The sequence below is a fragment of the Crotalus tigris genome, unplaced genomic scaffold (assembly GCF_016545835.1).
Source record: "Crotalus tigris isolate CLP2741 ecotype Arizona unplaced genomic scaffold, ASM1654583v1 scf7180000018436.2726382, whole genome shotgun sequence".
In the NCBI taxonomy this organism is placed as follows: Eukaryota; Metazoa; Chordata; class Lepidosauria; order Squamata; family Viperidae; genus Crotalus; species Crotalus tigris.
Window position 1 is genome coordinate 682,816 of NW_024097002.1, and position 144,179 is coordinate 826,994.

Consider the following 144,179-nt stretch of genomic DNA (forward strand, 5'->3'; position numbering starts at 1 on the left):
GTGGGGAATAGAGAGGGCAGCAGTGAAGGGAAGGGATTTAACCTAGCTGGAAGCCATGGAGCCACTACCATGCAACTGGGCATGGAGCCATTGCCAAGCATTCAGATGTGAATCCTGTCTGTGATTTATTGTTTAATATCAGTTATTTTGGGGAGGCAGTTAGAAAGGCCAAAAAGAAATGTATTATAATCATAGCTTAACCTAAAATACAGAAAACTATAGCCCCAGGATTTTCTTTCAGTTGAAAACAAAACTGTTTCTAGGATTGACATGTGTTGTACCTAGTTTTAACAAATAAAAAAAAATAACATAGTTTTCTATTATTTTAAGTACAGTCTAAAACAGGCACATCATAATTAACAATTATGTTTAATTTCCTGCTTTTGGGTGGCCTTCAGTCTCCTACAGCAGTGTTTCCCAAACTTGACAATTTTAAGGCATGAGGACTTCAACTCCCAGAATTCCATAGCCAGCAACGCTGGCTGTGGAATTCTGGGAGTTGAAGTCCACATGCCTTAAAATTGTCAAGTTTGGGAAACACTGTCCTACAGAATCTTAAGTGGAGCTCTTGGTCACTGAAAGCTGCCTCCTAAGATCTGAGAGGAACATCTTGCCAAGTGTAATCCCACTACAGCTTGGCATGTCACACAAACCAGCTCATTTTTATTAAACAATACAGATGATTAATATGCATTTGGTCTTCGGTGTCCTTGAAATACTGGTATAAGAGGAATCCAGATTGACAACCATATTTATAAACATCTTCAGTGCTTAAGAACTTCAGAGTGGCTTGCTTGCAGCTCCACCCCTAAATCTCTTTGCCGGATTAATCAGCCCAGGCTTTGTCAAAATTATGTCATCCACCAAATTGGAAGAACAGACATATACCAGTTTTAGGATCATCTTTTTCAACATGGGACTCACAAAGGCAGGTAGAAACAAGAATATTTATCTGAAAATCATGAAAACTGTGGTCTAAGAGATTCAAATCAAGGAAAACTATCTTTGCAATATAAAGTGAGGCCTAAGAAATGTTTCAGTCTGGTAAAGGAGATTGTCGGGTAAAATGTTCAAAATGACTGCCATAACTAAAAGCAAAAATATATAGTCTTACTTTGAGAACTCAGTAATAGAAATCTCCCTTATATCAGGTTACTCAAACGATCACTATAGTGAACCCTTGATCACTGTAATTGATCAAGTGATTATAGTGATTGATTAAGTGATTATAGTGTTCAAGATCACTATAATCACTATATTCTGAGCTTCCTGCGTCAACTCAGAAAGTACAAACTGCCCCAGGAACTGTTGAGAAAGTTCTATAGAAGAATTATTGAGTCTGTCATTTGTACTTCTGTAACTGTCTAGCTTGGTACAGCAACCAAACAGGACAGGTACAGACTTCAAAGGATAGTTAGAACTGCATAAAAAACTATTGCAACCATCTGCCTTCCATTGAGGACCTATATACTGCATGGGGCAGAAAGAGGGCTGAGAAAATATCTCTGGACGTAAACTGTTTCAATTCCTCCCCTTAAGATGCTGCTATAGGGTATGCCAAAACACCTAAATATAGAGACCATTTTCCGCATGCCATCCCTCTGCTAAACACCTAATTCCGAGAGCACTGTCTTATGCCTAAGGATATTACTCTTGTATTAGGACTGCATTACTATTGTCCTTCTCATCTTTCCTATTACCTTCTTCTATTGGTATCTTTTGATTTATCATTTTGTTATGTGTATGTACACTGAGAGCTCATGCAGCAGAGACAAATTCCTTGTGTGTCCAATCACACTTGGCCAATAAAGAATATTCCAATTGGCAATGGTCTCCAGAAACTCAGGAAGATACCTTTTCCATCTCTTCTCTGATGGTTTATCACTAAATGTTCAGATTAAAATCTGCGACATTTTATACATAAAAAGTTGTCTCCTCAAGCTTGACCATAGGTAAACAAAAAGAACCATGACAGAGGATAATCTGCCAACATGCTTAATGTTTCATTTTCCCACTGCTTATGAGGAAGAGGATACTCCATTCTCCCCTGCCCCTTCCCATACCCACTTCCTACTGCCACTTTCCCTCAAACAACTCCCTTAGAGACATCCTTCTGGGTGCCTTTGGTAACATCCATTGGGACAATGAAACAGCTCTTCCAGGTGAGCTAGGAATCAGCAGACGTGCCTTTGATCACAGCCTCTTGCAGTCCGCCATCTATAATAGCTGCTTTTTTATTTGATTTAGAATTGAAGGAACTTTGGCCCAAATTTCCCCATAGGATTCTTCTCCCTAAATGTCAGCAATTTAATACTTGATGCATTTATCAGCAAACTTAAGAATTATGTTTTGTTTTGTATTGGATAGCAAATACAGATTTTTCTGGAACTGATGCAATATTTTAAAATGTTTTTAACATTTTATAATGAAAGGTTAAAGTATTTTATATTTGTTGACTAGCAGCTTATTAGATTGCATTCTTGCTCTCTGAAAAAATCAAATCTGATGGTAACATTTGAAATTTGGGCATATGTTCATTCAAGGGCCATGAAAATTATAGGCTCTCCCATACAAGCAAAAAAATAAATTAAATTGTAAGAGGGCAGGAAATAATTTAACATCAACAAGGATATCTCACATGTATTGACTGTGTTCATACTGCATAGAACATCATAGTTGTTTAACCATGATTTATTAAATAAATCACAATTGGCTGTGTTCACACAATACATTAAGTTACAAGGTATATTATTTGCAACCACAGTGGCTGAATTCACAAAACACACTAAGTTACAAAAAAGCAGACTATGTTATAGTTTGCTGTGTTTCAAATCTAGCCATTGGGATGCACAAATGAATGAAATATTTGCTGAAAGAACTGGGCAGAAAGTGACCTTCCCTTTTTTTTTCTTAACATTTCACCAACTGGGCTTCTCTGTTCACCTTATCCCTCTATTCCACAGCCCATCCAATTTAGTGGAGCCTTTGATGCCCAGAAGAAACTTTTTTGGGACATCTTAAAAGTTGCTTCCTCCAGTAAATGGAATCATAAGGAGTATAATGTAGGAGATGACCAGGCTGAGCCTGAGGGAGTGGTCAAACACAAAATAAGTCACAAGTCCCTGCATGCCCACAAGAGATCTAAGTCCAGCCCACCTTGAATGCCTCTCTTATTTCCCACTCATTTCATTTGATCTCTAGTTGGTCAGATTCTTCAAGCTTGCAATAAATCTTTATATTCATTTGAACTGCCTGAATCAAATGATTTTCCTGGTTCTTGACATATAAAGTGGGTTGATTTGATCAAGATTAAAATAGATATTTAATATTTATTAGTAGACTTTTGCTGACAAGGATGGAATGACCAGGATTTAGAACAGAACAGAATAGAATTCTTTATTGGCCAAGTGTGATTGGACACACAAGGAATTTGTCTCCAGTGCATAAGCTCTATAAACATATAATAACTTCTCAAAAACTTATCTATAAATAGATATAAAATAAAAGATAAACATATAATTAAAATAATTATAATTTATAATTTTAAATGATAATAATTTTATAAATGTAAATATAAAATATAAGAACTTATATAAACAGATTAAGAATCTGTTTATAGTTAAGAGAGAAGATATGAGATGAAAAGATTTTTTGTTGTATTTTAAGAGAAGTTGATAGGTTGTTAAAATTGTTTATACTTGTAATGAAGGGAAGTTTCATTTCTTTATATATTTCTTATTCTTTGTGATACTCTTATTTTTCTTTCATTTTTCAAATTTCTATATTATTTTTTCATTTTTCTGTGCTATTTCTTATCATTGTTATTCTTTTATATTTTGTAGTTTGTATTAGCTTTTATCTCTTTAACTGTAATGTTTAATAAAATAATTATATCAAAGGAATACTGAATGGAATCATAGCTCCACAATCAGAATATCCATATTTTTGTGAAAAGGCCCCCGATCTATCTTTTGTTGCCTAGTAATCCATAAGTCTTCATATCAAGAGATTTCTACCGGTAGTAAAGTTGTTATTTTCTTATATCCAAAGACTCTTGCCTACTGATCACTGGGTGTGCCTTTGGCAGTCTTGGGAAGAGCATTTGTGGTAGTCTGGCCATGGCAGCAAATTGTCAGAGGACAAACAACAGGGTCCTGTTGTTCCAATTGGTCTATAATTCCACCTCTTGCTTTGAAAAGACAAGACTTCAACTACTACACAGTCAAGTGGACTTTGGGATTCAAATAACATGGTTGTTGAAGAGGTGCTGATCCATAATTGTCCTGGGATAGTTTTTGGGGTAAAACTGCCTCCCTCTCCTCTGCTAGTACTGACATAATTTGTAAGTTCAATACAACACCGTATCTTCAATGTATTATGTAAATCAGCCCACAATCTAAATTTCTTTTATAGAATGACTTGAGAATCTCATTGTAGGGCACAATGGAGCCATCACCTGGACAAACCATGTGATTGCATTTATGTATTATTTTCCAGGTAGATTGTCATGTTAATCTTTCACGGCAAATTCAGTGGAATAGGGCTACCAGAGCTGAATATTGGACAGCTAGAAGACTAATTATGGGGTAGTAAAGAGTTAAACTTTTATGAATCTCTTGATTCTGTGGTAGTTATCTAGATCTCACAGCCCAAGTCTGGTAGCTCCAACAACCTTTTTTCAAATGAACCTGAAGGTGGCACAGTCATGTATCAGCAATCTTTTGTTTTGTGCTATTGCCCGTAATGTTGCTTCTCCAACCCCACAAATGGCAGCCTTAACAATGTGTTTTAGGACATAATACAGTGACTTTAAAAAAAGCCCCAGGTCTGACTCATATTCTATTTTCTTCAGCTATTTAAAAACATATGCTCTCTTCTGCATTTGGGCTGCTTTGCTTTTCTACTTGTTTTTCTTGTATTGGTTTCAAGTCATTCACAAAACTTGATCTGACACACCTTTAGAAATAGGTCACAGGGAAACATGAACTAGATTGCCACCATAATTTGGTATTTGTTTTCTAATCCTTGTTGCAGAGTTGCTTGTACAAACCTCGCAAGTAGAGAAGGTGTGTCCCCCAGAGAACCGTTGAAAGTGATTGATTTTTAATGTGGCAGAAGAAGCAACAAGACAATTTAAGTAATTGAATGTAAACTAAATCATGTTTAATTTTTGGTTAGTTTCACCAACTTTTTGGAAAGTGGACCCTGGTATGTCTCTCAAAATCCAAATGTGCATTTTTCTCATAAAAGATTATACACCAGAATTAAAAGTTTAGAAGGCAGTGCAGAACTATGAAAAATATCACTATCTTTATTATTACTCTCTTGGGGTCCATGGTGACATGAGGACTGTTAGTTAGAGATGCCATGGTCTCATACAGTAGCTACTTTTGTTGATCTGTTTGCTACAAGAGGTTATTCTGATCACTGCCATTCAGCCATTCATGTAGAAAAGACATGTCATGTAGGACAAAAAGGTGGCATTGCTAAAGGTGGTATATAGTCTACATTTGCTACTGAGACTTTTGGGACAATCTTCTTTTATGCCAGTGCTTGAACACAGGCATTGTTGTTTAATGCCACATTCCAGATTTTTATAATCTAGAGTTTTCCATATGCACTGAATTACAACAGCCATCTTCGTTGTTGTAACTGTTGTAATTCAATGCATATGGAAACTCTACATTGTAAAAATCTGGAATGTGGCATTAAACAACAATGCCTGTTAGAGCGTTGACATAAAAGAAGATTCTCCCAAATGTCTCAGTAGCAAACATAGCACCTTTAAAAATGCCCCCCCCCCTTTTTCCTGCCTGACATGTCTTTTCTGCATGAATGGCTGAATGGCAAGGATCGGAATAACCTTTCTATTGTAGAAAATAGATCAACAAAAGTAGCTATGGGAGTATGGTCATATAATGTCATATAATGACAGTGTGTTCATGCATATCTGACATTGCAGAGAATCTTTAGATCATTTTAACAGATGGGGTGGCCGCTTCTTGAGACAAGCGGTTTTCCTACACAGTGAAGAGGATTATGCTAGATGGTCTTTGTGATCCCTTCTGATTCCATCATTCTATGATTCCATGGGATTGCATACTTTTCCATTGAAGGTTGAAGAGACTATGCCCCAGAAAAACTTTGCATGATGAAAACATCACTGAAGCAGGTTTCTTCCCTGTTGTACTAGAGCAGGGGTTCCCAACCAGTATGAGATGATATTCCAGGGGGTGCAAAAACTTGGGTTTAGACATTTCAAAATTATAATGTATATGCTATTATTTCGAGAATATATCAAAAGCGTTCTAGGAGTGTGGGATATATATTATCAATTGAAGACATTATATGCATTTTTGGAATTTCACCATCCATGACATAAAAGGCCCCAAGCTCTGGGGTTTTCATCTTAATGAAATGAAACTGAATAGCTGCAGTGCCATTGTGACAAGGCTACAAATTAAATCAAGGCACTATAGAGGATACTTTGAACATAATAATTCAATAAAAATAAATGTTAACAATTAAAATAACTAAAAGCTGTTATGACCATCACAACTGCATCAAGAAATCTTGCACAAAGTATTCTTATGGGAGATTAAGATCTTAAGAGTGAGATCCTAAATTTTAGAAGATTTGGTGAATTTTAATAACATTTTAATAAAAAATATACAGGGCAGGAATGTACATTACTTTAAAAGACTCCTGGTCCCTGGATTAATGCAACGAATCTGGCAATGGAACATATTTAGAAACAAAAGCTTTCAGCCAGGCTTACAAACTTGATGGACACAATCTGAACATTTGATTTGCACATTTCAGCACTTATAATACAATAAAATAATAAAAAGCAATGTTGTAAACTTGTTAAATGAAATCAAGTTTATTGTGCCAAGTGTATGTGACCTATGTAAATACACACATAAACATAAACTTGGAGATGTTATGCTGTAGAACCATCAGAAGGCTCATTCATAATCTTACTGTAGATTTAATAGTAGCAAAATGATGATAAATACCTACTATTGTTGACTTGGGTTGGTAAGGAAAACAATTCCGTTAAAAAAATGGAAAATTTGATAACTACATCAGCATGCAGAAGTAAGAAGATTCAACTATAGGAGCCCAATCTCCTTTATTTATCACTTTGTGACACTGCTCACTGCTTCTATGTATGGTGAAAATAGGACATGCTCTATTATGTAATTTCACATGACTGGAGGAAGGTAGTATCCAGTGTTCAGAAACTGCTCCCATAATCATCTCCAAAAATTGCAGCAACCTGATGCCCTCTAGATGTACCTCCCTCAACCTGATGACCTCTAGATGTACTATACCAGTGGTTCTCAACCTTTTCTTCACCACAGATCCCTTTAAATACTTTTTGTGGCCACAGACCACCAAGACTTAACTCAAGATGTAAATCATAACATTTCTTCAAGCCTTCACAGAACTCGTGATGACATCACAGCCCTTCAGGGGTCCGTGGACCACAGGTTGAGAACCACTGTACTATACTATTACAGGTTGTTGTTGTTACTACTACTACTACTACTTATTATTATTATTATATTATTATTATTATTATTAGTGTATGGCATTGTTACAGTAACCAGGAGACCACAATACTATAGAGTAGTAGTTTGGCTTGCCAAGGTACCAGCCCTATTATAGGATACACTTGTGTGCTTCTCAAAGTGCATCATAGGAGGGCAAGCTCGCTTTGCACGAGAGAGAAAGATGAGTGGCTCTTCCTTCAGTGTCATCCAAGGCCCCCCGTCTCTTCCCAGAGCTGCCTCACGAATGGGCAACTGGAAAGGTTAGAACCATCAGAAATCTGACTTCTGCACAGAGCACCAGCATATTTCCCCATAGAAGTGGTACCTATTTATCTACTTGCATAGAATTTGCTTTTGAACTGATAGGTGGACAGAACTGAGGCGAGTGACAGGAGCTCACTCTGCCATGCAGTGCTTGGGCTCGAACGCCTGGAGCTGAAACCGTCTCCAGCATCATTAAGGCACCGAACCATCATACTTCCTACTTATTTACAGGTGTTGTAGTGCAATATATCTGGAGCACGTTTTCTCCATCTTATTAATTTTAAGCAGTGTGGACCAACTCTCAGAATTCCCCAGCAACATAGTTTAAAGATGCCAAGACTGCAAAACACTGCTGTGAAGGTACCTGGCTCAATTACATTCTTGGGTTCTGTTCAAATTCTGTGATAAACCAAAACTTGGGAAAAGTTAACTTCTTGTTTTAAATACCCATGCTAGCTTTTTTAAAACCTGGTGTCTTCTAGACCTGTGAGTAATTCCCCATTATTCTAGGCGACATAGGCAAAACCTTTCATGTGTAGACCCTGAGAAGGCATGCTTCCTGGATATTTGGGAGGACTGTCCCAACAGATTTGGGGAGGAAATTGAATTTAGCTTTGCAAAGCCCACTATAACACAGCATTAGTTTTATTTCAGCAGGATATCTCTCAGTCAGTATCTTCTTTCCAAATTATAATTGCTAAATTCAGCTTATAAAGTAATTTCTACACCTTCAGTTTCATATAAGTGAATATACAAAAGGGAGAAGCTATTTACAAACCTGCAATTCTCTCAATAGTATTTATAAACTATGAAAAATTACTTCAGTTTTTATGATAAAAGGGAATCACATTCCCAATATTAACGCTAAAATATTTCCATTAAATGTTATACATAGGCAACAACAAAAAGATATCCCTCACCCCAAACATATTTACTATCACCATCACAAAAAACGTAAATGGATTGCATTAATAATATTACTTTGGGAAGAAGTATTCTTGAAAAGAAGTGTTGCAGTGCGTGTAGTGAGAAAGAGGATAGGGTAAACACGTAGACTAATTCATGTGTTCATATGGACAGTAATTGCATACATTTGCCACTAGGTGGCTGTCAACTACATAGGTGGTATCAGGATATTTTCTAATTTTCTTTTAAGACAAATCTCACTTTTGTCTAATCCTTGGAGTAGCAAGTCTTGTGTAAAAACAGGAATGTGATATGTATCTGATAGTATCACAAAAATTGTTTGCTTCAACCTGATGTAAAGTATAGCACAATCAAATTGAAGGATGTTAACTCAAACATAGATCTTTGCAAAATCAGGCCTGGGTGGATCATATTTCCTGAATTGACACATTATCTAAAGATGAAATTGGTGCCATAAAGCTTTCAAATATTTTCTGTGTTAAATTCAAAAGATGACTGTGTTAGTTTCAACTTTTTCCAGCTCCGTCTTAGGTGACACCTCCTTCAATTTATGTCGAAGAATTTTATCCATTGGGTATTGACTCCATGGCCCAAAGCAGCAGAAAATTATTTTAGGATAAGAATTTTGTGTAAGGCACATGCTGAGGGTGCTTTTAAGTCTGGTTATATCATATATTTGAGTATTAATTACTCCCTATCAAGTATCTCCAGACAAAATTTAGCTGCACCCTATTACTATGGCTTCTTTCAATAGCTGATGCCACTGAATAGCATGTTTTTACTTTTTCTGTCGTGCTGCACCACCTGCAGAGGAAAGCAAAAGTCCATTTTTAGTGCCACTTTGAGAATACATCGTTCATTCAGCCATTTTGCATTATCTATAGATTCCATGCAAACTGCAATGTGCTTAGCTTTAACACTATGTCTCTACTATGTGTCTCTAGACCATTCTCTGGGCTCATCAGCTCAGAATTATAATGGTCCCAAAATGTCCAAACTGAAAATAATAATGGAAAAGTGAAGAGATTTAATTTTGAGCTTTGATTCCAAATGAATGTGCAACTGACATAGGTAGGAATGAAGAGTTTAAGGGGTTTCAATCTAGCCCTTCTGAGCATCTCCTATAGCCTTGGAACAAACTCCTGCATGTTTGGCAACACAGGTTCACTCTATCTTACTATTTAGCATTTTATAAACATTTCCAGACAATTTTTCTTTAGGTTTCTTGATCCTTGTTCACCTAGATAAAATTTGATCAATTAAAGAAGTTAATTGCAGTTGGTTGATCAATTAAAGGCCTGACTGTGGTTCAGAAGAGGTACCTATTGATGCTCAGACACCAGAGTCACGACATTGAGGGAGGGCATGGACACACTCGAAGTTGCTTACTCTATAGCAGTGGTTCTCAACCTTTCTAATGCCGCGACCCCATAATACAGTTCCCCATGTTGTGGTGACCCCCAACCACTTATACATCACCGGGTACCAAGGGCGTGGCCAAAGAAAAGGGGAAAAAATGGCGGACAGCCTTGTTTGGCGACCCCCGTGAAATGGTCATTCGACCCCAAATGAGGTCCCGACCCACAGGTTGAGAACCACTGCTCTATAGTCAACCCTTTGAGTTGGCTGTGTGCATGCAGAAAACTGATCATAGTAAATACAGTTGCTAGATCATCCAGGACCTCCACATGTATTTGGTCCCTCCAGTCGGAGATCCTCTATAAAGTTAAAGAGGTGAAGATGTCTCCTGCACTACTGAATAATGTATAGTTTTAAATACTTTTATTAGAAGATACTTTTGTGGAGAGACAAGTATTGGAATGAAAACATCTGAACAGATTGTTGCTGAGTGGGGGAAAGAGGAGGCCTGGTCCCTGGGTTAACATAATGGACAGTTGTTGGAATCATCACTGAAAAGTGCTCCACATAATTTCATATCTGATAATACACTGTAAGAACAAAAATAGATGAATTGGTAAAACAAGCATGTTGATTACATAGTAAGGAATTTGAACGTCACATGTCATTTGATTGGTTTATGTTATGGCTGCTTGCAATCAGAAGACAAAGGAGAAAGTAATGCAATTGCAGGAATGGCCAATTCTTGTCTGAAAACAAATGGAAACTGAATCTGAGGAATAATTAAGAATTTTTAGGATACTAAGAACATGATCCAGATCCTACAAAAGATATTCCTGTGTTGCTAGGCTGTAACTTGCAAGGCTGACCCCTGCCTTCCATCCATGCGGAGGGAGATCTGCAAAATCCTATAGCCATTTTCTAAGGACCACTGGATTAATATTTTACAGTAGTGCAGAATCATCAGTAAATATTCTACAACCTCAAAGCCATCTTCAACAATGTTCAGCAAAGACAATGGGACTGAAGGTTTGTATTAGGACTGGGATCTTTTTTCAAAGCCCTTGACCAGCCTTATTCTGATTATGTAGTGAAGATGACCATACCTGAAATTGCATTTTTATAGAATTTCAGAAAATGGAAAATGAGGATCAGACAAAAAGAAGGTTTGCTATTACCCCACATGTCTAACAACATTAAACAAATTAACAAGAGACAATGCTTTCCTCCAAGTAAATGATGTTTGGCTGACACAAAAGACCCAAAGCCTGAAGTGTTGCTAGCGATTCCAGTAGTACAGAGATTGAGCTCAGATAGCAAATCACCCAAAATAAAAAGCATTGTATTAAAAAAAAAGAAATAACATAGTACATATAATTAGCTACAAGAAGCATAGCTTTATGTAGTGATGATCAACAATTTCATTCGGTGTATAAGATCCCAACGCAATGGTTAGTCACATACAGCAGCATCCCTGGCGGTTTACATACCTCACTGTATCTCACAAACTCTTTTTGTTTTTTTATCTCCAGTATCAACCATCGCTTTTAAATCAGTGTCAACCACTGCTTTCAAATAAAAGAGAAGACACTAAATGTAGCCACAAGATATTAGCAAAATCCACTGTAATAACACAGTCATGGGATAACAGTCAGTGGGCAAGGAAAAAAGGGGCTCTCTAGATCAGGGGTTCCCAACCCTGGTCCATGGACCAGCACCGGACCGCAACATGCCAGAAATTGGGCCATGCAAACAAGCGAAGCCCCATTCACGGGATGCAGGCAGCACACGAAACCACACATCCTCTGGTCCACGGAGAAACTTCTCTCCACGGAACTGGTCCCTGGTGCCCAAAAGGTTGGAGGGTTGCTCCTCTAGATTAATGGCATGTGAATAAAACAATAGCTTTGAAACGAAAATCATTATTTATCAAATGTATGTATGTGCACCAGGTGCTATAACAGAAAAGGCATTCCAGTTGGGGTGCAAAATAGCAGGGAACATTTTTATAAAAATGATCCATGTCATCTACATTTTTGTAAATACTTGCATTAATATAATGCACTCCACCCCAAATAATCAGTTGATTGTTTAATAAATTAAACAGTCTATATCTGAAATTGACCTTTCCAAATCTGGATCCTTCCATGTAATTTGGATTGTGTCTGCTATCAGTCCTACCTATTGGGCATGCTAGCTGAATTTGATGGGAGTTGTAGGTGAAAATATCTGGAAGGATACAGGTTAAAGAGGTCATCTTGATTTAGCCCTAATGTTCAAAGGCCGCAACGAAAATGCCTTACTTGAATGGCCCTTGCTGTGCCTCTTTTTCTTCTTGCGCTTTGATGAACTTCTTTGGCCATCTTTTCCAGCTTGAGCTTGTTCTGAAGGTACTGTTGCTGAATATGAAGAATCAGTTACGGGTTCTTCTGAGAAGGATTTATCCTGAGACGTGTCTAATAAGGAGTCTGAGGAAAGGTCTTCATTGGCTTTACATGCTTCTGGCAGTGCCAAAGTTTCAAGGGCTATTTCTCGAGAGGTTGTGAGCTGCTTGGTGTTTCCAGGTATTTTTTCTTCTGCGTCATCATTTCTACAAATACTGTTTACCTGATCATTTGAATTTAAATGGTTCCATGAACCATCAGGTTCAGTTCTACTAGCTGGGTCCCCTGAGTCAACCTCATCAGCTTTAATCTTCAGGCTGGTTGAATGTCCTGAGTTACCACTTGTAACCTTTACAAAAGAAGTGGACTGAGACAACACTAAATCATGGTCACTGTCATCCTGAAAGGAACAGGAGTCATTTCCCTCTTGCAAATTTGTTCCATTTGGGGCTTCTCTATTTTTCTCCAAAACAAAGGAATGTAAGGAAGCCTTTTTGGGATCTGGCTGGGCTGGAGGGGAGATACCCTTTCCAATGGCATCGGGAGGTTTCTGTAAATCCAACGAGTCAGTAGCCATCTCAGATTTCTCATTTGTGGTAGCCCCTTCTGAAGGCTTTGCATTTTCTGCTTGGTCCTGGAAATTATTTTGCGTACTTGAATCATCTTGTTTTGGGTCTTTCACATCCTGAATGCTTTGGTCTGAAAATTAACAATACAAATAAGAATGAAATCAAATGCAAATAGTTGTAGCTTAGATTGAGAAAAGGTTGCCACCGAATCTTCCCATCTTGCCCATCAAAAACAAACAAACAAAAAAGAACAGGGAGAAACTAGTGATAATGTGGGAATTACTATAATCTCAGGGCTAGAGATTACTTTTATTCTTCTTTTCTGAGCTGAGTTTTTCTTGTCTTCTCATGCTAACGTCTCTGCCTCTGCAATGCACAATGTTAAAAAGAGGCCCCCACTCATAAAAAAGACAGGGTCACATTTAGCTTCACATATAAGCCCTGCATATGTAATCAATTGTGCTTACTTAGAGCCTTAAAACAAAAGGTGGTGTTTGGGGCCTGTATTATATTAAAATACTGTAATGGTTAAAGCACCAGTCTACAACCTAGGAGACAGTGAGTTCTAGTTTTCCCTTAAGCATGAAAGCTGACTGAGTGACTTTGGGCCAAGCACCAGGAGACTGAAAGTTCTAGTTCTCTTAAGCATGAAAGTTAGCTAGGTGACTTTGGGCCTGTCACTGTTTCTCAGCTCAACTCACCAAATAGGGTTGTTGTCTTGGGGGAAAATAAGAGGAGGAAAAAAGAGCATTAAGCACTACCTTGAGTTATTTGTAAAAATAATTAAGATGGGATATAAATAAATGCATGCATGCACAGTGCAGAAACAATTAGATAAATAAAAAATAAAAATGTAAAATATAAAAATCCATATTAATAAATATTATAAATGTAAAAAGTACATAGAATGGTAAAATGTCCCCCTGAGCAATTCTACAGTTGCCAGGGAGACCCAGGCTTCATGACATAGGAATATTTTCGGCATATGGAAATGGGTAGAGCTACTCTAATTTCAGGTAGGAGAATGTTCCATAAAGTAAGTATGACAGCAGAGAATGCCTGTCTTCTGGGACCCACCAAATAAAGATTCCTAGTTGATGGTACCTGCAACTTGCCTTCGCTGCCACATCATCTAATGGGGCAGGACAATGTAATGGGGGAGAGGTGGTCCCTCAGACAGCTCATACCATGAAGAGTCTTAAAGGTTAAAACCAGCCCCTTGAGCTGGACTGGGAAGCAAACTGGCCATCAATGGAAACAGATGGAAAGAAGCTGGACTTTTATAGGGAAAAAAGAAACTCATGATATTTTCTGACTGCCTGTTCTTACCAATCACTTTTCCTCTCTGAGGTGTGGTTTTCATGGGAGTATCTGTGCCGTTTTTGTTCCTGGTTGTTTTTCGTAGCTGGAACCCCTTCCTTATGTCAGCCAGCAAAGCATCGATAACACACACCTCCTCTTGCTTCACAGCTCCTTTCTTAACTTGATTTGTAATTTGGAGAAAAAAGGGAGTTGGTCAATCAGACTGAGAGTGTGGATGGACTGGAGTCCCTACATTTCACTGTATTTTATTTAGGATTCCATTGAGCTGTAGTTGCACATGCAAATCAACTTAACAAGAAAATTATGTTTTGGAACCTGGGGAAAAAAGAACACTCCAAATGCTTTTCCTTTGATGAGCGCTTATCCTTGCAGTTTCTAGCACTGCACCACCAAGTAATCACATTTATGCAAACAATCTCATCCAACCAAGGTCTTTCTTTTTAATTAGTGTTTTATTTTCTGGCTGTGTGGAAGAATTTACAAAAATATCCCAGATGTTAGCACTATCTCTGTCCATAAAGTGAAAGTCCTGATAACTGGGAGAGAGGGAGAAAACTGCGCACTTAGATTGCTTCTAGTAGTTCTCACTGAAACTTGAGTACAACAGAACAAGCAACTATAGTTCAGGTTATTTTGAGAATAATTACCTGGAATGCCTAACTTTATTTCCTTACTCATGTATTATGCTTCACTGTAGCAAATTATCATATAAAGAGATTATTTTTCCCTTGCATTAAGACTAATCACATTACTGTATTGTATTATAGGTTTAGATAGTATTTGCACAAGAATAGTATTAAACAATAAACTGTTTTCAGTTTCTTTGTATGTGTGTGTGTGTGTGTGTATCTTGTGTATATATAGTTCTATCTGTGTCTATCTATCAATTTATCATCCATCCATCCATCCATCCATTTTACACAGATACATTTGTACACATACATATTCTGATCGTTGTTCTGGCGTTATAATTTGCCTAGTATTCAAGATGATATGCATAGCATTCCTTCCTCCTTTTTTTCCTTCCTCCAAAAAATCTATTATGAAATCAGCTGACTAAGAGATTGAACCTCACTCAAAGCCTAAGGATGGCTTTGAATTTAGGTCTTCCTAAAGCATTTCAGTATTGTAAATGCCACTACATACTGACTGACAGAAGTACCTTCTAGTAAATTCACTGGGGCTTACTCTAGGCCAGGGGTGTCAAACCGCTAACCCGTGGGCCGGATGCATCATAGCAAAACAGCACCCACTCCATTGCTGGCAATGGCAAAAAAGTTGCGATATGCCGCAACACGTGACTTTGCGAGTTTGACACCCCTGCTCTAGGCTAATAGATATCTGGCCAAAACCACACTGATAGCAGTACTTGAGATTAAATACTTTCTCCCACTGATTCTGTGAAATAACAGAATAACAGAGTTGGAAGGACTTTGGAGATCTTCTAGTCAACCCCCCCTGCTCAGGCAGGAAACCCTATAATAATTCAGACAAATGGTTGTTCAATCTCTTCATAACAAACTCCAGTGTTGGAGAACCCACAACTTTGGAGGCAAGTTGTTTCACTGGTTAATCGTTTGTAACTGTCAGGAAATTCCTCTTTAGTTCTCTTTAGATTGCTTCTCTCCTTGATTAGTTTCCATCCATTGCTTCATGTCCTGCTTTCAGCTGCTTTGCTTGACCCACTCTTCTTTTTGACATCCCCTTAGATATTGGAAGATTGCTATCTTGCTACCCCTAGTCCTTCTTTTCATTAAATTTGACATACCCAATTCTTGCAACTATTATTCATGTTTTAGCCATGCAGGTTCATAAAGAAGTAAATTTAGTTTAATTCAATGGACTTGCTGGCAAATACAGGCTTGTGGAACTAAGTAAAGAAAAATCTTTTTGTGACTCACTAGTTTTTCCATCTTCCCCTTTTGGCCTCTTAGCTTCTTCTTCTTCCAACTGTTTCTTCCTTTTTTCAGCTTTGGCTGCTTGTTCCTTTCGGTCCTTGTTTTCCTGTGTATGGGGAACACAGATATGTAAAAGGTGCATCAAATTTTTAGAATGCTTCACATTGGCCCTACTTAATTTCCATTGCAAGGAAATTGCTTATAAAGGTAGTTCTTGACTTATCATTTGGCAAGTAAGTGATGCTGTTATAAAGCAAGATGTCAAATGACTATGTCCCTTAGTGATGGCAATTCTAGCAGTCCCAGTTGCCGTCATCAACCAAGAATCATGAGTCGTTAAGTGAGTATCCAGCCGTGCTCTGAGCCTCAGTAAGATAAAATACTGTCTCCAGTTCCCCCCACATGCCTATTCTCCCCCCATCTCTTGGCCACCCTGCACCCTGCCTTATGGAGAAGGAAAAAGCCCCCAAACTGCACAGGCTCTGAGCCTGCTTTCACATCTCAGGAGGCTCCAGCCATCTCATCTGAGTCCAGTCCTGGTCGCAGTTGTCCTCCCCATCCTGCACTCAAAGTCCCCTGCCACCCTGTGCTGAGCCATCTCAACTGATCCTTGTTGTCTCCTTGCTCCTGCTGCTGCTGAGGTGTGCCTAACCTGGCTGCTGGCCCAATCAGGGCTTGCCTTTGGCTGAAGGGGAAAAAAAAGTCAAGAGCAGCCCTCGAGCTGTGGTGTGCCAGGAAGTCTTTTTTGCACTGCACTCCAGAAACTTTTGCAAAGGGGCCTTTTGGTGTGCCATGAGTCAGGGGCTGCTTTTGGCTTTTTTTTTTTGACCACAGCTGAAAACAAGCCCAACCTGGCCCAGGTGCCAGGCCAGGTACATCACATTACCAATGGACGGAGGAAGATGGTGAAGATCCCCTGGGGTAGCAGAGCACAGGGTGGCAGGGGAGCCAAATGAATGTAGATGGATGGAACATAGGTTGGTGGGGGGAGTTGAAGCCCTTGGCCATCAGTGTGGGCAGCCTGCCAAGCACTGGAAATTTGATCACCCATCCAAGGTGGTGCTGCAGTGACAATAACTTTGGGCACAAGTTGTAAGCCCTTCGTTCAGCACCATTGTATCTGCAAATGGTTGATGAATGAATGGTTAATAAAACAAGAACTACCTGTAGTCTAAAGAAGTTATGGTCTTCTTTTAGCTTTGCTACAAGAAATTCCCTTTATTGAGTCACTGGCCCAGGTCAGATTGCTATTTGTAAGTCCAGGAATGAACTATGTATTAAGTGCTTCGTTCTTGGATGTAAAGGTGTAAAGAGTTTCTAATGCCCATACAAGGAAACTGTGGCTAAAGTCTGCCATACGACTTTGATTTACAAATCACAATTAGATCAACATTATGACAAATTATATCCTATCTGTCTTTTGGAATCCAAGATTCAGGGTGTCGAATTAAGGAATCATAACCAAGGGAAATCAGTGCATAAAACTAGATATAAATAAGGAGAAAGAAATAGTGCAACATAAAATATTTTATGTATTTTTTAATAGAGGTGAGATACTAGAAACTCATCAACAGGGCACAAAAAGGGGACAATGAAATGAAATCCAAATTGTAGCTGAACTACCAATTTTCAAAATCTTGCAGGAAAATGCGTGGAAAAAATACAGACTCAGTAAGAAGGAATGTGTATATTTTGGTTAGGCAATTAATTCTCCAAGAATCATTCTGAAACTAAAGTCCTGGTATTATTTTAATGTCAACTTTCCGATGAGGCAAGGGATGGAAGTTTAGCTCAGTAAAAATAGAACAGCTTTAGACTCTAGGAATTCCTTCCTTCTATTTGTGTTGTGTTCATGTTCACATCTGCAATGTGTATATGCAGGAAGAAAAGTAGAACATGAGAATAAATGGAATGAGGGGGAGGGGGACATACATTTCCTTTTATACTATGCACAGTAGTGCCAACTCCAATTAATCTGCTATGGATTTTACGACTTTTTTCCTCAAACAAGGAAAATTAAGAATGCTGACAAGTGTTACATCTGCAACGGCCTGTGCTGTAAATAGCAACAGAAATAGCACTTAGACTTATATACCACTTCATAGTGCATTACAGCCCTCTCTAAGCAGTTTACAAGTCAATATATTGCCCCCAATAATCTGGGTCCCCATTTTATTGACCTTGGAAGGATGGAAGGCTGAGTCAACCTTGAGCCGTTCAGAATCGAATTCCTGAGTGAGCAGTGAGTTAACCTGAAGTACTGCATTCTAACCACCGTGCCATCATGGTTCAAGAATAGTTTTGGAATTAAATCCAAAATGCTGTGTACTTGCAGCCCTCTATTTTCTTTGTGTGTCTGTGTGTGATCTAATACAGAGGTGACCAACCTTTGTCGGAGGAAAAGGGAGGGGGAAGCAATTTATATGTGTGTGTGCGTGCATGCGTGCATGGTGCTGCGAGCACGCATGCACCACAAACAGGGCGGGGCTAGTGCCTGAGTGATACTAGCCCCATCCTGTTCTTGTGTGGTGCAGTGTCTTGTTTCTGTGGCCCGCGGTACAGTGGTGGCCCATTTTTACATCTTGAGGCAAAGCGGCGGCAGCCCATTTTCACACCCCGAGGTGCATCGTCGTCATCCCGTTTTCGCACCCTGAGGTGCGGTGGCAGGGGCCTGTTTTCATGCCCTGAGGCATGGAGTCTCATTTTCACATCCTGAGATGCAGTGACGGCAACCTATTTCTGTGCCCCAAGGCGCATTGTCATCCCGTTTTTGTGTCCCGAGATGCGGTGGCGGCCTGTTTTTGCACCTGGCTGCTAAGCTAGCACAAGTGAGGGGGGTGCGTACATATGTGCACACTGGCCAGCCTGTCCTGCGACCCAGTGGCCAGCAGGCCACGGCCCATTACCGGGCCACGGCCCTCAGGTTAGAGACCCCTGGTCTAATAGTCTAAAATGATACTATCCATCTAAGGATTCCCCAAGACTTTTGCTATGCATTTTTGTTTCACAACAATTCTTATTTTTTAATGTCTCAAATGCAAACCTTTAGTGCTTTGATGTAGAGATCACGGAAGATTTTCATAGTATTAAATATCTCCTCCAAAGACAATTTGTTTGGATCTTCACACAGATAGTTGGCAAGCTCCGTTCTCTTAGTTTCAATGAGTTCAAACTCATCCTCCAGCTTTCTGTTAGCAGTTAAGCTATCCTGGAAAACATTAAAATTGAAATTCAAAAAGGATCAACTAACTTCATAGGGGTTGCAGTGGCTCATGTGGCTAGGACAATGAGTTTGAAGACCGCTGAGAGGTTGATAGCTTGGCAGCTCAAAACCTTAGAGCGTGAGCCACGTGACAGAATGAGCTCCTGTCAATTTGTCCCAGCAACTGCCAACCTAGGAGTTCAAAAGCATGCAAATGCTAGTAGATAAATAGGTACCAACTTGGTGGAAAAAATAGTAAGGACCTGAAAGGAGTACCCTTGTGCATCCCCTGGACAATGGTGATGTCTCTGACTAATCCTTTCAACCCAGAAGTGCCTTGAAAGGTGCTTCTGACACAATTGTAGTAGTAGCTAACTTCATGGAAACAGTGGATGTATCCTCCAAGGAAGCATGAAGAGTTGTGTTACACCAACCTGAATGGCTGTTCCATATTGGGCTTTCACTTCTTCAGTTGAGGATGACAGCTTCCGTTCAAGTTCCAGCAATTTCTTTATGTTGGAGCTGGATTCAGAATGAATCACGTCTAGATTGATTCTGAAAAGAAACAAGCCATAACATGCTGTTTCTGCATCTACTGATTCATAGGAACAAAGTGGGAATTCTGTAGATGAGATGGGATTGTACAACCCTAATTGTGCAGAAAACAACTTCAAAGGTTTTAGGCTATTATCATGGAGCCTCAAACTAGTCTCTTGCCATGAACATGTTTTTGATGATGAACATTAAAAACCATACTTTTAAAATATGAGTCATCAAATTACTTACCTATTAAAGATGGCCTGATTTATTTACTGAGTTATTTTTTTTTTCAACAATAATGCAAGAAAGAAGTATGTCTATAAAAATTGCCAATAATAAAAAAAATATAGTGATCCCTACCCAGCTGCTTTTGAAATACATTCAAGATCTTTGGGAAGCTTAAGCAAATCGGTGTGATTTTTTTCCACTTCCTAAACCAAAAAAAAAGAAAAAAGAGAAAATGTAAAAATTCCAATTATACACATGTACGATTTACGATGGCTGCAGTAATACTGGCTGCCTGCCAAAGTCTTAGTTAAACAGAGATCTACCAAAGGGGTGATCTCTCTACCTAAGTATCCCTGAACATCCATGGGTGATCCTGGAAGCATGTTAGTTTCTGCAGTTGGATGAAACTAAATGGGGTAGATCTGCCTTGAATTCTCTGCATTCAGCTTAACTATTAAACACAGATGAATCTGGATCAATGAATGGGAATTAAAAACTAATTTCTAAAGCGTTGTTGCAAAAATTTCCAAACATCTTGTGTGAACAATAAAATGGTGATCAGACCAAAATATACTGCAACTCAACCAATTGGGATTCCCTTCATCCAGGCCAAAAGGGTTGGGCCAGTTATACATCAAGGGCAGATTGTTCCAGAAAGGAGATGCTGCCGCTACTTTTGATGAACTGGACTGTGTTATGCCAAAATACATTTGTTAAACTTTGTGAAAATCGAAGAGTCAGTTCAAAAAGCAACCATAAATATCTACTAGCAAGATAAAAGGGAAAAGAATAATCTCTTCCATCTCTAGGCTGGATGCATTCTAAAACAGAGAACTGCCATAATTTTGCAAGGATGTCTTACATTCCCTTGGACTAAATTGAGCAGTATAATTAATACCAGAAAAGCAGATTAAAAAGTGTAAATAAAAATTTGACAAAATGTTTGGCATTAATAAAAAAGCAAAACAAATCAATAAAGCTAGATGAGCAAGAAAAACACTAAATAGAGTCATAAAAATATTGTGTGTAAGCAAAATATTGTGCATATGTATTTGGCCAAGACCTATTAAATACCATCTCCCTCAAATATTTTTGCAATAAAATTATTAGGGAAACAAATAAACAGAAGCAAAATAAAAGAAGACATCATCTTAAATAGATGGTTTCTGACTAGTATATTGATATAGCTGCATCAGTTTCTTTCTATTAGTATTTTACTATTATTGTTATATTTATCAATGAAAAACAACAGAAACTACCTCTAATATATGGTGGAGCAGTGTAATGCGAGTCTGGTTTGCTTTAGTTTCTGTTAACTTGAGCAAAGTACCAATTTTAAAGCCATCAGCGTCTCCTGTGTGACTTCCCTTTCAGAGAAAAAGAACAACAAAAATAATGAACAGTACTATATTTGCTAGTTTCACAATGCTGGCTTGAACAATATTTGCAAAACAGGCAAGAAGAACACCACCATTTTACTCATTGCTTTTTAAAAATGTGCATTTTTTCAAGATCACTTACATAGTTTAGGAAGTTTCCAACATTGAGAATCAGTTGACAGAAAACGGGCAACCGTTGGCTTGAAATGAGATCTAAGAGGAAAGAAAACCTGTTAAATAGGTGAACACAGATGACCTGGTGAAAATATCAATTTAATGAGTGTTTTCAATTTTTAATTAACCAATAATAAATGTTGGAACAATGTTGAAGAATAATAAGGTTGCAGGTATAGATGGTGTAACTGGAGAAATTTTAAATATAAAAGCTTTTTTCTTATGGACGTGTGATTTGTTTAGTGTGTATACATGAAGACTACACCCATGCCTAATGAGTAAAAGAATGCGGCTACTGTTCCTCTCTGCAAATGTAAACGGAGCAAGAGTAAATGCAAAAACTACAGGTGTTGGGCTGGCCACAACTTAAATCTCTAAATAGAAATGATCCTTGGCTCCATTTGTTGAGAAAGGTATAGTTTATTAGTGATCAAGTGTATTGCAATATTGCAAAGCCAGAACTGAGAATCGCGCACCCAAATCCTTAAGTTCTACTTTTCCCTCCCTTAACTATCTCTCACTGCCCAACCCAGGGTAACCAATCAGGTTCAGGCAAGATGTTTTCATAACAGTCAATCCAAGTGCAGTTTGGTATGTGGCCCCCTCCTTCTTCCAGCTGGGTAACCTTGAGGCAGTGTCTGGAGGAGATACTTACTTTCATTTCCCAAAGTTTTCCCCCTTCATTCCCCCCTCCACATGGCAATCTGTCACCATATAGCAGCAAAGCACAAGCAAGCATAAGGTGGTAGCTGGCAACAGGGGGTTTGTTAATTAAGTGTGTCTAAGAATTCTACTCAAAGAGTGCAGAAGGGATGATGAACACCATCTGGGAATTGCAATGCATTTTTATGTTGGACAAGACCAGGGGTAGGCAACCTTGGCTCTTTTATGACTCGTGGACTTCAGCTCCCAGAATTCCTGAGCCAGCATGGCTGGCTCAGGAATTCTGGAAGTTGAAGTCCACGAGTCATAAAAGAGCCAAGGTTGCCTACCTCTGGACAAGACCATGCAAATTGAATTTTTGTTTTTGGGAGATCAGTAAAAATTGTATGAATGTGAGAAAGAATTTTTAATCTGTATTTGTTGATTTGCATGGCAAAATAAATAGCCTCAATGTGGTATGTTTTGCATTAATGTGGAATTGAAATTTGTTTGTTAAGGGTCATATTAGAGGTAAGTGACTGAAATAAACATTGTGTGAGAACATATGTAATAGCAGATTGTGCACCAAGCCAAGGCTTGGACTAGATGTCATCTGAGATCCCTTTCAACTTGATGATTCTACAGCTGCACCTAAGTGGGGAAAAAAAAGAGCAGATAGCAGAATATTTACTGAAGGTGGGAAAATGAATGGAGATATTTTATAATGTACAAATGCTAAGATAAAGCTTGTCCATACACTGTGGTCTATTTTCAGAAGAGAATGCTTATCAAAATAACTTTTAAAAAATTGTATATTAAAAAGACCTCTTTGTTGTGTATTATGGAAGTAAAGGTTCAATGTCAGGAGAAACAAAAATAATCTGAATGTAATGAGAATGAATTGTGGTGTGATGAAACAAGAAGAGATGCAGTCAAGAATAAATGGATGCTGAATAAACATTGACTCACGCGGTATAGAAGTGATTGATCAATATGAAAGAATATATTGAGGTGGTTTGGTCATTAAGATAGAGAGACTAAAGATCAAATCACAACAAGAGCAACAATTTATTAAACATATATGTTGCCTGACACTCAGTGACTTTGGACAGATCACAATAATCAAGCAAAGAAATTACAATAACTTCAACCAAAGATGGGAAATTCGACCAGATGGAATGAAGTGAAGGGTCTCACTATCCCTAGCCAAAAGCCTGGGTGAAAAGCCAGGCCTTCAGTGCTTTTCTGAATAACAGTAGAGCGAGATCCATCTGAATCTTGCAGGAAGAGCATGTAAAGCAAGAGTGAACATGATGAGAGGGTGGAGCATGATTTAATGAAATTGATAAAAATGTATGTATGCTGCAAATCGTGACAGAATAAAGGATAAAAGGCTATGTAGTGATTGTTGTTCATGGAAATTAGGTTTAGCTGTTTCCTTTTCTGTTTCTTGTTTCTTAGGGTTAGGGTTACTCCTTCGCTTTCCTTTGCCTGCAGTTATTTACCCCAAAGGGGAATGGTATGATGGACACATATATACAGTAAGTATGGAATATGATAAAAGCATGGACATACTGAGTGAGGTTTTGCTTTCCACCTTGCATGTTTTCATTGCTTCAAAGCTGAGTGCCTGAGTAGGATTTCTGTTGCTAAGCAAATGGGATTAGTACACTGCATACCAAACTGATAAATGCTTCATACATTCTGAAAAGATTGGCTAACTAAATCTTGAGAAGATTGGCTAACTAAATCTTGAGAACACAAATATTTTCTACATATTGCAGAGGCGGACATGGATCTTCTGAGCAAACACAGATCTATGCATTTACATAAGCAATGACCAAACCATTTAAGTCCTGCCCCTCTGCAAAGGTGCTAGATTTTGATTTCTCAGCAAATTGTGATTTTTAGATTGAAAAGGAACTGGCCGTTCTTCAGACAACTCACAACACCCAAACCATACTTAAGCCTTAAACAATCACTAACCTTCACAAGCCCTCCTTATTGTTTCTGCTTTGGGCTGCAACATCTCCAACAGAACAGCAGTCTCTTCACATAGTAGCATACATTCAATCCTCAATTGGTAGCTAGAATGGAGAAATCATACAAATACCACATTGAATTCTGTGCACCCAACAGAGCTAGAATGAACATTTTTTCAAACCAATCACTATTATGTAGCAAAACAGTTGAATGTATCTTGCAAATTTAAATGCTTGGCTTTCCTATAGGCAATATAGGAAAACTGGGAATATTAAACCCATTATTAATACATTAGCATTATTTAAACATTAACAGCACAGTGGGGGTGGTTCATTGAGTAACAACAGATCCCACCTTCCCCCATTCCACTCCTGCCATCCCCACATGTCCTTAGATTTTAATCTTTGGTTTTAATTTATTTATGTTTTAATGTAGATATATTTTTATGACTGTAAGCCACCTAGAGTTACCTTGTGGTAAAATGGGAGGCCAATAAATTTTATAAATAAATAAATAAACAGTTATTAATCATGATATCAAAATAGAATCATCAAGATCTATCTGCATCATTATCTTCGATAGCTTGGATATGTGAAGACCATCTACCCAGCCCTCTATCATTTATTTTGACCTGTTTTCAGGACAGAATAAATTCAGTGATGTTCAAGAAACTCAGGGTTCTTGAACTGCTACTAATGGGTAGCATATTTGCTGTGGTGGACTGAGTGAAGGACAGGCTTACAAGTTGTGGGTTAGTTCCTTAAATCATATTTGTCAGTGAAGGGGCAGATTTTTTTCCCCTAAATTTTGTTTTACAAATTTGGTTAGTCCATCAACTGGATTTGTTAACCTCGATAGCTAGATTACTTTTATATTCACCACAAGGCTAATGATCTGAAGATCTTTAAGAAGTCCCCCCACCCCAAATGCAGGAACTAAGCTTTAAATCAGTGGTTCTCAACCTGTGGGTCGGGACCCCATTTGGGGTCGAACTACCATTTCATGGGGGTCGCCAAACCATGCTGTCCACATTTTGTTCCCTTTTCCCTAGCTGTCCTACTCCCTCTTATTGGTGGCCACACCCACTTGGGGGTCACCACAACATGGGGAACTGTATTATGGGGTCACGGCATTAGAAAGGTTGAGAACCACTGCTTTAAATGGACCTGGGTATTATAATGTATTATGGTAAGCTTCATCACCGTCTCTGGCTCCTGTTTTATTTTGGGGTCAATATTAATATACTATAAGCGCTCCATATCTTGGGATGAGAACATTTGAAGAATTGACTATCTCTGTGTGAGAATGTGCCCATATCTGCCCATGCTGTGAGAACCTTAACAGGCTTTTTTCTCTGAGTTATTTCCCATTTGTTGACCAGGAAGAAAGCTTCTCAATCCTAGAGTCAGGAACGAATGGCTGTAGGTAAAGGACTACCTGTATGAAGATGGCATAATTTATTTGTGTAAAAAATATTTTGTATTAATATTATTCTAAACTGCCAACTGAACACATTAAACCACTATTTTTATTTTATCAAGTTACCTTTTAACCCATTCATTTAGATATTAAAGAAAACCTCTTTATACTAGTACTTCTGAAAGTGCAGAAAACTGCCATCTGAAAAAGATTTCCTCTTCCTGCCATCTATAACTCTTCTGGGACTACTATGATAGCACTGGAATCATTTAAAACAAATGATATTTCCTGCTTTAGAAATGTTTGAAATATGTATACTTAAATTAACTAATTAAATGTATGTTCCTTTAAGGAAATATTCTCATTAACATTTCTCTTACCTAGGAACTCCAAGGAGTAGAAGATAGAACTGATCTGCATTTGCTAATTTTTCCTTTTCTTCTTTGAAAGCTTTCAAATTTTCTATCTAGCAAGAAAAGAGAAAAGTCATGTTCCAGTAACATTGCTGTTTCCACATTAGAACAATTAATCAGTGGAACAACCTGCCTCCAGAAGCGGTGAATGCTCCAACACTGGAAGTTTTTAAGAAGAGACTGGACAGCCATTTGTCTGAAATGGTATAAGGTTTCCTGCCTGAGCAGGGGGTTGGACTAGATGACCTCCAAGGTCCCTTCCAACTTTATTATTATTATATACAAAGGCTTATGGTTCTGAGCATCATGATGGACTAAGAAGCTGTTGTATTTTAATAAATCATTAATTTATTGACTACATTTTTGTTTGGATCTAATATTAAATTCTGATTAATTTAATTCTGAGGAGACAGCTTCTGACACTATGAAGAGGCTAGAAAATACCTCTCTCTCTATATATATACGTATACATATACAGTATATTTATATTATCTATATATATGCATAGAGATATATAGAATTTAATATCACATCCAAAAACAATCTATTCTAGCCTACATATACACATATTTATTATTGAATTATGATGTATAAATGCAGCAAATGCAATACAAAGAAAAATTGAAACAATAGACTTTTTGTTGTTTGTCTTACTTCATGTTTTTCTGGTAGGAGTTTAAGAAGCTGCTTGAGCACTTCAACATCAAACTTTGTTCTGTCACCTTCCTGAATCATTTTAACCACCTCCTCATTTGTGCTGTGGATAAAAGAGATTGTGGATTAGATGCAGTCACTATTATGTAATTATGGGGAAAGCAAAGGCAGGGTTCTCTTCTTTTCTTTTCATAAGGAGTCCTGATGGTGCAGTGGTTAGAATGCAGTATTGCATGCTATCCGTAACCCCACAGTCTGGAGTTTGATTCTGATGGGATCAAGGTTAACTCAGCCTTCCACCCTTCTGAAGTTGGTAAAATGAGCACCCATATTGTTGGGGGCAATATGCGGACATTGTAAACTGTGCAGAAAATGCTGCAAAGCACTATGGGATGGTATATAAGTCTAAGTGTTATTGCTATTGCTATAAAATATTGTGTCCACTCAGTGAAATTGATTAACAAGCATGTTCCAGTCAGAGGAGAAAAGGTCTCTTCATTCTATGCCTACAGTTGACAATTGGAATTCATTACAACAAAATTCAGTATTGGTTTCTAGCTAAATTAGATTCACAAAGGAATGGTATACTTAAGAAAGATAAATCAATTAGCAATAATTAGTCATGGCAGGTATATTCTGAGTTTGGCTATCAATGAATGCGGATGCTAGGTAGGGTAAATGATGAATGAGGACATAGTTCTTTAGGCTTAAGTAAAAAGCTACTCAGGTCTAATTTTAGGCCATGTCTATTATGTTATGATGATAGGTAGAATCTGTCCAAAATGGAATCAATCCCAAGTATGTGGGGCAAACATATATCATACTTTAGACAAAGATACCTCCTGATAAAGGTCCCAGAGTATAGACAGAATATTCCTCTTTTCCTCAATGCAAAAATAAGTTTCAGTAAAGCAAGATGGCTACTTGGAGAGGCTTCATGTGTATATGTGTGTACATGTCTGATTCTAAATGTATGATAAGCTTTATATAACAGTACAAGTTCTAATCTGTTGTAATTACTGTATGTTTCAATGCAGTTTAAGAAAATAGATATGTAAACCTATAAAAAGTACATAAAATAACCACAAGATGGCAGTGTTAATTATTACTAATATTATTTCTCATGTTAGCATTATTTTAACAATATAAAAATACCACTTACCACTTAAATTGCTTCAAAAATATGTTCAAATTAAGACTCTTTTTGGAATCTAAAAATGTAATCTGTTTTGGAAAATTGAAACATTTTTAGTCAGTTTTATAAATTCATTACAAAGTGTAAATTAAGACCACTTGCCAGTTATTTTTAGCCTTATTTTTATAGAAATTTGTAAAATAAGAAGACTTAGGGCACTGTAAATGGACTTTGCCAAATCTACAGAATGCTATCATCAGTTGGCAAGTGTGAATAATGCCAATGTTTTATTTTCATTCTTTTATTGTGGCATTAGTTTAACATTAAGATTAAAGTTCACTGGAGTTGGGTAGCCAACAAATTTAAATACGTAAATAATAATAAGAACTTGATAGGTGGATAAAAGTGCCAAATCCAGTCTAAACATCTGGCTGACTGTGTGATGAATTATAATAATAATTTTCGGAACTTCAGAGAATCATAGGGCTGGAAGGGGCTATGGAGATCTTCTAGTCCAACTGCCTGCCTAAGGCAGGAGCCCTGGACAACAAATGGTTGTCCAATCTTTTCTTGAAAACTTCTGGCACCCACAACTACAGGAGGCAAGCTGTTCCATTGATTAATCATTCTCACTGTCAGGAAATTCCTCCTCATTTCCAGGTTGAATCTACGTGGATGAGCTTGCACCAATTGTTCTTGTCCTGCACTCAGGTGCTATGGAAAATAAATCGACACCCTCTTCCCTGTGACAGTCCTTCAAATACTGGAAGACTATTGTCATGTCTCTCCTGTGCCTTCTCTTCATTAGGTTAAACCTAGTTCCCATACCTGTTCATCATATGATTTAGCCTTCAGACCCCTTATAATCTTTGTTGCTCTTCTTTGCACTCTCTCTAAAGGCTCAGCACCATTTCTGAATCATGGTAAACTAGAAACAATGTTCCCAGTGTGACATCATTAGTGCAGTGTAGAGTAGTACTATCACTTCCCATGATTTGATGCTATTTCACTGTTGATGCAGCCTAGAACTTTTTGGGAGCTGCAGCACACTGCTGATTCATACATAAGTAGTGATCCACCAGCACACCTAGATCCCTCTTATAGTTACTAGTGTTGAGCCAGATACCTCCTATTTTATACATATGCATTTGGTTTTTCCTGCCTAAATGCAGGATCTTACTTTTCTCACCACTGAACTGCATGTTGGATACCATTGCCAAGTCTGTCAAGATTATTCTGAATCTTTCTTCCAAAGTGTTGGCAATTCCCCTCAGCTTGGTGTTTTCTGCAAATTTGATGAGTTCCCCTTCTATCCCCTCATCTACATCATTTATGAAGATACTGAAGACCCCTGGTCCAAGACAGAACTTTGAGATATCCCACTGAGTGCTTCCCCCTCATGTAGATGTAGCTCCATAGAGGACTACATGCTGAGTGCAGTTTACCCTTTTTGAATATTGGAACCACATCAAATCTTTTCCCCCAGCACTGAAAATTTTCATTCAGTGGTTCTGAGATCACATCCGCCAGCTACTTTAGTACTCCGAAATACAAACCATCTGGTCCTGGAGATTTGAACTCATCCAAAGCAGATAGGAGTTCTCTTATCAATTACTTGCCTATTTTGACCCACATTCCTGTTCTGTCTCCCAGTGTTGCTTTTGATAGATTGGGCTATTTTTTCCTTTTGTGTAAAGAAGGAATTAAGCAGTTCTGATTTCTCCCTGCTGCCCATCACCTCCACTCTGAATTCTGTTAAGAACCCTGTTTTGAGAATATTAGTAATGGATTATATGCATTTGCCCTAAATAATGAACTAATTAAAATTGCTGTATTGGGAATAATTCTTGAAAAAAAAGAATTATTATTATGTTTAGAGTGGCCACATCATTTTACATGCTTGCATGTACACAGTATAAGCTTTAATCAAGAGTAGCGACCTGTTTTCCCAAACTCACGTAACAGCTGAAGCATTCCTGGCAAATCATTTTTAAAGCGTGTGCAACCCTAAAACTAACATGAAAAAAACATATTTCTTCTAACCTCAAAAACTTACTTACTTGGGTAACAAACACCTGATATATGGGAACTCTTGAATGGTTCAAACAAACATCCAAATGAATAGAGTTAGTTCAAGCAGATTATCAGTATACCTCTTTTGGTTCTGCCTTCACTGGCGCAACTTCCTTTGATTTGGGCTTGTTTTGTGGAAAGCAAAACAACTGTTCTATTCTAGAGTAATCCGGCTCAATAGATTCCTCACTCGTTCTTGTTACTGATGCCCACATGGAGTGACTCTCTGAAAGACACAAGGGCAGAATGGTGGGTTACATCTCATAGCTTCACAGTCCATATCTATGCCTTTGAAAGGATAGGACCAATTCAGCATTTGTAATGTGGGACAAATAAATTGTCTTCAGTTTCTGAACGAATGGCAGGATATACATATGCAAGTAGTCCTTGACTTATGACCATAATTGAGCCCAACATTTCTGTTGTTAAGCAAGGCAGTTGTTAAGTAAATTTTGCCGCATTTTACAACCTTTCTTGCCACAGTTGTTAAGTGAATCACTGCTGTAGTTAAGTTAGTAATACGGTTATTAAGTGAATCTGGCTTCCCCATTGACTTTGCTTGTCAGAAGGTCACAAAAGGTGTTCACTTGATCCTAGGATGCTGCAACCGTCAGAAATACGAGTCAGTTGCCAAGTGTCTGAATTTTGATCACATGACCAAGGGGATGCTGCAACATTCATAAGTGTGAAAAATGGTCATAAGTCACTTTTTCCAGTGCTGCTGTAACTTCAGTCACCAAACAACTGTTGTAAGTCAAAGACTACCTGTACACTCACACACACACACACACACACACACACAAGAAAAATGCAAAGCAAAATATTTACAGAAACATATCCAATAATTAAAATTGCTAATTATTTAGTTGACATAGACTTTCAATAGAAAACTGGAAAATACTTGTAGTAACCTTACTCCTGACCTTTCCCCATCTGCTGCCTTCAACTCCAATATTCTTAGTTTATAGGATGATTACTAGGGCTACAGTAATAAAAAATTCAGTGCAATGATTGGCTCAGCCCTCCATGGTTTCTAGCTGATCCCTATGTCCATTTTCCCCCCACTTTGGGAATGGCAAGAATTGAAATGTAACTTCCCTGAATGCCCTGAGCAACTCTGAAATTATGTGATTCGTGAGAAAGTCCATTCATTGCTAACACACTCTGTACTCTTGATAATATACTGAATGATAATGCTTTTCCAAAAACGGGAAATTTCTTCTCTGCTTTTTTACTTGCAGATGACATGCAAAGGGGTAAAATTTAAAAATGGCAGTGCTGCAGCTTAAAGAGAACTATTCATCAAAACCTTGTAAGTTTATATCATGGACTGTACTGATACATTTTCTTTCTTTCAAAAATAATCTTAAAATATGTCAGTTACAATCTACATTAAAATATTCAAATTCTGCTTTCATCTCATTCAAAAAAGAATGCATGAGAGGGTTTACATGAATGTAAAGGCTTAGCTTACATTTATTTATTTATGAGACTTATATACCGCTTTAAGTGCAAGCACTCTCTAAGCGGTGTACACCAGTAAACAATGTATATATATATTTACATTGCCCCCAACAATCTGGGTCCTTTTCCTGCTTCCATTACTTCAGTCGCAGCACAGAGAGAACAGGATGGCCAAAGGGAATCCTAGCACAGGGGCAGACTCAGCTGTGAAGGAAAAGAATCTACTGGAAAAAAACCAAGAAGTTTTCTTTAAAGCCTCACTGGAATGGTCTGACTTGAAGACTTCAGAAGTGCTTACCTCTCACGACATTGGAGGGCAGCTTCTGCCAATTCAGCTTCTTCATCCTTAGTGTTGGCATCTTCATTCTTTTAGGGGGTGGTGCGGCATAGCTCAGAGTGTTGGCCCAGGCAGGGACAATTACCTCTACATTGCCTCCTAGAGGTGGTGGAGGTGGGATGCCTGGCAGTGGAGGAGGGGGTGGTAGCCCTTCCATCCCAGGCAGTGGGGGAGGAGGAGGTGGCATGCCTGGGAGTGGTGGGGGTGGCGGTGGCACTCCTGCAGTACCAGGAAGAGGGGGAGGGGGAGGGATCCCTACCAGGCCTGGCAGTGGAGGAGGGGGAGGAATCCCTATGAAGCCTGGCAGTGGAGGAGGGGGAGGGATCCCTACCACGCCTGGCAGTGGGGGAGGTGGTGGTGGCATGGCTGAGTTTAGGGGCAGGGAATGGGTCCCTGTCATACTGGGCAGTGGGGGAGGAGGAGGGATCCCTGTTATACTGGGCAGTGGGGGAGGAGGAGGGATGCCTATCATATTGGGCAGCGGGGGAGGTGGTGGTGGCCCAGCTGAATTTTGAGGTAGGGAATGGGCTCCTATCATAATGGGCAGAGGGGGAGGGGGAGGGATCCCTGTCATACTGGGCAGCAGGGAAGGGGGAGGAATGCCTGTCATCCCAGGCAGAGGAGGAAAGGGTGAGATTGTTGCTTCATCATGCAATGTGGGAACTGATGGTGGCATTTGTATCACAGGTTGAGGAGATGGCTGTTGTGGCAACATGTCTGATGTTCCTGGGAGGGGAAGAGGAGCAGCAGCTGAAGATAGATTCCATTCTGGTGAAGCTGAGCTGACGGAAAAGCAGGAGGATGCAACCTTAGACACATCGTGTGGCTCTATATTAGCTGGAATGTTGGAAGAGCAAGTTCTTGGAGGAGAGCTCTGGGTGGTGTTTGGGCATTGTCCCAGATCTTCATGGGTCTGAGTGCTTTCGTTCACCTTGTTAGCTGTTTTTCTGGAACCTAAATCTCTTTTCTTGGGTTGCTTCTTGACAGACAACAATCTCTCCATGACTTCTTCCACACTATTATCTTCTACTGTAAAATATTAGATAGAATAGAGTAAAACAAACTAAAATCTTATTCTCTTTTCAAATAAATGTCACAATGAACATTTTTAAGATGGTATCTTTTGAAAATGAACAATGTTTTCAAACAGATTCATACAGATGAAAATCAGGGAAAAATGGTTTAAAACATAGAAATAAGCAATTTGTTTGGTTCAAGCTACATAGTGTACACCCAAGCCTCAGTGTGTGGACTGGCACTGGTTCACGGCATGCACAAACAAGCAAAGCCCCATCCTTGGGATGCAGGCAGCATGCAAAACCACATCCCCTCCGATTCACAGCAAAAACCTTTTCCACTGAACTAGTCCCTTATGCCCAAAAGGTTTGGGGCTGCTATGCTAGACATGGGGTGTCTTATAGCCTTCCTTCCCAAACCAGGCAACTGTGGAGCCAAACGGATCTACTTTAAGAGAGAATGTCAGTTGGAGAGCTATGCATAAAAAAAAAATCAGCACTCTGTCTCCACCATTTTCTTTAAGTGCTCCTGCTTGAAGTGTATTGATGTCTGAACTTTTTATCTTCTGTTTGAAGTTCATATCCCTTTCTGCTATTTCTCTACTTCATACTAGAATGCAACACTGATTGGTAACCCTGTAACTATGACTGCCATAACTGAAGACAAGTATATTACATATGTATTTCATATTATTATATTTTTATTAAAAGTAAAATTGCTATATTTAAATTTAAATGTTTATTTTGATTTCTTGAAAAAGCTTTTTATTAGGAGAGTTGAGAATAGGAAAGGCTTTCACAGACTTTTCCTTTACGTTATTTGTAAAATACTGAAAGATGTAGTATTTTCTCTGTTGCTCGTGCTGATCTAACAGTTGGAAAGCTACTCTGTTCTTATTTTTGTATATTCTTATTTTTGTTTCTCATGCTCACTATGCAATTTTACAAGATCACCTAAGAAACTACTTAAGTGAATATATGTAAACATGTTCCTTGCTTGTGTTTTGCCATTTGACCATATCAGTGTAGAGGCATTTACTGTTGTCTGAAGAGAGTGTTACATTAATGACTGAGTAGAGGGAAGGGTGATTTTGAGCCCATACGGGGATTTATGAACCAGAGAAACCATACACAAACTCTGAACCTTAAGAATCAAAACTTTATAGTGACAATTGAGACTAATAAATGAAATAGGCTCAACTGAGATTCCCTCTGTATTCAAGCATTTATTGCAATGATCAGGTAGTTGTATACTCTGGGTGCAGTAATAACCTGAAGGCATAAGAGATCTAAACATCTGTCTTTTTCGGCAGAAAATTACCTTTTGCATAAGGATTATTGATAATGGGATCATAGTATGAGTTGAAGAAAGCCTATTAATAAAGGTCTCATGCCTAGCATGAGTGCATTCTCCATGAACTAGAAATCTTTCAGACCTAACTAAAGCAAGGTCATTGTGGTAAGATCATCTTCTATAAAAGGGGTGTCAAACTGCCGGCCCGCGGGCCAGATGCGTCATGATAAAACCGTGCCCACCCCATTGCTGGCAACAGAAAAAAAGTCACGATATGTCATGACACATCATGTGACGTTGTGAGTTTGACATCCTTTTTCTATAATATAACAACCAGAAGATATATCAGCCAAATCAGTGCAGTACCATCTGTGAACACAACTGTGACCTGACCTGGAAATATCCTAAGCTGCAAACCAAATCCACTTCCTAAAACAGCTGATGGAACTTCTATCTTGCGTGGACTGAACCTCAGTTTATTGGCTCATACATAATCCAGCATTGTTTCCAGTGATAACTCCCTTTGTTCTGGATAAAGAATTCTCTGGCAGCAAACTTTCTTTAGAAGGAAACAGGAAACAGGAAATTAGATAGAAAATGTTTACTTATATTGTTTTTGAGCAACACAATCTTTCATCCACAATTTTCTATTGCCACCTGTCCTCTAGTGCCAAAGTACTTTTTCCTTTATTCTGTTGGTCTAGGAAGATGATATAAATGGGGCAGAAGTCTGTTATAAACCTGGTGGGTCACAATTCCAGAGCCAGATTTCTTAAACTAAACATGAAACTTGTATTTTGGCTTGTTTTGTTTTTTGGGGAACATGAGATGCATCACAGTGCCTTAAAACTTACTGTCATTTGCAAGCAAGATGGCTCTGCTTACTAACATTTCTAAGGATTCCCAGAGCAACAGGCTGGAGCGATGAGATGGTTCGAGATGCAAGAGGCTCTGGAGAATGGACAGCAATTGAATGGAGACTGGGGAGCTGCTCACCTAAAACAGAAAGTGAAACTTTGAACTATTATCTCTGTATATATTACAGTACTGATGCCACTGTAGTGATGCTACTCTAGTATTACAATCAGTGCTACCAAAAAACCAGAGCCATAAGATGAGTCTTTATTAAAATTAGATTCAATGATTGTTACAACAGCAAAGAGTTACTATTCTATATATAATTATCTAATGATATATAACCATATTGATATATCTAGATATATATGCATATATGGGATGGCATAATGGCTCAGTGGTTAAGACGCTGGCCTTGCAGGCTGGAAAGCTAGTAGCCCAGATTTGAGATCTGAACACCATGCAACAGGGGGAGCCCCTGTCCTTGTTCCAGCTCCTGCCAACCTAGCAGTTTGAAAGCAGGCAAATGAGAGTAGATAAATAGGTACCACTAGTGGTGGGAAGATAACAGTGCTCCATGACATCATGCTGGCCATATGGCCATAGAAATGTCTTCAGATAGCATTGTCTCAATGGCCTTGAAATGGAGATGAGCACCGCCCCCTGAAGTTGGCAACAACTATTGGAGTAAAATCTTTAAGGACTTCTTTAACATTACATTCTCTCTCTCTCTTCCTTCCCCCCCTCTCTCTATATTTGTGTGTGTGTGTGTGTGTATTTCCCATTTGTGGAAAGAATCTCAAGATGTAAATTCAATGGGTATGTATGCAAATGCAGCGCATATCCTTGTACTAGAACAGATAACAATTACAAATAGTATATAAAGCTCATATGGGGGAAAATGCCACTTTGCTTCTACAAACTAGTGAAATGGTGTTCTGCAACTATGAAAGTATTATGCTTCATATTTAAGCAGCAGGTTTACGCAGAGAATTCAATGGATTATATTAAAGCAAGACCAATTTTCACAGACTTGCCCCAGATTTTAGATGATTATTTTTCAAAAGGAAAACATCAAAGCTGGGTGACAAAGGGGTAGGATGAGAGCTGTTTAAAAAGTCAGGATGACTCTAGGATCATTCCCTTTCCTCCTGAGCTCAAGACACTCTCCATCATACTAATTGGCCTGAAATATTCAGTCAATTTCTGAAGATGATTTGGAACTGAGTGTCCCCAGAGCGAGTATAAGAAGCCAACTGTACACTGTGTCTTTAATTGATTGTGTGGCTTATTAAAGTTTTATTCTCTTAACTTTTGATATATAATATTTGTACAGTTTTAAATCAGTATTTAGGAATGCTGATTCTATGGGATGATGAAGGGAAGCAGAAAGAAAGAGGAATTATATGTTGCATTAAAAAGAAAATATTACTTTGTTGAACAGAGATGAGAAAACATCTTGATGATTATTCATATCAATGCCATCACATATTCTCAGTAACTCTTCATCATCTTCAGTCTTAGCCTCCTCAAATGTCTCACACTGGATAAGCAGGTCCTCATCTTCTATGTCTCTATATAAAACCCACAACAATAAATATTAGCAATTCATTAATCAAGATAACTTTTTAAATTTTAAAATCATAACAGTTAATAATTCTGTAGTAGATGCGAATATCCCATCTCTGTATCTGACTGATGAAAACTCTTAAGTTGATGAAATTTCAAGCTAAAGAAATGTGGGAATAAAAGTTTATCCTAAAACCAAACTTATACGGAAGAAAGAAAGAATGATAGTTTGCTTGTTATCATAATGACAAGATTGATTATTTACTTACTTACTTACTTACTTACTTACTTACTTACATACATACTTACTATATTTCTGAACTGTCCTTCTCCCTCAAAGAAGAACTTTTTACAGGTAACACATAATTTTACAAGTAACACACACAGACAGACCAACCAGATGTGACAACCATCACACTGTAATCTAGATTAGCTAGCCTAGGCCGCTTTAGCTTCAGTGGGAATAGAGATGACCACTGCAAAATAGTTTCAAGTAGTTTCTGGGGAGATTGCTAAGACAGTCAAATTTTAAGCAAGTTTTACAGATCTCAAGTTGATAGAAAATAATTTGAAAAAGTATATCTAGATTTTTTTTATTTAATGAAGGATAAAGGAAGATGATGGTGAAGATAAACGAAACAGCAATTATTACTCAATCTGATGGATAGAAATCTTGCTGAACCAAAAGAGACAATCAATGAAACCTTGCTATTTTAAAGGAAATACTATTGTGGTCAACTGTATTTCAGCTCATATCTGTTTCCTTCTACACTCTGCAAGAAGGAACTAGACACTAGAGATACAACAGTAGACTCAAAGAATTATTCTGATAAGGAAATGCCTCTCCCTTAATCATGTGCTGTATTACAGTACAAAATTGTGAAACAATTATCCTATTTCAAATATAATATAGTTACATATTACATATTACATAATAAATCACTCACCGCAGTTTGCTTAAAATATCCAATAACTGAAGACCTGGAAATAGAGAAGAGGAAAAAAACACTCCGTCAATATATGGTCTAATAAAAACAAACTACTTTAGCATCAATAACACTAACAAATATGCCACACAGAAAATGGCTAAATGAGTACCAATTTAGACAGGGAGATCTTTTTGTGAAACAGATGTAAATTTAAAAATTGCTAAATGATACACAAAATGGAATTGCTAATTAAAAAGATTAAATATAGTTTAGCAAGAAGGATCTGTTTTTCTGGAAACCAACTTTTTGTTTTGTTTTATTTTCTTGATTTAGATACATTCAGAGTAGATAAGTCTGTCAGGTCATAATGCTTAGATGGTTCCACCAAAGCAGGGGTTCCAACTGGGAATGCTCGCACCACCCATGGGTGCAAGACGATATTCCAGGGGGTACGAAAACATGGTCTTTCAAAATTACAGTGTATATGCATAATTTGTTGCCATCATTTCAAACTTTTGTAAGGGTGCGAGAATATATCAGAGGTGTTCTAGGCATGTGGGGTATAGAAGAGGTTGGGAGCCGCTGCACTAGAGCCTTGCTGATAGGCCAGGGAATCTTCTGACAAAGGTAATTTCATATGGAACATCTGAACTGAAAACCATTCTTACCAATGAATTCATTCCGGAGCTGCATCCTCCCTTTCAGTTCCTCTGTTCCCAATATAACTGCATTGATGGCACTCAAGAGTGTTATCATGTAGGGCACATTGTCTGTGACCGAGAGCTCATTCATAATGATGCTGAACCGGTACTGTTGGTTTTTCACAGTCTGTGGCAAAGGAGGCAAATCAAAGATGTACTGGACTGAGTACTATATTTCAAAACCAGGTTTGTTCAGCCTACTATTTTCACCTCAGTTTAGCAATGATCTTTAGAGTTTTAAGTAGAAAATTCAGAAATCTTGTTATGCTAGAAATCCAACTTGCAAAGTTTCACAAGCTGAACTATGGTTGTTCTCTGAAATAAGTTCCTCAATTCATGGGAAGTGGCAAGATGAAAAAAAAAAATGCTTCCATCACAACACTTTTATTTGTCTTAAGTATAATTAACTTTCCCTTTTTCAGATGTGAAGAACCTGTAGTTTTTTAGATGTGATTCAACTTTAATTCCCAGCATTCATCAGAGATCACATAGGCTGGATGGCTAAGCTTGTAGTTAAGCAATATTAAGGAACCATAGCTTCTACATCTCTGTGGTAACAATGATTTTAGTTATGAGAAAGAGGGCCATTGAAATGGACTGGCATTTAATAATAGATTAAAAACAGAAGATTTTTTTGACACAATTTATTACCCACCATTGGAATTCCTTACTATATAATGTGTTAATAGGAGCCATTGGTATAGTCAATAGAGGCAACAGAAAGGACAGACATGGGAAAATATAGTTGAATTCCTTATCGGAGGGTAAGAGTTTGTGTGTATGTGTGTTCTAAAAATGAGGCCAGCAATCTTTTTGAACCACTTGACATATTTAGCATTTTAAGGAATGTCCCTCCCATCTCATTGTGTGCGTGTTTTAAGGTAGATGGGTACAAAACTCTAGTCTGTAGATAGGCACAATTTTTCTTTTTTAAGAATGTCTATGAGGTCCAGAGGAAGTTTGCTGTCATTTTAGGGGCAGAGTTGAATGATGTTGGAGAATGACATTTTGCTTTGCAGCTTATCAGTTTTTAATTAATTTAAATTTTAATAATCTCAAAGGAAATAAAAAGTGTGCAGCTAATCTGAAGCATGCCAAGGAAGATTTGTATTGTCTTAAATACCAGATTACCTAATCCTGCTCTGCAGGTTCAGAAGAGACTTAATGACTTCACCCCATTTGTGACTTTCTGAATGAGGACCAATGAGATGGACTAATTGGTTTGATTCTGAAGAGCTATACTGATTGATGCAGATTATGGTATTCATTATATATCAGATTTTTTACTTGCCTTGTAATGGTCTAGAGCATCCAAAGCCAGTGCATGTCCATCAAATGAATAAATGCAGAGAGCAGCCAGGAGTTCAAACACTTGCTTTTTGACCATGATATTTGAAGTATCCAATGCTTAAAAGACAAAAAAGGACAATTATATATTAGAATTATACTGTGTATTTTATGGATGATGTAGTTTGAAAATGATTTTTTCTATTTAATTCTAAATTTAGGGGACCCAATCTAGATTGAGACTCTAATATGGGAATGAATGGGGTCTTAATTTTTTGTCTCTTGTCCCAATACAAATGCAATTCATTCTATTTGACATCCGTCCCCTAGATAGGATTGCAGCTCTCCAGTTTATAAGCTAATTCAATACCCTATACTATACCAAACTTCTGTACTCCAATTTTCTACATATCTTTTTTCTTCTTCCTCAGCTATGTAATATAATGTACAAGGCATTTTTTGTGAGACATCTCTTTATATTCAACCCTTTGTAGTGTACCTAACAATCGAGTTCTATTGATCTGAAGAAGGCCAGGGGAGAGTTAATTTCTTTTTATGAATTATTTCCTGCTTTTCTGAAATAGGTACACATGTTATTTTCCCTTGGTGTGTAATTGAAGAGTGGCAGGAGAGAAAGGCTGCAGAACACTGGAGAGATGATTGCACAATACATGACAGGACAGGACATTCTTATTTACCCTTCAGCCATTTCATACTCAAAGCCTTTCCCCACTGCTGAGCTGAAGAGCTATTATCCATCAATTCTTGAGTCAGCAGAAAACTATACTGTCATGACATTTCCTGTCCTGCTTTCATTTCTACTGCCTCTATTTCAAGTCACAGCACTCATGATGATTTCCCTGCAAGGGATGACAAAGCCTACATCTTTTTCAGTGTCATGATTGCTAGTTTATTCAGTTGTCCCCACTAACTTCTGTGCTTCCTAGGGATTCCTGAACAGCTCTAAAATCCTGTAATAATGATCCCCAACCATGAAATCATAAAAAATCAAATAATAAATAATCCAAAGGGGGGAGGGAGAGAGGGAAGGAGGGAGGGAGGGAGGGAGGGAGAGAGAGAGAGAGAGAGAGAGAGAGAGAGAGAGAGAGAGAGAAAGAGAGAATGTGTCCTCACCTTGAGAGAGTTTCCTGACATAACCTTCATTGCTCACGATATATTCAATGCCCTTCTGAGAGTTCATTACTGCCCGCACACAGTTGATGCATGTCAGCTGCAGGAGGGCATCTGAGATCCTAGAAACTCCTCTCCCCGACAGTCTGTCTAGGGCTTCTAACAGAAGATCCAGTCCACAGAGTTCCAAAAACTGGACCATCCAACCATCATCACTACTTTCCAGCCGTTTCTTGAGCCCCGAGTAATTCACCACCGAAGGGATCTGCAAGAGACGAATGCAGAGCTCTGGCTCCGCATTTTCCAGATTGGCTTCTGTTTGATCTGAATCCTGGGAACCCAGCCTTTCTTTCAAGACACTCCATTTCTTGTGTGCATTTTCTTTCTTGCTAGACATTTTGGCAGGTTGCTCCTAAAATAGGAAGAGGAAAAACAGACATCAAAATTTCATTAATGTTGTTATGTTTGTCTGTAAATGACTTCCCCACAAATTACTGTCCAAATCACCAGACAGATAAAGCTTTTACTGCCTTACCGGGAAGCTTCAATCTTCCAGAAGGATAATTAAGCCTATGTCTGCTCAGTTCTTTTCTCCTCTATTCCACAAATTGTTCTATCAACTCAGGATTGTAAGAACATAAGCAATCGCCTGATGCACCAGACCCTTGATCTCCCTAGTCCAACAGTATTTTCTCTTAATGGCCAACAAGCTGCACAAGGAAACTCATTAATGTCTTTTTAGAGACTGTCACACTGCCATCAAGAGCCACTGAATCCTATGACTTCCATGAATTCATCTAATCCTTTTTTGAAGCTAGCAAGCAGTAGCTAGCATCACATCTCATAGTAATATGTTCTCGAGTTTAGTTACATATTGGATTAAAAAATTTTTTTGCCTCTCCTGATTCTTCCATGATTCAATCAAACAACATCCTTTTTTCCCCCTACAACTGGCCCCTTTATCTCCAGCCTCGTCCTCATGAGAAACCCATTTGTGCATTCTGAAGCCTCATTAGATGTTTGTTAACCATTCTCAAATTTTACTAATGAATGGACTGTAATAAGTATACCCTAAAATTCTCAATGTATCAATTGGCAACTGCTTGTTTCTTTATCTCATGAATATCCAACTTTAAAGAGCCTTTACAATGAACTCCTGAATGAGCAGGAATTGGCTTAAAAGAGACTTAAAGTCTCTTCCAGCCCTTACGTTATATGATGCTATGATTTTATGATGCTATAGAGATAGGATGATGCTTTGGTTAAAGCCTAGGGCTAATTCTCTTAAAATGGATAGAGGAAGTCTTTCTTGGATCAAGGTCACTTCCTGAAAGCTACATAGTTTATATTTCCTACAATTTTCTTGGCAACAATAGATGAGTAGATTGCCACAGTCTTTTTCTGAGAATCTTCTTTAGTTCTTCTCAGTCAAGTCTCATCCCTGGGATTTTTCTTGGTGGCCAATCATCATAACACTAATCATTTCATCAATTAACTGGGCAGGCATATCTAGCCTGAGAAAACTCAAGAAATTAAAAGCCTGCACATGTGCATCCGCCCCCACACATAGAACAATTGCTATCCTTTGCTACTTGTCTAGATTTCATCTCATCCCTTTTAAACAGTAAACATTTACAATTCTGTATATATACATATCTAATACAAATATTCCCCTTTATGGATTACTGCCTTGTCGTGGCGAAGGGGCTTGCGTAACTCAATGAAGCTATAAGCTATGCCGTGCAGGGCCACCCAAGACGGACAGGTTATAGCAGAGAGTTCTGACAAAATGTGATCCACTGGAGAAGGAAATGGCAAACCACTCCAGTATCTTTGCCATGAAAACCCCATGGACAGTACTAAAAGGCAAAAAGATATGACGCTGGAAGATGAGCCCCTCAGGTCGGAAGGTGTCCAATATGCTACTGGGGAAGAGCAGAGGGCTAGTACTAGTAGCGCCAGAAAGAATGAAGCGACTGGGCCAAAGCCGAAAGGATGCTCAGCTGTGGATATTTCTGGTGGTGAAAGGAAAGTCCGATGCTGTAAAGATTTTTTCTCCATAGGAACCTGGAATGTAAGATCCATGAATCAACGCAAGCTAGACGTAGTCAAAAAAGAGATGACAAGACTGAACATCGACATCTTAGGAATCAGCGAACTAAAATGGACAGGAATGGGTGAATTTAACTCAGATGACCATCAAGTATACTACTGTGGGCAAGAATCCCTCAGAAGAAATGGAGTAGCCTTCATAGTCAATAAAAGAATAGGAAAAGCAATACTGGGATACAATCCCCAAAATGACAGAATGATCTCAATTTGAATCCAAGGCAAACCATTCAATATCACAGTAGTCCAAATCTATGCCCCAACCACTGGTGCTGAAGAGGATGAAATTGAAGGTTAGAGGATGAAATATAAGGTTCTATGAAGCCCTACAGCACCTTATAGAATTAACACCAAAAAATGATGTCCTTATCATCATGGGGGATTGGAATGCTAAGGTAGGAAGCCAAAAGATAACTGGAATAACAGACAAGTTTGGCCTTGGAGTACAAAATGAAGCAGGGCACAGGCTGATAGAATTTTGTCAAGAGAATACGATGGTCATAACAAACACTCTTTTCCAACAACCCAAGAGACGGCTCTACACATGGACATCACCAGACGGTCAACATAGAAATCAGATTGACTATGTGCTCTGCAGCCAAAGATGGAGAAGCTCTATACAGTCAGTAAAAACAAGACCAGGAGCTGACTGTGGCTCAGATCATGAGCTTCTCGTTGCAAAATTTAGGCTTAAATTGAAAAAAGTAGGGAAAAGCACTAGGCCACTCAGGTATGAACTAAATCATATTCCTGATGAATATACAGTAGAGGTGACAAATAGATTTAAGGAACTGGATCTGATAGACAGAGTGCCTGAAGAACTATGGATGGAAGTTCGCAACATTGTACAAGAGGTAGCAACTAAAACCATCCCAAAGAAAAAGAAATGCAAGAAAGCAAAATGGCTGTCTGAGGAAGCTTTGCAAATAGCTGAGGAAAGAAGGGAAGCGAAAGGCAAAGGAGAAAGAGAAAGATACACCCAATTGAATGCAGAATTCCAGAGAGTAGCTAGAAGAGATAAGAATGCCTTCTTAAATGAACAGTGCAAAGAAATAGAAGAAAACAACAGAATAGGGAGGACCAGAGATCTCTTCAAGAAAATTGGAGATATGAAGGGAACGTTTCATGCAAAGATGGGCATGATAAAGGACCAAAATGGCAGAGACCTAACAGAGGCAGAAGAGATTAAGAAGAGATGGCAAAACTACACAGAAGAACTATACAAGAATGAGCTTAACATCCCAGATAACCACAATGAGATGGTCATTGACCTCGAACCAGACATCCTAGAATGTGAAGTGAAATGGGCCTTAGAAAATCTGAGCAACAACAAAGCTAGTGGAGGTGACAGTATTCCAGCTGAGCTATTCAAAATCTTAAAAGACGATGCAGTAAAAGTGCTACACTCAATTTGCCAGCAAATTTGGAAAACTCAACAGTGGCCACAGGATTGGAAAAGGTCAGTTTACATTCCAATTCCAAAGAAAGGCAATGCCAAAGAATGTTCAAACTATCGCACCATTGCACTCATTTCACATGCTAGTAAAGTTATGCTTAAAATCCTACAAGCTAGACTCCAGCAGTATGTGGATCGAGAACTACCAGAAGTACAGGCAGGATTTCGAAGAGGCAGAGGAACTAGAGATCAAATTGCCAACATACGCTGGATCATGGAGAAAGCTAGGGAGTTCCAGAAAAACATCTACTTCTGCTTCATTGACTATGCAAAAGCCTTTGATTGTGTGGATCACAACAAATTGTGGCAAGTTCTTAAAGAGATGGGAGTACCAGACCATCTCATTTGTCTCTTGAGAAACCTATATGCGGGTCAAGAAGCAACAGTGAGAACCGAACACGGAACCACTGATTGGTTCAAAATTGGAAAAGGAGTCCGGCAAGGCTGTATACTGTCGCCCTGCCTATTTAACTTATATGCAGAGCACATCATGAGAAAGGCAGGGCTAGATGAATCAAAAGTTGGAATTAAGATTGCCGGGAGAAATATCAACAACCTAAGATATGCAGATGATACCACTCTAATGGCAGAAAGTGAAGAGGAACTAAAGAGCCTCTTGATGCGGGTGAAGAAGGAGAGTGCAAAAGTTGGCTTGAAACTCAACATTAAGAAAACCAAAATCATGGCATCCGGCCCTCTCAATTTCTGGCAAATAGATGGGGAAGAAATGGAGGTAGTGACAGATTTTATTTTTCTAGGCTCAAAGATCACCTCAGATGGGGACTGCAGCCAAGAAATTAAAAGACGCTTGCTCCTGGGGAGGAAAGCTATGGCAAATCTAGACAGCATACTAAAAAGCAGAGACATCACCCTGCCAACAAAAGTGCGTATAGTCCAGGCCATGGTTTTCCCAGTTGCAATGTATGGCTGTGAAAGTTGGACCATAAGAAAGGCTGAGCGCAAAAGAATTGAGGCCTTTGAACTATGGTGCTGGAGAAGACTCCTGCGAGTCCCTTGGACTGCAAGGCGTTCAAACCGGTCAGTCCTAGAAGAGATCAACCCCGACTGCTCTTTAGAAGGCCAGATCCTGAAGTTGAAACTCAAGTACTTTGGCCACCTAATGAGAAGGAAGGATTCACTGGAGAAGAGCCTAATGCTGGGAAAGATTGAGGGCAATAGAAGAAGGGGACGACAGAGAATGAGATGGCTGGATGGAGTCACTGAAGCAGTAGGTGTGAATTTAAATGGACTCCAGAAGATGGTAGAGGACAGGAAGACCTGGAGGAACGTTGTCCATGGGGTCGCGATGGGTCGGACACGACTTCGCAATTAACAAAAACAACAACAAATACAAATATTACAAATATGTATTATAATACCCTTATATAATATCATATTTTAATCTACTGTGTTTGTATAAATTAGTCCCATATTTCATTATACTTGTCTATACAAAGTCTACGTCTATAGGCAATCCGCTCATAAGTGGCAAGTGCAGTTATTTCTTCAATCCATTACATGAAAAGAGCCACCCATTTAACTTTCCAATGCTGAAGAATCAGCCTTCTGGCCATAATAAGAGCATGGAAAATTCCAATTGCCAAATCCCATGCATATTTAAAAGAATATTTTTCTGGGAAAAGTTTAGCTTTTGGCGTGCAATCATATTTATATAAACCACTATTTTCTCCCAAAACATAGTAAGTATAAGGGCCTTGTAAAAGCACGTGTTTTAAAGAAGCATTATCCTTATTATACCTTCATGAATTGTTACTGCTTACTGTTAAAATGATTTATCATAGTGTTTCTTTCTCCTTGCTCTTTCTTTTAATTTGACAAAATAGTCAAATAGTCAAGATATAGTCGCATCCCTAATTTATATTTTTGTTCTAGTAATAAGCCACAAAGATTTTCATAACAAAATTAACAATTAACGTTTCCTTAAATTTGTTTGCTGCCCATCTCGTGCGAGGTGACAATAAAACTAGGACACTTCTCTTCCTCCAAAGTTATATCAAGGTATGTTGTGTAAAATACTGAGAAGATGTACAGGTAGTCCTTGACTTACGACAGCTTACTTTAGTAAACATTAGAATGGATCTCCCCAGAGCTGTTTATGACCCAGTTTTGAAATTCTAACAGTGCCGCCATCCGCAGTCACACAATCACATTTTGGACTTCACAATTTTGCCAGAAACATTTGGTAAACTTCTGATTTCTGGCAAAAAATGCCCATTGGGTACAGTTAATTTGCTTAACGATCACCATATTCGCTTAACAACCATTGAAAAAAAGCTGGTACCATCAGGCACAGTCACATGGTGACCCACTAAACAACTGCCAGGTTCAATCATAGTCCTAAGTCAAGGACTAACTGTAATGTAATTCTGAAGCATCCATGGGGCTATCATCTAAACCAGGGGTGTCAAATTGCTGGTCCGCGGGCCGGTTGCGTCATGCGGAGGCTGTGCCTACCCAGCTCCGACAATGCGAAAAAAGTCACGATATGTTGCGACATGTCACGTGATGCGACGAGTTTGACACCAGTGATATAAGCACTTTACTCTCAAATGTGATAGGAGAAATCTGCCTGTTATCTTGAAACAAAAATTCACTTTTGACTTTAGAGAACCCTTGTTAGCTTTTTCTCCAGCCCTTCCTACTGCCTTTCAGCTGAGTTCGATTTGTTCCCTGCCAGGGGGGATAATTCACCTCTCCTTTAAAATTTCTCAGAAAAAGAAAACCTGAGTTTTCCATCCTACAGATATTGTACAACCATAACTTTTGCTCATGCTTTCCCCAACAACATTTGCAGGATCTGACCTAATTTTTCAAATGTAACATTTCAGCTGCCTTTCCTGAAACTTAGGACAAAGCTCTGTTTATGCTGTAAAGGCCTTTCCTACCAGAGAAATATATCACCAGAAAGGAATGTATGGTAGGTTGCATGAACTGTAGCAAAATAACTCCTGACCTATGCTTTGCCAAAGAACTCGCAGACATCTTAAATTAAAAAGTATCTGGGGGTGGAGAAATAATATTCCAAATGTGGTATCCTTATTCTTAATGTTGATACAGGGAGTGTTTTTCTTTAAATAGCTGCAGGGATATTTATTCCCAAGAAAATTAAAAGAGGCTCCTCTCCAAATGACATGGTACACTATACATTAAAAAAAAGTAAAGACTTCTGAAGCCAGCCTTGCCTTCTGGCTACAATATGGATATGGCTTGCCATTACTTTCTTCCCTGTTATTTCTTAAACTTTCTACAAATTAAATTTTCCTGGTTGTCTCCCCATCCAAATGCTAACTAGGTTTGAGCTTGCTTAATCCTTTGAGATCAACGAATGTTGGCTAGGTACTGTCATCTATTGGAGCACATATGAGAATAGCAGTTTGATCATGGAACATTCTTCTCATGGAGGTGTAAGTGGCAACACCATTCAATTAAGCAGCACTTTCAAAATATTTTTTTTCCAGTATTTTAAATTATATTATGCTGACTGACATGGTATTTGCGGAACTTCAGCTCTCAGCTGAAGAAGCTTCTTGGGTGAGAAGCAAAACATCTTCAATGAAAAACAAGAAAGTCCTGTTGTCTCGTGAAAAAAAGCACCTTTGGGACACCCAGGTATTATGCTTTCTCTGTGGCAATGCATCCCTGCAGAGATGGCCCTGACCCTGTTTGTTTTTCCATAACATATTAAAGACCTGGTTGCTCCCTCAGGCATTTGGACTGGAAGGTGAAGCAGGTTCTGCAGGTTACCGGTAATATTGTTTTCTTATGCACTGGAATTGTTGTTATGCTCGCAGACATTAAGGCTAGGATTGTTTCCTTTGTTGAAATTGTTTTTAACTCTGTATACCATCTAGAGTCATTGCTACAAGATACGTGGCCATATAGCGTGTTTAAACAAATAAATAACATTTTCTGTCATTCTTTCATTGCGATTCACCTCAGGAGTTTTTGTGGGGGAGGAGGAAATACTACTGACATCATGTTGAGCTCCCGAAGGAAAAGCAAGATACAAATTTAACAACTGAATAAATAAAATGTCCTTATTTGCTATTGGATGTTGTTCTATTTCTTTTTATTATAGATTTGCACTACCAAATTTTTCCATCATTATTTATTATATTACAGGATAGGAAGAGTACAGACACTGTACAGAAGAGCAACAAAGATGATTAGGGGACTGGAGACTAAAACATATAAGGAACGGTTGCTGGAATTGGGTATGTCTAGTTTAATGAAGATAAGGATGAGGGGGGACATGATAGCAGTGTTCCAATATTTCAGGGACTGCCACAAAGAAGAGGGAGTCAAGCTATTTTCTAAAGCGCCTGAAGGCAGGACAAGAAGCAATGGATGGAAACTAACCAAAGAGAGAAGCAACCTAGAACTAAGGAGAAACTTCTTGACAGTTAGAACAATTAACCAGTGGAACAATCTGCCTCCAGAAGCGGTGAATGCTCCAACACTGGAAATTTTTAAGAAGAAACTGGACATCCATTTGTCTGAAATGGTATAGGGTTACCTGCCTGAGCAGTGGGTTGGATCTGATGACCTCCAAGGTCCCTTCCAACTTTATTATTATTATTATTATTATTATTATTATTATTATTATTATTATTATTATTATTGAACTTTGGTGTTGGAGAAACTCCTAAGAATACTGTGGATAGTCCAGAAAACAAACACATGGATCATCAAACAAAACAACCCAGAGTTCTCACTCAAACTCAAATAACCAGACTCAAATTATCCTATGTTGGATACAGTATGCAAAGCTCTCTGGAAAAGGCTTTGATACTGGGAAAAGTGGAACAAAAAAAAAAAAAGAAGAAGAAGTGGAAAACCAGCAACAAAATGGATGGATTCAGTTACAGTGGCGATGGGACACCATTGGAAGTCATGACAAACCATATTAGGGACAGATTTTCATGGAGAAAATCTAACCACATGGTCACTAACAGTCAACACTGACGTGATGTCACATAATCTATTGATCTATATTATATTATATTATATTATTATATTATATTATTATATTATATTATTAAGAACAGACTAGCTACCACATCTGATTTTCAAAATCCAGATAGCAATAAAGAGATGTCACAACTTTTTGTTGCAAACTAGTGGTAGTGTAGATTTTTAGAACCTGGATCTGACAAAGTAAGTAATCTCAAATTATGGGAGAGGATCAACCAGGAGGCATAAGCATTTTAGAGGTTGTCACTATTATTATTATTTTTAATCTGATCAAAGTTGCAAGGTTTTGTAGGAATTCTGTCAAAAATCACTCTAGATTTTGCTCCTTGCTTTGTCTGGGCAAGAAGACTATGGGTGTTCCCAGGCAAAGCAGGAGTGAATTTTGACAGAGCTCCCATTTTGCCTGAGCAAATCCTGGTAGGTGGCCACAAAACTGTGAAAAAATACGCACACAGACCAACATTTAATAATTAAGCAGTACATTTAGTTATTGCCCAATCCTGACCCCAGTGAAATAATATTTTATACATGGGGAAGCAACACACAAACTCATATATTATTTATGGAGTCACAGTATTGCAAAACTGGACAAATCTTCCCTGAAGGATTGTGTAAAACTATTCTTAATAAATAATAACATAGGCAGACAAGAATCAGTGGGTAGAATTAATACCCTTAATCCTTCTCTGCCCATTGGTTTTGTACTGCCAATGTAAGTAATTTCTCACAATTAAGCTGAAAGTGCAAAAGTAAAATGAATTAGGAAAGATGGGGTTAAACAATCTTAGTGTCATTGGCAAAAGAACTGAATCAGCTGAGAAAGGATGAAAACACCCCTTACAGCTGATTTTCTTGTGGCCTGATTGGTCCAAACACATATACCTTGATATCAAACCCCAGTCTGAGAGCTAACCTCCTTGAAGTAAAGCTAAAGAGCAATCAGTAATATTCAAGTAAATTCATTTAAATTGCAACATATGCCCCCCAATTACTCATTTGTAAAGCAGAGTAAGATACTGTAGTTCTTCTGTTGTGGAAATATTACATCTTTCCAGCCATCAAAATTGGAAAACAGTATTATTATTTTGGTCAGCAATTTATTATTTTGCCACCAATTCTCTGACAATTTCCTTCTAAAATATTGCTTTGTTTTCTTAGTACTGCAGTGACTGTCACAACTCTTGTAAGAAGCAGGTTGCCCAGTTTTGTGTAAGTAACACAGTTAAGGAAGAAAATACCTGAGCAAAGTAGGGTAGGGGGAAAGAGAGAAATTTGAAGATTACCAATGTTTTTCCAATGTGGCTCTGCGCTTCCAGCTTGCAACCCAGTTGTTTCTAGAACAAAGGGTCACAGGGCATGTTTAGAGATTTCTGATCACAGGAACTGTAAGTATCATCTGAGAACTACTTCCCTTAAAGTAAGCCCCACTGAGATAAATGAGATTTACTTCTGAGTAGACAAGCCACACATTCTATAGTGAATCAAATGTCTGGTTACAGCAACTGAAATTTCTCAGGAAGTTTTGTACTTCCCTAATTAATATTTCACACATCATGCTAAACCACTGAATTGTTTCTTTTGGGGTTTCACAGAATGTGAATCCAACTATTGTGGCATGTAAACTATGATTTATAAGAGACCATAATTGGCCTTTAATGGTGCATTATGGATTGTAATCCCAAAAGGAAGCAGGACAGATGGGGAGAACTAATTCTAGTTTTAGGTAATTGTGCTTTTACTCATGACTTGTTAAACAAGCTGTGGCTTAGGATAGTTTTTAATTCAGAGTGTGCATTTGTATTTGTAAAATTATAATCATTAGTTATATATCCTGAGCCCTAGAGTATTGCAGAACAGACATGCTAACTGAGGATTAGTCCTGAAAATAGGTCAGCAAAGTTACTTCTCCTTTCTAGCCTTCAATCTCAACTTTCTACTTTTGGAAACTTCAGTGAACTATTTAAAAACACAGCAGCTTTCTAAAAATACTGCTGCACTACGGGGAGTTGGAACAAACATAACTTTATTTTCCTTTATCTTTTTTTTAATGTTACAATACATACATTCTTTCTCAGTACCAATCTATTTCTTGGGAACTGGCTGTTGTGCTAAGTCTTTGATGATTTAATAATAAAAATAATGATAAAGTTGGAAGGGACATTGGAGGTCATCTAGTCCAACCCCTGCTCAGGCAGGAAACTCTATACCATTTCAGACAAATGGCTGTCTAGTCTTTTCTTAAAAACTTCCAGTGTTGGAGCATTCACAGCTTCTGGAGGCAGGTTGTTCCACTGATTAATTGTTCCGTCAGAAAATTTTTCCTTAGTTCTAGATTGCTTCTCTCTTTGATTAGTTTCCATCCATTGCTTCTTTTCCTGCCTTCAGGTGCTTTGGAGAATAGCTTGACTCCCTCAAGCTTATGGCTTATGGCTGCCCTAATTCATACTTAACGCAATTTGCTCAGGCAGATGTCAAAATAAAATGAAGAGAAGATTTGACATCTGAAGGATATACATCTCAATAGTTTTCTTATGTACACAACAGCAAGACTTACACAGTATATACATAATCGTGGAAAGATTTGGCATTGCTCACAATGGAAGAGCTGATGGTACAAATGATGGAGCTTGTGGAAATGGCAAAATTGACTAATTTGATTAGAGAAAACACACTGATTTATTGTAATGCTGACCCTTTCTGGACTTTTTTTGTGAAACAAAAAAATGAAATTATGATATAGGCTTGATTAGAAAAAAACAGTAGATGATGGGGGAAATGGAAGTTACATTGTAACCATAAAGTAAGATGTCAGTTTAAATTTATACTTATAACTATTTTAAAGGAAAATGGTAAGTCATTTTTTTTCTTTTTTAAAAAAATTTACTTTCTGCATTCTTGGCCTTATTCTCTTTTGCTTTCTTTACCTTTTTTCCTTCTCTCTTCTTAATTATTGGTTCTTGTTAGTTTTTATTTTTCTTGTTTAAAAGAATTAATAAAATTATCTTTAAAAAACATAAAGCAGAGCATACTTGGAGTAGTATGAACTGCACACATGTTAATTAATTAATTTTATTTGTTAACCAATAGTGTAACTGTAGGTGGTACACATAGAAGTAAGAACAAACACACACACACACACACATCGCTATAAGCTATAGAAGAGATGAAACCAATAGTAAAAAGTGGAGCTGAATACCTGATGAATATGAGAAGGGAAAGTGCTGTTTAGGTGTCCAGGGGAAGCATGATCCATAATGCAGGGAGCTGCTATAAAGAAAGCTTCTGGCCCAATACCCAGAAATCTCAAAGAGCAACAATTCTTAGCAGACCTTCTTGAGATGATTGAATGGGTGAAGTTGACTTTGACTCATCATGGAATAGCACTAAAATTACTGACTAGGAAGGGAGGAAGTCTCATGAGTATCCCTGTTTTCCACCCTGCTACTACTGCTCATCCTAATTTCTTTTTTCAACTTTATTCTCAAAAACATACATTTTAAATGTATTTTCTCATAGGTTAGGATATCATATGCAATTGTTTTTATGCACAAAGAAATCCTGGTATTCTGGAGGAAATCTGGGAATTCTGAATCAATCTGGAAGTCTTTAAACTAAAATGTTATGTACATTTACCTAGTAAAGTTTCAAATTCATATTGAACTATGGAATTCACTTGGTATAGGTAAATTTTGATTGTTGCACACTCTGATATAAACCAACCTTCAACAACTTGGGAATCCTTTACAAATTCACTCTCTAGCTTTCAAGATTCTCAGCCAGCATGGGAATTATTGCAAATTCTGGAACTAGTACACAGATCAGGATGGCAGTCAAACTAGAGAAAGCTAGCCTAGCCTACTCACATGATTTTTTTTGTAAGAGAAAATGATGCAAAGAAAAGTTATATATTCTGTATTGAATTCTTTGCTGAAAAGACTGAATAAAACTGAAATATACCTAGCATCTCTTTTTTGTTATGGAACATTGAACGACTTTGGTAACAACCCAGTTGTTAAGCTATTCTATTGGCTGAAAGAAGGGAAAATAGATAGCAGTGTTCCAAAATGGGAACAGTGAATAAGCTTTTTGTGAAAGCTTTTTACTGTCAAAGAAAAAGAAACACTAAACTGTTTAGGGCCAACAGACTTTGAAATGAAAGACTATTTCAAGTAGAATGGCTCTGTCTTTCAAACTTCTGATGGGGTCAAAATTCTCAAGAAATTTTGAGGACTGCCTTTTTTTCCTTATTTCTCAAGATCCTTTCTAGACCCTTAAGAAATTGCACTTGGCAGAAAGAAGGAATTTGGGAGAGGGAGAGAGGGAGAGAGAGAGAGGGAGAGGGAGAGAGAGAGAGGGAGGGAGAGAGAGAGAGAGAGAGAGAGAGAGAGAGAGAGAGAGAGAGAGAGAGAGAGAGAGAGAGAGAGAGAGAGAGAGAGAGAGAGAGAGAGGAACACCTTCTTTCCCCTAAGGCTGCGAAAGACTTTATTGAGCAAATACATTTACACATTTTTTTCCTTTTGACACACCCAGTGCAATAAATTGATCTTTTCATACATTCCAATTTCCTGAGTGATATAGGGTTTGAACGTAACTTTACAGGTCCAATTTCCTTAGACAAAGACACCTGGCCATAAACAGCTTATTGCACATGTGTCCATGCAGGCACGTACATTCTTTATTCTCTGACAGCTTTGATTCCAGACATATTTAAACAATAAAATTGACTTAAGATTAAATAAGAAGCATACTGGATTTCACTATGCTTCTCCATAACACTACACCGGGATAAACAATGAGACTTCTTGATTTCTGCAGAAAATCATAAGGTAGTGCCAGACAGTAATCTTTGCTATTAAAGATTGCTTATAATCCTGTTTGGAGATGTCTACAATTCTAATAGATAGTAAATAAGTCAGGATTTGTTATGTGTGCAAATTAATCTCAGACTGATCTAAGATTAAGTGTTAAGATCCTTTCAAAAGCATTCTAATAAATAATAATTTAATAAAGCAAAAAAAAAAAAAAATAACTAACCCTGTGGTGATTTTACATAGAGAAGTAGTGATGGCTCCAGATGGAGTCAGGTTTGAGCTTTCCTCACTGAAATAAATGTGACCTAACTTAAAACAAATCTTTCCAGTCACTGCCTTCTTCTTCTGCAGTAGTATTTCCTCCAGGTGTTCCAATATCCCTTACCTTCCTGACTTTTGCCATCTCTAAAGACTTAGTTGTTCCCTCTAGTCTTGGAGGCAGGGTTTTGAGATTATTCCTCTGGATCAGGGGTTCTCAACCTTGGCAACTTTAAGACTTGTGGACTTCAACTCCCAGAATTCCTCAGCCAGCTGAGGAATTCTGGGAGTTGAAGTCCACAAGTCTTAAAGTTGCCAAGGTTGAGAACCCCTGCTCTGGATGATGACAGGATTCTTTTCATTTTGAATGTTTATATTCCTGCTTTATGTATTGTTCTGTATGTTTTATAATACACAGGGTTCTCAACATTTCAGACATAAAAAAAAATCTTAGAAATAATGGAAATTTTAAGGTGCAAGATGTGGTTCCATCTGGTCTGCACCATTGTTTTTTGATTCTTCAAAAAAGGTTTAATCCTCATCCACCCAAAATTTTCCATCCCTAGAATGCAGAAATTAAGTACAAAAATCTTGAAAAAAGTCTAATATTTTTGATTGATAAGATTCTTTGGTATTTAAATCACCAGCATGCTATTCCTATATATAGGGAAACTTGACTCGTTCAGCTACCTAACTTTGTAGCAATCTTCTTTGAAAGCTTATAAGGCAGGGGTGTCAAACTGCCGGCCCATGGGCCGGATGCATCATGGCGAAACCACGCCCACCCCTTTGCCGGCAATGGAAAAAAAGTAGCGATACGTTGCGACATGTCACGTGACGCTGCGAGTTTGACACCTCTGTTATAAGCTATCTTAATTATAAAAACACAAACAATATGAAGCTAACAGGAAAAACCTAGGATCTATTCTTGATTTTAATATGGCAACATTGTTCCTGGTCAAAGTGTGAACATGTTACAACATTTCCCAGAATTTTCTTTCAACAGAGATTCCCCAGAAGGCCATTCATGTCAAAAATATCCTCTGAAGACAGAAAAAGATAAGGAAACTTAAGGTATTAGCAAACTTGCTTGTTCAGCAGGTGTGATCGCTCATACGTAAACTAGAGTCAAAGGAACATTCTTTGGGGTGGGGGATGTGTGATCCGAGGAGACATCAAAGCAGGGTTACACAGCTGAAATAATGCCAAGATTATTTTTTTTAATAACATGGCAGGATTATGTCTGCTATTTGGGTTGTGTACCACTTAATATGTGTAATATGGGGTGGGTGAAATGGCTTGTGTTTCAGAAGAAGCAAGACTATGTTGAAAATATGCAGAGGCAATTGTTAACTATTACAGGACAATTAAACTGTGGACTCCACTTTCTTCTGATTCTGATTCATCAAGAATAAAATGTTTCCAAGATAAAATTTCGATGGAATTTTAGGAATTTCAGAACTTTGGCTAGCCCAGTGTTTTTCAATCTCCACAACTTTAAGATGTGGGGACTTCATACTGTATATGCTGGCTGGGAAATTCTGGGACTTGAAGTCCACACATCTTAAAATTGCAGAGATGGACAAATGCTGGGCTACACTAAGAAGTAAATCTCACCGGCTCAAGGTTGACTCAGCCTTCCATCCTTCCGGGGTAGGTAAAATGAGGACCCAGATTGTTGGGGGCAATGTAAATATATATATATACATTGCTTACTGGTGTACACCGCTTGGAGAGTGCTTGCACTTAAAGCGGTATATAAGTCTCATAAATAAAATAAATAAATAAACTTGGAAGCTGGAAAGAGCAAACCACTTCCACTATGTTGCCAATTAAACAGCAGGGAACCAGTCACCAGGAGTTCTTAATTTCTACACCGTATCACCACTGCCACCACCAATGCTTGCTTACTACTTTTCCTAGTGCTGCAACATGGTCACAAAAGACCTCTGAAGGATACACCAGTAGTATCTAATACACAAATAGCCTATTTATTTTCAAAATAGTGTGTACAGATAGCAAATAGCTATATACAAATAGCAGAGGGAAAATTTCAGTCAGATTTTTTGAGCCCAACTTTCAGTTACAACCAACAAACTGCCAAGAATCATTAAAATATCAAATCACATCAAATCATTATTATAGAGCAGAATAAATTATTAAAATCATAAATGGTATTGTAAGGCACAATATTGTTAAAATTAACTCTCCCTCCTCACAATAGGCCTATTGTTATGTAAATCCATCTAGCCTCATCTTTTAAAAAGAGGTTTCTACAAATTTGTGCGATAGGTGGCCACAAAAACAAGATTAAGAGGAAAATGGTTAAATAAATGGGTTGTGCATAATAGTCCATTAGTAGATAATAAACACCTTGTACACAATTGAAATAAAAATAGCAGTATATTGATTAACTGTTCTTTGATTTGCAGAAATGTCAGTACTATGATTAAATTGCTGAATATTCTTGGAAGAAAAAAAATAAGTTGGATGCCTTTTTTTCTTGTTTATATTTTAACAGCTAGACTAAAGAGTATTTTTTAAACATGTCATATTTTTTTTTGTCCTTTCTTCTTTGATATTAGGACTGCTCCAACATTTTGGAACAATTTTTGGGGAAGTGAGAGACTGAAAGCTAGTAATGGTGTATGACTGGGAAACACTAGAACAGAAGTCCCCAACCCCTGGGCCATGGACCGGTGCCAGGCTGTGGCCCATTGGGAACTCGGCTGTCCAAGCAATGTTCGAGCATGTGCACGTGAAGATGCATTTGCACAAGTGGTGCATGCGAAACCATTCCATCTCCTCCTCCCAGTGCCGCTGGTCCACGGAGCAGAAAAGGTTGGGGTTTGCTACACAAAATAATAATTGAACTCTAGTGACAAAATCACAAAATTAAAATAAATTTAAATTTTAAAAATGGCACAAATACTACCAAACTGTTAGATTTCAAAAATGTCAATATTTTTACATGGGCTCTTGTGAAAGATAACATCAGACCTCTCATGACCAGCACTAAAGACTATATTTTCTAGGACAAAAAGGCTCAGATTAGTAAGAGATACGTAAGGCTCAGATGAGAGAGAGAAGTTCCCCAAGATGGGCTCCAGTCCAAAAGTTTGGAAGAATGAAATTCTGGTCCCGTTGACCGACTCAGATTGGATCCTGCAACATCATTCTGGGACATGTATATATGCCTTCATTCTCAGATGAGTAAATTTTTTTTATAACAAAACTATGAAATCATTATGAAAGAATTCCAGAGACTGATGTGTATCAAATGCAAGCTCTATTTATAACAATAAGTGTTCACATTTTGGTGCCTCTTTCTTCCACCTGTTCTATATAAAACGGCAAAGTGAATCTCTTTTGGAAAGGAGACGGAATTTCTATTTGTTCTTTATTTTGGTAACAACTTTTATCTAGTTTCAAATTGTTTACATCTGACAGTGTGAGAACTAACTTTCAGAAATGACACCACCAAACTCTTAATGATACTCGGTAATATTGCTAAATTTGTTCACATTTATTTTATTTCACTTTGCTATTATGACATATGAAATCATGACATCTTCTGCTGAATTCTGCCATATTATCTATTTTTGCAAAATGGAAACACAGGTAATCCTCTACTTACAACAGTTCATTTAGTGAACATTCTAAGTTACCACAGCACTGGAAAAAGTGCCTTATGTCTGTTTTTCACACTTATGACCGTTGCAGCATTCCCATGGTCATGTGATCAAAAGTCAGACACTTGGCAACAGAGTTATATTTATGACGGTTGCAGTGTCCCAGGGTCATAGGATCACTTTTTGCAACCTTGTGGTAAGCAAAGTCAATCGGAAAGCCAAATTCACTTAACAACCATGTTTCTAACTTAACAAGAAAGGTCGTAAATGGGGCAAATCTCATTTAACAAATATCTCACTTAGCAACAGAGATTTTGGGTTCAGTTGTGGTTGTAAGTCGAGGATTACCTGCATTACTTTTAGGAAAATCGCTTGACTATAAAACGCTCCCAGTTAGGTTTGCACAGGTGCCTGGCCCTATGAGCATAAGGACTGCCAGTAATGAAACATATTAGCCCAGCATTAAGCATTAAGATAAAAAGGAATTAGACATTTGCATGTTAAGCACCCATACTGTATGAATAGCTTGATTTGCAGGTGAAAAATAACCAATTATTAACTTATTATTAATTTATATCTTGCTCTGCTTTGTGTCTCAGGTAGGAACAGAACTCCCAGTCTCCTGGTTTTTAGCATTAAGCCTTAACTTTTACATACCAAACTGGCTCCCTACATTGCTTTAATACTTTGTAAAAACACTTAAAGAAGCAATAAAAAGAAAAGTAATACCACTACAAGAAAAAAACTTCATTAATGGAACAGTAACTAATTAAATATAGCATCAAGAAACAGAATAAGATAAATGACCCAAGTCTGAAATGAGACAGGAATAACACTCTCTCCCAGTCGTGGGATCAGCTCCTTTTAGTTTGTCTGTGAGCAGTAGAGTGATCAAGTCTAAAGGCAGTGAAATATTTAGAATGATTAAAACAAAAAGGGCCAGCAATGTGCTGCCATAGGACCTCTCATAGCTGGGTAAGACATATGAAATGGCCATTTTAATGTCATCATTTATGCTAATGGTTTTTGGCCTGGTGATGCCTGATTAGGAAAAGATGAAATAGACACTTTCAGTGTAAATAAGGCTCCTGCGTGATTTGATGGGTCAAGTGCCATCAAGTCATTTTCAACTTACAGGGACCATATTTTCTCCATTACAACCTGTTCCTAACCTCACCTTTCAGATCTTCTAGTGATGCCTACATGATTGGGAAACTCAGTGCATAATCATCATTGAGGTCAGGAACAGGGAACATAAGGGTGTTAACATGTGTTGAGCAGTGACTGTAATAGTAATTAAATGCTCACTATATGTTCACTGTGCTGGAGAGGATGTAGGCATAATACTAAGACTCATATAACACTATACATAGTATAGTTATAATGACAAAGGGGTACCAGGGTATTCTCAATTTTAAGGCATTCTACACTGTCAGCTTGCATGGGAACCACAAATGAATCACACAGGCTTGTAATATTAATATATGGAACGGCATAGTACTGATTGGCATGTAGCTTAACTGCATGTCCATCACCTAAGCTTTTTCTTCTGACTTCCTGGGACTCTTCTATATTGTATGATCGCAACATGTTCTCCTCTCTTTCAGTTATGACTCACAGATGGTATGTTTATTCTTCATAGGAGTGGCAGACGGATGGATGCTATGGTAATGGGTTTTTTTTTCTTTCTCTGCAAATGATATAAAGCTGCATTTTCCTTAGTTTGCTTCATATCTAAGAGCCAAGTTAGAAAATATTGTCCTCCAAAAGGAGAAAAGAAATCTCCTACTGATAAACTCATTACAATAGATGGCAAGGAACATTCTGATTAATTAATACCGTACTTTATAACTATTGGTCCAAGGCATCATTTTGTGAATGGACAAATATCTCCCCAGCAGCCATTTTGTGAATACACCCATTTCCCAAAATTTCTCATGTTTTCAAATGTATCCATTAGACCTTGTGAAAATGGCAAACCTGATCTACTGGGTCATGGGAAAAACAATAAAGACTTTTTTAATAAGATGGAAGCATGCATATGGACTTTTTGCTGAGAGAAGAAAAGACTGAACTGAAAGATGGGTTAGGGTTAAGGTAAAAGATGGAGGGGAAAGAGTCAGTGCAAGTACTGATAAAAAGGATGGAAGTAAAAATTCTACATTTTCTATACTTTCTTTCACTTGTTTTTCCCTTTTTTGTATCTTTTTTCTTTTTCTTTTCATTTTTATTCATTTTTTAAATTGTAAAATTCTAGTAAAAATAGCAACAGTGATAGTTGCAAGTTGAAATAGGAAGATATAATTGAGGGCCAAAGGAAATGGAGGCAGATCTAATAACTAGGATCCTATAAACTTCATAATAGAATTAAAGAATTGGGAAATCAACTCTTCCAGAAATTCAGGATAGTTTGGCTGTCTATATGTCCATGGGAAAGGGAATACATAGTATAGGTGAATAACGTTTCTTTTTCTATTTTTAAATTAATTTAACCCAAATTTGGGGAGGAAAAAAAGGCTTACATTTACTTTTCAGCTGAAATCTGTTCAATAATTCCCATCATCCTTATTTTGTTTCTTAGGTAGGAGGATATGTACGGTCTGTACTCAGCACTCCTGTCCTTTTTAATAACAGTGTTCATCCGGATCCAGGAAACATTGCCGAGGCCTTCTGTTTTACTGCAAGGCTTAAAGGACACATGAACAGCTCTGCTGAATCCAATCAACTGTCCACTGAATCAAACATTCTGTTACTGCAGTTGCCAGCAAAATGTTTCTTTAAACATTTGCATAAATGTTCTACATCCTGTAATTGCTCTACAAACATGGATGCATATTTAGTTTTAACGTTTAAACCTGCCTTTTAATAGAATGATTCCAACAGTTTATAAAGGTAATACATACTTTAATCCCTTGTGCACAAGGGAGCATTAATCTTCTAGCTGTTGAGTGGCATAAAAATATCCCTTTTAAAAATTCTACAGTCACAGAACAATGATCAGATAGAAGGGATTCCATCTGGAACTTGATTAAACCACTTTTTTCAGGTTTTTTGAAAGTCACCAAGCCATAGGTGATTGGGAATATTCACACAGTTTGTATACTGATCTACAAACCAGCTAACCAATCTTAGCCTAGCATGTTGTGCAAACCTTCTGGTTCAAAAACTCAGAAAATTGGATTAATGATTACGGTAAAGCTATCCATAGATAAGAGTTTTGTACAAATACAGCTAATGGGATGGCTTCCTAGTCGGGAACCACTACAAAGTGATGAATTTGGAGACACTGCCTCTCTAAAAGATATCTGCGAAACAGCAGGCAACAGGGTATCTGAGGGACTAAAGATCAGATCAGGGGAAGATTCACAAATTCATTCACTATCTCTCTTGAAAAGAGGACAATTCTTCATGTCATCACCAAACCTCAGAAGTATAGAAGAATTACCCTTGTGTTGAACCTCAAAGTTACTTGTAACTCCTTCAACAAACTTCTCTTTCTTCCCTTACATTGCTCATCACTAGTTCTTGAGTTCAGACTCCATTCTCATGTAATTAATTTTATCTGGCTATCAAAATAAATCACAATGTCTTGATATCTTGATAAGACAACTTCTTCATACATTCAGTTATGGCAGTGGTAGACAACTTTTTGTGGTTATACTAAATATTTTGAGGTTCAGTAAAACTGGGTGCAATAACGCAAGTGGGACAGGGATTTTCTGTTTCCTTCTTTGGTTCAAAAAATCATGTTTCTATTTCAGATCTTTTACAACAATTTCTGGATCACCCACATCAAAATGGTGCAATATATTATCATTGGGATCAGAAGTTCAAGAATTTAAAAACAAAACAAAACCGGATTTAGAGACCCCAGGTAATTATCTCCGGGTTGGGGGAGGACCTAAAAATGTTAATGAACTTTAAAAAACCCCCAGAAAATGTGTTTATTGCAAGTTGTACAAACCATAATGCAATTCTATACTTGTTTATCCAAAAATATGCCTCATTAATTTTAACACAGCTTTTTCTCAATTGTGATTTGAAGATGTAGTTTCTTCAGCTCTTTAAATTTTGTGGTTTTTTTTTAAATGCTTGGAAAAAAATCCTTGGGATTTAAAATAGTAACATAACTTTCATTTCACCCTTTTCATTACTCCAAGAAGAGCCATTTATTTGCCAAATGGAGGAAAAAAAAACCTGTTAATTTATTATCCTGTCTGCCAACTGTGCTGTAGCAGAGAGTTCAACAGGATGTTGGTGCTAACTTTATATGTTCAGATCAGTCATGCTGTTTCTGTTGAAAGCAAGCAAGTGCTTGATATACAGAAAAGGACTGACTAGGAGATTTCTGGTGCACCTCTTGCACTTAAGGAAATATAGTGACACTTCAGTAATAATATCTCCTGTATTTCTTTCTCCATATCAAAATGATGTGGGGAAAAATACTGGAGTTGTATTCAGTTTGATTGTATTTTTCGATATGGATTATTGAATATTGTTTCTGCTTCCTTCAGCTTTAACTGCTTTTAACGGTGAATAAACAGTCTCAATACACTTAGGATTTTCCCTGAAATATGCTTACCCTGGATCAAATATCTATTCTGCTATTCAGAGCTAGTCCAAGATATTTTGTTGATGGGGCAGAATAATAAATGGCATATCAAAGAGTGTAGTTACAAACTATTTTGGCACCTTAGGCAGAAAAACTATTAGTTCATTCCTTCCTCCCTGGCATTAAAAATATGATAATGATGATGGTGATAATAACAATTACAGACAGCTGCCCCGTTTTGTTTAAATTATTTATAAAACTAATAAAGGCAGTATGTAAATAAATAAAATATGAAGGGATTAAAATGTCATGCTAAAAATCCTGTGTCCAAGATACATTTGCAGAAAGTAGGGAAAAACAAAAATCAAGATGGCACTCATGACTGTGTGATTGAAGCCCCGCCCCTTTTTAGAAATGCCAAGATTCATATAAAAAAGGGTAAGGTTTCAATTGTTTGGTTGCATCCACCATCTTGATTATTTTAAACTGCCCAGTAGATACTCCTGCCCATCTCCAGTGCTGAATGGCTACATGAGCAATGAAGAATTCTGAGACAAACAAAATTCACCTTTATGAGAAAGACTTCTTTATGCATACATCTCACTGGCTATCAAACACATGGCTTTTAAAATACATTTGTGGGCATCTATATACTTGTCTAAAGTATATTTATGCCAACTCTGAGAAGTACAAGGTACAGAAAAGTCACAACACAGCTTTTCAGATATGCAGGACTACAGTTGCCATCATTTTCCATTTTTACTGTTGGCTGTATGATTTGAGATGATGCAAACAATGGTCTAGCAGAAATTCTAGAAAGCTAAATAGTAAGATGTTAAAATGTTACATTTTTACCAGCAAATTACTTGAGCAAAGGGTTTGAATAATAAATTAATTGGTTTCCACTAGGTCTCTTTTTCTGCCCAAACTTTTGATGGGCAACTGAAGCTTCATTCTGGCTGACTTCTATGTTCTTTGATCTGGGAAATGAGTTGGCAAAAAAACTATTTCTCCTTATCTCTCTGGGGAGGAAAGGAAGACCAGAGAGCTATTTTTGTAGCCCAGCTTACACAATAGTCTACTATATGGATTTCACATCAGTAACAGCACTTTATGTTCAGGTGATTTGGAAGGTACAATTCATAAATCCTCCAATAAAATGAGCCACTGAGTTTAGTTTGGAATGAAAAAAATCATTGCATAATATGTTGTCTATGAACAATAACAAAGGATATACTAGAAAGAATGTTGATACTGCAAATTCCAAAACACAGCAAGCCAATTGGAACCTAGCGATTTTCCTGATAATTTGTGGAATTGGTGAAGCACATATCATTTGTTCTTGATACAAATCAGTTGGACTTTTGCATTCAATGGGATTAGAGTGCATTCCTTACATTTAGACAGTAATAACAATAATTCATTACTAATTATTAGGTGCATAGAAAGCTGCCTTCTATCAAATCATCTTATCAACTGAAGTGTGATTCAGTGTTATCTATATTAACTTTCCACATCGCTCCAGAGTATGTGTATATATAATATTACAGTACATGGCTATAAGCTGGGAATTCTGGGATTTGTGCTCCAACATACTCGACAGGTACCAGATTGGTATCAGGGTTTAGGACAGGTGTCTTTGGTAATCTGAAAATGCAGGGGACTTGTGCCAAGGCATTCTGAATGTTATGTTCTTTTGCTGGATGACAGCCTTCCTGGTTCTATAGTAACTACACACAATGCAGGAGAGTTTTTCAGCTTTCTACCTCTCTGTGATACAACAAATCTCTTGTAAGGAGAAGGTCCTGGGATCAATACCTGGCATTGATGGCTGTTAAATGTTTTAAAGGATCAGGTAACAGGCAATTAGTAGAACTTTTCTCTGCCTGAGATCTTGGACACCTTCACTGCCAGTCAGAGGAACTGATGTTGGGTGGAATCAATGGATGATGTTCTCCCCTGGGATAAGGGGCTGTAAATAGTCTTCAAGGAGACAATTTGAAATCTGAAGCCTAACAAGGTTCTTTAGGGCAATGGAACTTATCCATAGGTAAGGGAAACATTTAACAATATTAGGCCCTGGGGGTGAACATTTTTTTTCCAAACTAGTATGGGAATAGGACCCACCAAGGTTATAGTACCCACCAAGGTTATAAGTGAATAACTAGGTGAATGATTCACATTCTTCTCTCTTATTTTATTTTTGCCAGAATAAACTGCAGAACAAAGCAATTAGGAAGTACTCTGCATTGATACTTAGAAATGCCACAAATTTTCAGCAGGTTTCTAATCCAAAAACAGATGCCTAGCATTCCCTAGGGAAAAAAGTTTAAAAGTACAGACAGGAAACAAGGAAGGGCCATGAATTAGGCATAGAACCAGCCCCGGCAGTGTGGTAAGCAACAAATGAACTGCACTTGGAGTCATTGATGATGGAAGAAACATTAGTATTAGGAGGCATTGTTGTGGGAAGTCAGGGTAAAGCCAGTTGAAAGCAAATTAAGCCAAAACATTAGTTACTTACACAATCTAGCTCAGAATTTTTCACACTTGACTGTGAAAAAAAGATTCCTATGCTGGGAATTCTGGAAGCTCTGGACGTTGAAATCCACATATCTTAAAGTGGCTAAGTTTGAAAAAGATTGATTAGACTGATCTCAGCTCTAAACAGGGTGAGCTGTAATTAAGAGTTAGATTGGGACCACTTGGGAATTGAAGGGCTGTTTCTAGACCTGAAAAACTGATTTATTAGATTGGAAGTTAGACTGGAAAAATTAGAACTTGGAGACTACTTGAGAATAGAAGGGCTGTTAGGCTGGAAATACAGAAAGAAGGCATTGCTAAATCATTTCTGTAATGTTAACAACCAGTGCACAACCTGTCACAAAGAGTCAAACTTGACTTCAAGAAGTCCTTGTGTTCAATTCTTGGGATGAGATCAGGAACAAGGCCCATTTATGCTGATATAACATATATAGCCTCTCATGCAGAATGCAAATAAATCCTTCCATTGGGTTGCCTTGCCTAACAGACGAAGCAAAACCAAAGTAAGACAGGAAAGGCAGAGGGGAAAGAAGGCAAACATATCCTTTCCTGGGCTGCATCCCAGTGAGATAAGCATGTAAAAAGAGCTAAGAATATGACTCCCAACCAACATTTAGCACAGGAAAAAGAGATGCAATATTTATTAAAAAATCGAACTGAAAGCAAGCAGGGTATTTCCCATTATCAAGACAAACCAGAAACAGCTGGGCTAACTTTAAAATGGTTGTTATCTCAGCAGGCCCAGAAGGAAGAGGATGCATATTAAAATAAAAGGTGGTTGTTTTCAGAAGCATGTCTTTTATTTTTACTGTAAGAGAGCTTCATCACTTAATAAATTACTAGGTGGTGAATTTTCTCTATCCTGTTTACATTTTACATTAATTTTCAAAAGTGGCCCCTTGTGATACTTGTAATGATAAGATGAAACACCAAGTAGCTACTTGAATACTAGCATGAAAAAAACACTTTTTTTCCAGACAGTAAGCAATAGGATTGTGCAACGCTTAGGCTTCAAAGGGAAAAATCTGGTTTGGAGTACAGTATGAATACAGCACTTGTCAGAAATATCTAAAAGGAATTCTGTATTTTCCTGGGCTTGTGTGTTTTTTTCTGCAGCTGCTGTGCAATTCCAGGAAAAGATGTGTCCAGGTGAGCATGAAATTCACTACTTATATGCCAAGATAGAATGCCCTTCATATTGTAGTAAATTAGAAAATTACTAGTCGAAGCCAATGCCTGATCAACAGGATAGGTTTAGGGATTATGCAGGTTCTGACAAGATGAGCACTTGCAAGATATAATTTTGAGATAATTGATTGAAAACATTTTCCCCCAAAACTAAAGGTTGCTGATTAATTGCTGCAAATTAAATAAAATCCAGCCCACTGGTTTCATCAAGAATAAGGCAAAAAACATGGAACATTTTGCATATCTGGCTAGATTTTAGCCTGGTCAGCCTGCCTTTCCTCACATTTAGGGTTCACATCTATGGAGATTCTCAGTCATCCAGGTCATGGTTGTCTCAAAGGTGCCTTTTCAAGAGGCAACTGGACTTTCTTGTTTTTCTTTGAAGATGTTTTGTTTCTCATCCAAGAAGCTTCTTCAGCTCTGACTGGATGGTGGGGAATGAAAGGATTTATACTCCTTGCAGACAGCTGGTCAGTTGCATTCTTTTAGAGAGTTATTGGAGCCACTTGAAGGTTTATCTGTGTCCTCAAGGTCACCTGAGTGGTGCAAATGGGTGTGGAGCCTTCTTGAAAGGACTGTGTTGTAGATTGGAGATAGATGATGTCATTTCCTCCCCCTCTATTGAGAGAAGGCTGTTCAGTGTTGACATAGATGGCCTCTTTGACCCCTCTTTCAAACCAGCAGTCCTCTATGTCCAAAATGTGGATTTTGCTGTCTTCAAAAGAGTGGCATTTGTTTTTAAAATGTAGATGGACTGCTGAATTTAGGGTTCACCTACACCCCTTCCTCTCTTTGCTATGAGATGGACTACTTGGCATTTATGGAGGACAGGCTCTGACAAATGGAGCCTTCATCTTGAGAGTAGCCTGCCATACATGGAGCAATGATAAGAGCCCTTGATCGTATTTTGCATTCTAAACCCAAGAACAGAGGGGTTTCTAAGGTACCTGCATTTTTACAGTTTGATGAATTCACATTCATACTAGCTATGGTAATGATTTTTTCTCTTTAATTTAGTACAGGTAGCCCTTGAATTACAACTGTAATGGAGTCTGACCATTATGTTTGTAAGTTCATAAATCAGTCATTGACCAATCTGATTTTCCATTTTTTTTTTTTGGTGGATCTCTATGGTATAATTTTGCTGAAAACTGTTAAGTGTTGGTTTTTGGCAAAACCGCTGTAAAATGCAGTTATGTAAGTGCAGGATGCTGCAAACAGCTATAAATGCAGCTGTGTTGCCAAGTGTCCAAAGTGTGGTCATGTGACCACAGGGGGAGGAGCAACTGTTGGATTTGCAGTTCTAGATCTTTTTCAGGTAGTTTGTAACTTCGAATGATAGTTAAGCAACTGGTTGTTAAGTTGAGGATTACCTGTAACTTAATTAGAGCAGAATGCATGCATTTCTGGATACTAACGCTTTTTGAACTTAGTGCTCCAGCTGTTTGTGATTTTGGTATTTAAGAATTTTTTCTATTACACTGTAGAAATAAATTGCTAGGATGTATTATTGTTCTCTGCATCAACCCATAATGTTGCTTACGTTTTATTTACCCAGGGAAGAAAAAGGACAAAGCTGACAATTTGTGCTCTTTAACCATATCTGTGATTCCATTCAGCAGCAATCACTCCAACAGTTGCAATGACTGAATAGTGGGCGAACAAAGGCACACACATACTCTGTTTCATTCCAGTTTCTATAGCAGGCTCTGTAAATCAGACCCCCATCCACCCTCATTGGCATTTGGAAACAATTACTGAAAAAGTCTGTTATACAAGAATAGTCTCTTTCTTTCTTTCTTTCTTTCTTTCTTTCTTTCTTTCTTTCTTTCTTTCTTTCTTTCTTTCTTTCTTTTTCTTTCTTTCTTTCGTAACATCTAGGCCAGGGGTCTTCAAACTTGGCCCTTTTATGACTTGTGGACTTCAACTCCTACAATTCCTCAGCCAGTGTGCCTGACTGAGGAATTCTGGGAATTGAAGTCCACAAGTCATAAAAGGGCCAAGTTTGAAGACCCCTGATCTAGGCCAAACTAGAGCAACAAGAAATGGATTAACAGTGGTTCTGCTAGGGAACAGGTCAAATTTATTAATTAAAAGAAACTGAGAATGATTAATGTCAAAGAAGATTATCTTCTGATACAGTATTTAATCCTTCAAACAAATTATTCACATTCTCTATACTTTCATGTCCTTCAGTAGTGCTCTGAAATACTGCTAGTCAAATGACACAGCACTTTGTTTTTAGATACTTCCTATTCATATAAGTCTTAGAAACAAGGAATTATGGTAATACTTTTGTTTTAGAGAACAAGATCTCAAGATATTTGGAACTCTTCATCATGAAATACAGAAAATGTATACAAAAGGGTAAAGGACTGCCAAGGAAGACAGAGGGACTTCCTTTGTCATCATCAAATACAATTGCAAGAGCCATGAACAAAACAGAAAATCAGATTATGTAACCCTTCAAGTTTAAACATCTTAGGTAATCAATAAATTTATTTATTGATTAGATTCACAGGCTGCCTAACTTCATTGTGACTCTGGTTGGTATACAATTTATAAAATTCAAATTTAAAACAATAAAACACAAATGTCCAGAGAAAAACCACACAGGTTCTAGTAAATCAGTTATAATACAGGGGGGGTCTGACAAACACTCTAACACAGTGGTTCTCAACCTGTGGGTCAGGACCCCATTTGGGGTCGAACGACCATTTCACGGGGGTCGCTAAACAAGACTGTCTGCCATTTTTTCTCCCCTTTTCTTGGCCATGATGTATAAGTGGTTGGGGGGTCACCACAACATAGGGAACTATATTATGGGGTTGCAGCATTAGAAAGGTTGAGAACCACTGCTCTAACACAAGACCTGGGTCAATGCCAAGTTTAAGGGCTTATTTAACAAAGGCCAAAGTGAACACCATTTGAATCTCTGGAAGACCAGAGGGCAGACATGAAGGCAAAGAAGGCCTATCTGGTGACTGTTTAATTAATGGGACTTGAAGCATGTCAATTCTGTCTCACTGGAATGTGTAGCTCCATATGTTATGGAGAGTAGCTTCCTTTGTTTCCATTTAATCCTACGAGTTAGGAAAGTCTAGAAAATGAGCTCTACCCCATTCTGCATGGGTAGTTATCACCATTGTCATAATCAGCCAACTGTTCTTTTGGTGCATGGCTATATAAAAGGGAAAGGATCTTATCACCCATTATCATCCTCCAATGTATCTGGATATCTCAACTCATTTCTAAAGTTGTTTCGTTGTCCCATTTATTACAAGAAGCATAGGGAAGAAGTCAGGATCTCCTTGCTCTTATTTTATCCACAGAAAACCCTGTGATTTTTACTTCAATGCTTCAATATGAGGACTGATGTCAAACCCACACATCTCTTGGCTTTTAACATCCAATCTAAGTGTCTTAATTCTTTCTTCTCTTCTCCTGCTCTTTCATAACTTGAAAAACTGAATTTCTTTCTTGTGTTTGTTTAATTGATTGTATTTATATGGTTTTCTCCACATGAATCAGTTAAGACTAAGGCTATCGGATCTACTATAAATTACTTGCAATGCAACAGACAGAATCCACTGGAGTTGGATGGCCAATGCATTTAAACACACACACACACACACACACACACACACACACTGTACATACGTACATACATACATAATTGGTTTATTTGGTCTAAATTGATTAGGAGAACTTCAGACAAGGACTGACCATGGAATATGGGACCTTTGGTATACAAAATAAATGATTGTCAACTAAGTCACATTTTCTTCCCTGCAACAGTTTGGCACTTACTTTTAATATTGTAATTCTACTTTTAGAGTGCTCACGTGTGCAATGGTATCACTTGATTTTCTGCATTTAATGGGGATGAACTGAGCACTGCTCACAAGGAACTGCCTCCCTTGAAAATAGAATGCAAACTCAGTACCATAGTGGTAGCTTAGGTGTTACATCAGGGAGAACCAAGTTCAAACTCATATTCAGTTATAGGAGCTCACTGAGAGACTTTGAGGTAATCACTATCTCTTAATCCATGGAATGTCAAATGATTGTTGTTGTGAGGATCAGAGATATCCTAGAGGAAGGACAGACTGTAAATCAAATGAATGAATGAATAAAAGTAATACGGATGTTCTCTCTGTAATGTTAGATCTGTGAGAAACCATTCAGCAGTAAACCTCAACCATGGAATTTCACGGCTTGGAATTAGTAGATGTGAAAAAGGCACACCCTCTCTTTGAGCTTGTCTCAAGAGACTCATTCCAGAAATTCCAATATTGCACAGGAGAAAAGTCTTCAAAACATAACAGATACCAAGGAAAGCTTGATTTTCTAGGAGTGGAGTTTAGTTCCTCCAATATGTTGCCTCTTTAGACCTCAGAACCAAAATCTTTCTAGGTTCTGGGAATGTCCTGTTGAGTTGGGTTTCACAGTCTGAAAAAGTAATAGGATTCACTGATTAGCTAGGACCAGGCCAGATACAGAAGGAATATGGCAACGCTTACCCTCTGAACTAGCCCCATATTGGGCCCAGTCCAGAGACGAGACAGTGAGATTTAATCAAGTCTAATCCTTTATTTGCTTATACCTAACAGACAGAATCTTGCCAAATTAAAGTTATATTTTTCTAAGCTACTAGATATAACCTGAGAGATTATAGGCTGTGGTTATCCTGAATTCCCCCCTCCCTACAGCCTCCAGCTGAGGACTGCACTGGGTTTTTTTTTCTGGGAAAGCTCTGATTTGGCAAAATCCTCCCCCTCTGCTGCTTCAGGTACACATTCCATCACACCCCAGCTCCCAGGGGATTGTGGTTTCAGGAATCTTAACCCTAGGTCAGCCAAACAACTCTAGCAAGTAGCTATGGATAAGGACCCCCACCTTCCCTTTCTTGCCCTCCTTTTAGGAGACACCACGCAGTTCTCAGTCCTTGTGAATCAAGAGTGTAAAACGGACAGATATGGCAATCTTTCTCCTTTTTGCTCTCCTGCTACCAAATTAATGTATTGTGTTTCTTTACACATAGGCTGACTTCTCAGTCCTCTTTGTCTTCCCTGTCCTTTTTCCCTCATTCCTCTCCTGCTCTATCTGTTACATACAAGTGTTTTTCAGGTTTCTTTGCACCCTTCTATTGTTTGAACTCCTGTGTCCAAAAGCTAGGGCATGCATGCCAGGACTTCTTTGTGCTTATTGAAAATGCATTCTCCCTCCCCTCTCTCTCCCCTCCCTTCCTCCCTCCCTCCCTCTTTCTCTCTGTCCTCCCTCTCTTAGATAGAGAATAAAGTTTCTAAAGAACATATATTGGATTCACTCTCTTCCTTAAAAACTGTACATGTTACATGTTGTTGCTAGACCTCAAGGAACTGCTGTTCACGGCTATTCCTTCCTATGTAATTGCCGTTTCCCCAGCAATTGCTGCATTCTCTTTGCTTTTTGCCTTTTTCAAAGGCATGTATGATTGAAGTCCACATTTGCACAGTTTTAACAACTTTTTTTTAAAGGCTTATCTGTGAACTGGTCACTGCTAAACAGTTCCTGAGGAAAAATTTAGGGCTGATTTCAGTCTGAATATGAATCAGCAATGTGACAGGGTTGAAAAAAAGGCAAATGTAATTTTAGGTGCATCAACAGAAGTATAGTTTTCAAACCATATGAACTAATAATTCTAATGATAGCAGTGTTCCAATATCTCAGGGGCTGCCACAAAGAAGAGGGAGTCAAGCTATTTTCCAAGGCGCCTGAAGGCAGGACAAGAAACAACGGATGGAAACTAATCAAGGAGAGAAGCAACCTAGAACTAAGGAGAAACTTCCTGACAGTTAGAACAGTTAACCAGTGGAACAACCTGCCTCCAGAAGCGGTGAATGCTCCAACACTGGAAGTTTTTAAGAGGAGACTGGACAGCTATTTGTCTGAAATGGTATATGGTTTCCTGCCTGAGCAGGGGATTGGACTAGATGACCTCCAAGATCCCTTCCAATTTTTAATAATAATAATAATAATAATAATAATAATAATTAATGTATGCTTTAATAGCCAGACCCTATTTAAGCAGTGTGTTCAGTTCAGAGCATCTTGATTTAGGAAAAAGTCAGTCAAACTGGAATGGGTTTACAAAAGGGCAATGAGAACATCAAGATATTAGAAACTAAGCTCATTTTCCATGTTTGTGATTTATAGCATCTTCTGGAGTCATCCAGCCATAATTTTGCCAGCATAATAATGTGGGCAGGTTTTATATTGCTTCAGTGATGCCTAGGTGATGCTATATGTCACTACTGTGGAAATGACCGGGGTCATTCAAGGACAAGATTGAGGAAACATTTAAGCCTTGAAAAAAGACCAAGTGAAAAAAATATCTTCATAAGGAAGAAAGTTGTGGAACAATGGAATTAAGATATAAGAAGAGAGATTCTAGCCAAAAGTTAAAAAGACTTTCCAACAGTAAGAGAAATTAAACCTGAGAAATGTGGTGGGGTCTCCTTCTTAGCATGTCTTAAGCAGAGTAAATGACTTCAACTATACGCCTGCACTGAGCAAAGGTTGTATTTTGTAGTCAAAGTGACCCCTTCCAATTCCAACCTCCTCTGGATGCTTCGGTTGCCAAGAAAGGGAAAAACAAACAAACAAAAATAACCATACCATTATCCAATTTCTTAGACTTCTACCAACTATGCAAGACTTTTCATTCTAAATTGGGTCAGGTTAATAGAGCATCCTGAATATTTGTTTCCAACATCACCATGAGTGAAATCACAGCAGCTGCATTTTGATTCTTTCAACAGTTTGTCTTGCAATGTCTGGAGGTACATTTTTAAGAGAAAAAGATGCTGCTACTAAACAGTACACTGATCGTGTTTGGAAAAAGTAAATGTCATCACAAAAATTATTTGGATTGTATTTCATGTTTAAATAAAACAATATGCAACTTGGTACATGCATTAAAAGATCAAGTTAGAAGAAAAGTAAACTGAAAAATGATCTGGGCTTTTATTTAGGATATAAATGTGCAGAATGAAGAAAAGATGACTGTGATCAGCCAAAATGGGAAAGAAGAGCTCACCTTCTTAGATTACATACACATTCACTGCAAAGAGATTCCTAGACTGAGAAACCTGCTAAGATGGCTCATTATCTAAGGGAGATGGTTTTGTTAATTATAATAAAGTATTCTTGTCAATACTGCAGTAATTTTTAAAGTGGGCAATATTCCTGAGCAATACTGTCTGCCTTTGGTTTTTTGGAAATAAAGTTATAAAATTGGGTCTGGTTACATGGATGTCTTGACCTACAACCACGACGATGATGGTTTAGTATTATTTTAACTATTAGGATTATAATTTTTATTTATTATAGTTTTAGTCTCCTGATTAGAAGTTTCAATTGGTACAAAATGCAGCAGGGTGGGTAGTTACAGGCATATCTTGCTATGCCTATGCAAGCATCTGGGTGCGAGTCAAGGGGCTGGTTATTACTTCTAAAGGTATAGCCTAGTGCACTGGAATGTGAGACTCCAAAAACAACACACCTACACCCCTCCCTATGGTAGCTCAAGGCAGAAGAACTGCAGGAAATATGACAGTATTGAACTTTTCATGGCTAGCAACTTCATCCTCTTCATTATTATAAAATGTTTTTGAAGAAAGTAATGGCCTTGGAAATTAGTTTCAGTTAAAATGTGGGATGAAAATATATCGTTTCCAGGTATATCATTTTCAAATATTGCCATTAAAACAAATAGGAAAAGTTTGTTGGCATCAGATGCTTTGGGCTGTAATCCATGAAATTTTGTGGTGTGGTAAGTTGTTTTTAAGATGCACAACATTCTCGGTGGTTTAAATTCGATTAATAACTCTCAGTGGCATCTGCAATTTGTGCTAATGTGATTACTTGCAGTTCAGATAGTTATGTAGCACTTAAGAGTACTTCTCTAATTGGATGGCCATGGCTAGTAGTCTGGAAGTAAACTTTTCATGCTGGTCAAGTAGGGGAAAGGTGTTGGCATCTGTTGTTGACAGAAGAACTCCCCAAAATATCAGCTGATAAACAACACACCCAACCCCCAAAGACAAAGCCTAACTTTCCTTCTTCATGTTGCCTAACCTGCCCTGGAGGGAAAGAAAGGCAGGAAAAGTTCTGTGTTTGCAGTTCTAAGTGGGAGCAAAAATTGGTAATGAAATTGAATTGGAATTGAAATGAAAGTGAAAATTAGAAGAAAATGCATATAAAGTAGGGTTCGGTATGTGGGGAGGAAAGTGCATTATACTTATTCATTGACTCTGTATACAGTAAATTACACCTTTGCGCCCATTTTAATGAATTTTAAGCAACTACCACCAACTGATTTTGCAGACATTGTCACTTAGCAACCATGGAACACCAGCCAGGTCCATTCAGCCGCACATAAAAAGAGTAGAATAGGGTACATTGCTTTTTAATTCCCTTGCTCTGATTGAAAGTATGTCAAAACCTTTCCCAATCTGGTGCCCGTCAGGGAAGTTGGACTAACGCTTCCATAACCGTCAGCCAGTGTGGTCAAATAGCTGGGGATTTCAGAAGCTAAAGTACAAGCACATCTGGAAAGCACCAGATTGGGACCCATCCAGGCTACCCAGCCACCGCAGAGAGCACAGTAGAAAGGCGGCGGCGGCGGCGGCTGGGTGGAGGCAGGAGAAGGGAATTAAACTTTCCACTATTGCCCAAAGCTCGAAGGCGTTGAAGAAGAATGGAGAAAAAGAAGGAGAGGGTGAGGCATCTCAATAAAAATAAAAATAAATAAGTGCTCCCAATCTGAAACTGCTTTTTGACTCTTCGCGACGCTGCAAAAGTTTTGATTTGGGGGGAAAGAAATATCGCCCAGTAATCGTTAGAAGCAGCAAAATTCTCTCTCTCTCTCTCTCTCTCTCTCTCACACACACACACACACACACACACACACACACACCCTCTCCTTCTCCCTCCCTCGTTCCCAAATTTGATTCCCTCGGCAGTCCCCAAGAACCTAGCGGGTCCCCTCCTTACCCGGCGCGTCTCTTCTTTCTTTACCAACCCTCGCTCCTTCTTTTTTCACGGCCTGCCGCTTCCAGCCCCGGATCACCAGACAGGCATCCCTTCGCGGCCAAAGCTCTCCCTTTGGTTCCGAGAACAGAGGCGAAAAAGAAACCCGATTGTTTTCCACAGATGGGCGCTGTTCAGGACGGAGACGCTCCCGGCCGCGCCTGCTCTTCTCAACCGCGAACGAGAAGGCAGCGCACTGGCGCTAGAAAGTGGCAGGAAGCCCAGAAGACGACAGCCCTGCCTGCGCTCCCACGTGGAAGGCGTGGGGAAAAACGGGAAGGGCGCCGGGTTGAATCTCATGCAGGGCGGAGCCGGCATCGCCGACCGGTTCTGCCGTTATGCCCCGTATGACTGTGATCCAGCATTTTCTGGGGAGCGAAAGCCGCGATCCTACGCCCCGCTGCCCCGGGAGGGATACATCTGCCGCCTCTCATTGCACTGCGAGACTCTTCGCACGGAGTGACCTCGCTAAACGTGGGCTAGCTCTGCTGGCTGGTGGCGTTGGGAAAGTGGGCGGGAAGTTCCAGGCTGTAGTAGAGGAATAGCTGGAGGGGGGCTCCGTGTGTGCTTTGGGGGGGGGGGTGGTGGCATCGGTTCCTCTCGTAAGAGCTACTCTTGTGATAGGCCACTTTTTAACTCCGGAGAGCAGCTGCCGATCCGAATAGGTGACATTGTTTTGTGGGGTGGGGAGAGAAGTTGCGCACCACTACACCAAACTTCTAAAGTAACTTTCTGGGCTGGGTTGCACACTGCATGTGCCTTGGAGGGCTGCTCAGAGATTTCTGTATATCTCTCTTGTCCCATTTTAAAACTGCCATTTAGATACTTTTTCTTAGATTATTATGGGCCCATCTTGTCCAGAACTCTGACACCATAAAGGGCTTCTTCCCCCCATCACTTGCTACCTGAACATGTTAATCAGAAGGCCAACATATTACTTTGGCAGATCTAACAATGTACGCTATTTCTGAACAAGTCATCCAGGGGAGGATAGAGAAAAACTGCAGTTCATTAGTAGAGCCAAGTATTTACAGGTCTTGTTTGGGGGTGGGAGAGGGAGGATCACTTTCTCTTTGAGCCTTTAGGGCAGTGTTTCTCAACCTTGGCGAGTTTAAGATGTCTGGACTTCAAGTCCCAGAATTCCTTAGCCAACATTGCTGGTTGGGGAATTCTGGGAGTTGAGGTCCACAATTCTAAAGTCACCAAGGTTGAGAAACACTGCTTTAGGGGGTTTAGATTATAAAGTGACAACACAGGACTGCCCATGGCTGAAATTTGTTGAACATTCTTTCCATTTTGCCTTTAATATTTTTCTGCTGGTAGACCAACCAACAAGGGTTTTAGCAGTGCTGTGGATATTGTGAATACCTGTAATGCTTAACCCATTTTGCTCCTTAGCTTTCTTCCAACCTTTAAAAAACAAAAGATCTGAAAATGTCAATTCTGCCTAAGGAAGTTGGGGCTACTAATTGGGTACTGGGGTTGGGAATATGTCTGTAGATTGCCCTTCCTCTGGTTTAAGCAATAGCAACGGTGAGTTTATAAATAGTCTGACTAAGGAAGCAGAGACAGTTCAAGAGCCAGTGGTTAAAGCATCTGGCTGGAGTTCTAGTTCTGCCTTAGGCTGGGTGAATTTGAGCCAGTCATTCTTCCTCAGCACTAGGAAGAAGGCAATGGCAAGCTACTGTTGAACTGTTGCCAAGAAAATGTGCAGAGTCCTCTCCAGGTAGTTTGTTTGTTTATTTAACAAATTTAGATGGCTGCCCAACTTACGCACAGGGCAGCTTACAGCATTAAAAAATCCACAACATTAAAACCATACAAGTCCCACCACCAGCCCATACCCCATAGCAGCAGCAACACAATCAAATCAACCACTTAATAAGCTCCATCTTCATTTGGTGTCCCCAGGCCCACCTGACAAAACTATTCAGGGCTTTTCAGAAGAGCAACAAGGTGGGGGCCAGTTGTAGATCTGGCAGCTGACGTGACTCAGAAGCACACACAACAAAAGGATACAGCAGTTTCCTATTTTTCCGATGCCTCTGTGACTCTTTGCTCACAAAGCAAGGCTCACAATGAGTCAATCGATTTATAGACCGCAGGGTTAAACTCAACATTTTATCATTCTAGCATGTTTGCCTTTACAACATCTTTATTTTTAGGGCTACTGCTGGGAGTGACTCATGGTAGATTCCCACTTTATTCAAAGTAAAATATTTCTGTAGTGCTTTTTTTTGGGACAATGCAAGGAGTCAAATTTCACAGTGTGAATATTTTGGAACAGTGTAGAATTCCCTTCTCTTTTTATTGAATAAGTCATTTTTTAAAAAAAGAAAAAAAATCTTATTTTAAATAGTAAAATAAATTGTAATAAATAGTAACTATACTTTAAAAAATGGATTAAGATTGATATTGCCAGATTGTGCAGTAATGTGACTCCCTAAGGGTTAAATGAATTTCTGCAACCTCCTTCTATATCACAAAATAACTGATAGTGATTAATTAGCCAATAATTAAATGACTAAATAATAAACAACACTGTGACCCATGGATAATTTTGGAAGAAGCTCAAATCTCTGGTTTTAGCTCTTTCTCAAAATACTCAGCTTTGCTATTCAGCTTCTCACAGACAAAGGTGGGCTGTTGGAAATGAGTTTTGATACTAGTCCAGATATTTCAGTTTTTAAAAAAAGTATTTGTAACTCTTAAGTTGCTAAGTTAACCTGGAAAATCACAACCTACAACTGAGAATTGTATCTCTGCAGGCTAACAGATTTCTCATCCCAGAGATATGTCTTTGGTTGAGCTAAATTCAGTCCCAAAGCTGAGTTAACATGTGCCTAGGGGATGGTATAACTTAATATGATGGGCTGCGCCATATTTTAGCAGAATGACCATATGTCACTCTAAAAGTAAACTGCAGGCAGTTTGCAGATCATCAATACAGGGAGAGATGATACACATTTAGAAACAATATTTGAAAGCATTGAAGCCGATGAAGAGAGAACCAGAAGTTCCTAGGCTAAAGAAGGTCACAACAATAATATACAACTTTAAATTTCAAAGTCTCAAACAATCTGTAAAGAGGAAAGAAGAAAAGTTGAGTTTAAAGTCCAGAGAATACAAATTTGGGGAAATTATTGACTTCCAAGATAAAACGTTTTAATTCTTACATATTTTGATTAGATAAATTAGAGAACAGGTGATAAAGGTGCTGGTTGGCTAAAGTTTTCAAGATATTTCACGATAAAGATTTATACACAGGTGAGTATATTTGCCTACAAGGGACGGAGGTGTCTAATAATCATGATGCCTTGTAACTTCTTGACAAAGTATTGTAGAACAATGAAAATGGTACCACATGGAAGTGTATAAATTTATCTTCACTTTGAGACTAAAGATTATTACCTAACTATAATTTATTGTTCTTTTATTGCAAGGTCCATTTGTCTTGGTCAGATCTATGTATCATATAGTTACATCTGATGGCTTGTGAAGGTGTTATTGCCTAACATTTCCAAGGAGCAGTTGTGTGATATTTTTCCTCAGAAGCCAAGATGCCATAAAACGGTGTAAACAATGCAGATAACTTCTGCTACATTTGTGGTGAGTTTACATTTGCATCTCAAAAGTGCAGTATGATGGCAGTGGTAAAAAAAGGCATACCATGTATATTTTGATTACAAAACAGGGGATCAGAACAAGAGTTGGCCTTTCATTATTGTTGCATTACATGTGTAACTTAATAAAAGTCCATGCCTTTTGTCGTTCCAGTGGTGTGGAGAGAACCCACCAATCATAGTAGCGACTGCTCTTTTCACATGGTTCCCCCAATTGCAAAAGAGTTTTCAACAAAGAAGAAGTAGATTGTGGAATATCCAAACATTCCATCTGCACTGCGTCCTGTTTCCCATAGTGAGGACTTGTCAATTCCAGATCCACCAGAATCCTGCTCTCTAGACTCAGATGATAAAGATGATGAACAGGATGGAGCTGATCTGGGGTTGTTGATGTCAGCGGACCCAAACTTTAGCCCACCGCATGTTCCTCCTGAACTACATCTAATTTCAAAGAGTGAACTAAATGACCTGGTTAGGGATTTGGAATTGCCTAAGAGTAAGGCAGAGCTACTGGGCCCCAGATTATAATAGTGGAAACTTGTTGTTTAATCTGATGTTAGAGCTCGTCAGTTTTTCTTGCAAAAAGCATGAAAATGTTACATGAAAAACCAATAAATGAATGGAAAGGTATGTTATTGGTATCAATAAAAAGATAAATTTATAATGATTGGTGTGGCATCCTTCTCACTGCTATATCACATTTTGCAGAAAAGTAATGGAGCATAATCGCACAACCCATTCGTAATTTTGAATTATTTTTATGCAATTTAGACCTGAAGCTGTAGTTTGGAAACTGGAGCCAATTAATACTCAGGACTTAATTTTCCTTTATTAGTGACTCAATTCTGGTAAAATTAAGCTACTTTCATTTCCGAGGCTTTCTCCTTGTAGACCAGTAATAAATGTCCTTGCTACCTTTGCACTATAGTTTATATTGTATTTGTATTTATTTGTGATTGTAAATCATATGTTTATCATTTTGGCCTGCAATAAACATTCTAATCAATTCAAGCTGTGTTTGTGAGTTTTCTGCCAAGGCAAGCCAAAAAGTTAAGTCTTGAAGCTTAATCTCAAACTATGATTGATAGCCATAACTTCGTTGGAAGAATCTGATGAACATGTATAATTCAAATAGTATTGCAAAATACCCCTCTGTAGTCTGGGGATAATTGTGATCAGGTTGTCATGTACCTGCTTGGTCTGCTACATGGGCATTTGGGGGGCAAATGGTCCAAAAAAGGGTCCAAGAGGATGGCTGTGAACCTGCAAAAAAAAAAAAAAAAAGAAGAAGCCCTAAATGAAGTTTGGGTGTGTAGGGGCTAATCAAATGGTTGTACGTGTCATCTTCACTTTCTGGGTTCCCACTCATCTCCTCCCCTTTTACATTATATGTAAAAGTAATGTGATTCAAATGTTAATAGTTTTTTTTTAAATAAGATCCCTTGCAATTAAACCAAACAGAAGAGGCAGAATTAAAATGTCTCCCCAAAGGTGTTGATAAAATTAGGTTCATTTATTTTATATACTGTATATGTTTATTTAGCCATCTCTTAAAACTTGCCCAGGGCTTTGCTTTCCACTTGTACAAACCTACTTTACCAGGCTTGCACAAGTAAAATCAGAATATTATCCACAGAAGGAAGGGGTTTGGCAAAATTTAAGCTTTGCTTGTGCAAACCTCAGCTTTAAAAAAACCCGTGATTCTCCCATTGCTTGCAAATACCAGTGTTGTAACCCACATTTTGAAGGATTACATTTCCCATCTCTGCATAAAATGATGCTGATCTGGACTAGGCTTTTCCTGTACTTATGTTCAAATATACTTACATTAAAATAAAGCGAAACCAGAGCTTTAGCTCTCCAGTTACATGATGGTTTTCTAGATTGTGTAATTTATCCCCGGGTGTGCAACTTTTGAAAGCCAAGCAACTTTCACATAGCTGCTGAACTCACACAATATGTGTATCCAGTGAATAGTTGGACAACATATTAAGCTTGATTCGTTTTGTCTTGTTGAAAGAAACCTAGTTCTTTGGGTTGGTATATGGTTCAGTATCTCTATTATATAAACCTAGAAAGTGGGTTAACTGCATTACTAGTATGTTTTATAAACCCAGGCAACTGTGCTTTATTCACGAAATCATGATGGTAACAAACTGCAACATAGTGTACTGTGTGAGGTTTGTCTTTGTTCATAAAAGCACAAAAGTGCCAGTAAGAAAAAGGAACAGTCTGAGATCTAAACTTGAACATTAATCAGAAGAATGGATTGATTCCCACCATTGTTATTCTTTCTCACTTTATTTATTCTGTGAGATGTGTAAAAGAACCAATCACAGAATACAGTCATTGTTAGAAAAGGAATGAAATGAAAAATAAAACTGGCAATAGCATACTGGTTCTTTACAGTTCTACAGTTCTGACCTCAGAATAGAATAGAAGCAATTGCCAAAAAGGGCCCAGAGAAATTCCATTAAAGGAAAGTTACAGTGGTTAGAACTTTTCACCTTCAAATGAAGCAACTTACAAGGATGACTATTTAGGAGTGTAAAATTAAGCATAGTGTTATAAATCAGATTGGAAGAAGCTTTTCTCTCTTTGCACAACCAAACCAACTTCTACTTGGTTTAGGCCCCACCATGCACCTGGGCTACACCAGTCCATGTATCATGGTGTCATTATGATGGTATCAATTGTTAGGAGTCTTTTGCAGCTCAGTTGAATAACTTCTGGCTTAGCAATTGCACCACAGAAACTACTGGGGGGTATAGTAATGCAAAGTCTTTTCTGGAGCTGTCAGGAAGGCAATTTCTATTGATTTCCACTTTGACTCTGGATCTTAGTTTTCTCTTATTCCCTCCAGAAGCACAATGACATTGAATTACCATTCTACTGTACTCTCAAGTGAATCAGAGAGGTGGCTTTCTTGCTTGCTTCCCTGCATGGTACTAGTATAAACCCTACAAGGACAGGGACAGGTGGGTTGTGTGCTACCTAGAGCCCTGAGTTTGCATTTTACTATTGTTCCACTAGAGCAGGGGTAAGCAACCTCGGCCCTTTTATGACTCATGGGCTTCAACTCCCAGAATTCCTGAGTCAGTTCTGGGAGTTGAAGTCCATGAGTCATAAAAGAGCCGAGGTTGCCTATCTCTGCACTAAAGAGAATGGCAGTTAATGGTGAAAACACTTATGCACAAGGCAGGAAAGTATGACTTTGTGTGTTTGGGGGGAAACAGTGACTGACTGGAAATGACTTCAGGGTCATCCAGTGATGTATAATGGTTGAACATTCAAGAACTGGTGAAAAGGGACTGTTTCTTATAATGAATTTATGGAATTAGCTACCATAAGACATAATGATGGACACCAATCTGAATAGCTTTGAAGAGGAATGAAACAATTTATGGAAGACATACTGTACAAAGCTAGATACCAATAAAATTAGTTATGATGGCTCTGTATCACATCCAGTATCAGAATCTGCATGTTTCTCAATATCAGTCTCATGGGAAACATGAACAGGAGAGTGCGAATGACCTGATGTTTGCCTGCAGGCAAATATTCCCAAATTGTTCAAAGTATTTGTAAGTTATTATGACTTGCATGATATTTGATAAAGCATCTTCTTGTGTTCCATACTATGTGGCATGAAAATGCCCTCTTGAGGATGTTATGCCTGTCAGAGGTATGCCATGCAGCAACTCAAGAGGGGGCATTCTTGATACAATTGCCTTGATCATGGGATTCCCTCCCATCCTACAAAGAATAAGGAAGATGATTTTGATGAAACTGCAGGAGCTGTTACCTAGGTAAAAGGGCATTTTTAAAGCCCAGGACAGCCAGATAATATGTGGAAGTAACTCAGGCAGATACCTCCTTAATTCATTACAATTGCTTTCATGATGTGGTCCATTTAGTGGGACTGACACTTGCCCCTCATCTATTGGCTTATGGTTGCCCCAATTAATGCACATTGTACTATCTACCATATATTTATGGCTGATAGAGGAAATCTATCTATGTCTATCCCTACAAGTCAACATCATCTTGATTATACACAATCAGTCAATCAATGTGTCTGGCTATCAGTTAAGGGTGCTTTCCATTTTTGGACCCTAGTGGTAAAGAAGGTTCTGAAGATATTGACATGTGGATGAGTTCAAGATTGCCAGCTGAGTCACAGCATTAGTTGGTAGCCAAGTGTCATCATGTTTCCTCTATGTATGCAATTCTTTCCAATTATGTCAGAGAAGTAGGGGGAGAAACTAAATGAAAATGATGAAGTGATACTCTGGAAAAATAAGTGCTGCCCAACTGATATGTCATGCATAGGTCTGTGGTTAAGCCAGCCTTTGAAAATTAAATATTGAATCATACAGTCAGAATAAGAAAATGTAGAACCTTATTTTGAGGAAGATTGAACTGTCTGACCCTGAATTTGATAAATAGAAGGAGGTATAAAATCAAAAGGCAAGCTAGTCTAGCTTCTTCCTTACCAGCTATGGCTGCCCTAATGGTACTGGGACATTTAAGAGTAGCTCTTCTTTTATCTAGGCTGCAGAAAACTGAAGGACCACTTCATCCATCCATCCATCCATCCATCCATCCATTCATTTTATACAGTTGCTGATCTCAAGTACATGACTGGGCAGATAAAGAATAAAAACAAGATAAAAACATTATAACAACATAATAAATAACTTATCCAACAGCTGAGATTTTTTTAGGAGGGCAGGAAAGGAGGGGGAGAGAACTCTCTTTGCTGCCATCTAGTAGTCGTCTGGATGTTGAAGTTTAGATTTGGAAGCTTTATTAACAAGCAGAGAAGTAATTCTCCAGACTAATTGCCATCAGCAATCTTTTGAGAGCTGGAATAGTTGTAGTCCAGAGTGAATAAGATTTCTTGCTGGGGAGACACAGTTGGGCTTCTTGATAGCATATCATGCATATGCTCAAAAAGTGGCTGCTATGTGAGACTTGTATAATCAATATAGAGGCCATAAATAATATGATAAGCTTCAATTCACCCACTTACCTAAAGAGAAATATGAGGCTGCTCCTAGTCATCCCTCTAGCCCTTCATTTGGTTTTATAATCCCACATCTTCATATCTTTTCTGAGCAACGAAGCACTAGTCTGCAGTCACCCACTGCTTTTTCATTTGGCAAATGTGTATATAGTGTTCATGTATGACTCAGGGGCATTCTGTTAATATTATGCTAGAGGCTTTTGTTTTGCAATATACTTTTCTGGTTTTTTTTATTGTCAGCTACTCTTATTAAAGTAACCTTTGAAAAAATCCGTGTGAGGCAGGGAGTGGCAGGAATTAAAATAAATTCTGCAGGGACATTGGTATTCCTAGCCTACAGCCTAAAATCCGAAGCTGCAAATCAAGGCTTCCTGATAGCCAGAAAACAGATCAGGATTTGGCTGGAGTGTTAAACTGCCTTCCCTGCCTTAGGTGACTGAAAGGGTGCGGTGATTTCAGTAGCATTCTTCTTTATCTGCTTTTCTTGGGAAAACATAGGGGCAGGGCTAAGTTTGCTTCATATCAACCTTTTCCTAATAGATTAGTTGAAGATATCAAGTGCTAGTTTTGCTGTGTTTACATACATTGCATAATAAAATCGCTCAGGTGCTGATTAAGTTAAGTTACAACTTTAAACACTGAACTTCAGCATTTTGTTCTCAGGTGGTAAATCTGTGTTTGGTAAAATATGGCCATGTAGAAAACTTTGTGACAAAGAGGAAAGTTCTAATCCAATATTCCACCTGCCATGATATTTTCAATATACAAATTCAGATTTTCATAGGACAATTCAGACATGTAAGTCCTTAGTGGTAGACTGAAATGGTACAGTCCAATCACGTTTCTTTCTCCTGAGATCTCAAGTCAAGTGCAAATGGGAGGAATGTTCACCTGATTAGATTGGCACTGCATTTAAATATTTGTGTAGGGCCTATTCTAATTTGTGATTCTGAACTTTTTGTCTGATTATAGTGGGAAAATTGTGTGGCTGATTGATTTCCTTCCCACATGACTTCCTTGTGGTGCCCCTTTTATCAAAACAGTTTTTAGACCTGGCAAGTTTTGAAAGAATGAAAAAGTGAATACATACTTACATACATATATTACCACCATGCAATATTAACACAACACAGAAAAGCAGTCAGAAATATAAGTTAAAGAAATTAAAACATAAGATACACAAATGCCAACATCATTCAACAAATCTTTCCATATGTATCTATTGCAAACCATCCTTTATTCTGCAATGTCCCTGCATAGATTTATTCACTGCCCTTTATTCTTTAAACTTCTCAATCTCTTTTTTCAGGATCTTATCAACTCCATCTGACCGTGACGTTCTCTGACTGCCTCTTCTTCTCAATCCATTCATTCTCCTCTCATAAATGTTTGATCTAATATCCTTTAGGTGAGATGATAGGATGCTAATCTAGCAATTTTTTCAACTGGTCAGTTGTAGCTTTTTTGTTTGTTTACAGCCAAACATGACATCTTCCCATCTGGAACCAGCATATTTGTATGCCTTTTGTCCTTTTCCCTGTTCTTCAGCCGACAAGCAAAAGCAATCTTTGTGAAAACAAAGGCCACATGCCTTCTAAACATTGTTTTGTATGCAAAAGAGGGCCACTGTTTATATCTACTTTAGTTTAAAATTGGATTTTTTTAAAAAAACAAATACTTCCCTGCTGCAACTGCTCCCTGACTCCACGTTTCTTCATAATGGGTGTCTGTCTGATGTACTCACACAAAACATTGACTCTATTTAGCAAAATCTGGCAAAGGACAACAGAAAGGACATGCCTGGAAGTTCAAAGTTCAATGCCAGTCATTCCTACTGCAATTCAGTGAAAAAAACAAAAGATATTGGAACAACTTTATGAAAACAGAAAGGAAATGCAGATTTTGCAGTAGAAAATTATAGATGATGTAAGATATCTAGTCTGAAGTTCAATTGCCCAATGGGGTTTATTTTGTTTTAGCTAAACAACTGGTGTGAACTTGCCTTTATGGTTTTGCAATTCATAGTTTGTAGTAGGAGTGTACAACCAAAGCTCCAGCAAGTAGAGCAAGAAACTTGGAAGAAGTTCCCAGTCACTCCATTATTATTTGTTCATCGTACTCATTACACTATTTCCATTTGGGGTAAGCAATGCCAACCAAGCATAAAAAAGAAGAAGAAATAGTAAGCTAATGTAACTTCTTATATTTCTTAACAAAATAAATATAAGTACATACTGATAGAATTCTAACTTTTCATGGGCAAATGAATGGGCAAATCAATGCCCGTTCTTTCTTGCCTCATCTATTCTCTAACTTTTTATACTTCATCCTGCAGTAATTCTTTCACTCTTCTTCCTTCCTTCCTTCCTTCCTTCCTTCCTTCCTTCCTTCCTTCCTTCCTTCCTTCCTTCCTTCCTTCCTTCCTTCCTCCCTGCCTCCCTCCTTCCTATTTTTCCCCCAGGATCCATTCTTGACAAAAATATGGAGGAAAAATCCCTCAAGATGAAGTCAGAGAGAGCTTGCATCAAAGGTCTCTTTATCAACTCTGCATAGTTTTTACCATGTACATGATATATTTTCAATAGGACTTTTCACACAAAGGCTCCCCGTTCTGGGACTTTCTGACCAGACCATATAACACACAACCTGCATTAAGCATTAAGGGCTTAGTACTGTTTTTTTCTTTACAAATTCCTCTGTCACCACATGTATTTTAAAAGACTATAGTACATGCAACCCATCTTGCCATGCAAAGATCTGTTAAAGCATAAATTCTAACTCCATAGATTCTTCTCTAGAATTGCCCATCCTCCAAGTCAATCTTTAGAATTTGTAAAATCTTTTACCTTCCAAATTTATGCTGCATTCTATGTTATTTTGACCTTATGGCACCAATTTGCTACTGTGTGTTTTTTACATCAATTTATATTTCTCTGTTTTCCCATAATTTTTTTTTCCAGGCTTAAAACTTCTTTATGTTTTTTGAAGAATCACTGTTTTTAGAATCTTACATTAAATGCTGTCTACAATGGAAACCATTTATATAAGGAGGCCAAGTAATACTCTGTCGTTGATATTTGAAGGGTTATTAAATGGAGGGTTTGGTGCCTGAGGGTAGGACAAGAACCATCGGATGAATAGATGGAGATAGAGTTAGCGATTTTGTCCAAGAGAGCTATTAAGCAATGGAGTAGCCCAGTGATGGCGAACCTTTTAGACCCCTATTGCCCAAACTGCAACCCAAAACTCACTTATTTATTGCCGGGTGCACTGGGTGGGCATGGCTGTGGTCATGGCAGACTGGGTGGGTGTGGCCAAGCTGGGTGTGGTCACCTCGATGTTGCTCGTGGGGAGGGAAGCCTGTGGGGGCCAGGCAGGATTGGGGGAGATCCAGGGGATCTCTGGCAGGTGGGGCAGTGGGCAGGAGGTTCATCCTGCTGGGTGAGGCTGGGCAAGGTGAGGCAGGGTGGGGGTGCCATTGTTGCAGGGCAAGGTAAGGCATGGGCAGCTGCTGCCTGATACCATTGGCCCCCGCACACAGAAGCCAGCAAGTGAATGGGGGCTGACAGTGTCTGTCAGTAGCCACAGCCTGCTGGCCCCTCGACTGGTGCACTCTGGGGCTCCGCAGCCCACCACCAGCAGTTCAGAGAAACTGCCTCTGAGCTGGATGGCCAGCTGACAGCTGAGGAGGTGATGCAGTGGGTTATGCCTGGGAAAAGGAGAGCATGCAAGGCCAGGAGGGATGGGATGGGGGGGGGGAGGAGGGAAACTAGCCATGCTGAGATGCATCCAGCCATGTGGGAGCTCGGCGAGTTAGCGGGCGGCTGGTTGAAAAGGGATGGTTGCCATCTCCAGGGCATGGTACGTGTGCACACAGAGAAGGCTCTGAGTGCCGCCTCTGGCACGTGTGCCATAGGTTCGCCACCACTGGAATAGCCTGTCTCTCACAGTTGTGAATGCTCTATCAATAGAGGTTTTCATAGAAAGGTAGAATAGTAATTTGTCTCAGAATGGTATGAGAATTCCAGAGGATTTCCGAAGAGCCTTCCTATCCTATGAATCTACGATTCTGTGACATCATAGCTGAAGGTGGATCTAAACTCTTGGAGAGGCTTAAAGGCCTTGGACTACCAGAATTGTTTTCAATTAGTACTCAGAAAAAGATCTAATACTTCACTCAGCCCATGGCTCAGTGAATTGTGTTCTTGAAATCTTGCTGAATAACTCATGTTTTATATTACATTGTTACAATATTATGGGACTTTTCTCCAAGCTTTTGAAGTGCAGAGCTGTATAATTGTATAATAGCACTTGTGAAATGTTAGTCTTAAGCATAAGCCACTTGTACATATTCCTTGACATGAAAATCAAAAGACTCCAAAGAGCAGATGCTTCCTGGCTTGAAAAGGCAAAGCTTTGCCAAGGTTTCATTTTTTAGGAGGAAATTAAAAATAACAAAAATCAGAGTATCTCTTTTTGGTTTGTCCTACGAGTAAGAAGGATTTTTTTTTTAACTTTTTTTTTCTTCCTGGCACTTTCCTGTAAATATACTTTCACTACTTTTGGGATCAACTGATCTATTGATTGTGACGGGAACTGATTGAGCGGCTTGTTGCCTGATCTTTATGTTGTGGGCTGAAAGTAATTGCTCCAAAGTCACCCAGGTAGTTTTCATGTCTAAAGCAGGACTAGATCTGCTGGTTGGAGAACTCTGGGAGTTGAAGTCCACACATCTTAAAGTTCCCAAGTTGACTTGAGCTCCTGGGTGAAAGGTGGGACATAAATGTAATAAACAAACCACTGGGGCATAAATGTGTACTGTAAACCTAATCCAAAAGACAAGATATTTTATAATTCCTATCACTTCCTAGTCTATTCAGTCAGGATTCATTTTCTGTACATTTTTATACAGATGCTACAATCTTTTCTCTCTGACCTGGAGTGATCCCAAACTTTGAATGAATGTCTTTTCTTTTGCCAGACTTTTATGAAATGGCATTAATATTTGGTGTGAGTGTTTCTCCTATTATTAATGGAATTGGGAGACAGTTTTTTTTTTTAAAAAAAAACCAGTTTTAGACTGAAGTAAATAGAAACTGCAGCCTTATTTGCATAACACAATGATTAGAATGCATTTGGCCTTTAGTTTTACAAAGAGCTGTTTTTGCTTGTCAGTTGACAAGAGACAAAAAAGCAAAAGATAAGTGGGTTTTGGAATGGAAGAGTTATGCTTGATTGCAAACAAAAAAGCTACAGTTGAGCAGCTGAAGAAATTATTTAGGAAGAGAAGAGGAGAGAAGAGAAGAGAAGAGAAGAGAAGAGAAGATGAGTGCCAGGAATCTAGTCCAACATATTCAGACATAAAATTGTCACTTCCATTTTTCCTCAATTTCTCATTTCCACAACTGTAATCTCTTTCCAACCCAATTTTTGTATCTGTTTGCAAATTGAGCACAAAAAACTGAGAACAGTTCTCCTAAAACAGGGGTGTCAAACTTGCAACGTTACTGACGTGTTGCGACGTGTCGTGACTTTTTTTTCCATTGCCAGCTATGGGATGGGCGCGGTTTCGCCATGACGCACCCGGCCTGCAGGTCGGCAGTTTGATACTCCTGTCCTAAAATGTCTTTTTTTAGAATGCCTATGTTTTTGTGAGGGCTTTCTTCCAATTTAATGCCTTGATCTAGGTACTTCCCCCTAATATAAATATCTTTTGATTTCTTTTTTGTTTTGAGTTAGAACTATACTATAGCTTCTGGAGGATCAGTGGATCAGTGTTTTGTTATCAACCAAATGAAGCTCTACTGTAAGGCAAGTGGAAGAAGAGAGTGGGAGACAAATAGTGGGGAAAAGGAAAGTAACAGAAATGGATTCTTTGCTGAATAAAAATTACTTTGGAAGGAAACTATTCTTTCACAATTGGCATTTAGCAAGACTCATGCAATAATTTTGTCTATCTGCAGCAGCTGTTGGTATGGATACGAGAATCTGATGACTCATAAACTCAGACAAGGACAATTTCCAGGCATGCATAAAGTTTTTTTTTTTTGTTTAAAGTATTACTGCTATTAAACTAGAATGAATAAATTCCGTGAAGTTGAATTGCATTGTAAACAAAACAAAGTACCAGCAACACAACCATAACCATCCTAGAAGTTTACTTTCTTTTATAAAATGCATCCTTTCTAACAAATCATAAATGAATGCTGCAAATATTTGGCAGACCTATTCTTACCCTATAAATCACGGTCTGACATGTAGGTTGTAGATGACACCTTGTTCCTTGTAAGCTGCATGTACTTATGTTCATGCTATAACAATGTTTTCCATCAGATCGGAGATGGCATTGGTCGTTAAAAATTTTATTAAGAAAAAAATTGTCAGCAGATGAATGGTTCAAATACCAGGCAATATCTACACTATGTGGCAGTTGCAATGCTAAATAGGCCTGTATAAATGCAATATTCACTGAGGGATATGGTTCATAGATAATAATAATAGTAAAGTTGGAAGGGACTTTGGAGGTCATCTAGTCCAACCCCCTGCTCAGGCAGGAAACCCTACACCATTTCGGACAAATGGCTGTCCAGTCTCTTCTTAAAAACTTCCAGTGTTGGAGCATTTACTGCTTCTGGAGGCAAGCTGTTCCACTGATTAATTGTTCTCACTGTCAGGAAGTTTCTCCTTAGTTCTAGGTTGCTTCTCTCCTTGATTAGTTTCCACCCATTGCTTCTTGTCCTGCCTTCAGGTGCTTTGGAAAATAGATCCCACCCACTAAATATATTATTGCTAGAGATTCTGGGGAAAGATCATGTTGTTGTTTTTTTAAAAAATCACAGTGTAACAGCTTCTACCAACAACTTTTAAATTAATCATCCAAAAGACATAATGGCCTTATTTAGTAAATCCAGATGTAGAGATAGATACCCAAAGATCTAAAGCCCTATGAATTCTTACTTAAAACATAAGCTTCATCATACTTATTTTGTGCAAGTATGAACTGAATTGAGCTGTTAGGCTGCTTAATCGATTGACAGGTCTTGTTTTACATGTTTTTTTTAAAAAGGTGTACAGGAAATGTATACCATGAATGTCCACATGCATTGCATATTACTATCCCATTCTTCCCCTAAATTAAGGTAAATTTGTGACTCAAAACATCCTAATGGTCTCTGCCACCCTCCTTCCCCCAGAAATAAAAGCTACGCTGGTTGTTGCAATTTAGGTGCATGCTGGAAATGGTTTTTATTGATTTTGCCATTTGACAGACCATAATAGTGTAGAGAAATAATTATGATCAGTGTTAAATTATCTGTTTTATTACAGAAATAATTTTATACATTTATAGTACTGAAAACATTTGTTCAGTAAAGTAGATGGAGATTCACTGCAGTATAACTGAGCCGTGGTGGTGCAGTAGTTAGAATGCCGTATTGCAGGCTTAACTCACCACTCAACACCAGCAATTCGGTTCTGACCACCTCAAGGTTGACTCAGCCTTCCATCCTTCTGAAGATGATAAAATGATAAAATGATTCAAAGGAGCATCTTAAGTCAAAGAGAAGCACATACAGGTAGTGCTCGACTTACAAGTATTCATTTAGTGACTGTTCAAACTACAACGACACTGAAAAAAGTGACTTGTGACCATTTTTCACACTTACGACCATTGCAGCATCCCCTTGGTCACAGGATCAAAATCTGGACACTTGGTAACTGGCATGTATTTATGATTGCAGTGTCCAGGTGTCATTGATCACCTTTTGTGACCCTCTGACAAGCAAAGTCAATCTGGGAATCCAGAGCCACTTAACAACCATGATATTAATTTAACAACTGCAGTGATTTACTTAACAGTGGCAAGAAAGGTCATAAAATGGGGCAAAGCTCACTTAACAATTACCTTGCTTAGCAACAGAAATTTTGGGCTCAGTTGTGGTCGTAAATCACGGGCTACCTGTACTTAATTTTGCTAAATTGGCAACATGACAAGTAGTGCTACCTCTTCCTTACTATGTTTGTTCTTGGGAGTTTTGGTGGTGACATGCTAGTTGGGGGGGGGGGGAGAGAATGAAGATAAGTTTAATAGTTTCAGTGTTGTGGTATTGGTGGTGATGGTGACAGGCAGGTAACTGTAAGGTTTTCGTTCCTTGCATGCTTATACTTCAGCAACCACTTGGACTCAGGTATGATTTCAAATCACCTGTGATTTAGGAGTTTGTGAATAGATTAATCCTCTTTATATCAGACAGATGGCAGCTGAGCACTCTCCCCCATTCTAGCAGTGTAAATTAGAAACTAATTTGCACAGCACAAGCCAGTAGTTTTACAGCTGCAGATGACAGTTCCACTCTCTGATCAGAATCTGGCCTCTTGACATTAAACAGCTGCCTATTGCTATTTTCTTTTTCTGCAAACAAAATTCGAACATAATTGAATCATTCCACAGGATAAAAAATGTTAATGGAGAGCAGACTTTTTTCCAGGTTGGCAAATTTCCATGGACATTATACAGGAACACCAATGTTCCAGACACAACCTGTTTCCACCCCCATAAAATTAGCATTAAGGAAATCAGTTCTAGGGCTCAATATGGGCTTGCTTATTGTGAATTGTTAAGTCAAATGTGGCAGGAAAGGCAGGGAAGGAAGAAAGAAAAAAGAGGCAAGTAACATTATTCTGTGCAGCAAGGAAGGGTGATGTTATCCAGCTATTACCAATTCTAAACTACATAGCCAATAGTTGGAAATGATGGGAATTACAATGCAAAAAGTATCTGGAGGGCCACAGTTTGTCCATCCTTCCTATAGGGCAACCTTTTTCTTCACCACGGACCCCCTTTAAATACCTTTTTTGGCCATGGACCATGGCGTGGACCCCCAAGCCTTAACCCAATATTTAAATCATAATATTTCTTCAAGCCTTCACAGACCCCCTGTGATGACATCATGGCCCTCCCAAAGGGTTCATGGACCACAGGTTGAGAACCACTGCTGTAGGTCATACCATACAGTTGATCTGTGTAGGTCTTTTGAAATAGTCCAGCAAGCTCCCTTTGAACCAATGGCCTGGAGAGTCATCTGGTTTCCAACCAATAGCCATGATAAGAATGGTTTCTGTACATCTTTAGCCTTGAATTAGTCAAGAGCAACATTGGTCTGCTTCATCTTTTCAAATACTACACTGAAGTGGAGCAAGCATGAACTGCACACTCTGAAAGACACTGTATATTTAGTCCTTGACTCATGGATTGTAGGCTTATAATTGAGCCCACAATTTAAGTGATAAGTCATGATGATCATAGAGAGGGTCATTGCATGACCTTGCCGAATTTTATAAACGTTCTTGTGGCAGTCACTTTTTTTGCGAGAAAGTTCATTTACAAAAAGGTTGCGAATTGCTTAAATGCAGGCTGGTTGCTGAGTGTCCAAAATATGGTCACGTGATGATGGGAGGAGGGGAGAATGATGGAACTTTGAATCTGGGTTGTAAGTAGCTTTTTTGGGATCCTTCGTAACTTCAAATAGTTGCGAAGAGGTTGATTGTAAATTGAGGACTACCTGCAATGCAAATCTATAGTATGTATAGATGTATTCAGAGCAAAAAGAAAAAGAGGACAAAATGGTAAACAACATTTGCTTATTATTTACATATACTATATTAGCTGGAAATAGAGAAATAGAGAAAAGGCAAGTCCATGGGAGGGAGGGAGGGAGGGAGGGAAAACTTCAAGCCCCAGGCCATTTGTCTGTTGGTTCTGGAGAGAGGCACGAAAAGAAATGGCTGGAGCCAAGTGTTTAAAGTTATCTTCATATTATTGCCTTACTTCTACTAATTCTTAAACTATGGGAGGCGTAATGGAACAACAAAAGAATAAACCATTTAATAATAATCTTTCAACTACTACTTTTAAAAGGTAACTGGCCACATGGGTTCTGAATAAGAGAATAACAGAGTTGGAAGGGACTTTGGAGGTCTTCTAGTCCAACCCCCTGCTTAAGTAAAAGACTCTATACCATTCCAGACAAATGGCTGTCCAGTCTCTTCTTAAAAGCATCCAGTGATGGAGCACCCACAACTTCTGAAGGCAAGCCATTCCACTGGTTAATTGTGCTCACTGTTAGGAAATTTCTCCTTAGTTCTAGGTTGCGTCTCTCCTTGATTAATTTCCATTCATTGTTTCTTGTCTTGTCTTCTGGTGCTTTGAATAATTTGAATAGAATAATTTAAATAGAAGGAAGGTTTGCCTGAAATTATGGGAAGATGATCTGGGCAAGGGGTACTTGAGGATTTAATTAAAGTTCCTTCCTGCCCCAAACAACTGCAAGATCTACAAGGATAATAGAGAAATACTTCCATTTCACATAAATGTAACAGCAATTCTGGAGAAATTTAGAACATAAAAAAGAATAGGAGAAAAGGATAAGCAGCAGCCATAAAAAGTACTTTCATGAGACTTAAAAAAAGGTTTTAGGAGATTTAAAAAAATGATGTTGGGGAGGGGGAAATGCCAACCATAACTGCCTTATATAGCTCAAGACCAAATTGCATGTGTGTTTTTTTAGCAACACAGCTGTTTTTAAAAACTAGAATCAAATGTGAATGCCAAAGCATATAAATTTTACATTACAGAGTGTTATGAATCATTTCCATTAACAGTGTAACATAAGACAGCTGTGGTTTCAACTATAATAGTGGCATTGCATTGTGATCCTAAAGAAGCCTATTCAGAAAAATGGTGAGTTCCATTACTGACCAGATCAACCAGCCAGCCTTCATAACTCTAGTGGATCTTTAAATCACTAAGAGAGTGACAAGGGAAAGTCAACAGAAGTTTGGCAGGAGAGATAATGGATACAGATTTTCCCCACCCTCCCTCCCTCCATTTTCACCCTGAGAGACAGCTTCTGGAAAGTCATAATCAGAACAAATGAACAGGAAACAAACTAGGACATTTCACAAGGGAGTTTGTCCACATAATATGCAGCCAAGGACAGGGGCCAAGAAAGCTGAACATGAAGCAAAATAAGCAGGAGGCTACAGTTGGGCTCAGATTTTCACAGGAAATTACAGTTGAGGCCAGTAGGTGGTGCCACTCAATATTTCAGATATTTCTACACTGAGGCACAGAGTGTGGGAAATAAAGAGGGAGAAAAAGAAATCCTAAATCAGTGGTGGCGAACCTATGGCACGGGTGCCAGAGGCGGCATTCAGAGCCCTCTCTGTGGGCACGCGCACCGTCGCCCCAGTCCTAGGCCTTCAGCTGGGTTTTATAAAACCTTTTCGCTTTAGTCCTCCACCATGTACAAAAAAAAAGTTCAATCAATCACTCAATTTCAACTTCTCGCAGGGAAAAAAAAAGATCTTGCAAAGTTGAATTGATTGATTGAACTTTTTAGTCCCACCCAGCCGTTACCACCGCAGCCATGCCCATCCAATGGACCACACCCATCTGGCACCCAACAATGCATAAGTGGGTTTTGGGTTGCAGTTTGGGCACTCAGTCTCTGAAAGGTTCGCCATCACTGTCCTATGTTAACAAAACTAATGTGCTGTGACAAAGATCACTGAAATTTGGTGGGATAATTCAATTGGCGTGTAGCACTGGAAAGCTACAACTTACTCTAAAGGAGTAGAACATATAAAATAGTATCTCATGCAACTCTCAGGTCTTTCTGAGCTTAAGGCTTTCTGACATAATTCCTACACTATGGTTGCTGGACACTACCTTGTGTTCACCTCTTCCATTTCCTGTACACATCCCTTTTTCTCTTGAGCATTTTACAGAGTCTTGCATATAGATTAGATTTCTCTCTTCCTTGTAGGTTTTGTTTGCAATTCTTCCACTTCATCTTGGAAGGAAGTATCAAGTGAAATGCCCCAAGGTTCTGTCCTGGGCCCTATATTGTTTAACATTTTTGTCAGTGACTTGGATTAGGAGTTGAAAGGGCAATTATAAACTTTGTAGATGATACAATGCCTAGATGGGCAGCCAGATGAAAGGGAGAAGGCTCAGGAAGGAAACGATTCAAAAAGGCCCGAGTAGCCTTTTTGTAGGATGGAATTTAATAAGGAGAAATATAAGATATTGCATCTAGTTAGAAAAAATAACATGGTTACCTATGGGATCAGGGAAAGCTGGCCTGGCATCATGGGAAAAGGAACCGGATCCTTTTGTTCAGCTTAATCATGAAGTAGCAGCGTGTGATGCACCTGTCAGAAACGAATCTGTTATCTTGGTGTGCAATAACAGAAGCATAACATTGATACTGCAGGATGTAATTGTGCCATTCTGTTCTGCCCTAATCAGATTCTATTTAGACTACTGTATCTAGTTTTGAGTATCTTAGTGTAGAAAGGACAGTGCCAGACTGTGGCAAATTCAGAGAAAAACCATCAAGATGGTTAAGGATCTGAAAACCAAGATCTATGAGGAATGGTCAAAGCACCTGGATATGTTGAGCCAACAGAAACGAGGACTGGAGAGAGATATGACAGTTGTCTTTAGACATCTAAAGGTCTGTTATCAGAAGAGGGAATAGACTTATTCTTTATCTCCTGGAGAGCAGGTTGAGAACCGATAGGTTGGAGTTCCTAGGAAGTTGGTTAAAGCTAGATATTAGGATGAACTTCCTGGCTTTACAAGCTGGTGAACTCTCCTTCACCAGAGGTATTCCAACAGAGGCTGAATTGTTATTTGTCATAGTAGATCCTGTACTGCCCTTCCGATTGGCTTCTGTGAAAGAACACTATATTTGGATATCTTCATTTCTAATCACTTTCCGAAATTGCTTGTTAACTGCTTTTAAGCTATTAGAAACCTTTTTTCTACAGGTTTGACAGCACTGGGTGAGTTTCTCTTCAATCCCAATTAAAAAAAACTTTTAACTACAAATTTAAGAACTTAATTTCTTTTAGAATAAATGCCAAATGGGTGACTAGAACTCTATTTTTAGAAAGTTACAAATGGACTAAGATTACAGAAAAATTGAAATAAAATTTTAGAATTAATTATAAAGACTCCTTCCTGTAGGAAAATGCTTTTGTTTTGGATTTGTTTGAAAAAGATAAGAAGATAACATTTAAAAAAAATAACACTAAACTAGGGAACTAAAAGATTAAAGGAAAAAAAGACATAACTTGACTTACATTAGAGAATGGAACAAAATATTTTAACATTGGTTATATTGAAGAATACATTTGAATAATGGACTCAGGAATTAATATTAATAGTCTCAGTAGAAACATCTCCCTCTGTGGAAAGATTGCGTATTTCTAAGATGTTATGGAAGAGGAACAAGTTTTACCTTACAAGATTGAGACTAAGTTGAAAGTAGATTTATAAAGGACAAGCTGCAAGAATAGTATGGAAAAAGATGTTACACTGGAGATACAAAAGAAATCAACTGACATTTTAATAATTAAAAGGGATATACAAACTAAGACATTGACCTGGATAATTTTACTATATTGGATTTACAAAAGAATCTTGTAAAAATTTTGAAGAACCTCATAAGAAGGAACAAAGAAAAAAATGTAAAGAATTCAAGGAAGCAATGTAAAGTTGATTTATTTGCTCAAGGTTAACATGGATATGTTGTTATTTATGCTAACCTTAAATGACCTTTTGCTGACACCAGGACTGAAATGACAATGTTTTATGGATTTGTTTATATACAAGAGATGGGATAAGAAAAGAAGAGATCCATTTGTTGCATTTTAAGAAGAGGTGATAAATTACTAAAATTGTTTATACTTGTGATGAAAGTTGGAAGTCACTTCTTTATATATTCCCTTTTGTTTTCTTAAAATGTTCTGACTTTCCTCTTCCTCTTTTTTTTCTTTTTTTGCACCCCCTCTTTTTTATTTTTTATTTTAGTTTGTATTAGGTCTTACTATTGTATGTATAATCTTTAATAAAATTAATGTTAAAAAGTAGATCCTGTACTGAGTGGGAGTTGAGACTAAATGATCTATAAAGTACCTTTCAAATGTGACTCCACAAGCTATATTTCCTTCTGCCCCCATCTCTAGATCTTTCCTACTATTTAATTTTAAAACTCTCTCTTAAAATAAACCCAGTGCTTTTATTTCATCAGTCTTTAGGGATATCATTTAAAGTGTTGGGTTGGGATAGAGTCAAGAAAGATGCAGCAACTATCCAAACACTGCTCTTGGGTATATTTAAACTTCAAAATCCACTCCGAGCCTCTTTTATAAAGGGCATTTGTTGTGGTTCTCTCTTTCTATTGCATTATAATGGTTTTTATTATAGCTAGCTTTTATGTCCGTAATTATTATATTATGCTAATTCTGGTTTTAATCCTGTTTTATGATTATTCTGTATTTTATTTTTTTTATAGTCAATGGCCATGAACACTTTTGTGTGGGAAAAGGATACAGTTATGTTCATTGTTTTGCCACTATCACCAAAACTGTAATTTATGAACTGAATAGTCAATAGGGATATAATTGAGCATTTACCCTGCCTTTTTTTGTCCTGCAGTTTCTATATATTTCATCAGTTGATGGTGAGTTCTACAATGAGGGATTCTGCCTGAAGTGGATGTCAGGTCTCACATCTTCATCTTGATCTGGGTATCATCAAGTGAAGCTCAGTAGCCAGAGAAACAGGTCCATTGTGTCTACACCATTTCCCTGCTGCTAGAATACATAAGTAACAGAGTCTATTGCACTTATATCCTACTATCATTTTATAGGCTTCCTAGAGGCTCCTGGTGGACTACATTGGAAACAGAAGTTTGGACTTGACAAACTTTGGACCTTAGGTTTTGTTTATTTTTATTTTCCTGAGAAAGCTCAATTTTTAATGGGGCTGGACGGTTGATTAGAAGTCTTGTACTCCAACCTCCAACTTCATATTATTTCAGAAAAATGGCTTTCCAATCTTTATTTGGAAAACCTCCATTGATTTCAGGAGTCAGGTTGTTCCATTGCTTAATAGCATTAATGGAGAGGAAACTACTTTTTCTTTCAAGGCTGAATCTCACTCTGTAAAGTTTCCACCCATTTGTTTTTGTCTTATCTTCAGGTGCTTATTTCCCTGTGGCATCCCTTCATGTAGTGGAATACCGCTATCATGTCTCTCCTCAGTCTTTTCTCCTTTTAGGCTGATTACTCTTTGTAGGGTTTAGCCTTGTACAAATTTTGAATGAAGCAAGAATTCCTTTCTCTAATCTACTATGCAGTATGATACATTATCGATATCTGAATATGGCCGGCCTCAACATTAGGCAAAATATAGAAGCAATTTGAGGCAATTAATAGGAATGGGTGTAAATTAAGAGTTGCTGCTTAATTATACATAAAACATGCACATTCCAAAGGCTGTTGTGGTTCCAGCTGGCCACCCTATATAGTGAGTAGCTAACTATAATATAGGTAGTCCTTGACTTATAAATGTAATGGATTATAGTTGTATGTTGTGGTGGCTATTAGGCATGTGATCATATCTAATTTTACAAACTTTTTTTGTGGCAATCATTAAGTGAATACCATGATTATTAAACGAGAGCATTGAAGGTTTTTTTCGCCAGAAACTGGAAGTAAACTTTGAAAACCAGCAAAAAATACTGAAAATTGTGATCATGTGAATGTGGGACCACACAAATGGCCATAAATGTGAGCCAACTGCTAATTGTCTAAAATGCAAACGTTTGACTGTGCATGTATATGTGCATGTATGTCCACAGCCATCAAAACTTCAAAAACCTTTTCATAAGTAACTCTGGGAAGATCCATTGTAATTTTGAATGGTTGCTAATGGCTGTTTGTTAAATAAGGGCTATCTGTATCTCTCTGAGACCCTTTCAAATAGGGATAAATGTGAGAGAAAATACAACTGGGTCTGCTGGGTCTCAGCAAGTGGGCCCAGCAGAATAATAGTAGATTTAGATCGATAAACTAAAGCTTCTCCCAATCATCAGGCAAAAAGGTGAAAAAGAAAATGTAGGGTAGGGGCAATTTAAGTGTCAGTCAAGCCCCACTCCCCCAAACAAGAATTCCTGTCCAAAGACACAGAGAAAGTACAAGTTTGGCCAGAGTCTAATAAGTCTAAATTTTCATAGCAAAATACAAGAAACCTTGTTACAAAGTATGGAAGTTGATTTTGGCATTGGATCACTCTCAAATGTTTTATTCAAAACTCCCCACACTATCCCCTAATTCAGCTCCAAATGCAGATTTGCAATCAGCATAGCTTTCTTCCCAAGGAACTTTTCCTGTGCCTTATAACCCTTTACCTTCTTACTTAATGACACCAGGTGAGACAATAAGATCACAGTTTCCAAACTCAAAAGGACGACTGCCTTGAGTGCTGGACCATGGTTCCTTGCATTCATTGTCCTCTGGCTTCTTTTCATCTCTTGGAGAAGAAACTTACATGAAAGCTACAATGGGATCTGACCCTGATTAATATTTAGATGCAAAGTTGTCTCTGAACTTCATAAACTCTGTCTGAAAAAAGTAGAGAATAATATAGAAGGTGTCAAGATTTTATTTTGGGAAGATAACAAATCTGGGTGCATTATCCTGCATACATTCTGTGTAGATCAGAGGTTATACGGCCCTGAGAATCGTCATCCAGAATATAACTAATTGGGCAATTATTAACTGAGCAGAGAGAAAGATTGCTGCAATCATTGGTTGTTTCAGAAGCTGGAGAAATATTATTTTGCTTAACTGTTTGTGTATTTCAAAGTAGTCACAGAACTGATGTTTTAAGCTATTATTATATACTCTTCAAGTACGTGGGAGGAGAATCAGAATCTTTTTTTTCCTTGACATGGAAATGGCTGGTGTGATTATAGAGATAAATTAGGTATACTGTGTCACTAATGAAGGAATTAAATGGCGTTATGAATATGGATTATACCTCTCCCCAAGGTCAGAGATACGTTTTAATATGATATAGTTGTCACTCATTGCTATTCAAGTCAGTCTACCTCAGCTTAGGCATCAAAGGCTATTAAGAAAGAGGAAACAGAAATGACATAAAGGTCTGGGAAGCAAAAGTTATCTGTTATATAATTTCTCTCAAGAAGAACCAAAGCAGCAGGGAGGGTCAGTGCTTCATTTCATCCAGCTGCATGACTACTAATCTTGTAAGTATTGTTTGAATTTGCCATGAATTTAAAATAAATACTTCTTAAGTGAAAAATTAGGAGACTGCTAGTCTTTGGATCAAGCAGTGTCATCCTTTACAAAAAACAACAACAGTACAACTGTGGAATGAATTGTTCATTGGATTCCTTTTGAGAGAAATGTACACCCCAGCACTCCTACAATAATCAGAATGAAAATTCTCCTTTGCCACTTTGAGGCCTATGGGAAAAAATTCTTCAGTTCTTTTTTTTAAAATTTAAAAACCTTTAAAGAATGAAATTTAATAATTATATCAGATTTTCATAATTTAATATTAACATCACCTTCAATATTATTAATATCGCTAATACAGTAAATTAATAACAGTACTTAATATAAATATTACATTAAATTATTAAAAATTACCACACAAAAAGAAACGGCAGGGAAAATGAAATGTTAGTAAGCAAACAGAGAATTTAAAATTATGATAAAATTTAAAATTACTTATTTCATTGATTGAATAATTATTTGAAAGTATAAAACTCATTACATCATCTTGAAAAATAAGTGCAAATCACTACTAATCTGCAAGCATCAATATTTATATTTATATTGAAATCACTAGTCGTTATCTAAAATGAATGCATACAATTTTGTTCCTGCATCGTGCAAATGCCTTTTGCGCATACTGCTTGTTGTACAGGCTTTACAATAGCAGTTCTTTGACACCAGAGGGCGATATAGTCTTATCTTTGAAGAAATCAGTTTTAATACCTAAAAAACCGCTTACATGTTATTTAGAGTTCCAGAGAAATAAAATGTTCAATATTGTTCATGTTAAAAAAAGAAATATTGATCAAGGGGAGTTAGCTCACTTTGAAAGGCTAAAAGATTTGTTACACCAATAAGATTTGATATAAATTATCATCTGCTTTGAACAAAGTTCAAAACTAAGCTATCTGATCTCTTCAAATTAAATGACAACTGCAAAAAACAGTTTTTTCCTGCATGGCATCAACTATAAGAAAAAGGCTGCAAGAAAAATCAGGTATTTCTGTGTGAGATTAATATGATGCTCTAAAATGAGACTGAATGTTCACCATTGTATCCAGTGGACCAGAGGTTAAAGTTAATCCAGGTCAAGAATCACAGTGCTATATTGATGCACATTGCCTCATGCAGAACAGAATGCTATCTTCATTTAGAAAGCATCTTTTTTTTGTTGTTTTTTGTTTGCAAAAAAAGGCACATTCTGGGTCTCTTGAGCCAATGCCATGAAGGTCACAGATTATTCCTAGATGAGCAAGAAAAAAGAAGGGAAGAAAATGTAAGAAAAAAAAAAAGAAATTGAGTCAGGAGCAAAAACTTTGCAACATTAAGGAAGGAAAACATGAGAAGTGGAATGGGATTAAAGTTTTTTCTTTCGTTGGCTTTTGCAGCAATTTAAAATCAGAATATGCAGAGGATTTCTGGTTTCGGGATTGGTAAGTATTACAGCTGCGGGCAGAAGTCCATGTGTGGCAGGAACAATGCACTCTCTCTCTCTCTCTCTCTCTCTCTCCATCCCTCCTTCCTTCTCTTTTTCTCCCCCTCCCCCTCCCCAATGCAATTAGAAAATCCACAGCCTTAGCAAACCCTAAGGTGAATATGTGCTATTTTCACTTCGTATCACTATTTTTCTTTGGTTCCTCAGCCCACTTATCCCTTGTTTTCTTCCCAAAACTCTCTAAATGTTTCATCATATGTTCTGTTATTAGTTATTGCTCTATGCAGATAAACAATGATATATTTCCTTGGTCTTTATAGCATATCAAAGAAAATGAAACAAAATAAAAATATCTTCTGTTTGGTAAAAATACCTTGTTGACTCAACACCAACAATGACATAATTCTAACAGTAGGAGACTGGAATGCTAAAGTTTGAAGTAAAATAGTATCTGGAATAATACAAAAGTTTGATTTGAGGGTATGGTATAAGCAGAAGACTAATAGAGTTCTGTAAACATTTTATTTTATAGGAGTGCAGTGGCTCATGAGGTTAGGATGCTGGGCTGACAATTTGCAAGCCCACATTCAAAGCTATGCGACAGGATGACCTCTCATCATTTGCTTCAGCTCCTGTTGACCTAGCAGTTTGAAAGCATGCAAACGTGAATAGATAAATAGGTACCACTTTGATGGGCTCATTAATGGGGACATGAAAGGACCCCCCAACTGGGCATTTCCCAGGCAGCCAGTGATGTCACTGACTAATCCTTTCACCACAGAAGCATTTTGGTGCTTCCAACATGGAAGTGTAGTATAATACTTTATTTTTACAGCTTAAGAAACAATTATACACATGGATGATATTTGCTAGATAACATTGAAATCAAATCTATAATATATTCTGCCAACAATTTTTTTTAATCTTTGTTTAACTTACATAGACACTATATAAGAAATTGTGAAGTAGAAGAAATAACAATTGAATTAAAATTGCTGGGGGAAAAATCAACAACCACTTTGAGGGTCAGAAGATAGAAAAAATAAGAAATCTCTTGTTCAAGATAAAAGAAGAAAATGCAAAAGCTAGTTTTCAGCTCAGGGTTGAAAATGATCTAAGATTATTTCAATGAGCAATGCCAGTTCAATGCAATAGACAGAGGAGATGCTGAAGTGGTTATAGATTTTTACTTTCCTAAAATCAAATAATTCCCTGAGATGGTGCCTGAAGCCATGAAGTAAAGTGATGTTTGTTGCTCAGGAGAAATACTCTGACAGATCTAGACAAAATATTAAAGTGCAAAGACAACAAAGGCACGTATTGACACGACATGGTTTGTAACATATGGCTGTGAAAGGTAAGCCGTCAGAAAGACTGAACAAAGAAAAATGGATTCCTTTGAACTGTGGTGCTGGAAGGAATTGTTCAGAATATCTCAGACCACTAGAAGTAAACATTATTCAACATTAGATGAAATAAAAGCAGGCTGTTCACTGGAAACAATAACAGGGAAGCAAAAACTGTGATGGCAAGGGTCATTGGAAGGGACCAAAGAACCAAATCCAGTTGGAAAGAATCCAATCAAACATTAGGTAGCTAGATTCTCTAGTTCATAACATAAGGATACTGTAAGTTTACAAAAACAGTAACTGCCAAGCAGTCCTGATGAAATGATGATGTCTATTGGGCCATGAAGAGTGAGAAGCAACTGAAGGCCAAGCCTATACTAACATTACTAGCAAAATGGTTCCCAGACATGCCTCTGAAGTGCTTAAAAAGATCAGCAATTAGTCCCCAGATTCTTCACTTTCAGGTTAGTCATTGCACTGACAAACATGCTGAGTAGATTCTTTTTCACCCCTTTCCTATCTGGCTTGTAAGAATGCAGAAAGAAGCATCACATGTCTATATGAGTATGAATCAACCTTGTTGACGAGAACGCAGGGATTTATATCTAAAACCTTATCTTTCTTCATAGATTACTTTTCCTATAAGAGCTGATGTCTGTATTTTTTAAAAATATTCATTGACTATATTTATGTCCCTGGCAATAGTGCGCTGTGAAAAATACTATATATTATCTCCTGGAATGTCCCTATTTAGATGACATAAGAACTAAATGAGTTTCTCCTTTGTGTTGTAATAAGCAATATTTTCATTTTTCTTTCCTTCAGTCCTTACATCTACACATATGTGCACAGACCTACACATGCAACCTTTCAATTAAAAAAGAAAGAAGAAAGAAAACATTATTAAGATTTTTGTTTTCTTGCCAGCCTTGATAGAAGTTCACTTTTTACTGATAGTCTATGTGCTCGAAGTAATTAAACATTTTTATTGTTAACAGTGTGGTGTTGAAATATCAACAAGTACTTTGGATTTATTCTTGGAATTTGCATTTGATCATCTGGTTTAAAATTTGGAAGTAATAGGATTCAGCCATGGTTAGAATTTTTAGATGGGATGACCTGTTAGCACTTTGTGCAAATAAAAACACTAAGGGAGCTGATTGAAAGGCTCCTCAGCCAAAAATCAAATAAGCAACAATTGAATAAAGGAATGGCTCAAAGTTCCCAGTTCTGGAGCCAAGACTTTTACAGTCATGCATTGACTAATGCATACTTTCTCAAAAGTATTGGTTAAAATTCTCCTAAGATTGCTTCTCTGCATACCTATTTTGATGTAAGCTAATTCACTAAAGTTAATGGGATTCATTTCTGAATACATGCAGATCAGGATATGACTTAACTTGATATCTGAAATGAACGCAAACACCACCTTGCATTCCAATGATAAAGATGGATTCAAGTCCATTTCATTTCCAGCTGATTTCACCCTAGTAACTGTGGAAGTGACTTTGCCTTAAGTTTTCTCAGCTCCTCAGTCTAGCAAATAGCCCTACAAATTCTAGGTATGCTTCCATCCAATTCTTAACAGAGACTAATCCTCCATTATATTCCTATAATCTTTCCCTCAAATTGGAAATGGTTACTTTATAGATTTTTAACTGTTCTGTAAATATCAATGCCATCATCTCATTTCCCAGCTGTCCATCAATAAGCATGTGCCTCTGTTCATTGATCTCTCTTTTCAGTGATATTGTTTGAAAACTGTTTGCTTTTTTATTATCATTTAGTTGCAACTGAAAGTTCTGTATGGTTTGATTAGCTGTCTGGGTAAGCTATGAGACATATAAAGACATGAAGTTTTTATCTAAACAATTTAATCTTATCAGTAAAATTCAGGTAGAGCAAGATGGGAAGGGTATCACTAACTAATGCTTCTCAGTCATGTTGGTGGAATGGAAAATCTGGGGGAAAATGCAGTCTCTTCCCCAGGATATGCTTATCCTGATAGTGGTGCTTTAAAACAGTTGACATATGCATTTCTACTTATATAAATCCTGTGTTGGGTAAAGTTTAGTTTCAAAGGATATAATTGCAGCTCAAAAGTTTAAGGTCCAATACTATTAAATAACTTCCAAGTGTCTTGTTTAAACACTGTACTGCAGTTTCAGACTTAACCATAATTGGGATTTTCTACTGAGTGAACATAAATCAAAGGTCATGTAATATACCATTTCTTCCCACAATTCTTACCTTTCAGTTAGGATTCAGGTCTGGGCATGGAACAGAAATGGCACTGGTCATACTTTTGGATGACCTCTGGTGCATTGCGCATTTGGACCTCCTTGTGGTTTTTGGTGCCTTGGCTTTTGATAACTGTGGTATCCTTCTCTCTCATCTCTGAGAATGTGGGAGGTGACATGATGTTGTCCCCTTTCTCTGTAGTTGATTCCAGTCCATGGTGATTGAGGAGAAGTTCCATCCTTGGCCCCTACTACATTGATTGCTGCAGGGTTTGATGCTCTCTCCTTTTCTATTTAACATTGGAGTGAAGCCACTGGGTGAGCTCATCTGTTGCCATGGGATGAGGTATCTTCGTGTGCTGATACATATTGTATACCCAATTATATTTCTCTGCCCTGGTGAATTAAGCAGTGTTGTGAACATTTTATATCAGTTCCTAGTGTGAGAATCTAGATGTTCAATTCTAGGTGCTGGCTTTAACCTTTGAAGCCCTTCATTGCATATGGCTGGATTATCTGAAGAACTATCTCTCCCCAATTATACTGTCTATCCCATCAGATCTGGTAGAGAAGGCATGCTGTAGATCCTGTCTTCTAAGAATCTATATTTGGCAGGTTCCAGGAAGTAGGCCTTCGCCATGATGCCTGCTTTATTAAGGTGACCAACTTTTTTACAACAAAAAGGAGGACACGAATAAATTGAAGAAAAAAATATCGTAAATAAAAGAAACATTGTATTTATTGCAACAATAATACAGAATACACTATAATATGATCAATGCATAATAAAAAACATTTGTAACAATAACATTTTATATTGTAATTATGCTTACATGCCTATTAATTATTCAAATGAGTACTTTTCCATTGAATGAATATTTTTTGTCAATGTATCATCTTCTAACAATATATTGGAAATATCTGAACAAGAAATATCCTTCATATTGAATTTTACCGCAAGTGCTGCAGCTAGAGTATCAACATTCAATCTCGATTTCTCACTTGTCCAAAAATCTACACAGCTGGACTGCACAGGGGTGGGCGGCGGAGGCAGGTGTTGTGAGCCAGGCGCTCCAGGATGGCCACGTAGATGCGCAGGGTGAGGTGGTGGCAGCGCAGGTCAGCACTGCATAGACCACCAGCTGGCGCGGCCCATGGAAGACCCACAGCCTCCCCGCCAGCACCGCTGCCCTGCCATGGAGAGCCGGCCCCGCAGCTCGCAAAGCACCAGCCGAGCCAGTTCCAGCCCTGAGCCGCCCCCCAGCACCACCACCCACCCTGCGCATCCCCACAGAGCCGGCCCCACGGCTCGCAAAGGCAAAGCACCAGCTGCTCCGGCTCCGGCCCTGCAGCTGTCCCCCCAGCCGCCCCCCAGCACCACTGCCCACCCTGTGCATCCCCGTAGAGCCGGCCCTGTGGCTCACAAAGCACCAGCTGTGCTGGCTCTGGCTCTGCAGCCACCCCCCAGCACCACCGCCTACTCTGTGCATCCCCGTGTAGAACCGAACAAGGAAGATCAAGAGAAACTTACTGCTCCAGTCTCCTCCAGCTATCTGCGGAACTAAGTAAGAGATGGTGTAGTTGGGTAGCAGTGAGGGGTGCAAAGTTCCTGCAACTTGCACATGCAAAGTTTGCCACCTAGGTGCTTTGGCGCGCTCAGCAGCAATTCCTATTGGCTTTCGAAAGCCAATAGGGGGAGTAGCACAGCTCAGGCAAAAGTTGAAAAAAAAACATCAAAAAAAGGGTTCTGGAACGCCTTCTGAGCGTTCTATGAGGAAAAAAAAGTCCTGCAGATAAGTCTTCAAATATAGAAAAAGAGGACATTTAGGAGGACATTTTCAAGGGAGGACAGAACTCCCAAAAGGAGGACTGTCCTCCCAAAGGAGGACGGTTTATGGAAAAGGAGGACATTTAGGAGGACACTTTTTGAGGGAGGACAGAACTCAAAAAAGGAGGACTGTCCTCCCAAAAGGAGGACGGTTGGTCACCTTAGCTTTATGGAACATTTGCTTGCCTCCCCACCCCAAAGTGAAGTTTGCTTCATCCAGGAAGTCTCTCAAGACCTGGCTCTGTCATCAAGCTGGGGGTGGGGTGGGGTCCAGGCACTGGTGGGATTCAAATATGTGAACAACCGGTTCTCTGTGTGGATGCTGGTGCTGGAAATCCATTCTGGGCCTTGGCAACAAAAAATTAGCTACCGGCCTTGCCAAACTGGTGCGAACTGGCTGAATCCCACCACTGGGTCCACGGGACTGGGGATATTCTAGATGACTCCATCATCGTGGCTGATATTTACTCTTTCCTATGCCATGTGGTTTATACATTTTAATAATGATTACTTAATATTTTTAATAATGAATGTTTTTATACATCTATTGTTTTAATTAATTGTATGCTGGGCAAAGTTACTTTTTGTGAGATGGGCAGCCATATAGATTTGACAAACAAGCAAATAAGATACATACTCAAGGATGTGAGGTCAAACATTACACAACAATGGAAAAAATATAGTATTAACAATCTCTCATTGGGAACTTAAATTTGGAGAATATGCAGCAATATACATATAAGAATGTAAACTAAATTTAAGCAAGAATCACTTCTGAATATATTAGATATTACTCAGCAAGGCAAATATAAATATTTATAGTTCCTAAAGTCTATGTTAGTAAATACTATAAATTGTTTAGAGTACTAAAAGGAGGAAATCAGAAATCAAATGCTTATCTATATTATATTTAGCAGTGTTTTACTTTTTCTTTGTTAAATATTTATAAACAATAATAAAATGGACACTTTGGCACTAAGCTCAGATATTTACAGTTCTTTTTATATCATAAAAACAACTTAATGTGTTTTGCTTGTCATGGTTTATCTTTTGTTTATGGTATATTGGGCGTGAATTGGACAATTCAGTAATTCTCTGTCCACTTATTGAAATAATCTTTTCTGAAAATATATTCTTGTTGTAAACAAACAAAATAAAAAATTAAAAAGGAAAGAAAAAAATAGTAGATCTTTTCTTTCCTCTGGCAAGATCCAATACTGATGTAGGAAATTGACCAGGTTGAGCCAAGGGAGAGGTCATCAATCTCAAGTCCCTTCATCCCCCAAAGAGATCTAAGAATGGCCCACCTTGAATTCCATTGACTCTTATCTACCACCTATTTGTTGGTAGCTCAGATTCTTGTAGAGAGCATAAGCTTGCAATAAGCTTTTATATTCATTTGAACTCCCTGGACTTCCTGATTTTCCCATTCTTGACAATTAAGTTTAATTAATTGATTAATTTGAAACTTTGATTCTGGGTTTCACTGATTAGACTTTGTTGTTACAGAAATGGCTAGTTTTTACTATTGTGAAAAAATAAAAAGTTGAGGCTTGATGTTAATACTCTATTCTATTGCAACAGTGGAAGTTGGAAGTCAATCTCTTTTTTTCTTTTTCCTCCCTTTTCCTCCCTTTCTTCTCTCTTTTTCCTCCCCATTGTGTCCTACTATTTACTTTGTAGTTTGTATTTTACTGTACAACTTAATAAAACATTATTAAAAAAAAAGACAAGTTTAATTTGGAGCAAGTGGTCACTTTAAAGTTTGGCATAAAATTACATTTTTCAGAATACTATTTTCAGAGTTACATATGAATTTTGCATCTGAAAGCAGTTGTTGATTACATCAGGATTATTCTACTACTGTATTCTGAAGGTGCCAAAATATCCTCATTCTGTGAATGTAATTTACCAAAACTAGGAGAATATAATCATTCCAGGAACTGAACCTGTTGCTTGGAAACTCCAAAGCATAAGTGACAAAATAAGGAAAAGACATTGTAATTAACTATGTCTTTGTTTAGGAATTATGTAATAAATTCAAAGGAAGTTTAAATTGTATATATTTAAGATTTAAACTTTCCTAAATTGATGTATCAGGTTTACAAATATGGATATAATTATATATTGAATTGGATTTTACAAAATAGTAACGTTTTGTAAGGTTTTTGCAATACAAGTTCTAATGATCATAGAAAAGGATAACAGTATCAAAACACTTCATCTCAGGATGATGGTGAGAATATCACCAGAAATATAAACTAACAATAAAAACAGCTAATATAGCAAGCACTAAATAACATTTTTTGTGAAATGATCTTACAGGCTTACAATTGTTTCTTCTTGGTTTCATAATGAAATGTTAACGGGAAACCTAAGAACTGTGAGGAGAGTGGCAGTAATAACATTTACCAACTAACTCCCCTTTCAAACTTCTTAAATATATTTAGTTTGGTGGCAACAGAAAAGTAAAATGGGAATCAAAATTAATTAATAGATAGTTTACTTAACTGCCTTAAAATTTTTCTATTTCTATTTCTGAGCAGGTGAAATATTTGGGAATTATTATTAAATAGATGGTGAGCTGTATGAATGCTTATTAATATTAATGACTAATTAAACCTTAATGTAAGCCTTGCTTTATTGACTGCAGGGACTTGACAATAAAACTGTGTTCACTGAAGGCTATGGAGGGTTGGAGATAGTAAAGGTGGCTGCTAGGGTAAGATAAAATTCTGTCTATTTGGCCTATAGGATTTCATCTTACGAGAGTCAACAGAATGAAGCAGACCAAATCCAGCAGTGGACTCTACAATCAGTGGAACAGCCTGCCTCCAGAAGCAGTAAATGCTCCAACACTGGAAGTTTTTAAGAAGAGACTGGACAGCCATTTGTCCGAAATGGTGTAGGGCTTCCTGCCTGAGCAGGAGGTTGGACTAGATGACCTCCAAGGTCCCTTCCAACTTTACTGCTATTACTATTACTATTTCACAGACTTAGAAAAGTTGAAATATTTGTTATTGTTATATATTGTTATTTAATTTTTCCCAGAATTAAATTTGCATAGAATAATTCAGAGGAAATAATATTACTCTAATACCTAGTATCAACCAGAATTTTTAGTTGATTACCTAACTCTGAGATGGTCTTTTAACAGCCCCCAAATCTTTATCTGTGATCCTCATGAGCACATATGATTATGAGATTGGAAACAAATAACTTCAACACAATTTCCTGTGATTTGTAGCAGATCACTTGAAGTATTAATACCACTTTACAATGCCTTGGAATACTGCATCCAGTTTTGGTCACCACGATGTAAAAAAGATGCTGAGACTCTAGAAAGAGTACAGAGAAGAGCAACAAAGATGATTAGGGGACTGGAGGCTAAAATATATAAGGAACAGTTGTTGGAATTGGGTATGTCTAGTTTAATGAAGAGAAGGACGAGGGGGGACATGATAGCACTCTTCCAATATCTCAGGGGCTGCCACAAAGAAGAGGGACTCAAGCTATTCTCCAAAGCACCTGAAGGCAGGACAAGAAGCAACGGGTGGAAACTAAGCAGGAGAGATGCAACCTAGAACTAAGGAGAAACTTCCTGACAGTTAGAACAATTAACCAATGGAACAACCTTCCTCCAGAAGCGGTGAATGCTCCAACACTGGAAATTTTTAAGAAGAAACTGGACAGCCATTTGTCCGAAATGGTGTAGGATTTCCTGCCTGAGCAGGGGGTTGGACTCGATGACCTCCAAGGTCCCTTCCAACTTTATTATTATTATTATTATTATCATTCATCGCACAGTCAGCCAGATGTTCAGACTGGATTTGGCATTTTGTCTACCTATCGAGTCCTTACCCAGGACCTGGGATAGGCAGATGTGGATGTTTGATGGTATTACAGATATCGTCGCAGGATGGAAGCAGTTCCTAGTAAGGCCGCCTTTTGCAATTGACTAATAGCAAATTTGTCAATGCCAATGGTGTTCAAGTGGTGCTCCAGTTGTTTTGGGATTGCACCCAAGGAGCCTATGACTATTGGTACTACCCTTGCTTGCTTTTGCCACAGTCTTTCTATTTCTATTTGTAGGTCTTTGTATTTTGTTATCTTCTCCAGTTCTTTCTCTTCTATTCTGCTATCTCCAGGCACTGCCACGTCCACTATCCAGACTTTTTTGTCTTTCTTATCGACAATTGTTAAGTCTGGGGTGTTATGTTGCAGGTGCTTGTCTGTTTGAATTCTGAAGTCCCAGAGCAGTTTAATTTTATCATTTTCTATGACTTTCTCTATTTTATGATCCCACCAGTTTTTGCTTACAGGCAAATGATATTTTTTGCAGATCTTCCAATGCACCATTGTTGCTACTTTGTCATGCCGCTGCTTGTAATCAGTCTGTGCAATCTTCTTGCAACAGCTTACCAAGTGGTCCACTGTTTCTTCAGCTTCTTTGCATAGGCGGCACTTACTGTCTGTTGCTGTCTTCTCAATTTTGACTTTGTATGCATTTGTCCTTAAGGCTTGGTCTTGTGCAGCCAGAATTAGTCCCTCGGTCTCTTTCTTCAATTTTCCTGCTCTTAGCCATTGCCAGGTTTTATTATTATCTGCTTTCCCAGCTATTTTTTTCATGTATTGGCCATGTAGTGCTTTGTCTTCCCATGCCTCTATTCTGTTCTTCATTTGGTCTTTCTTGTAGGCCAGTTTGGTCTCTCCAGTAGTTAGTAAGCCTTCCTGATATACTAATTTCAGTGCATCTTCATCATTGTTCTTCAGATATTCTTCCAAAGCCATTTTTTCTTCTTCAACCATCTGATGTACTTGTAGCATTCCACGCCCACCTATTTGCCTTGGTAGATAAAGTCTATCAATGTCACTGCGTGGATGAAGGGCATGATTCATTGTCATTATTTTTCTGGTCTGCCTATCCATTGCTTTTAGTTCTGCTTGAGTCCAGTCCACTATTCCAGCTGTGTACCTAATGACTGGGATTGCCCAGGTGTTGATTGCCTTTATGGTATTTCCTCCATTGAGTTTGGACTTTAAGATCTTCTTCACTCTCTTGATGTATTCACCTCTAATCTTTTTCTTGACTTCAGTGTGCTTGATGTTGTCAGCTTGAAGGATACTCAAGTATTTGTAGTACTCTTCCTCATCCAGACTCTTAATGTTATTTTCGTGGGGCATCTTGATTCCTTCAGTTTTCACTATTTTTCCTTGTTTGATAGTAAGTGTGGCACATTTGTCCAAGCCAAACTCCATTACAATATCTTGGCTCTATATACGGACAGTGTTGAGCAGCGATTCTATTTCAGATGATGTTTTTCCATACAGCTTCAGATCATCCATGTAAAGGAGGTGGGATAGTCTAGGCAGATGTTTTTGATGTTTGATAGCCATGTCCTGAGTTATTCAGTATTGTTGACAGAGGAAACAGTGCAATAACAAATAGTAATGGTGATAATGAATCTCCTTGAAATATTCCTCTCTTGATATTAACCTCTCCCAGCTTTTCACCATTGATCTGCAACTATGTCTTCTATTGTGCCATCGATTTTTGCACAAATTTTCTGATGTTTCTACTTACTCCTGTTATTTCTAGGCACTTGATTATCCAATCATGTGGCAGAGAGTCAAATGCCTTTTTGTAGTCAATCCATGCCACATTCAGGTTGGTCTTCCTTCTCTTGCAGTTTTCCAAGATCATTTTGTCTATTAGGAGTTGATCTTTTGTTCCTCTGCTATTGGGGCGGTTTCCTTTCTGCTCAGGTGGAAAGAGATTGTTTTCAACTAGATGCTGTTGTACTGCATCAGCTACTACACCAGTTAGTAATTTGAAAGTTGTTGGTAAGCAGGTAATTGGCCTGTAGTTACCTGGTGTTGCCCCTTTTGCTGGATTTTTCATTATTAGGTAGGTTTTCCCAGTTGTTAGCCACTTTTCAATTTCTCCTCCTTGTAGTATATTGTTGAATTGCTTGGCAATGAGTGGGTGTATAACAGTTAGATGTTTCAACCAAAACCCATGCAGTTCATCTTCACCTGGTGCTGACCAATTTTTGATTTTCTTTGCTCTTTTTTCTACCATTTTTGTTGTTATTACTAGTTCTTTCATTTCAACTTCTGTTTTATTTGCATCCACCTCTTTTAACCAAGCCGCATCCTTGTTGTATTTCTTTGGGTTATCCCATATCTGCTTCCAGAACTGCACTGTTTCTTCCTTGTCAGGTACTGACTGATTCCTTGCAGTTTCTCCATTGATGGATTGGTAGAAACGTTTCTGATTGGATTGAAATTGGAGGTTCTGCCTATAGTTTGCAATTCGAGCTTCATATCTACTGATTTTCCTGGCTATAGCTGTTATTTGTTGCTTTATTATTTCCAGTGCTTCCTTGATCTTCCTTGTTTCTAAGTGGTATTTCTTGATTAGGTATTCTTTGGTCTTCTTGTTCTTCAGCTTCTTTTCTTTCATCTGTTCTAGCTTGCTTGCATGTGATCTTAACTTGCTGATCTTATTTTCTAGTCTAACTTATTATTATTATTATTATTATTATTATTATTATTATTATTATTATTATTATTATTATTATATCCTTTTTAAAAATATCCCCTTTACCCAAGGAAAACCTAGTGAAAAATCCTATTCTGTTTGTTATATCTTTATATCTATACAATGTATCTGTACAGCCACTGCAATTCTTAGTTTTAAAAAACTGAAAGCTAAAGTTGATTGATTTGTGTCTTTTGAGGGAAGGGGGAGGGTGTTTAGAATCAAAGCTCTTTCCAATTATATTGTGAATGATGTAGAACAATCAGTCTGTTACATCTTCCATCTTCCTACTTCAACCTTTTCTTTAGCAGAAACAATGAACATGTTGTCACCTCTTGATTTATCAATATTAAAAACAAACTCTGCAATGTAATTGGGAAGGACAACACACAATGATGGGTAACTGCACTCAGCTAAAGAACTGGAAAAAGAACAGGAAGGGTACTAAAAAGAATGGATGGAAACTAATCAAGGAGAGAAGCAACCTAGAACTAAGGAGAAACTTCCTGACAGTTAGAACAATTAACCAGTGGAACAACCTGCCTCCAGAAGCAGTGAATGCTCCAACACTGGAAGTTTTAAAGAAGAGATTGGAGAGCCTTTTGTCTGAAATGGTGTAGGGTTTCCTGCCTGAGCAGGGGGTTGGACTAGATGACCTCCAAGGTCCCTTCAACTTTATTATTATTGTTGTTGTTGTTGTTAGAATTGACTGAAGGAATACCCCCCTTCCCCCCACCTTTCTTAAAAGTAAAATAAATGGGGATATGATATAAATAACAGAATATTTAGAATAGGTTCATAATATGGACAAAATGAGTTTGAAGACATTTGTCTGAAATGGTATAGGGTTTCCTGCTTGAGCAGGGGGTTGGATTAGATGACCTCCAAGGTCCCTTCAAACATGATGATGATGATGATGATGATGACATCTTTTGTCCTTTTCCCAGATGCCAGAGAATCTGAATGAAGATCCAGGATAGATTAAAAAAAGTGTTTTTCCATGTAGAGCAGTGGTTCTCAACCTGTGGGTCGGGACCCCATTTGGGGTCGAACGACCATTTCACGGGGGTCGCCAAACAAGGCTGTCCGCTATTTTTTCCCCTTTTCTTTGGCCACACCCCTGGCACCTGGTGATGTATAAGTGGTTGGGGGTCACCACAACATGGGGAACTGTATTATGGGGTCGCGGCATTAGAAAGGTTGAGAACCACTGATGTAGAGCAAAATAAACAAGAAAATTATTTTCCTATCGACAAAAGGTAATGAAGCCATCAATATGAACAACTTTAAAAACTTTGGGACAGTTTCATAAAAGACACTATCAGTAGCTACCCCTTACAGTAAAATGATTTTAATTTCTTTCAGTGTCCCAGGCAATATATTCAGTTATTGCTTCTTTTTTATCCTTCCATTTTCGCTCATGGCTTCTTGAAGGAATTTGTCTGGTAGCAGTCGGAACAGAATGCTGGATAAGCATTCTCAGGGTCTGAGTTTTAGTTCTTTTTTTTTTTTTTAAAAAAAATATTATATGTTGCCCAGAATATAAAAGGCTTTTTGGAAATCCTGAGTAGACAAGCACTGTTGGTCAATTTCAGTAAGTCATTTTCTTCCTGAAGTGCATTATACCTGTACTGCATCATGAATATTAAAAGTGCCACACACTTTATTGCTCTGCCTTCTCTAGTGACAAGGTCTTGTTTTCCAATTGGTACATCATAATTAATGTTGCTTCTCCCACTTCTGCAATTATTTCCAGCTATTTCTTGGTGAGGGTAGAGGAGGATGGCGCTGCAATTGTCCCCATATTGTCTTTAATTGAAAAGACCAATTATTTGTTTCATTTCAAGGACACACCTTTTTGCTGTCAAACAATAATGGGATGAAGTGAGGGAGACTCTAAACCTTTGGCCCTTTCCTCATTAGCAAAGCAGAAATAAAACTCCTTCATTATATAAGGCTTTCTTCTCTGCCCAATCGCAACAGCATCTCTCAGACAAAGACAAAGTATTTTAAAGCGCTTTGCATAATTGTAACTACATTAATGAATTCATGGAAATACATTGCAGCAGGTATGTTTCACCTTCTTCAGCAGGGTATGGAGGAGGCCTTATCCAAAACGTCAATAGGGTAGGTGTATCAGTGAGCCTGTGAAGATCTTCCCTGCTCCACTGGCTACATTTTGTTAAGAGTATTTCAATAATGGTAGAAAAAAAACACATGGCATTTTGTACACCAAAGCACCATTTCCATCAACATTTTCATTTACAAAAATGTTTCCAGCTTCCCACATGGGCCTCATAAATTATTATTTATTTATTTGTTTGCTTTTTATAAAGGCTGGATTAAAAGAAACTAGCTGGCCCAAAGTCAACCACTGAGAGATCTGGCTGCTGTTCATTGCTTTGTTGGAAGGATTCCCAGGTACCCAGAAAACAGAGAAAGTTAAGCTGAAATGTTAGCATCCTTGGGAGCTAGAAGAGTTGGTAGAGAGTCTTCTAATGAAAAATAAGTATTTTCTGAATGGACACACCTATCCTGACAGCCTGGATCAGTCACTGAATGATAGCATCCATGATATGCTGTTTCCAGCAGTTCTTAAAGGTTGCTATTGCTGGAGAAAGAAGTTACAGAGAATCTTTTATAGGATCTATAAAAGAATCTCTTATAAATTTTTTTTATAAGAATCTTTTATAGGTTCACAGAGTAGAATTGTTTAGATACAGAATTATGGAATACCAGCAGATGAGCAAATAGAAGGCACAATTTCCTAGAGGAGAATCTACCAGGCAGGACAAACTACTTTAGCAAATAAAATCACAATAAAAAGCAAGCCATCTCAGTCCTAGCAGATGAGAGATGAGGATGAGCAGAAATCATCCTGGGACCTTAAGAGGACGTCAAATTAATTTCATTATATATGTCAGGGTAGTTTGCTAGTTCAGTTATTTCTGACTCTCTATGATCTAATGGACATCAGTGATACTATCTTAATCATATTGTCCTCTGAAACATTTTCTATTCCTTTCAGTTTTTCTAAGTATTGGGGACTTCTCCAATTACAGGTAGTCTTCAACATATGAGCATAATGGAGTCTGTCTGCCCATTACAGTTATATGTCGTAGGTAGTAGAACCATTATAATCACATGCCGTGTTGGACGTAAAATGGGTCATTCATATGATTTTATGACCTTTTTTGCAATGGTCATTAAATGAATGCTGTGGTTATAAAATGAATGCCATGATCATTAAGTGAATTAATAGTTTGCTATGGGTATGGTTTTGCCGAAAACCAGGAAGTGTCAGTTTTCAGTATCACTATCCTGAAATGTACACACATGACCATGGCATTCTGCAAAGGCAGCTGTTTTTCCAAAGATCCAACATTTGATTACATGACTGTGGAGGGAGCCTGATGACTAGAACTTTGAATCAGGGTCATAAAACCCCTTTTTTGGGTTGGTTGGTCATAGGTTAAGGATTGCCTGTATTTGTCTTTGCATTATGTATATTTGTTTGTTCTTTCATTCATTTATGCATTCATTCATTCATGCATTAATTCATTTAATTTCTATAGCCACCCTTCTAAAACAAATTATTCTGGGCAACAAACAATAATAAAATAATTAAAGATAATATTTTTCTTTGCTGCCTACATATACATATATATAGACATAGACATAGACATAGACATAGACACAGACACAGACACAGACATAGATATAGACCAGCAAAGAAAAAAAAATATTTTATAATATATTATGTAAGCTTTAGCTTCATTTTTTGAGTTTCCAATGAGCAACCTGGTTTTACTTCATCTAGTATTAAAATAATTATTCTTCTTGAAGTGCAGGTTATTATCATATTTTTCTCTAAATGCTTGAAAAAAATCAGGTAACTACAGTTGATTTCAAGTAGAAGAATGGACAGTTTCACTCTGTCCTGTCAGCTCATAATTCACCCACCCACCTATGTCTCTGATGGGATCTGCAACCCATTGATCTGAGAAGCGCTCCACTTCCTTTTTGTAATATCTGCAACTCACTTGCTTACTACTCAAAAACCAATTTTCAGCAGTGTCCAGATGCAAGAAAAAAGGAAAGAAGAGCCTGTTGCACCTTCCACCTTGTTCTGGTTAGTGAAAAGGCAACAAAAGAAAGAAGTTTGGTTTACTTGTTACAGGAAGTCTTAATATGGTTTTTGTTTTATGCAAATCCAATATTTGGGGTTTATAAATGACATTCTGAGAGTGCTTCTTCATTAGCCCATTCCAAATCTACAAGCAACTGCATTGCCTCAGCTACAGTTTATGGTCTTCCACCAATAGCATATGAAAGTTTAGGTTATGAAAAACTAGTTTAGTGTATTGTGGTTTATTCAATAAGCCATAGTTAACAATGCTCGCCGCACCTTTATTTGTCCTAATAAAGTGAATAGAATGCTTGTTGCTGTGAGTTCAGATACTTTATGGTCCATGAGATGGTTTGAGGAAGGTCTTTGAGGGAGAGGATGGTTCTGCCTGTTCTGGGAGAGGCAGTAATTTGCCCGCTCTTTAAGGAGCCACCTGTGCACCCAATGTAACTAGACAATTTTCATCCAGATCCCAGCTTTTCTTTTCAGAGAAAATTGTTTAGAAAGTAGATGACATGAAACTCCAGAGAGTCCTGGAGGAAGAGGATCATTTGGGCCCTTTTCAATCAGGTTTTAGACTTGGTTATGGTGCAGACATTGTTCGATCATACTTGTCAGTCATGTTAACTGGACTGCATGGAGAGTAAAGAGGATGACCTTGACAGAAAGGGGGAAAATCTGTTACCATGGCAATGGAGATAAATATTGTAGAAGTCTAGACAAGGGAAGGGGGATATGAAAAGTCTCAGATAGGCACCTCTCTAATTCATAGGATATATAAAACAGAAAACAATAGAAGCACATTCTGATTTGCAATGTTCTGTTAGTACAGCCAGTCTTAATAGAAATAGTTTTAGGCCTAGATGGCAGCTATTTCTTGCTCTTGATAGCTGGGATAGAGGCAAACCAACCATTTTAGTCTTTCTTGATCTCTCAGTCACCCTTGAGTCTTCTAGACTAGCTCAGGAGATTAGGAGTGGGAGGCACAATGTTACGGATTCCTTTCTCCCGCAAGGACCTGCTTTTATTGGTAGATCTGGATCTAGACCCCTGGGATGCTTCATGGTTCTGCTGTCTCCCTGATATTATTTAACCTCTATATGATGCCACCAGTGAGATCATCTTTCAACATAGAATGTAGAATCATGCTGATGATAACAAAAGGTACATTTCTGTAAAAAAGTTGTGTTTCCTGTTTTTTGTCTGATGCCATCAACATTCTTCATCAGTATCCATCTGAAGGATATTTGCTATACATCTGGATGGGATAAATAAGGGTTTTTCTTCTGAACAGAGGAGGTCTATTGAACATGATAGCTCCCACCTTTTGGAACAGTTTGACATTAAGGCATTGGTAGCTCCACAATTCTGGCCTTTCATAAGGTTGTAAAAATTTGGATGTTCTGGAAAACCTTTGGGAATTGACAATTGTATTATTCATAACAGGCGTGAAAGTTATTATTGTACAAAATAGTTTCTAGTATAATTCTACTTATTGTATTGTTGCATGGGCATTGATGCTGTTGTTCTTGTACATTACCTGAAATCTGAGACTGAAGCAGTTTATAAATTCTGGAGTCCTTGGTGCTCACGGAGCTTGGTTGTTTGCTTGCAGACATTTAATTGCCCAACTTATTGAAAGATAAAAAGGACAAGTATAGAAAGTGGAAAGTGGACACATAACTAAGTCAGAATATCAGCAAATAGCCCAAACCTGCAAAGACGAAGTGAGGAAAGCTAAGGCTCAAAATGAACTAAGGCTTGCAACCAAAGTCAAAAATAACAAAAAAAAAGCTTCTTTCAACATGTAAAAAACAAGAATAAAGTGAAGGAAACGATTGGTCCATTAGTGGGTGAAAGTGACAACAAGGTGACAATCAACAGGGAGAAAGCAGAACTATTTAACTCCTTTTTTGCATCTGTCTTTACACAAAGGGAAAAAACAGACCAACCTATCAAAAATAGTGCCATAAAAAACAAAATAGAAATACAAGTTAAGATAGGCAAGATAATGGTAAGTGAACACCTGTCCAGCCTAGATGAGTTCAAATCGCTAGGACCAGATAGATTACACCCCAAGGTTCTCAAGGAACTGGCAGATGTGATCTCAGAACCACTGAACTATATTTTTCAAAGATCCTGGAGCACTGGGGAACTACCAGAGGACTGGAAAAGAGCTGATGTAGTTCCCATCTTCAAAAAAGGAAAAAAAAAGGATCCAGGAAATTACAGACCTATCAGCCTGACCTCAATACCTGGGAAGATTCTGGAAAAGATAATCAAACAACGAATCAGCGAACACCTACAGGCAAACAAAGTCATTACTAAAAGCCAACATGGGTTTGTAAAAAACAGATCATGCCAGACAAATCTTATTGCATTCTTTGACTAAGTGACAAAATTAGTGGACCAGAGGAATGCTGTGGATATAATTTACTTAGATTTCAGTAAGGCATTTGACAAAGTAGACCACAACCTACTACTTGATAAGATAGAAAAATGAGGGTTAGACAGCATCACCACCAGATGGATCCATAGCTGGCTGACCGGCCATACTCAGCGTGTGGTCCTCAATGGAACCGCATCTACATGGAGGGAAGTGTGTAGTGGGGTGCCCCAGGGCTCTGTTCTGGGCCCAGTGCTCTTCAACATCTTCATCAATGATATGGATGAGGGGATAGATGGGGAACTCATCACATTTGCTGATGACACCAAGCTGGCAGTAATAGCCAACAGTACAGAAGACAGGCTTAAGATACAGGAGGACCTGGACAGACTTGAACACTGGGCACTGTCTAACAAAATGAAATTCAATGGTGAAAAAAGTAAGGTTCTACATTTAGGCAAGAAAAACCAAATGCACAGGTATAGTATAGGGGGTACCTTGCTCAATAGTAGTAACTGAGAGGGATCTCGGAGTCCTAGTGAACAATCATTTAAATATGAGCCAGCAGTGTGCTACAGCTGCCAAAAAAGCCAAAACAGTGCTAGGCTGCATTAACAGAGGGATAGAATCAAGATCACGTGAAGTATTAATATTACTTTACAATGCCTTGGTAAGACCACACTTGAAATACTGCATCCAGTTTTGGTCACCACGATGTAAAAAAGATGTTGAGACTCTAGAACAGCGGTTCTCAACCTATGGGTCGCGACCCCATTTGGGGTCGATCGACCATTTCTCGGGGGTCGCCAAACAAGGCGATCCGCCATTTTTCCCCCTCGGGGGGCGCTGCCGCACATGCGTGCCGCGCCGCGCATGCGCGGCACGTTTGTGTGACGGGGGTCGCCGTCACACAAACGTTGAGAAGCACTGCTCTAGAAAGAGTACAGAGAAGAGCAACAAAGATGATTAGGGGACTGGAGGCTAAAACATATAAGGAACGGTTGCTAGAATTGGATATGTCTAGTTTAATGAAGAGAAGGACAAGGAGGGACATGATAGCAGTGTTCCAATATCTCAGGGGCTGCCACAAAGAAGAGGGACTCAAGCTATTTTCCAAGGCGCCTGAAGGCAGGACAAGAAGCAACGGGTGGAAACTAATCAAGGAGAGAAGCAACCTAGAACTAAGGAGAAACTTCCTGACAGTTAGAACAATTAACCAGTGGAACAACCTGCCTCCAGAAGTGGTGAATGCTCCAACACTGGAAGTTTTTAAGAAGAAACTGGACAGCCATTTGTCCAAAATGGTATAGGGTTTCCTGCCTGAGCAGGGGGTTGGACTAGATGACCTCCAAGGTCCCTTCCAACTTTATCATCATTATAACTAGGCAACATCATCAGTGAGATTTGCTCCTTGTTTAAATACAGTAGCTTGCCCTGCCCTGATATAAACAAATATCAGTCAATTTTATTTATGGCCAGAAAGTCCCAACAAACAAATATTAGAAAGCACTGATGAATGGCAAAGAGTTCTCAGAAATAAGTAGACTCATTACTGTTATAAAATTAATTCTTTGAGTACACAAGATGTCAGTTGGACAGGCATGTAGTAATATATTGCATCACTTACTGATTAGTCTAGTTTAGTAATCTTGAAAACTGACTGCCATCATATGCAATATTTTGTAGGCTGGGGAGCCACTTAACATTTTTTTTTCAAGTGGCAAGAGCCAGAATGAGTGGGGTGATGATGAAGAGGGAAGCTGATAGGATCCATAAGCAATCCCTTAAAAACCTACCTGAGCTCTCCAGCAACAAATGAGGAAAAAAAGCTTGCTTGGATCTAAACCTTTTAAGAAAAAGAGTCTGAAGAAGGAGACAGTAGGAAGCCTAAATTTTTGCTCTTTTTCTCCTATCCCCAGTCTAGCTAATGATTAGTCTTATCTAAGGCTCACTTTAGAGCAGGAGTGTCCAACCTTAGCCACTTTAAGACTTGTGGACATCAACTCCCAGAATTCCACAGGCAGCATGACTGGCTGGGGAAATCTGGGAGTTGAACTCCATAGGTCTTAAAGTTGCCAAGGTTGGTCACCCCTGTGCTTTAGACCAAAGTAAGGGATTGGATAAGAAAGTCTGAAGTCTGATCAAGAGAGACTTCTGTAGCAGTACTTGGTTGGTGAGTAGCTCTCTGATGGGAAGTGGGAGAATCAGAACAGGCAAGAGTAGGTAACTCAATGAGATGCCATTCCCACAGTTTGGCTCAGCCTTGTTTCCTATTTGATGTTTCCTTGGCTGGGGACACTGGAAGTCTACCTCATCTGATGGGCAGCAGATCAGGAAAAAATGTTTTCCCCAATTAGAAGGTGGGTGGCTCCATAAAGTTGGTTATTTACTCAGTGATTTAAATGACCTAAGCTTATATGAAAGTTGTGAATCCAGTATATAGGAATACGGACAAATTAGAAGCTGTAAAATGCATAAGTGACTTATGATTTTATAAAAGCTGCAAGATAACAGACTGCAACCTGTCTGAAAATAAAAGGTCAAAGGGAAAAATATACCTTAATGGCACATTAATGGACTAGGCAAAGAGGCTATGCTAATAACTTACATGCATAAAAATTTATATTTTCCAACCAAGCAATCATTTCTTTTCCTCTATAGGGTGTTTTAAAAATGCTCTTGTGTATATAATATTAATTTCACCATAAAAAGGAGGCAGTAATTTAGACGCTGGCCCCTGTGAGCAATTAAGTTTAAAAGTACTAAATAAAGTATTTGTGGTTATAGCCTTTTTGGAACTTAAAATATGGTGAAAAAACAATACATTTTGGATGGTATAAAAGTATTTCCTTTTTCAAACATGCAGTATTCAAATCCAGAAATACCAGAGGCTTCACTGTGCATTGATTCCATTCTCTTCAGTTCACTGGAAGAATTCCATCATCTTACATGAAGGAATGGCCAGCTGTGAATTGTGTCTTCCTCTGAAATATAAGGCTTTGCACTGCTTTAAAACTCATCAAATCTGATATTCAATGCCTTTTGACGTGAAAATGTTGTCCCGATACTCATCGTTGGTTTGGTACTCAATGCACAAACTTGTCGGTGTTGGGTTCCTTGCGACCCACTACATTGTTCCTTATGGGAAAAATTTGTTTGGTACTCATCCACGTCTCCTGGAACTGATGTTTCTCCATATAGATGGAGAAACAATTTAGCCGACATCTGTTTTATCGGGGCAGGGGAGAAGAGATGTTGGAGAAGATCTCAAGAATGGTTCAGTATTAGAACTCATCAAAAGTCCTGATCATTTTCATTTGAGGGAGAATAATTAAACAGTTCCATTGAATCAAAAGAGTTATTTCCGTGTTGTGGAGTTTCTGTATCTGCTGTTGACAAGGCCATTGATTACAATGGAGCAGGAAAAAAAAAAAAACCTACACTGATATTGGACAGATAAAAAGAAGGGGCCCAAATGAATAATCAGCACTGTGACTTTTAAAATATCAAAAAGGCTCTGGTGTTTGCCAAAAATGCTCAGTGTAAAAAAGGCAAAGGATGGAAGATCAAGGATACCTGTTGTGAAGGTTATAGAGAAATTGGATCTACTTCTCTCAGAAAATCAGAATTGGGTCCACAGTTAAGTGCAGAGAGTATAAATTTGACTTGGTTTGCCTATGTAAAATAGACACAACTTGAAAAAGATGAGAAATAAGGAGGTATAGGAGGGAGTAAGAGTGGATTTGACATAGAATTATGCCAAGATGGCAAATATATAATTTCAAGAATTTATAAATTGCTGTTCAATGTGATGCAAAATCTGAACAAATTAAATAATGAAGTATTATTTGGATGCTAAATTTTGAGCCTGGTATTGGCATGGATAGTTGGGAAATTGTGGTCTAAAAATATTAAATTTATTTTGTGCAATAATTTAAGAAAAAATAATAATATTAAGAACAATAACTTTATTGTCAATTTGAATGAATTTGAATGAATAAAATGATATATACAGTAGATGGCATTTGATATTTGTGAAACCATCAGTCTTATTCAAGACTGTCTCAAGTACAGTAAATGTTGAGAATGTGGAAAAGAGGATGGAAACTATTATCCCATGTGGTGAACTTATGACAAACTGTGGTTGGCAATTTACAGAACACTGGTAAAAATTACGAGTCTTTTTTCAGATAAAATCAGAATTGTATTTATTAGGATTTATAGAAGAAGAGTAAAAAGCACGATGTCTTATTGTTGTATATGATAACTGTGGCAAGAAAATTATATGTGCAGAAATGGAAAAATAAAAGGGCCCAAATGTAGAAGATTGGATATGGAAGAGATGGCAAAACTGACATATCTGATGTGGGAGAAATCTACAGAGGCTTTTATTAAAGACTGGGGTCCATTAATGGATTACATTACAAAAGTAAAGAAAATCGCTTCATGATAAAGAGTCTTATAGATTCAATAAGAAGAGATAGCAGACTATTTAAATACAATGGGATAAAAAATAAGGAATGGTTAATGGATTCATGAGGGAAATGAAGGGCAGAAGTGGATTGTATGTTTTTTATGTCAGATATTTTGTTTTGTATTTGCAGGTTTATGTTTATGTATATATTTCTCTATTGTGTTTTTAATTATCATTTTATGTGTAGAGTTTTAATAGTATGTGTATGTGTGTGTATCTGTGAATAGTGTATGCATATAGGTGTGTATATAAATTAGATGTGTAATACACACACACACACACACACACACACACACACACACACACAGGATCCCAAGACCATTGGATAGATGATGGGGGTTTCAAGAAAGGCAAAAGGAAGCATTTCTGCACATACTCCAATGTTTAAAACAACTCTGGTTCATGTCATTAAATTTCTCTGCATCACAAAAATGATGTGATGTGTCTTGTTGGTGCCCTTCACACCACTTTGCAGCTTCCTTTTTGTTTCTTCAGGCATGTGCAAATGGTTCATCTGATATTTCCAACTGCTGGAGAAAGCTAAGAGGAGGCTGAGCACAATGTATTTGCTTAGCCTAATTCTTAGAAGCACAGGAGTTGTACTTATTATGGGAAAATGTTTATAAGAATCAAGATACAGCATTATTTGTTCCCCATCTGCTTCTTCATGAAATTGGTTTAAGGAGGTGCTTCACTTGAGCCTTGGTTGAAGTGAAATGTCCCTCAAAACTTGTACAACTCTCTTAGATGATATAAGCTGTTGCCATGAGATATTGACATTGGTATCAATTGTAACAACAGCTACTTTCAATTAAACAAAACCATTGTGGATATGACAATGAATGCAACAGGTTATCATGGCTTTTTGGCTCCACTAGGAACAAATCAACCATGTCTCTCAATGTCATTCCCATAATGAAGCATTTGGCCCCCTGAAGCTGGACCCACCAGTGTCTTGTCTAATTCTTATCCCAAATCTCTTCAACTATACTTGTTGCCAACATTCTCTCAATCAGGAAGCTCTAAGACTCATCCCCCCCCCCATTGGAAGCATTCTGACCAAAGATATGAATAGAAAAAAACAACTTCACTTTCCTGCCTTCAGAATCAAAGATTAAGACCAGCTCTATTTTTCTATAGGCACTAACCTGTAACACTGCAGATCTGCAATCAGATATATACAGATGCAAGAATAACTTTAAACAACAATAGCTATTGATTTCTATGGGTACAAATTCCTCTTTCCAATTCTGAAATACTTGGTTGGAGAATGTCTTGGAGAATGTCTTCTCTCCTGACAACTGAGCAGGCTCTTTGTAATACCCAGAATATGTTACAACTGAAATGTATTTGCAGAGTTCAATAATTTTAGTTGTCTTGCAAAAGTTTCGTGAAAGAGTTTCCTCTCTCTTCCTCTTGGCTCAATTCCTCTATGCTGCCTTCTTGTTTGCCCCTATCCAAATCCAGGGGGATTGTCACCAGCTCTCCCAGTCACAGTCCACTACTCCAGCTGTCATGAACTGGCAACATTGCTCACTGCTTTTGTAGTCTCACTGCTTTTTGTAGTCTCAATCCAAATGATACCTGGGGTTGATTTTCATCATAGATGGAATTTACTCACTGATTCATCTCCCATACACCCAAGCTGCAGGTAGGCACACATATTGCAGTAGCATATTATCTCTGGCTTAGAGGTAATCTTTCATAACACCCCTTACTGGAAAGCTTTATTTCTTATCTCACTTTCAACTTCTTAATCCGTCCAATTTAAGATAAACCTCCCTCTTGTTTTAAAAATTCAACTCCTTTCTCTCTGACTCTTGAGCAACTTTTTGTCTCACCTTAAAGTCTTTTTATTTTCTCAGGTTCCTTTTCTAAATTAATCGCCATCTTTTCTTTTTTCTAGTCATTACTTCCAGGGTTGAAAATCCTGGTTTTACACATTTCTGCCATTCATTTTGTGAAAATGGGTTCCCTGGGTTCCCATTTTATTAAATAAATCATAATTTAATTCTTCGAAAAATATAACTGGATACTATATGTACTATACACCTCATGAAAACACTGTACAATGTAGTGCTTGGAAGTAAAAATTGTATAGCTTAAGTTTCCACACATTGTATGAAACTGAGCAGGGGATTGAAACGTTTCATTATGTTTTCAAATTATGTGTTTTGCCAAGATCTTTTCCCATCTAGCTTTATGAATCCATTCTTGTATGCTTAGGTATCATTTCTTTACAACAGTGATGTCAAAACGGTGTGCTGCATAAGGGCAGAGCTTGCCTTGTGATGTTGCAACACACAATATGTCACTTGCCTCCCCTTACTCCCTCCTGTAAATCCCATAATAATTTGTCACTGTCATTCTCTGATGATGCTGTCTACAGAGTAAGTGCCACAGAGTAAGTGCCAAAGATTTGCAGCAAAGATTCTCTCTATGCCAATTTTACTTTTCCATAAATTGCAGTGATTATATTATAATTGCCTAATGTATTTTTATCCCATATTTCACAGTGATTTTCAGAAATAAATTATTAAACAATCCTTGCTTTTATACTCATAAAGATATATCAAAGAAGGAAAAGAATTGGGAAGAAAGAAAGAAATATTAACATTTGCTAGTATTTTACAATAATTGTAATTGAAAAATACAAGATGTTTTTATAAGCCGCCACAACTTAGTTAAGCAGACATTAAGTTGCTGGGAGATAGTGAGTCCCTGAGGGATCTAGAGGGCAGAACAGTCTCCATCCTTCTTCACAGGTATGATTAAAGCCTGACAATGGTGATGCAGTGGTTAGAATGCAATATTTCAGGCTAACTCTGTATTCCACTGCCAGGAGTTTGATACTGCCAGGCTCAAGGTTGACTCAGCCTTCCATCCTTCTGAGGTCGATAAAATGAGGACCCAGATTGTTGGGGCCAATATGCTGATTCTGTAAACCGCTTAGAGAAGGCTGTAAAGCACTCTGAAGCAGTATGTAAGTCCAAGTGCTATTGCTATTGTTATAGTGTCCTGTTCCTAACTCGGTCAAACACACAGAAGGGTATATGAAGCATAAATAATAATAATAGAGATAATTAAAAGAGGATAAAGCTGCTGTTGGCTGCTAGTCATGTGGCTATATGTTACCTCAAGCAGGACTGGCAATATGTCACTCTGTTGGTTACTGTGGAGTCCAGGGGAGTGGATATTACTACTACTACTACTACTACTACTACTACTAAAAGTTGGAAGGGACCTTGGAGGTCATCTAGTCCAACCCCCCGCTCAGGCAGGAAACCCTATACCATTTCAGACAAATGGCTGTCTAGTTTCTTCTTAAAAACTTCCAGTGTTGGAGCATTCACCGCTTCTGGAGGCAGGTTGTTCCACTGGTTAATTGTTCTAACTGTTAGGAAGTTTCTCCTTAGTTCTAGCTTGCTTCTCTCCTTGATTAGTTTCCATCTGTTGCTTCTTGTCCTGCCTTCAAACGCCTTGGAAAATAGCTTGACTCCCTCTTCTTTGTGGCAGCCCCTGAGATATTGGAAGAGTGCTATTATGTCCCCCCTCGTCCTTCTCTTCATTAAACTAGACATACCCAATTCCAGCAACCGTTCCTTATATGTTTTAGCCTCCAGTCCCCTAATCATCTTTGTTGATCTTCTCTGTACTCTTTCTAGAGTCTCAACATCTTTTTTAAATTGTGGTGACCAAAACTGGATGCAGTATTCCAAGTGTGGCCTTACCAAGGCATTGTAAAGTGGTATTAATACTTCACATGATCTTGATTCTATCCCTCTGTTAATGCAGCCCAGCACTGTGTTGGCCTTTTGGGCAGCTGCAGCACACTGCTGGCTCATATTTAAGTGATAGTCCACTAGGACTATGAAGTCCCTCTCACAGTTACTACTATTGAGCAAGGTACCCCCTATACTATACCTGTACATTTGGTTTTTGTTGCCTAAATGTAGAACCTTAATTTTTTAACCATTGAATTTCATTTTGTTAGATAGTGCCCAGTGTTCAAGTCTGTCCAGATCCTTCTGTATCCTAAGCCTGTCTTCTGGAGTGTTGGCTATTCCGGCCAGCTTGGTATCGTCTGCAAATTTGATGATTTCCCCATCTATCCCTTGTCCAAATCATTGATGAAGATGTTGAAGAGCACTGGGCCCAGAACAGAGCCCTGGGGCACCCCACTACACACTTCCCTCCATGTAGATGCGGTTCCATTGAGGACCACACGCTGAGTACGGCTGGTCAGCCAGCTATGGATCCATCTGGTGGTGATGCTGTCTAACCTGCATTTTTCTATCTTCTCAAGTAGTAGGTTGTGGTCTACTTTGTCAAATGCCTTACTGAAGTCCAAGTAAATTATAGCCACAGCATTCCTCTGGTCCACTAATTTTGTCACTTGGTCAAAGAATGTAATAAGATTTGTCTGGCATGATCTGTTTTTGACAAACCCATGTTGGCTTTTAGTAATGACTTTGTTTGCATCAAATGTCATTGAGAGGATCAATAACACCCCCAGCCACAAGTTGGGAGATAAAACATTGATGCCCCACCCAGGATGCTACCAAAGATCTGATGGTCCATGATAAATAATCAGAACATTGGAGAAATACTATGCACCACAGTGAGTACATACTGAGAGCCCAGGAATCTCACTCACCACCAACTGCTCCTCTCCCCACAGAGATGGCTGTTTCCTCTGCATCCAGTAGGTGCACCAGTAGCAATGTGGCTGCATTATTTGATTGATCCATCAGGTTTCTTTGGATGATTTTCCCATTGTATAAACTTGTCCTAAAGTTCAACAGAAACTTCTCCTCTGTTGAAGAGACTCTTATTTTATCTAGCCTTACCTAATGGAGCAGATGAAAACAAGCTTTTCTTTCTTTAAGTATTTCAACAGTGGCATCATTTTTGTTGCCATGTATTTTGAGAGCCAGGAAAATCCACAGAGTAGTTAGTTTGCTTCAAGCTGTTGCGCTATCCAGGCTGAGCTACGAGGAGGCAAACTAACTTTACATCCTTCAATGGTTAGATGATGTAGACATTGGTATTTGAACACAGATCTTTTTAACATTTAATATTTTTACTAATCTAGGTTCAATGTTAATATATTTTGCTCGTCCATGTATGATATGCCACACGCTAAATAAATAAACCCAAATGAACAAACATTGCCATCAGATGTAAAATGTTGCATCAGAAAAACTCTGGATCCTATCAGTTAAAGAGTGTTTTTTAAAGTAAGGCTTTTCTAATGCTTTACTAATGTGCACATATATATTGCAAAATAGTATGTGAGGATGGAGGTAGGGGAGGGGATACAAATGAACAGAAAGATTAAAAAATGATAACACATTATTTAAGGCTGAAGTCTTAAATCAGTGATAGAAAAACCTCAAGCTATAATACAGTGGACTGGAGTGCCAAAACAATGAAGGAATAAAGCGTGTGTGTAAATCTGACATTTCCATTTATTTATTTGTCAGTAGTCAGCAGAGGTGTCTGTAGCATGAAACAAAACAAAAATACAACACTGCAATGAGATTCCAACTTTTGTCCCTGGAAAACAGAGGACTTAAACACCTTGACTTAAGATTGGATGACATAAGGTAAAGTTCTGAAAAAAAAAAAAAAAGTAGGCATCTCATATCCTTCCATGCTGCATGTGCCAAATCAGTTACATCTAAAGGCAATTTTTCTGCTCGCTGAATGCAAAATAGGGTTCACGCTGCCAGTCAGCAGAAAGCTTCATAGGCCCTTTAGGCAACTTCAACAGTGATTAATCACACAGAAGCTCCTCCTTTTTTTGTACCATTAATGCTACTGTTACATGGGAGGCAGGATAAATTATTGCTTTTCTTGATCCAGTTAGCTGAGTTGTTTGATTAATTTTGGCTTTGGGATTAAGTCAGCAAGCGAAATTTGACTTTCCACGAGCAAATGATATATATTATTTTGTCTCTTAAGCTCCAGGGAAGAAGCAATACTATCTGTTCAGGCCGTTGTTGTTTTTAAATCGTTATCTTCAATGATAGCCAGCAGGTGGCGCTATACACTAGGGGTTTATTACTGCTAGATGCACGTTGCACCGGTTCTTCAGATCAGAAAGTGACAGCCTTCCCTAATGCTGATACAAGAGACAAAAAAGAAACGTACTACTCTGAGAAAATTTATTTTGCTGCATGTTTCTTCTAATTGATTGAACAGGTCACATGTGGTTAAAATAAGTGTTGTTTTTTTTTCTGCTGGCCATGTCCGGAATCATAAAGAATCATTACAAGAGGTTGTGTGATATAGTGGATATATCACTCATCCATGAATTGATGGCAATAATATTGAATGTTAGTCACCAGAGAGCAGAGAAAAAAATGGAGTACAACTTCACACCCTCCTTAATGGCTTTCTTTAGCTATTAAAGAAAAGTCAGGTTTTGGGCTTTCTCCAAAAGCCTGTGTCCTCAAGATGTGTTTTGACTAGAACTGAATTTCTTTGATTTGAATTTTCAACAAGGAGGTACTGAATTCAAAATGCATCTCAATGAAACCTTAATTAGATGGCTAGGTCTGGGAAAGCTAAGATTTTCCTTATATTTAAGAAAAAAGAAAACTATATTGATTAGTGCCATCTTCAATGTTTTGGCCAATACAGCCATTTCTTGCAAACCTGAAGCATTGTATATCCTCCTCTAAATCTTCCTGAGTCCACTTCCTGATAGAGAGTTTGAATCCCATAGAATAACATTCGGTTATTCAAGTCTGAAGAATTCAAGTAAGGCTGAAACTGGTCCCATAGTGCCTCCTGGTTGCCAATGTAACTGAAATTAAGTTAGTTATAAAGTTCATGTGAGTGTCCTGGCCTTTGTTGTACAATTATCTCTTTGGTGGACATTGATTTCCTAGACTTCAATTCCATCCCAAGGAAAAGCATCATGTGGAACTCTCCCAACTCAGACAACAGAGGCAGCAAAGTGTAAGGCCATGATCCCACATGGCACAGGTGATTTATGGGACTCTATGATTGGTACGGTATCTGCCTGTCCTACACACTCCAACAGAGTGGGCACACTCCAGGTTCCCTTATTGAGGCAATGCCACATTATAGGATCTTGGTGGTGGCTCCTACTTTTTGGAATAATCTTCTTCCTTGCCAGATACAGTGGACTCCAACTGAGAAGGCTTGGCCACTCAACAGTGAGACACTGGTGAAGCAGACACAGCAGTGTCTGCATTTTCTGTATCACATGAGAAAAGCACATCTTCCTTCCTCTGTCCTTACCACTTTCTATAGAAGGACAATTGACAGCATCCTGTCATATTGCATTACAGTCTGGTTTGGAAGCATCACTGCTTCAGACAGGAAAATGGTGCGGAGAGTGATGAGGATGGCAGAAAAGATTATTGGCATTTCACCCCCTTCTATCCAGGATGTAGCATACAAGTGTTACTTGAGCAGGATTCACAGTATTATCTGGGATGCTGCACATCCTCTTCACAACCTGTTTTACTTGTTACCTTCTGGAAGGAGCCTTTGAGTATCCAAAGGAGAATATCCAGATTCAGTCACAGTTTTGTTCCATACTGTATTAAACTTGTGAACTCTCAAGCTTCCTCTTTCCTCTATGTCAGAGGTCTCCAACCTATGGGCCGTGGCCCACTACCGGGCCGTTGCCTCTTGGCCACCAGGCCACATGAGTGGCTGGCTAGAGTGTGCACATGCATCTTCCTTGCGCTGGCGCTAGCCAAGCCATGAGTCACATACTGGCGCTAGCTGAGCTGTGACTCTATTGCTGGTGCTAGCCGAGCTGTGAGTCTCGCACCAGTGCTAGCTGAGCCCTGTGCTGCACACCAGTGCTAGCTGAGCCTGAACTTTATGCCGGTGCTAGCCAAGCTGCATGCTGGAACTAACCAAGCTGCAAGGCACGTGCCGGCTCTAGCAGCCCCATTTGCGGAGCTTGCATGCTCATGGCCCCATTTAGGTGCATGCGCATGCAGCCACATTTGCGTTTGTGCGCATGTATGCAGAAAGGTGGCTGCTCCTCCCTTACCCATTGGGCTGCCAATCAAGATGGACAGTGATTAATATTTATATGTATTTATATGTAAGGTTGTAGATATATACATATTTATGTATATAGCATGTCTATATGTGTGTTACGTATGTGTACACTTTTGAGAGCAGGCAACAGAATTTCATTTTTAATGTGTGCCAGTGTGACCATAGTAAAAAATGACAATATTTATTTATGAGACTTATATACCGCTTTAAGTGCAAGCACTCTCTAAGCGGTGTACACCAGTAAGCAATGTATATATATATTTACATTGCCCCCAACAATCTGGGTCCTCATTTTACCTACCCCGGAAGGATGGAAGGCTGAGTCAACCTTGAGCGGGTGAGATTTGAACCGCTGACCTGCTGAACACAGTCAGCTAAAGTGGCCTGCAGTACTGTACTTTAACTGCTGCGCCACCTCGGCTCTTTCAATAAAGGTTATATTATGGAAAAGTAACTAACATCTGACTCTTTCCTCAGACCCTTGGGTCTGGACGAGTGGAGGCCCAGTTGTTGAATTGCACTATATTTTAGCCTTGCTGTCATTTTATGGTTGTAGGTGAAATTCAATTCAATTCAATTCAATTGTTATGGCTGCTGATTTCAGGAGGTGGGGGCAGTTAATATATAGTTTCCTCCCGCTTTTTACCTGTATTTGTAGCTGGCTCCTTGATTCTGTATATGGTGGCCAGAGTGACTTTTTTGAATTGGTTGTTTCATATAACATAGACAGCTACATAACATTTTCAAATGAATTAATTAAAACATGTTCATATGAACCCCTGTGCTGAATTTAAATATTCAAAATGCAGCAATTTCAGACTTGGAATTTTCTACTCTGAAAGCTTTATTTAATGGGTATTTGCACTTCGTGATGGTCTCTCCCTCAGTGAATTTTCTTACTTAGCTGGCTGCATTTTAAAAATTAGCAAATGGATGATTGTGAGACTTATGGAAGTAACAAAAATAGCACAGACTAAAGAAGAATTCTGTCTCTGAAATGTATCCACTTGTAAACTTGACAAATTAAGGGAAGAGAAAGAAGCATTTTTTTTCTTTGAAGGAATTGGAAATTTTAGACTACATCAAAGTGCCCATGATGGTATAGATTCTCCAGATGTGTATTAGAGTCATTTCTCAAAATTCTAAGAAGTGTAGTTTTGCACATTTAGATTGCAATCTTTTTTCTGTCAAAGACTGAATTCTTACAAGAGTTAAGTGAAGCTCAAACTGTGTTTCATCAGAGTGTTATCTCAGTCTGCAACTGAGTTATAAAAGTTATAAAAAGCAATTAATTTAAACATATAAGTTCATTTATTTTATATGTATTTCTCTGAATAACTGAATTTTGATTTGCAAATTCCACATGATTCATCATTTTTTCAAAGCCTTAGCCCAATTTTATAAGCCAGGCATTTGATAAATTTCATATATTTTAAATCAGATCACTGAATCAAATTAAGTCAACTCAGGCATTTCTGAGAAGGCAGAAAAGTCTGAATTGATTTGGAAGCATGTGATTCACATAGATTTTAAAATTGGACTTAATTTTTTTAAACATATGTTTTAAAATTTTTCTTCAATTTTGTAAACACATTTTGAATAAAATGTTACTCTAACACAAATGTCATTAGCTTCCTTAAGGCTGGAGACTACCCCTTGGTTGGATGGAATTGATGAGATTCTAAGAATTTAAAGAACAAAAGTCAGCGTATAAATGTAGTAAGAACAAAGGTGACCTGTCAGGTAGACCAGACAAGAAACATGACCAGAAAACTAATGCTACTTTATTGAGAAGCTACATTAATCAGAATCTTCAAGTCTGAAAATAACATTCTTCCGCCATTATCTTTAAAGCTTGAGAACATAGAGAGGGTCTTTTCCTGTTCCACCTACTATGCAGCTGTGGGCTTTGCTGTCTCTTATCTGATCATTCTCCAAGCAGCATCTCTTTGCCCCATCTTCCATGATTTTCCCCACATACCATTGTAGTGTGAATTAGATTTATGCTTTAGTATTTAGCCAAACAATCAAGCAATTTGTCACTTCAGTTTCTTTGGTTTAATTTTCTTTCCTATTCTTTGCATAATATTAATTATCCGAAAACACAGCCCATTTGTTTTAGTGGCTAAAATCTGTGAGACTGTGCATTCTAATCTTGCCTTAAGCACAAAGCCAGTTGGGTAATCTTGGGCCACTCATTATTCCTAAGAAGGATAGTGATTCCAAGGCATCAACATCAACAACAATTATCTGAAAAGAGAATATCATGCTGATTATGTATGTCGGATATAAGTTAAATTTGAAAATTACATCAAAAAAATTAGAAACATGTGAAATGGAAGGATATGTTGCAGGATGTGATATGTGATATCTTTCAGGTATTAATGAACAAACTTTAAAATGTGTACCAAATAAAATTATCTCCCTTCCCTGATGGAAAAAAAATGAAGTTCTACTGTTATTTATAGCTGACAGTGCAGGATTTAAAACACAAAACAAGTCATCTGTTCTAGTAAATGTCAGTTCTGATGTTTCTCTCTGCCAGGAAACCTTGGTTGACTGCAATTCTCCACTGTGGGCTCTTCTTCACATTTATACTAATGTGCTTTCCTTCTGTTTTTGTGATTGGAGGAAAGTATGTTGACAAGAAAGGTGATCTCAACCTCCCCCAGCCTTATGTTTACCTAAGCAGTTGCTACCTGCACACACGGCAATGCAAGATAGTTTCAAGGCAGTTATATCCTTCCCTCTCCAGAAGATAAGTGATCTTGATAGAAATATGCACAAGCTGTTGCCTAAGCAAAGGAGATGGGAGTGAAACATTCCTGGGAAGGAAGATCGTGTTCGGAAGCCATTCCAGCAAACTCCTCTTTGATTCACTGAAGTATAAAGAGGGTATATATGGCAGATTTTTGTTATTTTTGGCCTATCTCAATAAAAAATAGTTCCGGTGTTCCTGTGGAATTTCCATTCTGATCTACCTAGTGATCTATCCATTTACGTGCAAGAAAATAATCCATCAATCGCTGCCTTCCAAAGCTATCCCATTGAGGAACTTTGCTAGAGGAACACTATGAGCCTCTCTGATAGTGAATTTCACATGAGTGGCAGTAGATATGCAGATCACAAGCTGCTTCTCTTTGATCTGAGGCAGGCATTGAAAATCATGTTGTTGTTTTTACAGTTCTGTTATAGGAATATCAACCTCTCCATATTCCTACGGAAAGAACTTAAAAAGAGCACATGATTCACAGCCTCTGGACGAAGGGAAGCGCTTCAACAGAAGAGAGCCCTTGCGTGTGATGTAGAAAGAAGGAAGTAGGCTACCATGGGAGCCCCGAAGTCTTCAATTTTATGTTTCCAATGGGAATATCAATATTTTGGAAAATTGCAACCATACTCCCATGAGCTCAATATTTCTATTACAGGAGAAGAAGAAACACCTTCTGATGATTCTTCTGTGCAACCAAGAAAGTCCATATGGGAAGTCTTCTGCTGGCATAGAGAAAACACCAGTTTTATGCCAAAACACCTTAATATTAGTTCAGCCTGGCTATGAGATGGAGGCTTTGTTGCAATGAACCAAATAATTACTGAGAAATCTTCACATTGCAGCTACAAGGACAAATAGAAGAACTATCCCAAATATCCCTTGTAAATATATAGATATTTAGAAGAAGGCTTATCTCCTCTATTATCCAATATGCCACATTCTAGATGACAATATTCAGGAGTTTCTGGGGAAAAACATTAGTTTAAGTCTTGAAAACCAATGTGGTATAATATCTAAAGTGTGAGATTCATTGTGTTGTTACTGCTCTTCTTGGGATTCTTGTGAGGGCAAAATGGAAGGACTATGTAATTGACCTGAATGTATTGGGGGAAATGTTGGACATAAAAGTCACAAATCAGACTTCAGTGCTGAAGGGCATCTGAGGGACAGGAGTGGTGAGACTAAGATATGGTAGTGGCACAACTTTGCAGTCAAAGCCCTGCCTTTTGCACCCACACACACATATAGAGAGAAAGGTCTTTGATCAGGTGGTTGCATTTATCATCTTGGCCCTTTACCAGCTGCTGAAGTTGTCCCTGCCAAAATCCAATAAAAACTCTTTGTTTCTAATATCTTCTTCTTCTTCTTCTTCTTCTTCTTCTTCTTCTTCTTCTTCTTCTTCTTCTTCTTCTTCTTCTTCTTCTTCTTCTTCTTCTTCTTCTTCTTCTTCTTCTTCTTCTTCTTCTTTCCTTCCTTTCTTTCTTTCTTTCTTTCTTTCTTTCTTTCTTTTTTTCTTTCTTTCTTTCAAACTAAAGCATTCTGTGGTGCTGAAGTATAGGCCTCAGACAGGCTAAACTGCTTTTTTGGAAGCCACCTTATCAACAAGCATAGAGTGCAACAATTATTTCAGCAGCAGATTTTGGATGTCATGAACGGGCAGGATATGGCAGTTTAATTTACTATGGCTATATTTTTATGTCAAGGAAGAGAGATGCAGATAATTTTCTCACTTGTGTGCCAAAATGATATGACAAACCTTGGGTAGTCTGCACAGTATGACTGTGGGCATTATTTGATGCTGGGCCTTGAGGCATCAAAATAGCCTTTAGCATCTTTGCTTTTCCTTATATGTTCCAGGCCACACATTTGCATAGTACACAAATAGGCACACACAGTGATGTCAGTGAGCATCCTTCTACACTGTATACAAAGTGACTGAGAAAAAATTTACAATGGTGATTTTTCAACTGACGGGGGGAATTAATGGCCTCTATTATAAGCATTTAATCAGTGCCAGCTTCTAAATGTGCTACAGAGATAAAAGATGGATTGGTCCAAATATATCAGATCTATAAAATAATAATGCTAACTTCATAAAAACAGGAATGAGGTATTAGTTTTCTATAAAGGGAGCTGCTCCACTGAGAAGTGGGAGATGTTGGCAAGATTGCAATTAGCAGGGCAAAATAAAACATATGTGTATGGGGGTAGGAGAGGAAGTGAACAGAGAACATACTGAAATCCTATTAGCTTTTTCATAATGGATTGTGAGGTAATTCACTTGCTGAGATATAGAGTTTTCAGTGAAATGTATCTATGTGTGCATATGGTATTATATACACCCTTATAGCTGTGTAAGTGTTTAAATTGTTCTCTTTGTTTTCCTGCAAAAATGATAAATACAGTTATAGCCTTTATGTCAACAGGAAGGAGGGTGGGAGACATTCAGCTGATATGCTTCTTAGATTAGACGCTAAGCCAAAAGCAGGAGACTGCAAGAACCTGAATAGAAATCAAACTGAACTTGCTTATTGGTTGTTCTGCTATATGAGATTAAGATAACTATGTTCTGCTGTAAGGAGTCTATACTGCAATGCTGAAATGTTTGGGCAGCATCCTACACATTGATCAAGCATTGGCCAGATATATCTCCATTTCATCTGAAGCTGTATTACATGGATAGCATTGTTGGCTACTCTCTAATGATGCAATAGTGTCTTTTCCAGGAGTCCAAATCACATCTGCAGTCCTCAGCTCTATTCTCTGTACTACATTGTATCATTTAATTCAAGGGTTCCCCAATCCCCGGGCCATGGCCCACTACCAGTCCGTGGCCTGTTTCAAACTGAGGCGTGTCAGCAATGGGCAAGCATATGCGAATCTCCACTTGCGCGTGTGGCAGAGAAATGCCTTCCTCTCATGCACAAAGCTCCAGTCATGTAAGTGGAGGACGTGCCTGCCCACCACTTACACCGATGGAGCTATGCATGCATGCATGTGCTTGCCACTCATTCCCCCCCCACACACACCAGGCTAGGCCACCAAGGTGGAAAGGTTGGGGACCACTGATCTAGTCCAATGCTTTTCAACTTTTCTGAGTTTAAGATGTGTAGACTTCTATTCCCAGAATGCTGCCTGGGGAATTCTAGGAGTTCCCATCCATTCATCTTAAAATTGGCAAGACTGGGAAACACTGATCTACCCCTAATTTCTTAGGCTTTGTCAATGATGAATTCAGATTTCAGTTAGAATGATTAGTTTCTCCAGCAGGTCGCTAATGGAGGTGGAAAAAAGAGGAATGTTGGCAACTGGCTGAAACAAGAGGGCGAGTCTGAACAGGAGCAGAGGAAAAAAAAAAGGATGTCCCTCACAGTTTTGCTCAGTCATTAATAACTCGTCTTATTCATTGCCATGGGAAAAATTAGGTTCCCTCCTTACATTGGCAGAGACTACAATTAAGGTCTCACTAGAAAGTGCTACTTTCCAAGGCAAATTATTGTTTTTTGCTCCTCCAACAGGCAGGATCAGACTGAATAGTTCTGAAATATTAAGAGTGTAGGAGAGAAATATCACAACAATGGTTGGATGGTGTTTTTTTTTTTAAAAAATGACTGGACTTCATTATTGGAGATGCTCAAACTCTGGTTTTCTAGGAACTCAATAATGTAGCCTTTAAATTCCCATTTCAACTCTATCAATCTCACTGAAATTTCTAGAGAGGGAAACTTCCACTAACCCATAGACTCAAAATCATTATGTACAATCTGACTAATTTTGTCTTCATCCCAATATGGTAATAAGACAGTTAGCTCTCTGTTGGGTGAATAACCAAGGGAGAAGTGATAAGAGATGAGCATATAACCGTATGGCCATAGCACATTAAATTACATACATTTCTGTTCCCATGCCAAACAGCTTACGCAATATGTGAACGAACAGGCTGTCAGAATTGCACTATGATCAGTGGTAATGCATCTGATAATAATGAGAACTTCATTTCTCCCATTAAGGGGATTATATCACAATGTATTTAATATTACAATGTATTACATCATAATTGCCTCCTTTATATGAATGGATTCATTCCATACAGCTCAAACTAACCAGAGAACTTGGCAACTTTATTTTTGTCAAAAAGTAGCAACTTCATAGATTATATCTCAATATTCTTCCTTAGCAATACTACATGGAACAGGTTAAATCTAATACATTCTGCTACCCCCTTTGGCATTTTGGCAGTTATATGTAGATATTTTTCAGCTATTTTGAAAGAAAGATCTGGTTTTTCATGTTTTTGAAAAATGTGTGAAGGACCTGATAATCTATTTTTTTCCTTCTTTACATTGGAAAAACATCCCAAAATGCTGAAGAGAAACAGAATGTTCAGGGAATTCAACTGTACTGTGAAATGGGGGGGGGCACTTAAGCTATGGACAATTAAAAAAAATGCCCATTTTCAGAGGCTGATTCGGATATTTTTCTGAGGAAGGATAAATTATTAGCTTTCATCCTTCTATTATTCACAGGTAATGAAAAACTCAATTCCCAGAAGAGATCATGGTGAGACTATTTGTTAGGGACCTGTTAGATTATCTCTCTGGATGATCCCCTCCTCATATATAAATGAAATAGCACGCTGCACAATAGAGGAAAGAGAGTCAAAATCATTGCCTAGTTCCTAGCTCTATATTCTAAGGAAAATGCTTACATCACCTTAACACAAGTTCATACTGTTAGCATGGAAATCCATTCCTGTTCTTGCACAGGTTTACTTTCCCACTAAGACACACAAGGGTATTGTTTACGACACAGTAAATCCAGCCTGGAACACTTGGCCTTCTCTGTAGTGCTTAACAGCACATAAGGCGTGACTCGCCCCAGCCATAACTTAAGTACTGTCACTGCTTCTGGCTTAATTACAAAGCACTAAAACATGAAATAACAAAAATAATGATGGGAATAAAAACTTGTGAGATAAAATATGTATAACTGAGATGTGAGATGGGGGTGGAGTGGAGTACTATACTTGGTGAAAGGTCTCAAAATTAACCCATGACTTATGGTGAAATACAAATGTCGATTTGGGTTCTCTCACGCAAGAATGAAATACAAATTGTGCTTTAATTTAAAATGTAGAAGCAGAAAGAATAATGTTTGCATTATAATCTATGGATTATGTCTACTGGGTAAGAAAAAGTTGCTATCAAATTCCTTCTGCAAAACTGAATACAGTACCATGTTGAGGGATGCACTGATGATGTTACTTAGTTTGGGTAATGAAACATCTGCAAGAAACCAACCAAACTCGAGAGTACCAAGGATCTCTTCATTTCAACCCTGAATTACAAATATTCTCCTTTATTGGTAATATCATACTGGTAGAAAAAATGTACACCAATATGAATGTTAATGTTACGCTTTCAGAACACTAATGCTGATCTGACTCTCCCTCTCTCCCTCTCTGCCATCCTCTTATTACTCTTCTGCTTAACTGGCCTCCACCAAAAGGAGATTGAGATGGTGTGGAAGTAATTTCCTTAAAGATTGGTCTAAGATTCTGCAAGGGACATTGCATTTAAAAAGTAGACAACAGAAGCAATATCTCTGAATGAATGGAGACACTCAAATTATTTATTTCTTGTTCTTTACAGTTTCATTGGAGGATAGAATTTAAAGCACTATTGCAATCAATTACAATAACTAAATACAAAAATGTATTTATTTAAATTTATATGTTGCCCGATGCCCCCCCCCAAATGTGGGCAGTTCAGAAACAAAAACATTAAAAAGAAGAAAAGAATGAGAATGAAGTACTGGGTACATACTATAACTTAAACATTTTGATTTATGGCATTTAAATGTCCCAAATATACTCAACTAATATATCTATAGTATATATATTATGCATAAGTGTACGTAATATAAGAGGGAAACAATTGCATCAATTTTTCATTTCTGGTGGATTTGAATAGAAAGAGCATGAACATCCTTGTGCTATTGACTCTCTCACAACATAATATCCTCCTGGGCCATCTGCAAAGGTTGGGAGTTGGAGGGACAGCTTTAGAGGGGTTCTGTTGTTACTTGATTAGGTGAATTGAATAGGTGGTAACAGAAGAGGAGAGATCAGAGTGTTAGGCACTCAGGGCTCTCTTCAGTTCTGTTTCATGTCTACTTGAAGCTGGTGGGAAAGGTCATCTGCTGTTGCAGAATGAGGTATCATCAATGTACTAATGATATCTGATTATATAGCTTCATCCTAGACCAAATGGGGGATGCAGTAGGATTCTGACTTAATAGTTGGAGGCTGTTAAGGCATAGATGGGGGAAGAAACAGGATCAGATTCAAACCCAAGTAGTGAAAGAGAGCAGGTGCAGCAGAGGACCCAGATGCATTCATAACTGTTGCTGGAATAACAAGTGAAAGCTCTTGCCAGGGGACTTTGACCAGTTCTGGCTGCCATCTGGAACAGGATGCCTTGAGAATGGTCAATCATCTCCTTGTCTTCTCATGATGGCTACTGTAATTCATGCTACATGGGCTGCCCTGAAGAACTCACATAAACTTCAGATGATCCAAAAATGAGTTGCCTGCAAACTTAGTATTATCATGTTATATATACTATTACTCTGAGAGTTGCATAGAGTAATGGTATGTTTAATTTTGTATTGCTCTCTGTTGAATAACCCACCTACAGTAGATTTTTAGAGAAGATATTGCCAATGCTTAAGAATCCGGGGGAAGAATAAAACAGGATGCATCTTTTATTATATTCTTGGAGAGGGTTGAAACTACTCTAGGGAGGAAGAGGAGGAAGCAAGAAACAATGTCATTTTTTCAAAAAAGAGGTTAAAAGGAAATGAAACATTAATTGTGTTAAAAGGACAATGGTTCACAGGTAAACAGCATATTGCAAAGCTAATTTGGAGGTTGTGGGAACTTTTTCCAGAATGGTATTGAAACCTACTTAGCAGTATCTTTGTTCTGCAATTTAGCAAGCTTTGTATGCAAAAAGAATCCCAAGAGAATGACTGTAATATACATGGAAGTAAAATATGTAAATTATTGCTTTTTCTTTTTAAAAAACTCATGAATTCAAAACAACTCCTTAGAAAGGGAGGAAATGCCCTTTCCATCAGTTTTAGCATTCTCATTTAATTTGTTTTACTGTCATCAAAATCTTAAAAAAACATTTTGTTTTAATGAAGGAGAAGGTTAGGAGTAGCAAAACCAAGCAAGCATAATAATCAGTTGGAATATGAAGAAGTGAGACAGTTAGCAAACAATGGCTTTGCACATTAGGACAATAAAAAGGACAGGGCAAGGGAAAAGGTGAACAGCCCTGCCAGATATGCATAACTGTTCATATATTGACAGACATGTACCTTGCACCCATATCTGATTTTAATATTTTAATATTTTTTTTCTTTTTCAAAAATGCTTTGGGAGTTTGAATAGTTGTTTTAAAAAAGAGAAATAGGAATGCTTTGGCTGCCTATTTATGGAAAAATAAAGAGATAGGGAGTAGTGACTATTCTGGCACCTATAGGCGTTCACATGGAGTAGCTTCGGTAATCTGTCTTCTGTAAATGGCTGATTAGTTACAGCCATCTCAAAACCCCATTTTATGAGAGAGTTCATAATATGTTCAAAGTTCCAGAGGCATCTACTAGACTATAAACATTTTCAGTGTCAGATGTAGGCAGTGGAGCTCCTGTAAAGGATCTGTCCTAGAGAACAGTGTGGTTAGAGTAGCCTTGTTTCTGATAGTACTCAGCCAGATCCTATAAACTGATAATACCCTTCTCCTATTTGGCATTCAATGCTG

General features: G+C 38.2%; 1 protein-coding gene across 6 annotated transcripts; it reads right to left on the bottom strand.

The window, feature by feature from the left end:
- Positions 1 to 6,859: 6,859 nt before the first annotated feature.
- Positions 6,860 to 84,085, bottom strand: INF2 (inverted formin 2). 6 transcript variants are annotated; one of them, XM_039352531.1, is made up of 23 exons: positions 83,987 to 84,085; positions 40,712 to 41,120; positions 39,582 to 39,697; positions 38,258 to 38,417; positions 37,608 to 37,641; positions 36,524 to 36,665; positions 35,091 to 35,232; positions 31,888 to 32,955; positions 30,206 to 30,351; positions 28,080 to 28,141; positions 26,918 to 27,020; positions 26,231 to 26,316; positions 24,435 to 24,535; positions 21,775 to 21,845; positions 21,513 to 21,620; positions 20,386 to 20,456; positions 19,920 to 20,040; positions 19,327 to 19,491; positions 16,287 to 16,389; positions 14,392 to 14,544; positions 12,413 to 13,192; positions 11,600 to 11,677; positions 6,860 to 9,554 (listed from the first exon to the last, which is right to left on the bottom strand). In XM_039352531.1, exons 2-22 carry the CDS (start codon positions 41,103 to 41,105, stop codon positions 11,601 to 11,603), a joined length of 4,203 nt encoding a protein of 1,400 aa, XP_039208465.1. In that variant the 5' UTR covers positions 41,106 to 41,120; positions 83,987 to 84,085; the 3' UTR covers positions 6,860 to 9,554; position 11,600. The 6 variants fall into 6 exon arrangements, with proteins under 6 accessions (XP_039208465.1, XP_039208467.1, XP_039208464.1 ...); XM_039352533.1 differs by lacking the exon at positions 83,987 to 84,085 and adding an exon at positions 75,293 to 75,738 and having other exon boundaries at positions 31,888 to 32,952; XM_039352530.1 differs by lacking the exon at positions 83,987 to 84,085 and adding an exon at positions 75,293 to 75,737.
- Positions 84,086 to 144,179: the final 60,094 nt, after the last annotated feature.

Coding starts and splice junctions, on each gene's coding strand:
- INF2 (XM_039352531.1), bottom strand. CDS start 41,105: ATGTCTAGCAAGAAAGAAAATGCACACAAGAAATGGAGTGTCTTGAAA. Junction 36,666..37,607: donor GATATTTTAAGCAAACTGCG/GTGAGTGATTTA, acceptor GGTTTTATATAG/AGACATAGAAGATGAGGACC. Junction 35,233..36,523: donor TCTCATCTCTGTTCAACAAA/GTAATATTTTCT, acceptor TTTCTGTTTTAG/GTGAGCAGCTCCCCAGTCTC.